The 144179-nt window shown below is 43.8% G+C and overlaps 1 long non-coding RNA gene across 1 annotated transcript; it reads left to right on the top strand.

The window, feature by feature from the left end:
• The first annotated feature begins 34667 nt into the window (after positions 1–34667).
• On the top strand, positions 34668–137140 carry LOC149869566 (uncharacterized). The gene is made up of 5 exons (XR_016441111.1): positions 34668–34721; positions 35516–35590; positions 37216–37262; positions 113483–113558; positions 136641–137140. It is a non-coding gene; the product is annotated as an uncharacterized LOC149869566 (long non-coding RNA).
• Positions 137141–144179: the final 7039 nt, after the last annotated feature.

The raw sequence follows: 144179 nt of genomic DNA, 5'->3' as shown, positions 1-144179 counted from the left end.
AATGACAAAATCCCTGAATGACTGGGTATTCTGTTCCTTTGTAACATTTTGATTTTATTAATGAAAATTGTGTACACATATGTTATTCAGTGGCCAGTTTGCCACATCCAGTATCTGAGCCCATTGTTACATATGTGAGAATGAATCCTTTCCTCTGCCTTTACCTACTGGAGCTGCAACAGCAACACTTCTTGCAGGAGTGGACAAAGCTGCTGGGCTGAACTGGGTAGATGGAAGTTTGCAAACATTTTTTTTCTTTCAGTTTTTGGTTGACAGGAATCCATACCCTATTAGTTTTGTCATGTTTCAGCTTCAAGTGAACCCAACAAACCATAACCAAATTCAGCAGAAAACGCTGAGTTTCCTACAGTTTCCACCTCAAATCACAAATTGCTCCAGCTTAAATTGAAACTTGGCTTAAATTTGCAAACATTGTTGCACTTGGCTTTGTAGCCTGGATGGAAATGCCAAACTAGGAGCATTTTTTGTTTGCTTTCACTCTGAAAGTTATTTACTGGTCATACTCCACTCCAGAGTTGCAGGGTCCAGGCAGGCCATTCTGCGCAATCACTCTTCCAGTCTTCAGGGCCACTGTGATATCAAATAGTGAGGACAGAGAGCCTGTCACTGTTCAGTGCTTCCACCATTGGCTCTGATACAGTGAAGAGATGAAAGACTTTAGTACAAAGTGGGGAAGTGCCGGCTTGAAAGAGCAGTGATTAGAAGACAGGGCAAGAAGCCCTGACATTAAGATGGAGCTAAATTGGGTGACTGGGACAAGGATTGGCAGCTTGTGGGGCAGGCCTTGGATGTGGAGCTGAATGTGGAGGGTAGATCAGGACATGGGCAGACTGGCATGAAGATACTTAGAGGAGCCAGGGACAGAAAACCATATTTCAGGGCGCCAGGGCAGAGGGATCTACGACCACTAGATACATCACCCTAAGTACATGGAATAGTTCCCAGGTGTACACACCGTGTATTGTTTACATACGCATTACAAAACAGCACAAAAAATTACTGTTTTGCTAATTTAGTTGTTTGGGCAAATATATGTTGATGCTTTTTTATCATGGTAGGTTTCAATTTATAGTGGCAAGCTAGACCACCTCCGATGTGTTTTAGTTTTACCATGATCAATTGTTGTAGCAAGTTTAGTTTTATTGTGATGCTTCCATTACGTGTATTCTTGCACATACCCAGGATTCCTTATTCTCTAACTGTCCCTAGTATCAGCAAACAGCTGTGAAATCCACAGGAAAAATGTGTGCGCTATCCTCATGTAACAGAGAATAGCATAGAGAATAACTGTGGCTATCATTGGTCCAAGTGGCAGAGCTTGGTTTCTGCTGTTTAACATTTCCAACTTTGCTGATGCCCACATGAGTGTCTGCCCACTTTCACTTGATGGAATTTCTTTTTTTTTTTCTTTTTGGTTTGCTTTTTTTTAAACTTATTAAATTACAAATATTGACATCAACAGACTGAGAACTTTGCAAAACCAAACCCTCAGCAATTAAGGAATGCCAGGGCCCCTTGTGTATGCATATTACGATTTGGCCTTTACTTACACAATCGCATTCTGTATTTTCCCAAGGGTCTTTATCTTATTCAGAGCACAGAAAAGACCTGCTCTGGAGATGAATGAGGCTTGTGAGTACTTCTGAATAGCTGATCTTGTAACTTATATTTATTCAATGCCATTTTCGGTATGAAATCATATAAAACTATAGGGGAATTCTTGATCATAACCGGTCCACACTTTCACTCATTGGTAGGATTCAGGGCCAGAGGTTATAGTACTTTTTCTTACCTTTTTGCATCAGTAGTTCTATGTTTTGGGATAGGAAATTAGGCCTTCTTCTTCTTGAACTTTGAGGAGCCACAGTATGCCAAGAAACTTCCAAGTCCCAGAAGCAGAGGCTATAGAAAGAATTTGGAAGCCAAGTCAGAAGCTTCTCTTTTGGACCATTGCAGCTGCTCTTTCCCTGCAGCATTAGCAGCCTCTTTTGTAATGACCTTCTTGAGAATATTTCATCTCATCTGTTCCTTAGGGTGAGATTCCATACAGGACTTGCTCTGATTTTGTCCAAAGATGCTTTTTTTCTTTGCAAGGACAAAGATGCACGGTAAAAATTCTTATCCAGCTAGCCCTCTTCCAGGTGCCAGCACATGACTCTGGTTACAAGACTTATTTTTTCTCATGTATTGTTTGTAAGCCAAGTTCCATTCTTGCTCAGTGGAAATGCACCACTTATCCATGAAGGGTAACATTTTCCAAAGCATTTAAAACACTTTCCTCAAAACTGGATTTAAATTCTTGATTTAGTTAGGCACTTCGGAAATGTTTACCTACAGCTTAATTGCCTTGAACAGGATTGTGGCTGTCAAAAGAATTAAGATAAAACAGGCATGAGGTGCTGTATTTGCATCTCTTTGTTTTTCCTCAGCTGCATTTAGGACTTTCTTCTCCAGAATGGATGATATGTGGTGTTACATTTTCTATATGCATCAGTCAGTTCTTCACTTTGAAAGAAGTAATGCACCTTAAAACTTACAGGATCATAAGAAAATAGGGCTAGAAGAGACCTCATGAGGCCATCTAGTTCAGCCCCCTGCTCAAGGTAGGATTGTTCCTGACTAAATCATCCCAGTCAAGTGTCTGTCCAACCTGCTCTTGAAAACTTCCACAGCTTCTCCAAGCAGCTGTTCCAGGGCCTGACCAGCCTAAACTTCCCTTGATGCAGCTTGAGGCCACTGCTCCTAGTCGTCTCCTATACCGCAGAGAATAGTCTATCCCCATCCTCTGTATAATCACCATTCAGATATTTGAAGACCGTTATCAAATCCCTCCCCCCCACTAGGAGTTATTCCTTTAACATCCGATAATTGCGGTCTGTCTTGTTCTTCTTTTTCTTTAGTTGACTATGTGGTTACAGTCCTTTAAACATGCCTCCAGTTCTGCTATTGGCCTACGTGCTGTTTAAAATTATATACACAGTTTGGATTTTTTAAAATGATATTTTCCCTTGCCTCTTGCAAAGGTAAAACATTTTTAAGTGCAAGAACACTTATTGCAATGGAAAATTGCACATTTTATCTGACTAATACTGAAAGCCTTTGATTTGAAAGGTCAAAGGAGAGTAGCTCAAAGCACTTCACCTTTAGCAAGTTTTCAATGTGTACTTGCAATTTAATTTTCCAGCCTCTCTATTGCTATGCTTATTTTTCAGCATCATTTCCCCAGCTGCCTCCTCATGTAACCCCTCCATTTCCTCCCTTTTTTCTCACCCACCCCTCTTCAACAGCCCTCAACTCAGGTAGGTTAAAGTGACAACACAATAGAGCTGCCGATGGTCAGGTTTCAGAAAACAATAAAACAAGTGGATGAGAAACAATCACCAAAACACAAGCACTTAAGGAAGCCAGAGATAAAAGTCTTATTTTCTTGGCAACCCACATGGATGTTCTGCAGTGACTGATGATATGACTGTTATCTTGACACCATACTCTCCCATGTTGAAACTGTTTATGGGAAACAAACAGCATGTGAAAAACAGATTGCCAGACACTAAGTAAATCACTCTAAAGAGGATCGAGTCAAGTACTGCCAGCTTTACCCACATTGTCATTGTTATGATGTAACACATTCCTCATGACTGATATTGTATCCAAATTAGGGCACAAAACCTTCCCTTGATCAGTTAACTGCAATTCCCTGCCTTGTAACAGCAACCGCACACACGCATATGCAACCTGAGTGAGTACAAAGTGAAATCCTAGAAGAATGGAGCACTAAAAAGGTGGGCAGTGGTTACACAAATTGTAAATTTTGTACCGTTCTCTGTCCAGTAAACTGTTGTGATCTTCTAAGTTTTGCTAGTAATGATTAATAAACATTTGGTGTGCTAAACATATGGAAAAATCATCCCATCTGGACCATTTAAAACTAGGACATAGACTTTATCTTTGTTTATTTCATCCCTAGCTAAAAGGCTTATTATGAATTGCAATAATCCAAGAAGCCAACCATGGAAGACAGACAAGCTCTTTAGATAAAACCAAAAAGGCAAGTTTTGTAAGTGAGGACCAGATGTATTTTTGGGTATTGCCCTTGTACATATTTAGCCGAGCTTTTCAAGTGGTGAAGATTTGCATGTTTGTTTTGCAATACTAATGAATATGTTTTAGATTTACATTTTAGAAAATGGAAACTTTTATCTTCTTGGGGCTTTGTAACTTAATGGTTTCCAGAAGATAGCTTGGTATCCTCTTTTAACCCTTCACCATTGAAAACATATCACTCTCGGAGGCTCAGCCACCTAGGGCAGGCATGCTGAACTAAACCCGAGAGATATATGTGACTCTCTCTATTGTTTATTGCTGGAATTACATGAAATGTGGGTTTTTAATTTTCAACCTAGTGAAAACATATGTAAATGGCAAATTATTTTTAAACTAGCTTTAATGTGAATCCTAAGCATTGCTGCACAGATGATCTTTTAATCAGATAAATAAGGCGAATTCTTTGGGGAAAAAAACACACAAAAACATTTTTTTCAGACAGAGTATCTACTACAAGTTGTACAACTTCCTCTGAGATAAAGACTGCTTTGGCGGGGGCATGGAAAATATGCTGTACTGCTAACTTTTTTACTTCTGGTAGAGCAAATACAATTGAAGTTTCATAACATAGACTTTTTCCCTTTGCTTTTCTTTTGAGGGGTTGCATGAAAAAATAATTAATGAATAAAACATAATTTTTCAAAGGCTTCTCCCCTCACTGGCAATTTTTATTTGACAGGAGCCCTATCAGAAATGAAAAATTCTTCCTTAGGGAACAACAGAGTATTTTAATACAAGAGATAACTGGAGCTTTGAACTTTGGGTGGTTGACAAATCAGTCTGAAACAGCTCCTCTTCCAAATTCTTCCAATAGTTCATGTAAAATATGTTGGGAAACTAAGTGTGCTTTTAAAGGCAGATGCTCATCTTTGTGTTTGGGGCATGACATTTTTTAAATCCTGAGCTTTTTGGTACTCTCAGGTAAAGGTGAAATGTCACAAAGAGCATGAAACAGGCAGGTTTTATTGTCATTCAGGAGCTGAAGCCAGTAAAATAGAAATATGATTGGTATTGAGTTTTTGAAGATTAAGGACATCTGTTGCTTATCTGAGGGATGAGCAGGCCAATTGCTGAAGCAGCTGCACTAAAAACATGCACGAGTTAGGTATACGATTGGAAATGCATATTTGTATGGGCTTCTGGCATCTGGTAATTATCCCCACCAGTGCATGAAGTACTTTTGGCAAGGGAAGGTGCATGTCATAACTAAGCAGCTTTAAAAAAATTGAAGTAAGTAAATTAGTTAAAGAATCTACTACTATGTTTTACTGGGGTAGCAAAGAAGGGGTAAAGCTTGGTTTACATGAACTAATTAAACTCAGCCTCTTTACATACTGTGGACAAAGACCATAATACCTTTAGCTTAGACTGGTTTTTGCTAATCACATTAACTAAGCACAGCCTAAACTGCATCAAATGAAGGTGTTGCCTATACATCCTTTTATTGTGATGCTTTCGGTGTTTACAAAATAATACTACATTTGTATAATCACATTCTATCTTTTTTTTCCCATAGGACCCAAGGCTCATTCAGTGCTCTTGGTGGATGGTGAAAGAAGTATAGTTATTCACCATAAGAAGCAGGACCTGAAGGAAGAAATAGGTTGAGGTACCTACTATGACCGAGAGGAAGTGGCTTTTATTTCTGGCTGTGTCCTGAAGTTCCCATGAGATGCTAGACATGTCACTAAACCCAAGATTTACTAAAGTGACTACTAATATTGAGAGACCAAGAGCCTGATTTTTAGAAAGTGTCCTTGAAGTCAATAAAATCTGCAGATACTTGCCAGCTCTGAAACATCAGGTGTAAAGGGTCCATCTTGTGCACGCTGTCCCAAAGATGGGGAACAATGGTTTTGTAGGTAAGATTTGAAGGGTGCATCCAGACAAGTGTGTACATGCCTCTTGTAGCATCTCAAGCCCCTTTGAGATGCTGCAGGAGGCATGTGCGGAAACAAAAAAATATGTTTCCTGCACTGCGAATTTTCAGCACAGGGGTAAAAGTAGATATCCAGGGGTCAAACAATACCATGGGGGAAATAAGCGGGGCAGGGTACTGTGCTCTGAGGCAACTGGAGGATCAGTTTTCCACAGGGATGCTCTGGTAGCCTGTCAGAGCGTCTCTGTGGTTGGCCCTTTCCCTGGTGCTGTAGCACGCTGCCTGCCTGTGGGGGCAGGCAGTGGTGCAAGCTGCAAGGACCTGGACCCGGCTTTGTGCCAGGTAAGGTGGGGGTTGCAGGGCTGGAGGAGCGGGGGAGGGGATCGTGGTGGGGGTGGGGAACATTAAAACATATAGATATTTAAGATTTATTTTATTCTGGTGCTAGAGACACTGGTAGGCTTTCAACTTGGTTTAACATTGTACATATAGCAATAAAACATTGCCCATCTGATCAGTCCCTCTCTCTCTTGTTCTAATTGTGGAAGAATGGATTTTGGGGTATTTTAAAAAGTGAATTTGGGATGCTGCTTCAGCAGTTTAGCTGACACAAGGGGCCAGTGTCCTCAGATACTAAGTGGCTGGGCCTCAGAAGCTCCTGTCCATTTGTATCTTCCAGAGATCATGGGTCTTAAGGCCCACCTAGTTAACTAATGGTTCCTACTGTGCGGGGCCAAAGGTTGAAAAATACAATTGATAGTTGCCCCACCAAAAAAATAAATAAATTAAGGAAGAAAAGGGTAAGGAGTGACATGGGGGTCAAAGGTTCAAAATGTGAAAAGAAGTTCTCCAGAGGGGGATACCAAGTAGAGCCCCCCAGGCTGCGCCCACCAATCCTCAAAGGCATCCAAGGAGCCAGTGGACGCTGTCCTGTGGTGCTCTGCCCGGAAACATGCATAGACGAGTGAGAGGAAAGTGGATCTGCAGTCTCCAGGCACCTACCTGGCCAGAGCCTCCTTACTGGTCAAGTACAGGGCCCACTTGGCCAGGGCCAGCAGGAGGCTGACCAGGAGGACTTGGTGGGACCTCAGTTGGGGTGACCAAATACAAAAAGATGGGGACCTCAGATGGGGTGAAATTGAAGCAGAACCTCAGGAAGGAGGTCCTGGAGGTGGAGGGGCTGCAGCCTGGCATACTCGAAGGTCGTAGAAGCATTCCTTGAGATTATCTTTAAGTCCAGAGTTTTGTGGGTGTGCAGCAAGGCAGGCTTAGAGGTACATTTCTCCACCTATACAGTTGCTATACTAAAAAGACACCAGATTGTCTTACATGTTGTCATGTAAAGTGGTGGACTGGACTGAGGCTGTAGGGGAGGAGGAGGCCTCAGTGGGGCACACTGCCATGTTATGCAGAGACCCCAGTGCCAGGAAGGGTGCACCTGAACACAAATATACACACACACATACACACAATCACACAGTGAGGGCATACCTGACAGACATGCAGGTGCTCCTACTTGAGAGGAAAGAAGGGCTGACAGTTTGGCTACCTGAGATGCTGCTGCTGCTGCTGCTACTGGTACTGACTGCTGAGTCACTAAGTTATTTTACCTGCTGCCATTTAAAGTGGTAAAAGACTGGACTGAGGCTGTAGGGGAGGAAGAGCCCTCAGTGGGGCACACTGCAGTGTTGTGCAGAGGCCCCAGCACCAGGAAGAGTGCATCTGAACACACATGCACACAGAGTGAGGGCACACCTGAACACACAGATGGTGTCATCTACCCAGGTCATGAGTTTCGCCTGTCTGCGGCCAGAGGTGCAGGGCCCCAGAACTCTCCTGCAACTACCTATCTCCTTGATAGCTGGCAGGCTTTGTGGCTCAGCAGGGCCTACCAGGACTGCAGTTTTCACCCCCTTGTGCCTTAACACACACACAGTGTCACCTATGTCATGAGTTTTGCTTGTCAGCAGCGTGAAGTGCAGTTTCCCAGAAACTCCTGAACCTATCTGCTTGAAACTTGGCAGGCTTTGCAGCCTCAGCAGGAGCTACCAATCCTGCAGTCTTCACCCCACTGTGCTTAACACACACAGGTGACATGAGTTTTGTTTTCAAGACTTTGAGGTGCAGTTCCCCAGAAACCCCTGCGCTTATTTATTTCATGCCCTTTGAATGGGCTACTACCCTTGCAAGTTTCATCTGAATGAACCAAAAAATGACAAAGTTATAGATATTTCATTGATTCCCCATTATATTCTCTGGCCGAATCTCCAAATCTCTTCAAATCGGCACCAAATCTTCCGATTCAGAAGCTGATAATCAAGGAACTACAGCCTACTCCATGCTGGCTCTTGTTTTTCTGTTTGCCCCATTTCATCATCCACATTTTAAAGAGGAGAGATCTTGGGGGTGAGGAGCTGGAGAGAAGGGAGCTGGGCACACGTGTCCCTGCACACATGTGTGCCCCCTTACCTGACTGGCGGTGGCAGCAGACAGCAGCGGAGGCAGCAGTGGGGGCAGCAGCAGCTGATCCCCCTAAGGTAAGTGGGACAGAGGGAACCAGTGCAGCTGTGCTGGATCTGGAGGGGGAGCCCCCTGGATCCCTTTTAGCTGAGCCAGCGGTGGGGGGAGCCACACTCCCCAGCCACGCTGCACTGTGCCGTGCAAACAGAGCGTACAAACAGGCCTGCTCTGAAAGGGTGTGCTGGTGTTTGCTCCAGAGTTCGCACAGATTGGCAAGCACGAGGGGCCAGGAGGAACTCTTTGGCAAGGGAAAGGCGAAGGCACCACACCAAAAAAATAAAAATGGTATCAATGCAGAGTGCTGCTAGGGCCCCTGCCTGGGGGGCGCTGCCTACCTGGGGCTTCTCTGAGGCCTCCACCCACACAGAGCCCACGGGGGAGCTGGCATCACCCTGCCTCCTGGCCTGCGGGAGATGCCTGGAAGGGCAGGGAATGGGGGCCCTCACACCTGTCCTGAGGTGCCTGTCTTAGGGCCTTGGAAGGGCAGGTGAGGGAGCTCCAGGAGGAGGTTAGGAGGCTGAGGGGGATCAGAGAAACAGAGGATGAAATTGATGGGTATTTCCTTTCCTGCAGGGCCATGCACCAAAGGGAGAAGACCCCCAGGAGGTGCCCGCCACAGCGGAATGGCAGAAGGTTCCCTCCAGAGCCAGGGCTGCTCGCGGTTGTGCAGTACCAGTTCCCCCAGTCCAGCTAGGGAACAGGTATGAGGCCCTGGTGACATTTGAGGAAAAGGAAAAAGAGGACAGCGTGGCCAGTGGGGTCCCCCAGGGGTCGGTCTTCAGGCCTGCACTGTTCAACATCTTCATGAGCGACTTGGATGAGGTGGTGAAAAGCACCTTGTTCAAATTTGCAGATGGCACTAAGATGTGGGAGAAGTGGGCATGATAGAAGGGAGGGACAGGCTGCAATTGGATCTGGACAGGTTACAGGGGTAGGCAGATGAGATAAGATGGGATTCAATACTGACAAGTGCAGGGTACTGCACCTGGGAAGGCAGAACCAGCAGCGTACCTACAGGCTGGGGAACTCCCTTCTCAACAGTACAGACGCAGAAAAGGATCTTGGAATCATTATAGATTGCCAATGTGGGAACACAGTCAGGAAGGCCAACTGCACCTTGTCATGCATCCACAGATGCATCCACAAGCAGGTCCAAGGAGGTGATCCTCCCCCTCTATGCAACATTGGTCAGGCCGCAGTTGGAGTACTGCGTCCAGTTCTGGGCACGCTTCAGGAGGGATGAGGCCAGCATTGAGAGGGTCCAGAGGAGGCCACTCGCATGATCAGGGGGCAGCAGGGCAGGCCCTATGAGGGGAGGCTACGGGACCTGAACCTGTTCAGCCTCCACAAGAGAAGGCCGAGAGGGGATCTCGTGGCCATCTATAAACTGGCCAAGGGAGACCAGCATGCAATGGGAGAGCCCTGTTCCCCTGAGCACTACCTGGAATAACAAGGAATGACAGCCATAAGTTGACTGAGAGTAGATTCAGCCTAGACATCAGGAGGCGCTACTTCACTGTCAGGGCGGCTAGGACCTGGAACCAACTTCCAAGGGAAGTGGTGCTGGCTCCTACCCTGGGGGTCTTCAAAAGGAGGCTAGTTAACTACGTTTGACCCCAGCATTCTTTCCTGCCCATGGCAGGGGCTCGGACTAGATGATCTGCTCAAGTCCCTTCGACCCTATCAACTATGAAACTATAAGATGTGTAAGCAGCCTCAAATCTGGCAATGAAGAGGGCTTGACTCTGCAACTTAAGGAACAGCCTTTCAGTGCAGCTTTGTGTGTGAAGTGTGATATTTTTATTGGACTAATACCAAAGTCCCAATCAGAGGCGTGACTTCACTGTGTTGTATGGAATTGCTGGTGTGTTTGCTTAACTGTATTTTCTGGGCATATATGCAATATTCTTTATGGGAGTGTTTCAAGTGGACCTTAAACAACATCATCCATTTGGTTCTGAGTTACCATAAGGCACTTCTTCACAACCATAGCCAAGGTATCCATGATCATCTTGAAAGCCTTGGGCAGTGAAAACCTTTCATAATCCTATAGAACTATACAACATTCTAATGGTATAATTGCCAAATCTTGCCCTATGTAACCTGGCTGAAATTCCCAAAAGGAGGATTGCATGGGTATTACTTTGGTTTTATTGTTTGGTTATATAAGGCCTTCTCTGATTCCACTTAAGGGTTTTCCATTCTCTTCAGTAGGACTTGAATCAGGTTTATTTTCATACCGTACAACTAAAGACACTAAGGAAAATCTCACAATCTGTACTTGGCCTATTTCCATGCACAGTAAATCAAGGGGAGGTTGGCCAGAGTAAGGCATTTGCCATATTATTATATTGTTATATAGAGTGACCATTTATTCATAAGATTTTTATATAATTAATTTGTTACGCCAAATTGCAATTCATTATGCATTTTAAAACCTTGATTTTGTCGGATCATATTGGATGGAAACTTGGCATAAAAATTGCAATTCCAGATTTTATTTTAGGTTCTTTACAAAAAAATCCTGTAACCCAGTTCTAATTTATAGGACAGTGAACCCCACATATTTTACAGCGTTCCACAGACATCTTTTCCCCAAACTCTAGACCAAAAATAGAAAATGAACGGGTTTATATTTAAATCCAGAAACTGATTATTATTAAGAATTTTGCAGGCACCAACATTTCCAGTCGCTTCCAAGGTCTGGTCAGTCTGAGCTGCTGTATATTTTCCAAGGGCATTTTCTCTAACTAATGGCCTGATTGTGAGAGGTGCTCAGCACCCACAGCTATAATCCCTTAATATTCTGTGTCTGGGCAAGAGGCTTAGGGGAAAGGCACATTGAGGAAGTAATGGGCATAATCTTTATCCCACTCATCCTCAAACTGCCTCAGACATGTTTTTGCATTTCCTATTGTAGCTATTATTTATTTATACAAAAAAAATCCAATGTCCACCAAAATTTTATTTCCAAGATTATGTGCAGGGAGGCCCAACCTTTGCAGCCTCCCTGCACATAATCAGGCTGTGGGTTCTTGAATAGCAGACATCCCTGAACTGTACAGAAACAGTCAAAGGATTTGGGTGTCCCTCTTACTCACGAGTTAGGTTGCATGAAGATTCAGAGCCCTCCCCCCACCATGGCACTACATAAGTTAGTGGAGGATCATCCCCTGAGATAAATACTTGACAAAAAGGTCACAGGTTTAACAACACTGTTGTATTGTCTGTTGTCTGCATGACAGGTACCTTCCTGTCTCTCTGCAAATCTTGTTAGTGAGGCAGGAAGTTAATGTTTGCTCTGGACTAAGACTTCTTTGTATTTTGGGGAGACATATTTTAAAATGGCATCAGAACAACCTATTTTTCTTTCTGTGTAATATCTTGCAATATTTATGCAGATTAGTTATGGTGTTCAAAGTCCCATTAAAGGGAATGGGATTCTTGCAGAAGTGATTCCCAAAGGGTTTCCTGTAGTTAGGATGATGCATGGTCAATTGGTAGAATTTTGCATATGATGGCATAGAACAATACAGCAAAGTTCTTACTTCATCTGCATCTTCTCTCACAGAGACAGCTTTAGAAGAACCGACATCTCACTTACTGCATTTTCTGAGGTGGGGAATATGCATTAAGCTGCACTATTAAATATAGCACAAACTTCTGCTACATCACGGTAGAAGTAGAACACAATGTAAAAAAAAAATAAATCACACAATAAATGATTAGTATACTAACCCTCTCAAACTCATTCCCTCTGATTATTTCTTTACAGTTAAAACAAGCTTGTATGGAACCTGCACTTGAATAAGCAATTGCTCTGTGAGATGGGATACAATGCTGACACCAGTCACTGCTCACATTTATTTGACAGAATTTGATTATATTTTTCTTTGTCAAGTTTATTAGATGAGCTTTTCTACAAACAAAACTATGCATATGATTTAGGTGGCTACTCTCATTAATTTTAGTGGGATTAAACACCTGAAACTTTAAAAATCTGGCCTGTAAAAGTGATATTCCTATAGGTTCCATGACACTAGGAAAAAAAAGCATTAGGCTCCTGCACAAGAAAGCAGTTCACGTTGACTGGATCAGGTACCGAGGGATCCCTAGACTACAGGTTACCAGGAAGTGGAAGACTTGAGATATCTAGGCTCTTTTTGCTTTGACAGGACTCAAACCCCAATCTCCTATTTTAGGATCTTGGGCAAAAAGGGTTTGCTCCCATTGTCTTTGTTTTTGTAACCAAATTCTGTGCTGTCAATACTAATGAAGTGTTCTCAAATTCTGCCTAAGAGTAGGGTTAGGTGCAGTTTAGGGGTCTCCCAGCAGCTCTGTGAATTGTAGCAGTGCTTGGGCTGGAGTTAGGAGCTGTGTTGCTCATAGGCATGGCCACTGAATCACTTCTAAGGATCGTAAGAAGCCCTAGTGAGGAAGTGTAAGGGAACATTGCTGTCTGAAATGGAGATGCCTACTGAGTTCGTGTAGCTGCTGGGTCAGGAGTTGTTTGAATTGCTTTTGGGACTGAGATGCTAAAGTTCCCATTGAAGGAACCAGTTTGAATCTAGCTGTGAATGACTAAGCCTCCCAAATCCCATGGTCAGAAGTGACTGAGGGATTTAGGAGCTGAAATTCCACTGACTTTCAGTGACACCAGGCTCCTATATTTCTAAGTGAAGTTTGAAACTGGAATTTAACGAGCTGGGCCCAGATCCAGGCTTTGTGCCTGTCTTTGTTTTCAGTCAGAACTGAGGTGCCTTTCTTCTAAGGCACAATTCAGCAGGTTTCCCCCTAAGTGTTTATGTGCATGCACCAAAATCCTTGGTGTTTTCAGCATAGGACTATGCTTTTTACCATTTAGGTGTGGAGGAGTGCAGCTGTTTGAACCTTTTCTGCATGCTCAGTGTATCCACCCGTTTGACTGAGAGGTGCAGGGTAGTATCTGAGTCTTGACTTGGATTTGGATCAATACGAGTAGAAGGCTCCACCTACCATGTGTCAATGGTAGGGCCTGGTTTAAATCGTGGGCTCAGCTTGCTAATGTCATGTCCTGATGGTGGTGGGGGCCCCTACTTTTGTGCCCAGCTCATGGTGCCTTCCCCATGCCCCTGATTGGCTGAGGGGGCAGCTTTAAAGATGGGTTTAACTGCAGCAGCAGAGGCCTTGCTCCCAAGGCCTCTGATCACCGCTGAAAAGACCACGGGCAGAGGCAAGAACAGCTGTAGCAGCCGGCTCCCCAGTCTTATTTCTGACAATCAAAAATGCGCTGAGCTCATCATTATCATCACTGCTGATTGGCTGATGCTGAGCTCAGCATCACACTCACTGTTGATTGGTCAGGAGCCCAGCAGAGCAGAGCAGCATTTCTGAAAAGGGAATTCCCTGCCTGCCAGTCAGAAACAATGTGGGGTAGATGGCTGCTACTGCTGTTCTGCCATTTGCTCCTCTGGGCAGGAAAACTGACACTGGGGGCACCTGGGGGCTGCCGTGGCAGATGGCCCTGGTACCACGTAGGCGAGGTGCTGTTTGTTCCTCCATGCACGTGTTCTCTCCCCCTGCCCCAACCCCTGGCACCCCAGTTTTCTTGCCCAGACAAGCAAACAGCCCCTCCCCTCCCCATCCAAGCTCCTTCTGCCCCTTTTGTGACCCCTTCCCTTCTCTCCTGGGCTGCTAGGCTTTTGCTGCTGGCTGGGGAATACTTTCCTCAGCCTGCAGCAGCCATCTGGTTGCAACAAAGTGCCATGGTACAGTTGCTTGCTGGGGAACTTATTTGCAAATTGTGTTTTTCAATATTTTATGAAAAAATGCAAAAAATGCAATTTAGGTCAGGTCCTACCAGTAGGAGGGGCTTTGAGCCTGTATCGCAGCAGGTTATGCAATGGAGCACCAAGGTTTGTCATCCAACAGGGCTGGGCCACAGCGCAACCAAATCATGAGCCAAGGAGAACAAGCAAGAGAGTGCCTGGCTATAGCTGCTTACTGACTACTTCCTTGAAGAGTGACGGAGACCTGGTTCTTGGGATGGTTTTGCATTTTCAGACAAAAGAATTATTGGATAATACCTGCAAACAGCCCTGGGAGCCAGCAGAGGCAGATCCAGAGGGTGTGCAGTGGTATGGCTGCCCACCCCTTTCTAATCACGTGGGGAGTTTAAGCCCCCAAAGACGGTAAGAATTGCCCCCTTCCCTTCCATACTTAGAGGCACATCTCCTCTCTTTCCCTCTCCTTCCCTCTCATACCCCGCTGCCCTGCCAGCTGCTGGTGCTTTTCCTGCTGCCCTTGGGTTAAGAGAAGCTCCAGAGCTGCTCTGAGGCAGGTGGCATGGGGACCAGGCTCAGCCTGGGGCAGTCTCTGTGGTGCCGACTGGTGGGTTCCCCCTCCCTGCCTGGTCCCACTGGGTGCTCCCCACCAGCCCGTGAGCACGTGTGGGTAGAGGGAAGCTGCCTGCCCATCAGCTGTTCCAGGATAAGCCTGGCCCACATGCAGCCTGGCTACAGCAGCTCTGAAACTTCCCTTGCTCCCAGGGCACTGGGGAGAGTGACAGGTGCGGGAGGCCAGTGAACGGGAGGGAAAAGGGGATGTGCCTCTTAGTAGGGAGGGGAACGGGGGAATTCTTACTTGTTTTAGGGACTTAAAATCCACAGCTGCTGCTCCAGTGATACAGTTTGCCCACCTGGGTGGAGTGAAGGGGAAGCTGGGAAGGGTGGTTTCAGTCACCCCTGCAGTGCCAGTCACTGCTTCTGCACTCCCCTTTTGCAAAATCTTAGCTCCACTTCCGGGAGCAAGGAACAGAACAAGGGCTCCCTGCCTCCTAGGGAATCGCCTTCTTCCCTGGGCTTCAGAGGCTGCCCCACTACCCAGGTCTCTCACTTTCTGCTCTCTTCCTCCTCCTTCCTCAGTTCAATGACACCATAGACAACTAAGCCTAGGCACTGGCAGGGGTGTATGCTTCTGAATACCTAAGTCAAGGAGACAGGTGTGATGTGGGTACAGGCAGAGTAGCATTTGTGCAAGTTCACAAGCATTAGACAAAGTAGCTTCAAGCTTCCTGAAGAATGAGGACAAGGTCATGTCCAAGGTTGCATGGTTCAAGGCTCTGCATGCACTTCTGTGATGTGCTGACATCCTTCATCCCGGGATTTGTGGAGGTTCACACCTAACCATGACTTAGAAAAGTGATCTCTCTTTTGGACTGAAAAGTACAGTTTATTCCACTTCCTGTTCAGAATGCAGTAATGACTTGCACCCAGTTCTGTAATCTGATCCATGAGCAGAGGCACCGGTGAGCAAAGATGTCAGATTGCAGGAGCAGAGCCTTAATCATATGGGGGCCACTTAGATCTTTTTAAAAGAGAAGAGAACAAAGCAATGGCAATGACTGACTTTGTCTCAAATCAGTAATGTGTCAAATAAGTGTCACAATCTCAGTGAAGAATCTGCGCTAACAAAACAGAAAGGACTTTGTCACAGGTCTTAAAATGGAATCTTGTTATTTATCATGGATTGCAACGAGTGATGCAGCCCTCATGTACTAGTTTGCATAAACCAGTTTAATAAAAGTCTGATTTCCACAAGTACAAAGGTGAGGAATTAATGTACAAGTTGTCTGTCCATTTGCGTCCATCTGTTGCAAATACAGTCTGCAGGTAGCATCTCGTTACAACGAACTGCAGTTCCCATGCCTAGTTTATTTTGTTGCATTGAAATGCTGTTGTACTGCAACCTCTTCCAAACAGGGAAATACCCTACAGCAAAACAAACATACCTGTACTTCATTAACATTAACTAGGTCTAAGTACTGTGGAGACCACAGACAGGAAGCCTTTGTCTTACTGTGATTGGACAAAGTTTGCAGTTGTGTTGTATAAGGGTCTACAGTGTCTATTATAGACCGTTTAGTTTTGTTAAAACTGCAGCAAGAACATCCATACAACTAAAAAGAAGCTGCCATAGTTTCTTCAGATGTGAAATAGCTTCCTAAATAGTCATGGTCAGATGCTCCACTATTTTAGTGCTCTTGTCCTTATCACTCTCAACCTTAGCTTCTTTGGGCTTTCCACTAGTCAGCACACTTTCACTGATTACACTGACCATTTGCTCCTGAGTGATGAATAAATTGTCTGCAGCAACAAAATCTTCATAACTTATCCCATCTGGAAGGCCTGCAGCAATAGTGATTATGTTTCATAGTGTATTGACTGCAATGTCTGATACATTGATTTCTTCTTCTAAGTCAGAGTCTGTTGAAATTATGCCCATTTTATGCTAGCGTTTCACCACAGTGGATTTTTGAACAGACCTCCATGTTTCAACAGTCTGTAAACCCTTCTTATTCCTCATGAGTGTTAAAGTTGGGAGGAATCCATTTCAGCAGTCAGTTTCTGTGGTGAGCTTTCACACAGCAAATTATGCTGTGACCCACGGCCTGTAAAATGGTGGCAGAGTTTGGCAGCAGAAACTTCATTCAGACACATTTTAGATGCAGGGGCAGGCTATCTGTGGAGCGATTGACAATAAGCATGAGGTTGTGGTTTCCTTTTTCCATCTTTGCATCAACTTTAGCAACCAGCCATTAAATAAATCTTGCTCGTCTGCACACATCTGTTGTAACTGGGTAGTTTTGTGGGAGTAAATGCACATTCTTCAGGAAGCGTGGCTTGCTGATTTGCTAAGTATCAGTAGTCTCAGCTTCTCCTTTCTTAATGCATTGCAACAGAAGAGAGTAGTTAGTTGCTTGGACTTCTTATGCCCTTGTAGTGATCACCTTTTGTACCTGTGGAAACAGGTGATGAAACATGCTTATTTTATTAGTGTTAAAATATCAACTGCACTGATGGTAGTTGGTAATTAGCTTTTAAAACCATTTCTGGGAAACAATCCTAACTAGTGGAAAACTGTTTTCTTCTTGCACAGTACACAAAATCTGTTAAGCCAGCCAGCATTTACTGGAAATCTGTCATGTCCAACCATATTTCCCAAATTAAACCTTTTTGCCCAGGAAATGGGAACGTTCCCTGCACATACATTATGCAACTAAGTAAATATGCCTTGTCAGTCTTGTTACAGAGCGCAGCACAAAACTATGTTGTTTGGGCTCCAGAGATGCTTGCTTTACTTTCTATGCAGTTGTCACAGTCCTTCAAAAATATGACCAGTGTGGAGGGAGTCATACCAAGTATTTTGTTGCGTCTCCGTTTTTCCTGCTTAGATCTACTGCCTCAGCCACTTCCTTCTTTTTTTTGAAAGCCTACGCTTTCTGTTTCTTTGTCAGTCATGATGGCAAGACTGAAAGTATCATGTGGTGCACAGATAAAGCCTAGCAGTCAGAAGATGGCACAGGGTCTCAAGTCAGGGTACCTGTATAAGCAAGAGAGTAAGTAACCACACAGTAAAATGGATCAGGGACTTTATTACATGTCAGGTGCTCCTTGCTAACTGTCCGGATGTCCATCCGATCACATTGGTAAGTAAGAGCTATACCAGGGTACCTTACCTTTCAATGAACCAGAAAGTAAAAAGGTTGTGGCTGTGATTTCCCAATGATGTTTGTATTTCCTTATGTTTGTAGTATACTACTGCTACGGGTCCCATAGGTTTTTGTTGTTGTTGATGATTCTTGTGGGCATTTATTGGCATTTCTTGTAATTAATGTTTTCACAGTACTGAATTTGGTCTAACAAGATCCACTTGGCACTGTTTTCCTGTGGGCTGTTGGCCACAGCTTGGAAGTATTTTCCTTGCACTGAAATTTTCATTGAAACAGACTTTGTTATACCAAGATTCCACCTGTATGTAGTTACATGTACATAATGATTATATGGCAAGCAACCCACTGCCAGCTCATGAAAGAAAAGGCATTCCTTAGCTATCATGTCACCAGAGCACTATATTTCCCTAAGGAAAAGATCTATAAAATATTACTTTAACAACATTTAACGAACACAAGGACATTGTGAAAAGCTACGCTATTATTTGAAAATCACACTTAACAGATTTGACACAGAGCTGTCAGGGTATTTGTGGAAAAGGAAAGAGGAGGAAGTCCTTATTGTGACTACCAGCCTGCCACATCATGATGATCAATGTTAAGATCTTGTGAGAAGGAAGGCAACACAGTCAGATGGGTCACAAATTGGCTGGAGGGCCGCACCCACAGAGTGTTAGCGGACAGGTCATTTTTGACCTGGAGGGACGTGGGCAGTGGGGTTCCACAGGGCTCGGTCCTCGGGCCTGCACTGTTCAATATCTTCATCAGTGACTTGGACTAGGTGGTGAAATGCACCTTGTTCAAATTCGCAGATGACACTAAGGTGTGGGGAGAAGTGGGCAGAGCAGAGGGACAGGCTACAACTAGATCTGGACAGGTTACAGAGGTGGGTGAATGAGAACAGGATGGGTTTTAGTACTGACAAGTGCCAGGTACTGCACCTGGGGAGGAAGACCCAGCAGCATACCTACAGGCTGTGGAACGCCCTTCTCGTCAGTGCAGGGGCAGAAAAGGATCTTGGAGTCATTGATTCCAAGATGAACATGGGCCGGCAGTGTGGGGAGGCAGTCAGGAAGGCTAACCGCACCTTGTCATGCATCCACAGATGCATCCACGAGCAGGTCCAAGGAGGTGATCTTCCCCCTCTATATGACATTGGTCAGGCTGCAGCTGGAGTACTGCGTCCAGTTCTAGGTGCTGCACTTCAGGAGGGATGTGGACAGCATCGAGAGGGTCCAGAGGAGGACCACTGGCATGATCAGGGTGCAGCAGGGCAGGTCCTATGAGGAGACGCTATGGGACTTGAACCTATTCAGCCTCCACAACGGAAGGCTGAGAGGGGACCTGGTGGCCATCTATTAATTTGTCAAGGGGGACCAGCAGGCAATGGGAGCGTCCCTGTTCCCCCAAGCACTACCAGGAGTAACAAGGAATAATGGCCAGAAGTTGACTGAGAGTAGATTCAGGCTACACATCAGGAGGCGCTACTTCATTGTCAGGGTGGCTAGGAGCTGGAACCAACTTCCAAGGGAAGTAGTGCTCACTCCTACCCTGGGGTTCTGCAAAAGGAGGCTAGGTAATCACCTAGCCAGGGTCCTTTGACCCCAGCATTCTTTCCTGCCCATGGCAGGGGGTCAGACTTGACGATCTGCTCAGGTCTCTTCCGACCCTACCAACTATGAAACATGGTCCAGTGACTAGGTTACAGGATTAGCACTTGAGTGAGTTGGCTTCCCTCTCTGCTATGTCACTGATCAGCTGTTTGGTCTGGAGCAAATTACTCCACCTGTTTCCTCCACCATTTTTCTGCTGTGTTTCTTTAGGATTTCATCCTGCATCATGGAATCATAGCGATATAGGGCTTGAAGAGACCTCCAGAGGTCATTTAGTCCAGCCCCCTGTCTGAGGCAGGATCTTCTCTACCCAAACCACCTCATACAAATTATAATCGAAACTCTACATAAGACTTCCATCAACACTGATACAACACAGACCTAATACCCTAACCTGCTGCAGGTAAAGCAGGAGAACCACAGCTGCTGATGTCCTGCTTCTATGAAATGTTGTCAATATATGTTTAAGATCATGGGTTGAGGGTCATGCCCCCTGCTACAGAGGAAGGAAACCTCCTTCTCCCCCCCACCCCCCGGGTTTGTACCAGTTTAGCCATGGAATACAATTCCTTCCTGACCCCAAATACGGCAATCATTGTGATCCTGAGTAGAGGAAAGACCCTTTAACCAGGAACCTCTGGCATTGGAGCATTGGTACACTCCAGTCAAAGTCCTCAGCTTTGGCTGTAGCCAATGCCCAATGCCTCTGAGGAAGTCTTGCATCATCATGGTCAAATGAAAGGTTTGCCATTGTCTTCAGTAGGCCCAGGCTCCAGCAGCTCAGTTGTAAGGCCCAAAGGCATTTAGGAGTTTAATTCCTGCTGACTTCTCTAGGACTGTCTCTCACTCTGTATCATCCTAATACAACAGAATGCTGAATTCAGTAGGGACATGTTGGGATTATGGTAATATAAACACTTTAATGTTCAAAACTTTAAACTGCCCAACATGAGAAAATGGCACAACAGGGAACAACAATTCACATGAGTTTGAGTGGACACACTCAGTCCCAATGACTTCTTTTTCATACAAAAGAAAATAAAGAAAACCTCGCTAGAGATTTTTTTCTTCATCACTGGAAACTTTAAGTTCAGGTTCGACCAACATTTGTCTGTGATGGTCTAGAGAGGGATTTTTTTACCCTCAGCAAAGGTTTGGAGTACTATGGAGGGCCTTTTCAATCCTAATTTTTTTCTTGTGCTATGTTGCTAAATACAAGTCTCTGACACAGAAGCCAGTAGTCCATCACCCTCCATGCACTTAAATGGAACTTACCCCCAGCTGCATAAATGGCATTTTGGGTACTTGTGCACAATTTGCAATTCCAGTAATTGTGCAGCATAGACACCTAAGCATCCATGTGCTACCAAGCCTGCAAAGTAAGCTATTCAGTGGCTGGGCAGTTGTGTACCCATGAGCCTGGGTGTAAGTCCTGGATGAAACCAGGAGGTGGGTTCTTCTATGTTTTAGCCCCAATAGCTGAGTGGTTACAGCACTAGCATAAAACCAAGACACCCTAGATTTAGTCCCAGAGGGGATGAATGTCAATGGCTGCATCTACACAAGACATGGACTGCACAGTAGCCAAAAAATACTGTGTAATAGCATGGCATGGACAGAGCTAATACACTATTGCACCATATTATTAAGCTACTGCACATTAGTGTCACCTAAAAGATGTTTGTTGGTGCTACTGTGCAGTAACTCCAGTTACTGCACATTTATTTAGTACTTGCTAATACAAGTACCAAGTAAACGTGGGCAGCAGTGACTACAAGATGATAGGGTTCAGGATTCTGCAGAAAGGAAGGATAGAGTAAGGACCCCAAGATGGTAGAGGACCCCAAGATGAACTTTACAAAAGTAGATTTCAGCTCTCTCAGGGAACTCATGGGTAGGATCACTTGGGAAACCAGACTGAGGGTGAGAAGAGTCCAGGAGACCTTGGCTGTACTTCAAAGAAGCCTTACTGAAAGTGCAGGAACAAACCATCCTGATGTGCAGGAAGACTAGCAAGTATGGCAGAAGAACAGCTTGGCTTAGCAGGAAACTCTTCAGTAAACTAAATCACAAAAAGGAAGCTCTAAGAAGTGGAAACTTGGACAAATAACCAGGGAAGAATATAAGAGTATTGCTTGGGCATACTGGGATGAAGTCAGGAAGGTCAAAGCATAATTGGAGTTGCAGCTAGCAAGGGATATGAAGAGTAACAAGAAGAGTTTTTACAAGTATGTCAGTAGCAAAAGGAGGATCAGGGAAAGTGTGGGTCCCTTACTGAATGGGGAAGGCAACCTTGTGACAGAGGATGCAGAAAAGGCTGATGTGCTCAATGCTGTTTTTGCCTCAGTCTTCACAGACTTGATCAGCTTTCAGACTACTGCACCAGGCAGCACAGTTTGTGGAGGAGGTGAGCAGCCCACAGGGCTGAAAGAACAGGTTAGGGACTACTTAGAAAAGCTGGATGTGCACCCAAGGGTGCACCTGAGGGTGCTGAGGGAGTTGGCTGATGTGATGGCAGAGCCATTGACCATCATCTTTGAAAACTCATGGTGATCAGGAGATGTTGTGGATGATTGGAAAAGGGCAAACATAGTGCCCATATCTAAGAAAGGGAAGAAGAAGGAACTACAGAACAGTCAACCTCACCTCAGTCCCTCAAAAAGTCATAGAGCCGTTCCTCATGGAATCCATTTCTAAGCATTTGGAGGAAAAAACATGATTAGCAACAATCAGCATAGATTCACCAGGAGCAAGTCATGCCTGACCAACTTGATTGCCTTCTATGATGAGATGACTGGCTCTGTGGATGCGGGGAGACCGGTGGATGTGGTGTGCCTTGATTTTAATAAGACTTTTGATACAGTCTCCAACAACATTATCTCAGGTAAGCTAAGGAAGTATGGGCTGGATGAATGGACTGTAAAGTAGATAGAAAAGTGGCTGGAGCATCTGGCTCAGAGGGTAGTAATCAATGGCTTGATGTCTAGTTGGCAGCCAGTATCAAGTGGTGGAGTGCCCCAGGGGTCGGCCCTGGGGCTGGTTTTGTTTAATGTCTTAACCAGTGACCTGGAAGATGGCACTATCAGCAAATTTGAAGATGACACCAAGCTGGGGGAAGTAGATACACTGGAGGGTAGGGATAGTATTCAGAATGACCTAGACAAATTGGAGGATTGGAACAAAAAGAATCTTATGAGGTTCAACAAGGACAAGTGCAAAGTTCTGCACTTAGGAGGGACCAATCCCATGTACCAGTACAGGCTGGGGGCTAACTGGATGGGCAGCAGCTAGGCAGAAAAGGACCTGGGGGTTACAATGCCCAGTAATCTGAATATGAGCCAACAGTGTACCCTGGTTGCCAAGAAAGCTAATGGCATACTGGACTACATTGGTAGGTGTGTTGCTAGTAGGTCAATAGAAGTGATTATTCCCCTCTATTCAGTACTGGTGAGGCTACATCTGGAGTACTGTGTTAAGTTTTAGGACCCCCACTCCAGAAAGCATGTGAACAAATTGGAGAGAGTCCAACGGAGGATGAAAAAAATGGTGAGAGGGTTGGGGCACATGACTTATGAGGAAACACTGAGGAAACTGGGCTTTTTTAGTCTAGAGAAGAGGACTGTAAGTCCCCCCTGAGAGGGGACTTAAAAACAGCCTTCGATTAACTGAAGCAGGGTTCAAAAGAGGATGAAGCTAGACTGTACTCAGTGGTGGCAGATGACAGAGCAAGGACCAATGGTCTCAAGGGTTGCAGCAAGGGAAGTTTAAGTTAGATATTAGGAAGAGTTTTCTCACTAGAAGGGTAGTAAAACACTGGAACAGGTTACCCAGAGAGGTTGTGGAATCTCCATCTCTGGAGGTTTTCAAAACCCAGGCAGACAAAGCTTTAGCTGGAATGATCTAGTTGGGGATGGTCTTGCTTTGAGCAGGGTTTTGGATTAGACCAGGGCTTCCAGCCACCAGGCCATGGCCCAGTACCAGGCTGTGAAGTGTTGGCTGTTGGGCTATGGCACTAGCTACTCTGCTCCAATAGACCACTGCAATGAGGGAGGGAGTGGGGCTGCTGGGGCTGGGGCAGGCGCAGGATGGAGCTGCAGCTTGTCTGAGAGGCACGACGGGGGTAGGGAGAGGTCCTGCAGCTGCATGCATTCTGGGAGGGCATGGGGGGGGTGCATGCCCCCAATCTGTGCAGGGCAGGGCAGGGCTGGTTAGAGCTGGGGAAGCACTGGGCTGTTCCCGAGCTGAGCACGGGATGGAGCCGTGTCTCATCTGGGAGGCGCTGGTGGCTCCCATCACTGTGCTCACCCCAGGAGTGCATGAGGTGAGGGTCACATGCCCCCAGATCTGCATGGGGCGAGGTGGGTAGGGCCAGGGCAAGCAGCTTGGCGGTGCTGCGTCCCCACTCTGTGCAGGGACCCAGCAGCAAGTCCCTGCAAGGCTGCATGGGGCAGCCTGAGAGCCTCTTTGCACTGGTGGGGTGGCGAGACAGAACTCAGTTCCAGGACTGCCTGGGGGAAGGAGCTGCCCTGGCTGGGGTGCAAGCTTAGGCTGCAGCTGCTAAGCGGGGAGGAAACCCACGTGACGAGCCTGGGAATTTTGGGGAGCCACCCCTCACCCCCATGCAGCATAGTGCAGTGCCCCACCCCAGCTGAGCAGTCCCTGCTGTTGCCGCTGCCCCAGCAACACTCCCTACCCCACCAGTGTGGCCTCAATCTACCACTCCATACCCCTTCCCCCACAACAGACTTATCAGGCAGACCCAGCTGCTCTCATAACCCTCCCCCCATGTAAAAATTAAATATGAACCTGCACATTTACATTTAAATATGCAAATTTGATATGCAAATCAGATAATTTGTGGCAAAATTATTTGAGGGGGTTTGCCGGTCTGCAGCATAAAGAAGTTGGGAACCCCTGGATTAGATGACCTCCAGAGGTCCCTTCCAACTCTAACTTTCTATGAAATACACAGTAATGACTGCAAAGTAGCATCATGCGTAGATGTACCCCCTGTCTAGTTGGTAGCCAATAGCCCCAGGGGTTGGTCCTAGGGCAAGTCTTGTACAATATCTTCATCAATGTCCTGGGAGATGGGATGAGTGCACCCTCAGCAAGTTTTCAAATGACACCAAGCTGGGTGGAGTAGTAGATATGCTGGAGGATAGGGCTAGGATTCAAAGAGACTTCTGAAAAGAAATCTCAAGAAGTTCAATAAGGACAAGTTTGAAGTCCTGCACTTAGGACAAAACAATCCCATGGACCGGTGCAGGTTGGTGACTGACTGGCTAAACAGCAGTTTTGCAGTAAAGGACCCAGGGGGTTAATAAGCTGAATAGGAGCCAACAGTGTGCCTTTGTTGCAAGGAAAGCTAAAAGCATACTGGGTTACATTTGTACAAGTGTTGCCAGCAGATTGAGGGAAGTGATTCTTCCCCTCTATTTGGCACTGGTGAGGCACTATGTCCAGTTTTGGGCACCCCACTACAAAAAGGATATGGACAAATTGGAAAGAGTCCAGCAGAGGGCAAGAAAAATGTTTTGGGGAGTGGGGCACTTGACTTCTGAGGACAGGCTGAGGGAACTGAGCCTTTTTAGTCTTGAGAAGACAAGAGTGCGGGGAGGATTCAATGGTAGCCTTCAACTGCCTGAAGGGCAGTTACATAAAGGATGGAGCTGGACTGTTCTCAGTGGTGACAGATGACAGAACAAGGAACAATGGTCTCAAGTTGCAGCAAGGGAAATTGAGGTTAGATATTTGGAAAAACTTTCTCACTAGGAGGGTAGTAAAACTTTGGAACATGCTACCCAGAGAGGTTGTAGCATTTCTATCTTTACAGGCTTTTAAGACTTGGCTAGACAAAGCTTTGGGTGGGATGATCTAGTTGTAGATGGTCTTGCTTTGAGGAGGGGATCAGACCTAATGACCTCCTGAGGTCCTTTCCAACACTAATTTTCTATGATTCTAAGAATCTCCTACTTCCCAGTACAGTGATTTAGCTACCATACCACAGGTTAGGTATTAGCCAGTCCCTTCTCCCCAGTTTGGAGAAGACCCACTTCATTTTGCATTTAATGGATGAAACAGGTGGGAAATTTTCTGGCCAGGCTGAAATTCAAGGTCTCCTGTAGGGGTGGGTGAAGCAAGCCCTATTCAATTTGGATTCGGCCTGAATTGGGGACAGTGATTCAATTTGTTGATTCAGATCACTGTCTGTGATTCGATTCGGCTGATTCTGAATCTCAAGAGTCGATACTGATTCAGAGAATCAGCGATTCGGACATAGACAAAGCTTTAAAAGTTTTTTCTATATAGCTCAAGGTACCAGGCACGGCTCGTGCACGCTGCAGTGCCGAGGCGGATGGAGCGTCCCACAGGAGTATGGGGGGGCCCTCCCTGTGCTTGGTGGCGAACCTGGAAGTGGACTGGAATTACTTCCGGTCCACTTCTGGGTCCACTGGGGAGTGTGCAGGGGGGCCCCCTGTGCCCCTCTGGCTCAGCAGTTGGCCGCAGGGGGACCCTGGGTACCCCTCTGACTCAGGAGGCACCAGTCATCAAGCTGGGAGGACACAGGGGGGCTTCTTGTCCACTTCTTCATCTGTGGCTGAGCGTGCTGCAGAGCCTTCTCACCTTCATGCATTTTTTGTAGGGAAGAACATTATTTAGTGTATGATATTCTAGTCGGACTAGTGGTATTACCTGGATGTCAAGGTAGATACACCTTTAGATAGAGAGAGAGCACAAGCTTTTGTGAACCAAGCTCCTTTGGGTTTATGAAAGCTTATGCTCTCTATATGCACTATACTTAGTTACTCACTAAGGTACATCTCTATCCTGCCTTCTGACTGACTTCAGTCTAACACAGCTAACTACCTCTTTCTGCTTATTATCTGGACATGTCATTACACAAAAAACAGGAGACAAGGTAAATGATCCATTTGAGACCTGCTCATTTCCGGTGCTCAGATATTATGATAATTGTGATGATGATGTTGATAGCGATATAACTATCTAGACAGATTTACATCTCCCCAACATTTAAATGTCATGCATAAATGATCAATTGCTGACAGTTTGAGTCTAACCAATATTTCCGAGGTGCCAAGTAAAAATATTCATGGAATCCTTCTATTATTATCTTCAAATTTAAAGTAGTGGTAGAACTGACTACTCTACGACAGGGGTTGGCAACCTGTGTGTGGTCTGTGGGCCAGTTTCAGCCTGTGGACCAGATCCAGCTTGCACAGTTGGGGAGCTTTAGTGGTGTTCAGGCAATGTGGGGCTTTGCCCACTCCATGACCTGAGTTAGGCCATTCCAGCCGTTAGCTAAAATATGTTGCCAGCTGCTGCTCTATGGGATCTTTATATTGGTATATACCAATATGAAATCCCATATTTAAAATGATCTGAAAACTGAGCACACACCAACATTTTTTTTATTACAGTTAAAGAACAGAGCGCATTTACTTTTAGTCCACCTTTGTGAGAAATGTCACAGTGTACGGTAAAGTTAGGATATTTCACCAACCAAAGAAGACCAGTGACATAAATCAGTTTCTGATTTTACTATGGATGAAGCAATTATTTTAAGTAATTTGTGGTCAAGGTTGCTTGCCACTGCTCTTTTATTTAAACTCATTTGAAGTAATGCTTTCTTAACCTCACTAAATAAAATTGGATAAAACAAGAAGGCAATAGATCTTCATTAGAGGCCCATGTATGAGCATGAGCTGAACCATTATCATTAAGAAACTCATCAGGCATATCTAACCTTGACCCAACATTTAAATCTAATAAACTCATTAACTCTTTCATTTATGTCAATAATGAAGTTTCCTGAGCCCCTTTTAATTGTCATTCTTTCTGTAAACTAGAGCCAGCTTTAGTTTAGTGATCTAGACACTGGCCTGATTTTCTTGGACTGAAGGCAAGATTGCAAATTGATCTTGGATTTATACAATACCCTGTATTAATGCTTCTCACAACATGACCTGGCCTTTCTGTATTTTTCTCTTAGGAAATAAAGTCTCATAAGAAAACAAATATTGCTGACAATTGATTAACGATTCAATGATAATAGATTCCTCTGCGTTCTAACTAGTAACGTTCACTATAAATAAACACTGCTTGCCATGAATGTGAACCAGAAGGATTTAGCATATGATATTAAACTTAGGTGATCCAAATGCATAATGTGCAAATCAAGCATATGGTTAGCCTGACTACATGAAATAATTCATTTCTGAAAGCTGTATTTTTTCTTAATTAAATAAAATCCATTCTTGGCCAGACAGAGCTGTTAGGTGCCACCTTGTGAAAGGCTCCCATGTGGCTGTGTCACACCAGAAGGTGCCCTCAGGGTTATTATTCTTTTCCTGCCACCCAACTGCTTGCTGTAGGTGGAAGTAACTTACTGTAAATGTTATTTAGGTGCATGCTCACTGCTCAACTGGCTGGATTTCAGTGGGTGAATGGGAGAGGTGGAGAAAACTTCTTCCACTTCCTGCCCACTATTATCCAACTGGGTTTTCTCTATGCTCCTGGAGCAATGATGATCACAACAGGCTGTAGGTGCTGTGATGCTGAGTGTTGTGGGGCCAAACTTCTACGTATCTTTTTGCCTAATGAAATCTACAGCCCCAAGTCAGGCGCCTCAGCTGCCTACACAAATGCATGGAGACAGTTAGGTATCAAGAATGAAACCCACAAAAGCCAGCATAGTGAGAAGAATGTATCCAAGCTAGTCTATAGGAAACGCTGAGAAGTAGGATGTGGCTATAGGAAATTATAGAGGCAGTATCTTTCACTCAGAATCTATGGTCATAACTAGGGCTGTGTGAGCGGCAGCAGTCCGATCCAGCTTGGGATCCGGCCACTTCGGATGGCTGCAATCCGATCTGGAGCGCCAGACCAGGTTTCTGCCTCGATCCGGCTGAAGCGGCTCTGAAGCTTCGGAGCTGCCTCAGAGATCCGGCCATCGGGTACAATGGGGAATAAATGGAAGATCTATAACTTCGTTGTTTTTTGTATGATTTGGATGAAACTTGCAGGGATGGTAGCTTCTGCTAAGAGCATGAAACCTGCCTACTTTCAAGAAGGTGGGTGTAGAGGTTGGGGGGGAACTTTACCCCAAATTCTTGAAAGCCAAACTCATGTCACAACTGTGTGTTACACCACAAGGGCTGAAAACTGCAGGGATGGTAGCTCTTGCTGCGGCCACAAAGCTTGCCAGCTGTGTGCGTCCTAGAGCAGGCCTGAGTGACTGCTGGGCCCTGCCAGGCTGCAAAGCCTGCCTGCCAGCTGTGCGTGTCTTGCTGGGGGAGTCTGTCATCTGGGGCCCTGCACCCCAAGCTGCTGACAGGCAAAACTCATGATGTAGGTGGGTGACACTGTGTATGTTAAGGTGCGCCCTTCTTGGCGCTGGGGCCTCTACGCAACATGGCAGTGTGCCCCACTGAGGCCTCCTCCTCCCCTACAGCCTCACTTTATGTGACAACAGGTACAATAACTTAGCTGGCTCAACACCAGTAGCAGCAGCAGCAGCAGCATCAAAGGTACCCAAAGGGAACTGTCACAGAAGAGCCTGCCATTTTATAAAGAAATTGACAGCAAGAAGTAAAGGTGTTGTGTTGGACATACGAAGTTATTCATGGTGTGTGATGGCTTATCTTGTGTTTTTATGTCTGTGTGTGTATTATGAAAAGAAAAGAGGTACTTAAAAATGTATCTTTGGAAGCTTTAGGGTTGAAAACCCCTTTGTCAGGCTGAGGAAGTACCTGCAGTTGGTCCTGGATAGAAGGAATAGTAAAGAAGCCAGAGGCTGGCCTGGCCCGCAATGCATGCAAGAAAGCCAGTCAGTGAAAATGGAAATAGAGGCGTCAGGGAGTGAGGGACAAGCTGGGGTTCAAGGTAGGGGGGAGAGGGGGTTGTAGCAGCACAGGTAAAAGTGCAGAGGTGCCTGGCATGTTAGACGTCTGGCCAGTCTCAGTGTGCCAGAACTCCACTGTGTATATTGAGTCCATGAGTTTCTGTACTAGGAGGCTGATGAAATGCAGTTCATAGGCCCAGCTCTGAAAAGTGGTTTGTACATGCAAACAAGCACCTAACCTCATCACCAGAACTGCAGCCAACTTCCTACAGCTCAAAACACAAAACCTGCCAAGTATCTCCAGTACCCGCACAAACTGCACACCAGAATCTATCAAAGACAACAATACCCAACTACCTGTGGGGGCATATTCCTCGCCAAAAAACCCCTCTGCCTCCAGTCCCTCAGGCCTGATCCTGAGAGGGAACAAATTACAATTGAAACCACTTTTAAGAGTTGGGCCTATGAACTGCACTTCATCAGCCTCCTAGGTAACAGGTACAGAAACTCATGGACTCCATATACACAGTGGAGTTCTGGCACACTGCGACCTGCCGGACCTGAGCTGCTACATCTCCTTTTACCCCCCTAGCCCCCATCCCAGCCTATCCCTCCCCCTGGACCCATTTCCATTTTCACTGACTAGCTTTCCTCTGGCTTCTTGTAGTAGAGTCCACTGATGGCCTGACTGATTTCACCAGTGTCCTATGAGGGAGAGGTAGGCATGATCACCAACCCAGCTGCTCCACATGTTGGAGGTGAAGTGCATCGCTACCTGTGGCCTTGCCTTGCACAGCTCCTTCCTCAAGTACTCCCTGCATGCCTCATACAGGGAGGGTACCACCACCCTGCTAAAGGTGGTGCATGCAAGCCCTTTGTAAAATGAGGCCAGAAGTGCTACAAACTGCTTGAACCTTGGTCGCTCAACTAGGGAGAAGGGCTGGCTATCCAGAGCAAGCATCTCCCCAGTGCTCTGGGTGATCTTGCGTGCCTTGGGAATGCACCCCCCTTTCTTACCTTTCCCCCACTGGTCCAGGGTGGCCTGCCTCTGCTTTGGGAGTATGGGGATTTTGGAGTGAGTGGGGGACTTCCCTTTTGGCACACTCACACTGGTGCCAGGCTGAGCATCAGGAAGAAGGGCAAGGAGGTGCTGCCTCCTTAGATGCACCAGCATGACTGTGGTGGAGAAGTGTCTCATGTCCTTGCTATGGGTCATGTGCCTTCAGCAGTGTTAGCAGATGGCAAACCTGGGATCATCTGCCACCTCAGAATGATCCTACACTACACTACTCATCTGCTTCTGGGTTGAGGGTGAGGATCCTGCCTTTTCCCCCTTCTCAGCAGGCTGAGGCTGAACAGCAGGAGGAGCTGCCTCAGCTGAGCCACTTGCCTCCACAACCTCAGCCTCCTCTGAGGTGCTGCTTTCCGGAGCATTAACTCTGATTCCCCCTCAGTCCCCAGAATTGCCTGCACCAGCGTGCTCAGCATCCCTGGTTCCAGCTCCTGCCCCTCCTCTGGCAGTGGGGGGCTCACCCTGAGAGATGAAATTGGGGTGGAAGAGGCAGTGATTCCACTTCTGGACTGAGTGGAGGTGGTGCAGGTGCAGAGATGTTAGATGCAGACACTGGTCCCACTGCCTGGCTTCCACTGGCAGCACCAATGTCATGGCTGCTCGGGAATAAAATGTGTCTGTGTTTGGGGGGGGGATGCTTGCAGCTCTAGCTTTTTCCTTACCTGCTCTCCCTCCCCTGCCAGAAAACCTGGCATCTGTCTTTCCAGCATGCTTCATATTGATCTTTCCTGTGCTGCAAAGGTCTCTCTGTGTGTGTCACTCTTTTGTATATCTATCTGTCTTGTTCTCCTGTGAATATCTGTGTCTATCTTGTGCTGTGAATGAAATTATTTGTGTGTCTTCTTTCTGGGTCTCACTATATTGTCTCTGCTGTTCTGAATTAAATTTGTCTCTCCTTTCTGGCTCTCACTTTATTGTCTCTTCTGTTGTGAATTAAATTGTGTGTCGTCTTTCTGGCTCTCACGATATAGTCTTGTACTGTGAATTAAATTATTTGCATGTGTTCCTGTGTCTCAATATATTATCTGTGTCTTGCTCTTTTGTAAATATCTGTCTGTCTTCTTCCGCTGTGACTTGTTTTTCTATATTCTGGGTCTGTGTGTGCCTGCATGTGTTTGCAAGCAAGCAATCTGTGCCTCCTTGCACAGTAATAGATAACATCAAAAAGGATGTGGAGAAGCTTGAGAGAGTCCAGAGGAGAGCCACACGCATGATCAGAAGTCAGGAAAACAGATCTTACGATGACAGGCTGAGAGCCATGGGACTCTTTAGCCTGGAAAAGTGTAGGCTCAGGGGTGACCTGATGGACATCTATAAGTTTATCCGGGGTGACCACCAGGATCTGGGGGAACGTTTGTTCACCAGAGCGCCCCAAGGGATAACGAGGTTGAACGGTTATAAACTACTGCAAGACCAGTTCAGGCTGGATATAAGGAAGAATTTCTTTACTGTTCGAGCCCCCAAGGTGTGGAACAGCCTGCCATCAGAGATGGTTCAAGCACCTACATTGAACACCTTCAAGAGAAAATTGGATACATATCTTGCTGGGATCCTATGACCCCAGCTGACTTCCTGCCCTTTGAGTGGGGGACTGGACTCAATGATCTTCCAAGGTCCCTTCTAGCCTGAATGTCTATAAAATCTATGAAACACTGGCTGGGAAAACACAACTGGCTTTTTGCAAAGTTTCCAAGACATGTTCCCAAAAAAATAATTCAAAGAAATAAATTGAATTGTAATACTACTAATAATTGAATTGAATAGCTAAGCTAAACTAAACTAAGTTAAACTAAACTAAGCTAAATCCTAACCACTCCTTTTATAACACGAAAAAGTAACAGGCAAGTCTCAGTCGCAGCGTTCCCCTCTCACACAGCTGCTGACAGGGAACGAGCTGCAAAAGGCACAGAAGGGCTGGAAACAGGGGCTTTTATACTTTTTTTAATCCCACCCCACAAATGCTGCCATTGGAAAAGTAGCCAGGGAAAAATCCTTCTCCCTAGCTACCTACAGACATCAGTCTCCCCCCACCCCCGCTCCCTCTCCCCCCACCCCCGCTCCCACTCTCCATCGCTCCCCCTCCCTCTTCTAATTCCCTCAAAATGGCCGAAGCAGCTCCGAAGCATCCTAAGTGGGTCTGAAGTGCTTTGGATGCCCCCGACTCGCTCTGGAGACCATTACTGGTATCCTGCTTCAACCCGGAAGTGCCGTTTCGGATGCCGAAGCATCTGAAGCGGGTCTGGATCCGAAGTGGGATCCAAAGACTCACACAGCCCTAGTTGTAACCATAGGCGATATCAAATAACCTAGCATGGTTCTTCTGAGTTCTGTGTTGTGGAGTTCTCCTGCTTCAGCTATGACCCAATCTCCTTCAGCATTTGCCCATCCCCCTTATACCCAATCACTTCACATTTCTACCATTTCCAGTCCATTACTACTGCTGACCTTATATCCATTTTACAGTTCGATTTTCTGCAGTCTCTTGGAGAAGAGAAATCTTCAACTACTGAAGGGTGGTTATAAAGATGATGGAGCTAGACTCTTCTCAGTGGTGGCAGATGACAGAACAAGGAGCAATGGTCTCAAGTTGCAGCAAGGGAAGTTGAGGTTAGATATTAGGAAGAGTTTTCTCACTAGAAGGGTAGTAAAACATTGGAACGGTTACCCAGAGGTTGTGGAATCTCCATCCTTAGAAGTTTTTAAGACCTAGGTAGACAAAGCTTTGAGTGGAATGATATAAATGGAGACGGTCGTGCTTTGAGCAGGGGGTTGGACTAAATCAGTGTTTCTGAAAGGAAATAAACTTTAAACTTCAAAAAGGGATCACCAAACTTTAAAAATGGAGTCTCCTTTAAAGGAGAAAAATGTAGGAAACCATGGCATTTTCCTTGTAGGCTGGCAGAGTTCCAGCCTTGCAAGGGGCTGCTTGGGGCCCCCCAGGCCCTGCACGTGCTACCCTGCCCCACACCCTGGGGCTTGAGCCTGGGGGTGGGGGGCAGTGGGTCAGGAGGGAGGGGAACTGGGTTGGGACTGGCCATTGATGTTTACATATGGGTCTTGGAGCAAAAAAGGTTGCGAACCACTGGACTATATGACCTCCTGAGGTCCCTTCCAACCCTCGTTTCTATGGCTGTGTGTGCTACAGAATGAGGGGCATATGTGCACTGCACTTTAAAGTGGGCTAAATGCTTTTGCACCACTTTAATTGTGTCAGTGTTAGCACACCTCGACGGCGTATTGTGCATTAATTCCAGCCGCTGTAGGAAACTTGGCGGCATAGTGCGCCTTAAATGTCTTGGGGTGCAGCAGACGAAACTCCTCTGAGGAGTTTTAGTTTGCTGCCCCTAGAGCCATGGAGCGAAGCACCAGGCTCCATGCAGCTCCGCGGCTCTGCAGGAAGCCCTGCAGCAGCCTGGCAGCAGCTCAGGGAGGTAGGGTCTGTCGAAAAAAAAAGACAAGCCTGATTTTTTTCCCCTCTTGGAGCCTGCCTGAGCTGCGCAGGGGCCCAGTGCTTCCCTCCACAGCTTCAGTGCCCCTTGGGACTGCCCAAACGGTGCCTGTGGGCGGGTGCCACCTGGGGTGGGGGCCACCGCTGCCATGGAGGGAAGCACCAGGCCCCCCCCCCCCTGCAGCCCAGGGACTGCTCTGCCCACTGGCAGTTTGCCCTCCCCTCCCTGTCAGAGAGGCAGGTAGGTCAGCAGGGTTTGTGCACGACACAGGGGTTTAATTGGTCCTAAATTGAAGCAGTGTTTTTTAAAACCCACCACTTCAATTTAGGGTCCCCATTTCATTTACACATGTCTATGATTCTATGTTCTACCCTGAGTTCATTTGCCTTTCTCTCTTCCCAGCAATTCCAAGAATACGAATACTGACTCTTAAATGTACCAATTAATTTGCTGCAATGCAACTTTGAACATGATACAAATTATTTTGACTTACAGGCTTGATTCAAAACTTATTGGCATCTGTAGGAGCCTTTTTGGTGACTTCAGATCAAGCCCTGTAGGATTTCACTGCTTTGTCTCCTTTGGGACCCATGCAATGCGAGTATATAATCCTAGCAAATCCAAACGATAGTTTTTTTCCATTCATGTTATACTGTTGAAAGCGACAACCCCTGGTGCAAGGCAGGCCCTGTATCGGCATGTAAAGAGGTCAGTGATTAACTGTGAAATATTCTGCGATGCTTTTGATTGTTGATTGCATGATTCTATTCAAAATGAAACTGGATTGTAGTTGCAAAGAAAGAATACAAACTTCCCCTCCCAGTGTGTGACTTGTTTTGTGGTCAGGACTATCAGCTCACTCTCTCTCTCCCTTTCTTTTGCTCTCTCTCTCTCTCTTTTTACAAAGTTGCACTGAAATGAATCAGATACTTGTACCATGCATTTCAATGGGACTTCACATAATAAAACTGAAACTCAGTAATATTACCTGTCACTGGGTTTCTGGGAGACAAAACGTTTCTTGCCAAGACCTGCAGAATCTTAAGAAATCTTTGCACAGCATCTCCACAGCAACGTACAGATACAAATTCCATGCTTCATTTGTGTGGGGACTAACTGTTTTCCAAGTTTCATTTTGGAACTAGGTGCTGGCCAAGTGTCCAGTTAATCTGACTCATTGAATGGTTGGAAGGATTGATAGGGTTAAATTAGGATAACCTGAATAAGCTGAGAATAGACTATTTAATAGGATGCAAGTGCTAGAGTCTTGAACTGAATTTAATATGAGAGAATAAAAAGTGGACAATGAAAATTTCCCAGAGGATTACAGATTGGAGATTTTTTTTTAGAAACAAATGTAAATAGTTAAAATTTATTTGCACATAAGATCTTTTGCTATTCACAGTATTTTTTTTTTTCTAGCTCTTTCTTTTTTTAGCATCTTTGTCTCTGCTGACTAATTAGGTTGTTATTTTTGACCTGTCACTGGTTGTGTCTCCTAGATCTATGACTGAACTGAACTCACGGTGTGACTGTGTGGTTGGAGGCCAGAGATATAATGCTGTCTGTGGAATATGGTCTGTCACTTATAACAAAGGGAACTTTCTAAGTTTTGAGATCTGCATGGGGAGGGGAGGAGGACCGAGGAAGAGCAAGGGCAGGAACTGGCCTGACAAAATGCTGTATTCTCATACCCTTTATAGTAATTCTGCCAGAATTTCAACATACCTTTACAGTGATCACTGCAAAGGTCATTGTGACTCAGTATCTTCTCCTGTTAGGACTTTCATCTATCTACAAATCCTATCACATTGTCATAGAAGGACATCAGGTTGGTTAAGCATGACTTGTTCTTGTCAAATCATACAATCATAGAACATTAGGGCTGGAAGGGACTGCAGGAGGTTATCTAGTCCAATCCCCTGCTCAAAGCACAACCATCTCCAACTATATTATCCCACCTAAGGCTTTGTTTACCTGCGTCTTAAAAACCTCCAAGGATGGAGATCCCACAACCTCTCTGGATAACATGTTCCAGTGCTTTACTACCCGCCTAGTGAGAGTGTTGCCCTGTGGGGTCAGGCCACCTCTCAGGATCTCAAAACTGTGGTGTTAGATGGGAGGGTGTGACACAATTGCATATATACAAACACACAAATCAATTAGGTGCATACACACACTACCAACTCAGGCACATACACATCCAAGATTACCAGCCTAGGCACATGCATACCTATCACCAATTCAAGCACATACACGCTCTGGTGATAATGACATGAAATCATACACAGTACACATATACACATAGGTTAAACTCTGACTCAGGTGAGAGTGTGTGCATGTTGGTGCCTGTGGTACCTATGCTTGGTGTGCTTGGCAACTAAAGAGCAAGTGGCAGAGATCAGGGGAAAAGGCAGTGAGGATAAGGCAATAGCAAAGAAACAGGGGTTTGCAGGCACAGAGGAGCTCGGATGGCTGGAGCCACAGGAGCATGGGACAGGTGTTGGAGGTAATGGTGAGCCAGAAGCAGGGGAGGGAGAAATGAGACAGAAGTTAGAGGGGTGAGGAGCAGAGACTGGAGCAGGCCCAGGACCATAGTAAAGCAAAACCCAACTCAGGGGTCCAAATAACAGTTTTATTAAATGAACACTGTACTGTACAGCTTGGTTCTCACACACACTCACACAAGCACCCCACACACACTCACACAATGGCAGTAGGAGAAAGAGACTCAGTGGAAGGGTTGGAGTCCAGGTAGGGAAGAGAAGCGGAGTCTAAGTCCTTGGTTGAAGAGAGGGTGGGTGTGCTCGATGGCCAGTCAGGGTTTTCTCCAGCAAGGTGTTGTCCAGGGGGGGCACCAGTGGGGCCTCTGGGTGGATAGGTGGTGTGGCATGGTGCTGGTCCAGATAGAGAGGGCATCCCCAGGAATCAGTCTTCACTACCCCTTTTTTATGGGGCAGACTACATATGATCTCCTATGGGGAGGGCATGTCCAGGCAAGGTCAGTCCTGTTCCAGGTGTTCATACTGAGCATGTGCAGCTTGGCACAATGGTGGGTTGCCTCATCTTTTGTTTCTTGAATGCTGAGGGTGGTTCCAAGGGCTGGGTCGTTGGTCCAGGTATTAGTTTTGATGGTGGGGTGATTTAGTAGGGGGTCCTGCTATCATTGTGTTTCACTTATCCATTCACTCTTTTGTTTCAGGCATTCAAGGAAAACCAATTTACATGGGAGAGGTTACAGACTTAAATGTAAGTCATAATTGCAGCATACTTACACAACGGGGCATGGGGACAAGATGGGAACCTGACACAAAATGGATGCTTGACATCACTCATGCGAACCCACATTGCAGGCCTAAATCATACAATATTAACAAAGAGACACTTAAGACAATAACTGTATGGTGTAATCCATTACAGTAATCCAACACAAGCAGCAAAACATCATTACAATAGCTCATGGTTACTGTAAAAGGGGACTTACGTACACAGGGTTTCAACTTAACGTATAACTACTTCTAAATATATATACCCATAGGGAATAGAGGAGGGGAGAGAAAAACGCAGAAATGATGGGGAAAAGGGGATGTCATATTTCTAAGTAAAAAAAAAAAAAAGAGAAAAACCCAGGGGTTTTGCTACAAGAGTGTTTTTTCCTAATGTCTAACCTAAACTTCCCTTCCTGCAACTTGAGACCTTTGATCCTTGTTCTGTCATCTGCCACCACTGACAACAGTCTAGCTCTATCTTCTTTGTAACCACCCTTCAGGTAGTTAAGGGATGTAATTAACTCCCCATTTAGTAAATAAGCCCAGTTCCCTCAGCCTCTTCTCCTAAGTCATGTGCCCCAGTCCTCTAACCATTTTCATTGCCCTCTGCTGGACACTCTCCAATTTGTGTACACCAGAGACTGGCCCTAAGGCAGAGTGGATAGTTTGGAGTGGCTGTGAACACACCCTGACATGATGTGGCAGTGGGGAAGGGGGACTCAAACCTACCCCGAGCTGCTTTGGATAACTGTCAGTTCCTGTTGTACCTGAGTGACAGCAAGCAGGCAGGATTTATTTTGTCAGAGGCAGTCCTGTGGTCAGGAAGGACTTTGTATGCATGGGGCCTAAGCGTCTGAATAAGAACTGCTCATCTCTGCGTAATGCAAGCCTTTGCAGAACACAACCACTGGTTCCAGTAGGCTCTTGCAGGGGACACCAGCTCTTGGACCTCTGCCATAGAGCCATCAGATGGGTTGCCTCTCTTTCACTTAACAAAGTAGACTGTCCTGGGCCCGGAGCCCCTGGAAGCACTGGGTCTTCCAGTCCAATTCAGTCTGCATGGCATGGCTGGCCTGACTCTGAGAGCAAAGACTTTCAAGCATCAAGTTTCAGCTCTGTGGGAAGAAGTGTGGGTGCCCTGAGGGTCACGATGTGTACAGAGGTTGCTTTTTTTGTCATTTAATGTGCTTTATTGCTGTGACTTAACAGAAGTGCATGGCTTTATAGCACTTTAAAAATGGGTAAAGTATTTTAAATGAACCCTTGTTAAATGAGGCATTAAATTGGAAATGCTGTATTTTACAGCACTTCAGTGATGTACAACACTTTAAATAACTTCTGTACTCTGGTCAAATTTCTGACCAGCGGAGAAGCCCCTGGAGGCTGTGGAGTGCCCCCACCTCCCAGCCCGGAAAGTGCAGGGAGACTCAGAGTCCCCCCCACCACAGCAGACAGTGTATTTATGTCATGTTTAAGAGCACAGTAACTTTTATAGTACTATAAAAAGTGCTCTAAATTACAACACTGTAAAATGTGCATGGAGTACTTCTGTACACACCTAACACTTCTATGCTCTCAGACTGTCAGCTTCATAGCAGCCAACAATGAAAACAACAAAGTCCTTTAAGTTGGGGCAATCTGACCAGTGGGTTTTCCATGAAGCTGTAGAGTCTAGAAGTACTATTGGGGTCCACCTATCTCAAATTCATTAAAAATGTTCTTTCCTGAAGTCCTGCTGAGCTTGGGAAGCATGAAGTAAAGCATTTTGTGTTCAACAAATCAAAACTGTTCTGAAAAAAAAATGACTAGCTCCAATTCTGAGCACTTAGAGCTCTCACGTAATGTGTTGAGGAATGTGAGATATCTTGCCCTCCCAGAAACCAACTTTTAACTCACTAAGCTGTTGTGAGATTTCATTCATTCACGTCTATACAGCACTAGGGATGACAATCACTAATAAATGCAAATTTGTATTGTTAAGTTACGTTCATTTGAAGTGGTGCTCCAAATTTAGCTATAAATTTTTCTTGTGAAATCACCATCAGCTGCAATAATATAGTAGATAGCAATGAATTGTTTCCAAATAATGTGTTGAAAGAGATTCCATCCCCTCCAGTTCCCATGTGCGTCCCTCAAGTAAAACATGTTTGTTTGCACTTTCTATGGGGAAGGTGGATTTTACACTTGATGAATAAGTGTTCAATTTGTATGGTGGGTAATGTCCAACTCATAGTTTCATAGTCAGTAGGGTCAAAAGGGACCTGAGCAGATCATCAAGTCCGACCCCCTGCCATGGTAGGAAAGAGTACTGGGGTCAAACAACCCCAGCAAAGTGATTGTCTAGCCTTGTCTTAAAGACCCCCAGGGTAGAAGCCAGCACCACTTTGCTTGGAAGTTGGTTTCAGATCCTAGCCACCCTGACTGTGAAGTAGCGCCTCCTGATGTCTAATCTGAATCTACCCTCCGCCAGCTTGTGACCGTTATTTCTAGTCACTCCTGGTAGTGCTCAGGGGAAAAGGGATTCCCCCAATGCCTGCTTGTCCCCTCTGACTAGTTTGTAAGGCCACTAGATCCCCCCTCAGCCTTCTTTTGTGGAGGCTGAATAAGTTCAGGTCCTGTAGCCTCTCCTCATAGGGCCTGCCCTGCTGCCCCCTGATCATGCAAGTGGCCTCCTCTGGACCCTCTCTATGCTGTCGACATCCCTCCTGCAGTGCGGTGCCCAGAACTGGACGCAGTACTCCAGCTGCGGCCTGACCAGTGCTGCATAGAGGGGGAGGATCACCTCCTTGGACCTGCTTGAGGATCTGCATCTGTGGATGCATGACAAGGTGCGACTGGCCTTCCTGACTGCATCCCCACATTGCCGACCCATGTTCATCTTGGTATCAATGATGACTCCAAGATCTTTTTCTGCCTCTGCACTGACAAGAAGGGAGTTCCCCAACCTGTAGGTATGGTGCTGCTTCTTCCTCCCCAGGTGCATCACCTTGCACTTGTCAATGTTGAATCCCATCCTATTCTCATCCGCCCACCCCTGTAACCTGTCTAGGTCGAATTGTAGCCTATTCCTTCCTTCTAGCGTGCCCACATCCCCCCACATCTTGGTGTCATCAGAAAATTTGAACAGGGTGCTTTTTACCCCCTTGTCCAAGTCACTGATGAAGATGTTGAGCAGTGCGGGCCCAAGGACCGAGCCCTGCAGAACCCCACTGCCCACATCCTTCCAGGTTGAAAATGACCCTTCCTCTACCACTCTCTGGGTGCAGCCCTCCAGCCAGTTGGTGACCCATCTGACTGTGTAGGTGTCAACACCACAGTCCCCCAGTTTTTTAATGAGAACAGGGTGAGAGACAGTGCCGAAGGCCTTTCGAAAGTCCAGAAAGGCTATGTCTACTGCTATCCCTGCGTCTAAGGATTTGGTGACCAGGTTGGTCTGACAGGATCTGCCTCTAATGAACCCGTGTTGGTTGCCCCTAAGCATAATGTCCCCTGCTGGCCCCTCGTGGACATGTGCCAGAATAATTCTCTCAAAAAGCTTACCCAGGATCGAGGTAAGACTAACTGGCCTATAGTTTCCCGGGTCCTCCTTCCTCCTTTTTTTGAAGATGGGAACCACGTTGGCCCTCTTCTAGTCCTCTGGCACCACACCAGAGGACCATGAGTGCTCGTAAAGCTGTGCCAGGGGTCCTGCAATGACCTCAGCTAATTTCCTCAGCACTCTGGGGTGGAGATCGTCTGAACCAGCTGATTTAAATACATCCAGTCCCTCCAGAAGTTCCCTGACTAGATCCTCCCTGACCCTTGGTCTAGGTGCATCTCCCGTGGGGCCTGAGGGGGGCTCGGTGGGGGGGCTGATTCGGTCCCTGCTCAGGAAAATGGAGGCAAAGAAGTCGTTAAATTGGTTAGCTTTGTCGTCTGGTGTGACGACCAAATTTCCTAGTGTGTCTTGCAGGGGCCCCACGTTACCCAGTACCTTCTTTTTGCCCCCTACGTATATAAAAAAAGACTTCTTGTTATCCTTGATCCGGGTAGCTAGTCCCAGTCCCATCTCCGCTTTGGCCTTCCCGACTGACCCCCTGCATCCCCGACCCACTGCAGTATAGTTCTCCCTGGTGATGGCCCCTCCCTTCCATTGGGAGTATGCCTCCCTTTCAGCTAGGAGACATTCCCAGATGCTTTTGGTGAGCCATGGGGGCTTTTGCGCCCTCCTGCGCCCTTTGATCCATGTTGGGATTACCTCCCTTTGGGCTTGGAGGATTGTCTCCTTAAGAAGCACCACTCTTCTTGGACACCTGACTCCCCTCCCCTCAATCCTTCCCTGACTATTCTCCTTAGCTCATTGAAGTCTGCCCTCCTGAAATCTAGGGCTGCTGCCTTGCTGCAGGCCTTTTCCACCTTGTGCTGGATGGTGAATTCCAGCAGGCGATGATCACTGTTGCCCAGGTGGTCGAGCACCCACAGCCCCCTCACCAGGTCATCACCCGTGGCCAGCACCAGGTCCAACAAGGCGTCTCCCCTGGTGGGGCTGTGCACCTCCTAGGTTAGATGGAGGTCCTGCATTTGGGCTAGGAACCTATGTGAGTGGTCAGACCTGGCTGACTGCTTTTCCCAGCAGATGTCTGGAAAGTTCAGGTCCCCCATGATGACCACATCCTTTGACCTAACTACCTCAGTGAGCTGACTTAAGAATTCCTGGTCTAGCCCTTCCCCTTGGTTGGGTAGTCTGTAGTAGACCCCCACCGTTAAGTCTCTTTCCCCTCGACTGCCTTGTATTCTAACCCAGAGCACTTCAGTGTGCCCCTCCTCTGACCTTGTGCTACTTGATGAGGATATGTATTCCTCCTTAATGTAGAGCGCCACACCTCCGCCTTTCCTCCCTGTCCTGTCCCTCCTGTACAGCCTATAGCCTTTGATATTCACCACCCAGTCATGCGTTGGGTCCCACCACGTTTCAGTGAGCTCCACTATGTCTGGGTTGGTGTCAGCTAGCAGGAGGGTAAGTTCCTCTTGCTTGTTTCCCATAACACGAGCGTTTGTGTAGAAGCATTTGAGGCCTCCTGAGGATGTGTGCACTGGCCCCCTAATCTCAGCATTGCCCTGGCCCCTGTTGCTTACCTGTGTATTTGTTCCGCTCGTCGGTCTAGCCTGGGCTGTACATGTGGGTGCTGCTTGTTTTAGCAGTCCAAGGCTTCCTCCGCCCTCATCTTCCCCTTCCCCCGACGAGCCTAGTTTAAAGCCCACCGGAGGAGATCCGCCAACCTAGAAGAGAACACATGCTTACCCCTACAATCTTAATGAGTTTCGTATTGCCCCCACCCCCTCCTGCAGGGAGGGACTGTGGCTGAAATAAATTTTATTGAACGAAAGTATGATTTATGGTTGCCAGATTCCTACTCTGTGTTGGCATGACAACTTTCAAACTGATGCTTATTTTAGTGGCTACATGATTATCCTCTGAAAAGTGGCTATTTCCTTTCTAAGACAACTTTGCAATATATTTTCTTCTATTGCTGTATGACCAGCAAAATGCACAATACAAATCGGCATAAACACTTTAGAGTTTCATAGCTAATAATGATGAAATATATCACTATGTAATTGCATGACCTAATTTCTTCTGGATCTGCACAATTGCAAGGAAAAGAGAAACGAATAGTAGAGAATATAAAACATTTGTATCATTATGGTGCATGCTTTTCTCTTATGCAGGCAAGGTTTTTTTTGGGTAGATGCGATATCTTTCATTAGACCAACTAAATAGTTGAAAAAATGGTCTTTGCAAGCTTTTAGGCACAAGTATCCTTCCTCAGGCATTGGGAGACTCTGCTCCTGTTATGTGTTTTCCAAGATAGAAAAGAAGCTGAAATAAGAAGTCTGTGAAAATGCAAATGAGTAGAAATTTGGGAGACAATGGGTGGAGAGAAAGGGTGGGGGGGAGGAAAATGTGTGAAGCAATGCAAGAGGTCGGCTTGAAGCAGGTACCTGGTATATCAGGTGTCAGGCAAGTTGTAATGTGTCATCAATCCAGTGTCTGTATTAAGCCCATGATTTTTTGTATCTAGTAGATTTATGAAGTGAAGTTCATAGGCTCGTCAACAAAATGTGTTTTGTAAGTTCACTTTGAGGATTAGAGCTGTGAAATTGGAGAGGGTGTGACTGCCTTGTGAGAAGTGGGTACCCACCGGTAATTGGGTATTCTTATCTTTGATGGATTTTCAGTGTGGTATGGATCCATTTGGTGTGGTTTGCGACATAGGAATTTTGCTTTTGGTGATGAGGTTAAGCAAGGTTTGGTGGTTGTTTAATGGCTAGGATGGGTGGTTCTGGAAAGATCTCTTTAAGAATTGGGTCTTCTTCTAATATCGATTGGAATTGTTTGAGGATTTTCCGTATAGGCTCCAGGGAAAGATGGTATGTCATAACAAATTGTGTGTGATTCATGGGGACTTTCTTTTTGTACTGTAGCAAGTCTTCATGTGGTATCCAGGTGGCTCTTTCAAAAGTGCAAGCTATCTCTCTGGAGGGAGTGTCCTTGCTGGGTGAAAGCCCTTTGGAGATTTGTGAGGTGATGATTGTGGGTATTCTCCTCAGTGCAAATCCAGTGCTATTGGACAGCTTGGCTGTAAATTACAGATTTTTGGTGTGTTTAGGGTGATTGCTGGTTCTCTGCAGATATGTATGTTGGTTTGTGGGTTTCTTGTATATGGTGCTTTGTATTTTACCATTTTGGATCATGGTGTCTTAAAGGAAATGTTGGTGTTAAGTTATTCAAGAGATAGTCTGATGGAGGGGGGTGGTTATTGAATTTGTGATGAAAAGCAATCAGAGAATGCAAGATTTTCGTCCAAATGATGAAAATGTCATCTGTATATCTCAGGTATAGCATGGGTTTGATGGTGCAGTTCTTGAAGAATGCTTCTTCCAGGTGGGCCATAAAAGGTTTGGCATATTGTGGGGCCATTTTGGTGCCTATAGCTGTGCCCATGGTTTGGAGTAAGTGCTACTTATTGAAATTGAAGTTGTTGTGTATGAGGATGAAGTGAATAAATTCAGTAATATCTTGAGGTCTGTACTGAGTTATACACTTGCTCTTGTAAATATGTAAGGCAAGCTTGGATGCCATCTTGGTATGGGATGTTGGTATATAAGCCTGTGTAAAACCCATGGTGACTAGGAGGGTATTGCTGGGAAGGTGCTCTATGTTTTTAAGTTTTCATAGAAAGTCTGTTGTGTCTTGGACAAAACTCAGTCTCTGAGTTGGCATATTGTGGGGCCATTTGGCCCATGGTCTGGAGGAAGTGTTGGTTGTTGAAACTGAAGTTGTTGCATGTGAAGATGAAGTGGATAAGTTCAGTAATATCTTGAGGTCCAAACTCTTAGTTGTAATCTTGTTCTTGTAGATGTGTGAGGCAGGCTTGGATGCCATCCTGGTGTGGGATGTTGATATATAAGCTAGTGACATCCACTGTGGCTAGGAGAGTGTTGCTGGGAAGATGGTCTATGTTTTTAAGTTTTCGCAGAAAGTCTGTTGTGTCTTGAATAAAACCCAGTCTTTGGCTGATAAGAGGTTTTAGGATGGATTTGATGAAACCTGATATTTCTTCAGTTAGGGACTTAATATAGACATTGGATTTAGGTTGCACTACAACCTGCAGAGTCTCCCAATGCCTGAAAAAGGTGTTTTTTGCCCAAAAGCTTGTGGAGAACTCTTCCCCAACTATTTAGTTGGTCTAATAAAATATATCACATTTACACAAAGATCCTTGCCTGCCTATGTCCTTAGACTAACACACTACAACTAATAACCCTGTTTTTCTCTCACAGATTTCACTTGTAATATGCATAGGCATTTACATGATGGTAGCTTAAAGAGACACCTAACAAACAGCTGTTGCCAACTTCTATGTTTTGCTACAATGTCACTACATCAACATTTAGCATGAAGAGAATTAAATCAGTTTTCTGAAATTAGAATTGTTCCAGAATCGTTCCAATTCAACCAACTATTGAATGGTTCTTGGAAAGATCCACAATAAAAAAATAAACCAGTTTCTAAGCCGGAAATGCTCTTTGGTAAGGGTTAAATTATACTTGACTAGTGACTCCAGAACCTTTTATGGATGTGAACAAAATTTTATATGAAAGACAAAGCAAACAAAGGATTTAGCCTTACAGAAACACTGCAATTAAATGGTACCTTTTATCTGAGGTTTTCTTCAAACAGCTATTAAGCTAAGCCTCACAACACTTTTGTTAGGCAGGTGATACAGTATATTCTTATCTTTAAAGAAGACTAGACTGTCCACATTAGGGAACTAGTTAAGGATTTGGGAGACCAAAAGTCAATCCCTTACTTTGTCACAGTATTCCCCTGTGACCTTGGGCAATTCATGAAGGCTATGATAGCTTAAAGATTGTTAAGTGCTGCTGCTCTCCTCAGCTTTCGAACGCCTAAGCCAGGCAGATGGTTAAAGATATGAACAAATGAACAAACACATTACAGTGAGTTACAAGGGGGCAGACCTTTACCATGCATGTGCTCCCCCATATTAACTGCCATTGTAAACAGCCTGACCCTATTTTATTGAGGGCTAAGCTGCTTAGGGTTAGTTTTCATTTACTGTGGGGTAAGAGTAGATACACATTTACTATGCATCGGCTGTTCTGCAGTAAGCCCTTGCCTATTTCTAGGTGGCTGTAGCTTGTCCTTTTATCCATACTTTTGTCCATCCAAGTCATGTTTTCAAAAGCAGTTTGGAGACTGTTCCACTGAATTTTCACAAGGCTTAGGCTTTTAAGGGCCAGATGTTATAGGATTTTTTAGCTTCCTAATTCCCAATGATTCTTCAAAATGAACCTAGACACAGAAATCGTGTAGGTCTTGCAATGGGGCAGTGCCTTAAACCCTTAAAAACCTGGACCCTAGAGTATGTCAGCACAGAAAATATGGGTGATTCACATGTGACATTATATCAGTGCAAGCATGATCTGTTAGCATGGGTCACAGCAGCAGTAGAGATGCAGTGGTATGTGTTAGCCACTACAGTGCATACCCAGTGGCCCTGAAGAGTTTGTACTTTAAGAGGCTTAAACAGGCTGTGGAGCATCCAGTATGTACAGTGTGGCTTCACAAGGCAGGCATGTGACTGCAAAGGGGATCTTGGATTGGAGAATGGGGCTGAGCAGCCTCCCTATAAACCTAAGCTCTCAGAGCTGAGCAGGCAGTTGCTGTAGGGAGTCAGAGGGATAACATCACCAGCTGGAGCTGCTGTTTCCAGGACACCTGGAGGTCAAGGCTAGGAACTGTGGGATGGAGGCGGTTCCTGGACCTGGGGAATGGCCTAAACTACACCCTGCTAGGGTTGAATGGTATGGTGGGGCTGCCTGTGGCAAGGTGGTCCCCAGGAAATGCCACACCAGTGCCTCCCTAGTGAAACGTGAGTACAGCCTCAGCTCTCATGGCCTGGTGGGTTACCCATAGAGGGGACAGGCAAGGGGTTGAGGTACATCATCAGACCTGAGACCCAAGGGGCATAAGGCCCAAGAGCCCCAGCAAGGAGGTGGTGTACTGGCCCCAGTGAGGGGATGTGTAAGAGTGATTGATTGGGCTGCGTCGAGTAGACCCCACATGGTGGACTTGAAGGACTGTGCATAGGCCAGCCTGAATAGAGAGTGAGATGTGTTAGGAGGGGCCCAAGAATGTGGACCTGTGTGAGGGTGTGAGGGCAAGTGGCTCAGTACCTACCCAAAATAACCTCACTGGCCCATGTTGGGGCCAGGACCAAGCCAGTTGAAGGGCCAGAGTGCCCACCATGAGGGATGGCCAAGGCTAGAGGCTGGGAGTCCTGACTGGCCTAGAGACGAGGCTAGAGCCAGGGAGGCCAAAGGTCCCAGAGGGGGCCACAGCTGTGAGAGAAAAGGGCATGTGGAGTTTTGTAGTATGAGGGTGGAGAGTAGACTGCTTGAGGAGGAGGAATCCAGGTGGGGTCTGAAAGCCAGGTGGGCATAAAATGAGGTGTGGGGCCGGAGCCACATTATGATGCCATCTACAAGGGGATGTTTGGAGCTGTGAATTATGCCCTTGGCTTCGGGCAGTAAATGGGCAGTCTCCTGCCTTGTAAACATCTACTAATTAGATGCATCAAAGGCATTGCAGGAAGGCAGACTGCCATAGACAGGTGGGCGCGCCAGTGATTTGACCAGCCATGTGATGGTCCCTTGTCACAGTTAGCTAACTAAAGCCCATGCCATTGTGTCTTAACCACTCTTGTTACCTTTTCTGGGTGGGCCAGCTCTAGCACATGCTACAGGCATGCCTTCATTGTGCAGTGTAGACATACTCATATTGTCTCTGGGTTTTTGTATTCCGTTTAAATCGGAAGTAAATAGTACCTTCCTGCTTTAAAGAGGTTATGTGAAGATAGATACATTAAAAGCTTGTGAGATGCTCAGCTGCTGCAGTAGTGGGGGACAGAGAAGCACAATGGATAGGCGTTAGTATATTATATAAATTGCTTGCAACAGAGGCATAACTAGCAGTTTTGGTGCCCCGAGCAGAGGTGCTGTCAAGCCCTGGAGAGTGTGTGTGGGGTGGGGGAGGGGAAGTAGGTAGGGAATGCCATTAGCTCAATGTGGGATTTCAAAGACCCTGACTGCTAGGAGCTACCATTCTGGTGTCTGCCCTAACTCAACATCTGGGTCTACTGCTCTGGTCACCCATCTCTAGTTACACTGTTGGGTCACAGTGTGCTTAATTAGGCAAATTCTCAGCTCTTGACCATGAGATCCCACACCTAGACTTAGGTTCCATCTCAGACACTTCTGTGCTGTACCAGATGGATGCTGTATTACTCCTGTGATGATACGTGGGGCTAATGCCTGAGATATACAGAAATTGAGGAACATTCAACAATGGGCCAGAAACTAGAAAGCAGGATACAGTATAGGAACATGGGCTGATCCCTGTATTGTGAGGAGGCACCACTGAAATCCATCTACTGGACATTGGTGAAATTCTCTTAACACAGCAAATGTGTTAAAGGCATCCTGTCCACGGGTAGCATTGGCAAAAATCTGCATGAGCTCCAAACCACTTGTGAGATGCACATCATCTCCCAGTGGGAATGGAGGAGTTGAAATCTGGAGAGTGGGAATGGAGGAGAGTTTCCTGAAGCAGGAAGCATTCATAGTCTAGTTAATATGATTGTCAGGGACTAAAATGGCTCAGACTGGAAGCTTGAAGGTTGGGACTCATGTTAGAGGAAACAGTCAAGGATGAGAGATAAGAGCTCTTTTGTGATGCAGGATGCAAATACATGCTCTATGCTGTTAGCAATGTTGTTCAGGAAATTATCTAGTAATATCACAACCTTGACATCAGAGAACTCAAGCTGTACTACAACTTCATCTGTTGCAGCATTTGAGCTGTTTGTGAATTGGTGATGGCTAAGAACGTAAGTGATCTTATCCAAAATAAAAGTGAAACAAAGTAAATCCTAGAGACCCTCTGATCCCTACTAGTGGCTCAATACAATAAACTTACACGTGATAAGATAAAATATGTGATGTGGTAAGATACTGTTCAAGCCATCTAAAACCTATTTTGTGTTCAGTAACAAGGATAATTAATTCAGGCAATAGAACTTCAGGGTCAGAGAAATTATGGTGGTAAAAGTAGATCCTCACATATATATCTTAGAAGGCACCATTATGTTTCCTAAATTATCTGGCCCATACCTAGATGTGACCAATAAATAATAGGGATATCAGAAATATGTGGGAAAATGAGGGAAAGAAGAAAAAGTAAATAAATTTGAATGGGGGAGAGCCTGTCTTGATGATTTTTACAGGTCAATAGATGAAACTAAAATGAACAAGCAAAAAATCTGCGCAAGTGAACTGTGGGTCCTTTGATGTGGGATGTACAAATGTGAGTGCACAATGTATTCTGAGAGGGTCTTCTAGATTAGGCACAGAAGTTACACATTAGGCAGTTTAAGTGATCAGAAACTGGCTTAAACCTGTAACAGAACATAAGTTCAGAGCACATAAACCAGTTTCAAAATGGCTGAAACTGGTTTAAGATAAATCTGTTTGAATGTAGCATCAGACTTAACCGATTTGGATCAAACCAGTTTATGCAATGTGTGTCCTAGACCCCTTCCTGGTTTAAGTTAAATCAGAGTCCCTTAGCATCCCAGATGCTTTGTGGCCCTGGGCTGGGCTGTCTGCTACAGAGAACAGGGCTGGCCCTGCCCCCTTCCTTCCTAGCCAGAGCACTATCACTGTTCTGGCTGGCTAAGGGGCTATGTCTGCCTGGCTTCCCCCTGCACCAGCCACCCCTAGCCCCCCTCACTGCTGGCTGCTCAAGCAGGGATCCCCCCTTCTGCTCCTCTCCCATGGTAGAGACCCCAATGCACTAGCATCTGGCCATGCCCCTCATTCCCCCCGTCCCTGCTAGCTAATGCTGAGAGGTGTCTGTGTGGGTCTCCAATTTTACTGGAACAAAGGGCAGACAGCTAGTGGCTTGCAAGTCCAAATGTGCCCTGCAGATAAGAAGAGCTTGAAACTAATGAGAGAGATGTTTTCTTTTGTAGGACTTGATGGGCTGATAAACTTTGTTCTGATAAGCAACCTGCTGACTGCAATCTGTCAGTCTTCAAGAGCGGACAGACAAAGGTGTTAGAAATGACCTGGTTTGCAAACAGTATAAGAAGCAGGGAGAGGGAAACTAAAAAGCTCAGTATCATCAACAGACAAAACACAAGCAGTCCTCCCCCCTAGAGTGCTAACTGGGGGCCAGGGTCTAGCAACACTCCTCACCCCTTAAGCAGCAAGGGTGGTGGTGGGGGAAGCCTGCTACTTCTCCCTCCCCCTCCAGCCTGGAGACAGTGCAGGCAGGGTGGGGATGTAAACCCCTCCCTAATCAGTGTCCTGCAGGGGCCTGGCCATGCCCCAACTCAGCTCAGTACTGTGGAAGGGCAGGGAGGGCTGCTCAAGCACCCGCCGGCTTCTAGCCTAGCCACTGCAGGCATGTGCCTGCATTTCTGGAATTAAAAATTGAACACCTATCCACCTCCAAATTATAGATTCATAGATGTTAGGGTCAGAAAGGACCTCAGTAGGTCATCAAGTCTGACCCCCTGCCCTGGGCAGGAAAGAGCGCTGGAGTCAGACAACCCCAGCTAGGTGCTTGTCCAGTGTCCTCTTGAAGACCCCCAAGGTAGGGGAGAGCACCACCTCTCTTGGAAGCCCATTCCAGATTCTGGCCACCCTTACTGTGAAGAAGTTCCTCCTAACGTCCAACCTAAATCTGCTCTCTGTCAATTTGTAGCCATTGTTCCTAGTTACTCCAGGGGGTGCCTTAGTAAATAGAGCATCTCCTATTCCCTGCTGCTCTCCCCTGATGAATTTATAGGCAGCTGTTACAGGATCTTTCAATAGTCAGGATTACACAGATCACGCTTTGCCTTATTGGTCAGGCTTAACTTTATTAATGAAGTGCAAAATTAAACAGAATTAATGGTGCTGTGTCCACCAGTGAGCACACACTCACCACGTCTCACGCGCCCTAGCGACACGTGAGACTGCTGTCGTGCTGGCGAGGTGTTTCTGGGACAGGTCACCGGGATCAGGCGGGTCTGGCGTCCTCCCCTCTGGCTGGCCGGGCCGAAGGTCGCTCCAAGTTCGATTCCATCCGTAGGGTACGTTCCATCGGGCGCAAAGACCCCAAAGTTCACAGTGCAATGTCTTATATACCCTCAGTGATGCAGGGCGGTCTAATCACGTGTGGCACTTCTTCATTGGCTCGGAGCGGTGACTGTCACATTACTGACAGACCCTGGACTTTCCCTTAAGAAACCCCGTGTGGAAAATTCCAACCGCATGTTGCTTACATGCTGCAGCCCCAGAGTCTCCCATTCACCCAGCACCTGTTACATAAACACTATTACATAAACACTATGCAAACCTCTAACTAATGCATGCGAACATGGCCACCTATCACAAAAGGCCATAACGCATAACAAATGCAAAATGATTACAACAGCAGCCACAAGATCACCTCTCAGCCTTCGCTTGCAAAGGCTGAAGAGATCTAGGTCCCTCAGTAGTATCTCCTCATAGACCCTTGCCTGCAGGCCTCTGACCATGTGAGTGGCCCTCCTCTGAACCCTCTCAAGATTATTCTCGTTCCTCTTGAAGTGCAGCACCCAAAACTGGATGCAGCACTCCAACTGTGGCCTGACCAGTGCTGCATAGAGGGGAAGCATCACCTCCCTGGACCTGTTCGTTATGCATCTGCTAATGTATAATAAAGTGCAGTTAGCCTTGTTTATCACTTTGTCAACTCATGTTCATTCCCCAGCCTGAAAGTGATTCTTTTTGCCTAGGTGCAGCACTTTGCACTTGTCTTTGTTGAACTGCATCCTATTTCATTCTGCCCATTTTTCCACCCTGTCCAGATCCACTGGGACCCGTTCCCTACCCTCTGGTGTGTTAATTTTGCCCCATAATTTGGTATCATCTGTGAACTTGGACAGCGTGCTCTCCATGCCCTCATCCAAGTCACTGATGAAGACACTGAATAGCACCGGTTGAAGGACTGAGCCTTGTGGGACTCCACTGTCCACATCTTTCCAGGTTGATACAGACCCGTCCACCGCCACTTTCTGGGTGCGACCCTCTAAACCAATTTGCCACCCACCTGACCATGTAATCATTTACATCACAGCCTGTCAGTTTATTTACGAGAACAGAATGAGATACTGTATCAATGGCCTTCTTAAAGTCTAGGTAGATGACATCTACCTCGACTCCTGCATCTAAGCATTTTGTGACCTGTTCATAAAAAGAAACAAGGTTAGTCAGGTAGGATCTACCTGCAACGAACCCGTGCTGATTTTCTTTCAGCATTATTTCCCCTGCTGGGCTCCCACAAATATGATCCTTAATGATTTTTTCCAGAGGTGAGTCTAAATGGCCTATTGTTTCTCAGTTCCTCCCTCCTTCCCTTCTTGAAAATAAGGACCACACTGGGCTTTTTCCAGTCCTCTGGGACCTGACCGGAGCACCATGAGTGCTTGAACAGCCGTGTCAGTGGCTCTGCTATGACACTGGCCAATTCCTTCAGCACCCTTGCATGACATTCATCCAGGCCCACTGATCTGAACATATCCAACCCCTCTAAGTGCCCCTTCACTAAGTCTGTGCTAACAGTTGGTGGGCTGGTGTCCCTCCTATGTTTATCTATGATCCAATTGAGAGATTTGTCTTGGTCTGTGTCTAGGAATACAGATGCAAAGAACTCATTGAAGAGCTCAGCTTTGTCCCTGCTCTCTGTTACCAGTTGCCCTAGTTTGTCCTATGCTTCCCTGCACCTTCCTTTTGCTCCCTATATACCTGAAGAAGGACTTTTTGTTGTCCTTAATTTTTGTTGCCAGCCTAAGTTGTAATCCTGCTTTGGCCTTCCTAACTGATTCCCTGTAAGTGCAAGCCAGGGAGGTATACTCGTCCTTGGTAGCTACCTCCTGTTTCCATAGCTTGTATACCTCTTTCTTTACCTTTAGGCTTTCCTGGACTTCCCTGTTCAGCCAAGAGGGATTCTTGGTCCCTTTGACCCCTTTTATATACAATGGGATGGTCTCTTTCTGTACCTGTAGGATCGCTCCCTTGAGGAATGACCACCCTTCCTGGACACCCATTTTGCCAATGCTCTTGAGCTTTAATGCCTCACTAACTAATCTCCTGAGCATACTAAAGTTAGCCTTTCTGAAGACTAGCACTTCATCCCAGCTGGTTAGTTTGTACCCACCCTTCGCCAGATAGTGAATTCAATCAATCGATGGTCACTATTCCCTAGGTTACCTTGTACCTGCAGATTCCCCACCAGGTCATCCCCTGTAGCTAACACCAAGTCCAGCAAGGCATTTCCCCTAGTGGCATTGTATACCTCCTGTGTTAGGTGGAGGTCCTGTATGCAGGTCCTGTATCAGTTCAAACTCTGCATGTTAGACTAACTTGCAAAGATTGAATTAATTTAGGCTATGGCTTTTTGTATGTCTATCCATAGCCCTATAGAATGGCTTATAAGTGAGCAACAGAATCAGTACTAATGTCAAAGGGCCAAATCCAAAAATCCCTCACGGGGACTTTAGGTGCCCAAGTCCAAACCCATGAACCTGAAAAATCTCATTCAGTTGCTGTCCAACTCAGGAGGTGCTTTCTAAAATTTAAATCCCCGGATTTCCTAGATTTGTACCTCTGCTGATGCTTAGAACTGTCCCAGTTAACTGGGGAGTTCACATTAATTTATTTTGCATTAAATAATCATTAGCTACAACAGAAAAATAAATCACATAGCCTAGTCGTTAGGAAACTCTTATGAGGGCTAGGAGATATTGGCTGAATCTCCTCAAGTGAACCTGCGTCTCCTGCTTTCTGGGTGAAAGCTGTAAGCAGGCTATTATATGGAGGGGAGAGGTGGCACCAGCATCATCTAAAAGAAAAGTGTTAGCCTGCCCAGTTCTCTGACAGACACCAGAATTACACATCAAGGACCAAGTACTTAACCTTTAGATGTCTTTATTTAATCTGTTCCTGTCACCAAGAATGAGGCCCTCATAAGTGTAAAGGCAAATAAAACGAACTTGGACTGTAACAAACAAGATACTGTTGATGAGATATGATCATCCCTACGGGTGCCAGAAATTAGTTGCTGTTATATTTGGGAACAAATGAAATTTGTGAGAGCATGTGAGTCTGGCTTAGGGGCAAAACCAGAGCAAAATTAAATGAAAACAGCAAACCCCAAACTTTGAAAATCTAAGAGGAACAGATGTGGCAACAGAACAGAGACAAGAATGTTCAGATCCACAGCTTGGGGAGAAATGAATCCATATTTTTCAAGTGACACAAAGCTGTTTCGAGAGCTATTTTTAATTTCTTTATAAAACTGAATCCAAGGAATCTCCTCACGGATGGAAAATTAGGTACCACAGAACCTCCCAAAAAGACAATAAAATGGTTTTTGGTTTGAATTCAATGTTTAATTTCCAGTTAGTGAGCCTCATAGTGTCACAATGGAGGAGCATGGGGAGGAAGACAGAAAAACTAATGTATCTTTAAAAATCAGTTTAATCTGAACTGGAACAAAATATCCCCCGAAGTGCTTTAATTCATATTTGTATTCATGCGGATATTGGATATTGCAAGTTATCACAGCAGACAGCCAAATGGCATAACCTTAAGTGAGCTGTGCTTGTTCTGTTTTCTAAATAAATATAATAAATTTGGGCTGGAGATTAGGAGGAACTTTCTGACTCTGAGAGTGATCAAGCATTGGAACAGGCTACCTAGAGAAGTCGTGGAATCTCCATTCTTGGAAACTTTCAAAAGCATTTTAGACAGCCACTTGGCTGGGATCATTTAATCAGGGATGATCCTGCCTTGAGCAGGGGCTGGATTAAATGCAGTGGCAGATTAAGATTTATTGGGGCTCTGGGCAAACAGAAAATTGGAGGCCCTCGACAGGGCGAGGGCAGGTTCCCTTTGCACCCACCAAGGGGGCTGCATCCGGGGTGAGCCAGGGGGCATGAGCACCCCTGAGGTGAAGGTGGCCCTGGCCCCAGGCCGGCCTGGCCCCTCTACCTGGTGGGTGTTGTGCAGCTGGGGCTGTGGTCCCCCATCGTTGTGGGACAGGCCAGGGCTTGGGCTGGTGCTGGGGCTAGCCTGGGGGAAGGGGGGGCATGTGCTCCATGGTGCCCCCGGCTGCCTGTCCACCCCTCTGCTGGCCCTGGTGGGGTGGGGCTGTCTGGTACCATCCTGTCACAGTGGTGCAGTGCCAGTGGCTACCCGCAGATGGCTGAGAGTGGGAGCAGGGATGCCCATGGGGCCTCCTGGCAACAGATGGCCCCAGGAACCTGCCACCATCTGCATGGAGCCCTACACCCACCCCCTAGCTTCTGGCCCTGGCCATGGCTGCAGGGTAGAAGGCGTGTGCTGCCTGCCCTGGATGCCCATGGCAAGGATGCCTGCTTGGGCCATGCTGCCCCTAGCACCCTAGGGAGCCCCAGATTGGCCCATGGGTGCATGCGTTAATCCACCCCTCACTAGATGACCTTGTGAGGTCCTTTCCAGCTTACTTTTTTATGATCTTATAAAAGCTTGCCTTGATAGTAAAATCTCTGTTATCCAGCATCCCTGGGGTAAGGGGATTATTGGTTATGTAAAAACTCGTTGTCTGAAATAACCTGAAAGGGTTTTCCAATAATGTGGAACTGGGGGAGAGAGGGGAAGGGGGCAGGGGCCACATCCAGAGCGATGGCAGCTGCAGGGTGCATTGCAGAGCGGCGCTCAGCTCAGGGCAGTGCATGTGGAGCCGTGACAGTGCAGCGGCAGTGTCGAGCGGCAGCAGCACAAACCACCATGTGCGAGCTTCCCCCCCTACTCCCCACGTCTGGCTGGCGGAGCAGGGGGTGGGGGCTGTGGTGGGTGGTGGGCGGCAGCTACCCCGACGTGCGAGCTTTCCCTTGCCCCCTCACTGTGTCCAGCCGGCCAGTTGGAAATTCCAGTTAGTAAAGTATTCTTTTTATTTAAACACCGTATAGCAGAAATTTTACTGTATCTGGTTAGATCTACACTAATACTTAAAAGCAAACCTAAAACAGTCAGTCAGTCAAAGCTGAGAATGCAGATATTCAAGGTATCGTAATAAAATAGCTCATAATGTACGTGATGTTCAAATAAATGTTTATATTTCAACAATTTGAGGATCATCAGCCATTTATTTTCTTTAGAGAATAATTAAAGGATAAGATGTTAATGGAGGAGTATACAATGCAGTAAGTGGTTTTAAATGCCAAAGGGCAGCTGAAATATTTGATAACTACGGGCATTGTTTATGACCTCAGGTAGGCCATTCCTCCATCGCCAACCTTGTAATTAGTATACAAGTATTATATACTTGTAATTAGTATATAAGACAACGGAAGATTTATAAGAAATGTATCATAAAATGGAAGAGAGGCTTTGAGAGTGCTTCTTTCTCAGACCTAACTGTTCTACAGCCAAGCTAAAAGTCAAATAAAACTGACCCAGTGTATGACCCATGTGGAAATTAGGGAAGTATCTGAACACAGACTGTGTCAATAAAGACTTCAGTCATACGATAAGCAGAGCCAAGAGTGAGGTAAATTTTCCCATAACTTCATGCATAGTCAAGTCCCTTAGACTTTAGCAGCCATCTTCAGCCCACTTTAGGGTGTTGTCTTCTTCACCCTGACTTCATATTTTCTTTGGTAATTGCTATTATCCCTATAGAAGCAAATAGTAGGTAAGGTGCTAGTAGGAGGTACTCAAAATATGTAGCATAGTTCCTGGTTTAGGGGACTGATAAAAAGTGCTGTGTACTGCAAGCATTTATTCTGTGTGCAGATCTTTACATAAGCTCTTAACACAGTCAGGATAAAAGAATATTTACTGTTTTAAGCCTTTGTTGTGGCTGACCAGAGGCAGAAAGTCAATTCAACATTCCCCTCCCTGCTGTGATGCAAATCCTTAAGAACACTTGAGAAAACGTTAGCTTCTTCAGTGGGCAAAGTAGGAAGAATTCCCAATAGTGAGCAAAGCAAGCATGACCATCAGAGTGGTCCTATACAGCAACGGGGAAGGCCTGCTTCTTAACTTACCAGCATTTGGAACTAGCAGATGGAGAAGGGCAACTTTTTGCTTGGGGTGAAAAAAAACATTAATTAGGCGGAAAGAATTTTGTCTTGCTGTCTCTGTGCGGTTGTGATTTCAGCCCCAAGAATTCCCTTTCGGGCCTCTCTGGAAGTTTTGGGAGCGAACAATCTGAGAGATTGCTTGGAGCGTTTCTTGGGTGGCCTTAAGATTTTTTTTTTAATTTTCTTTCCTTTCTTTACAGGCTCCATGATGCAATAGTTAAAAGGAAATCAGAGTTTCTCATGCCTCTTAGATTCTAAAACCTTTCCCCCTTAACTGAGACCCCTGGATTTTAAAGAATGAACCTCTATTGCCTAAGCTAAAACACTCAGGTGTGTTAGCTAATGCTCATCAGCCTTCAGTAGACAGAAGGTAAGTGAGCAGAGGCCAGGTTATTTGGGCCTGAGTGGAGGGGAGTTGGGAAGAATGGTATCTTTGTTACCAATAGATGATTTGTATATATGAGGAGCAACTCCTGGCTTTTTGAGCTTCTCCATTCAACCCCTGGACCTATCCTTCTGTGACACTCCTGATTTGTTATTTCTATGGCAGAACTGTGGCTTCAGGGTGATGGTGACATCTTATAATATTATTCTGATTCACAGCCCCCTCCCAGGCATGCAATCACTAGCAGTCTGGGAGCAGGTCTGCAATTGCTGCTTCACGGACAGAGCACCCCTTGGTGGTGTTGCAGGCAGCTGCTGCTACAGCAGTAGCTATTTTTGTGTCCTGCCAGAAAGACGGTGCCTGAGGCTGCTGCTTTGGTCACCCCATCTTTGTTATGCTGCTACCCTTTGGTATTCAAATGTACGTTCCTAGTGCACTCCCATTGCAGTAGTAGTGGTGGGTGACTGAGTGAAGGCTTCAAAGGCCTGTTTTTCTCTGTTGTAGGCAGGAGAGGAGGGCAGATAAAATAAGTGCTCACCACTGCTGCAAATGAATTCAATGAAAATCTTTGTGAACAAGCAGGAGATGGGGAACTGAGCTTTGGGCTCAGAGGCAGACTTGCTTGTGGGCTACATCTAGAGGCAAGGCAAGACTGAACTGCTGGTGGATTCTGCAATACAGATTGTGAAATGGTGGCAGAGGTGGTGGCGGTTGTGATGGGTCGGATCAGGGAAATGAAGTTCCAGCAGTGGCATGGTTACCCTATCTGGCTCTAGCTCTGTCTAGCTCAGGTAGTAATGTCAGGGATCTGTTGGGTGGCACTTGGGTAAGAGTTCTTCATTCAACTTCGCTAATCTCCATAACTAGTCGAAGCCTGGGCTGAGCCTATGTCAGATTTCAGATTGCAGCGTTTCCACTGAAAATTATATCCTTTTGTGGCTAGAAGCCTGGTCATGGTACCAGCTGGCAGCTGCAGTCACCCACCTCTGAGCAGCAGCAGAAGTTTGGTTTGACATATACATAAAATTGTGTAATGTACTGTGATGCTGAATGTCATATACTGTAATATGGTAATGTGAACTACAATGCTCAGAAGCCTCCAGGGGACTGGAGGAAAGAGCTGTAGTGAGAACCACAACTCCCAGAGGCCTCCAGGGGACTAAGGAATGAATTTGATTGTGTGTTACAACTCCCAGAGGTGGTAGGGTGCAGGAGGACGTGGAAGGAGCAGCCTTGGGTTGCAGGTTGCTGCAGCAGGGAGAAGGAGAATCATGATCAGAGAGCTGGAAAGAGCAGGGGAGCTAGGACTGTGAGCTGAAGCAGCGGGGCTCAGATGTGGAGCCTGGGTAGACAGCAATTAAGCATTTTATGGGACCGGAGACTGGTTTGGAGCCCTCCCGAGTTGTGGGAGGGTTTAAGGTTCTCCAGTGTATATATCATGGTGCTAGTGTTTTTTACTGGTTACCTGTTCTTGGGTGATTTTACTAGTATTGCTGTTTACTTTCAGTTACCTGGATCCTAAATGTATGTATCTTAATGTTAATATTTATTTACCTGTGTCTGCCCCCCTCCACTTAGCCTGTTGACTTGTAACCCTAATTAATCCCCAGCATCCCATATATAAAAGTGGGAACTTCCCTTGCTGTCTCCCTGTGCCAGTTCTTGGGGTTGTGGGGTTTGGTACAACTGTACCATCCATTGATCAAAATCTACATATTCTCTCCTCCCCACTGCCTCCCAGCTTCCAAACCTGAATGCAGTGATTAAAAACCTCCAACTCCCTTTTCTATTATTTTTCTTTCTCCCTCTGAACTCAGCTTCCCAGTTGTCAATCTCAGTTTAAACCCATTATCTCCCTAGCTGCTTTCTCTTATTGGTAAAAGCCCTAATTTCCCATCAGCTTCCACACTTTTCCTCCTGCCCAGCTAACTATTACTGTAAACATCTCTGCTATTGGTGCTCATTGTTACTTTCAGTACTAAATGTAGGAAAAGCGTATTGCTTTTCTCAGGTATTGCCATTTATTTCAGATTGCTGCAAAAGGTACAAGAGACATGAAAACAGCTGTGCTATAAAAAAAATCAGGAGCTCTTTTGGCCTTGGCCTGTGGAGCCATTATGGCCTGTACTACTAGGGACTGCATATGTATGCTATTCGTCTCACCTGTTTAATGATATTTCTTTCACTCACTCATGAAAATCTCCTTTGTGTCTGTTAGGAACAGGCTTTATTTTTCCCTAATTAATTTTCACTCCAATTGATCTTTTGGCTGACCTTTTCTATAGGCTCTTGAAGATCAGATGGATTGTCTGTGAAGCTGAGGTAGTTCAGCTATTACTCCCCAAAGCTGTGCTCCTTTACTCATCCCCAGGGAAGCAAAGCCATTTATGCAAGTTGTTTAAGATATTTGTAAAAGAAACTGTGAAGTGCTTGGCCCTGCCTTCCAGCTTTAATACTCTGGTGCACAGCATGGGCCAATTAAGGCCTCATTTCTATGGATATTTTATGCGCTGCATTTATATGGACACACATGTGATATAACCCATTGCTTGTTTTGGAGGTAGATACTATACCATCATGTACTTACTAGGAACTAGTAACAGATCTTCCTGGCTCGGAAAAACAACATAGATCCAAGAGCAGGCTACCAGAGGGTCCTGAAACTTGTGCAGTGTTGGAAAGCTGTATAGCAAGGTCCCTTAACAAATATGTTTTGCTTTGTTGCATATGCTACAGTGAAGTCAAAGATATAGAGCCTAAAGGCCCATTCAGGTTGTGTGGCTAAAACCAGTTTTTCTGTAGCCAGTACAAGGCTATTATCACTGGCTGCTCTTGACTGTATTCCAAATGAGTCTCTATCCCATTTATAGCTGGGTCAACTGGGAGCAGTTTTTGGAATAAGTTTGGACTAGATGACCTTTGGGGTCCCTTCCAGCCCTGTGATTCCAGAGGAGGGCTTGAACTCTTGCCTCCCGTATCCTACTGACCTCCCTAACCACTCTGCCGCCATGCCCCATTTCTACAGTACTGTGGAATAAACGGGGAGACCTTCAGAACAAAGACAGTTATTAATTAAATATGAAATAAACAAGATAACCAGTATCATAGCAACTGGCAACTTACACAGCTCAGAGCGAACATAATATAGTGCTGGTATTCGCTGGGATTCACCAGCCCATCTCCAAAAGAACAATGAAGAATTAAAAAAGGTTCAACTAATGGTGACAAAAATGCATACTGGCAGAGAAACCACACATGGACAGAGCAAAAGAGTGGGATTATTGTTAAATTCAGTTAACACTCGTTAGGCTGTTCCTTTGTGGGAACTTCTTTCTCCCAGTGTACCTTTCCATGGGCTGGCCATTTTCAATTTGGCAGCGGCAAGGAGTGCCATCCTTAGGATAGCCATTTTGCAATGAGTTGTGCTACACTGCTGCCTTTTCCAGGTGGTAAGTGCTGTTCATATCTCTGAAGCTTTCCCTCACTTTTAATTTATTAAGCCTGAGAAGAATGGTATGTTCTCCCAGGAAGATATAAATTGGATATATTTTTAGTTAATTAATTATGAGAAGTAAAATGATCCCCTCTAAATATTGCAGTGCTGACTAAGATGCAGCCATGTGCCATAACATGATGAAATCAAATACAAATACAATTGGCCAGGCCTCTTAAACTCAAATTTATTTTGTACTTTCATCTGGAAGAAAGCCACTGTATTGCATAAACTTAATTATACTCAGGGATCATTCCATTTATCACTGAAGTACAGCCCCTCCCGAGGTGAAACAGCTACAGTTAGACTGTGCATAACAGTGGGCTAGGACAGGGAAGTGATGACTATTGTATCTAATCAGAAGTGGGGAAGGCTCTTTTTGGCAGGTGGATGGTATAGAACTGGAGTTTAGTCACTAAACCTTCTGAAAAATACACGATGTCTTTAATGACTATATAGGTCTAGCTATTTTTCCTCCTTTCACTATGCAGTACTTCCCAAGAGCACTCAGAGATGCTGATTTCAAACTGACCCAGAGGGAAGAAGACCATGCTGAATCATGAACAGTGCTTCTTGCACACCCACACACTTTCCTTAGAGGCTACAGCTGTACTAATAATACTAGGGTATTAGGTATCCTAAACTGGCAGTGCAGTCATGGTTGTACCATTATCAGCAAATTTCACTTTGTAGCCATATAGTAAAATTACCTCTTACTGGTGAAACAAGCTATACCAGTGAAAGTATAGTTTTTCCAGTATATAACTGCCTCTTCCCTAGGGGCTTTTGCTGATTCAGCTAAGTTGGTCAGGGATTCTGCTTCTTCACACTCCTGACCAACAGCTATAGCTGTGCAACAGAAATAACTATGCTGGCAAAGTCGTCTGGAAAAAGAATCATATTTAAATTCAGTGTTTTCAAAAGTAGTTACAAATGGGAGGTTATACATGATTAACCTCAAAGGCAGAGGGTTAGGAGACTGCTGCATATGTGTCCCAGAATAATTTCTGCTACCTTTTTGGTAAGGAACAGAACCTTTCATTTAGATGATTGCTTTTCAGCTGAATTTACTGTAGCTGCAATTTATCTAATCCTTGCAGCACATTTCCCGTTTAGGGAAAAAAGGTAAACTACTAAGGGTTTTTTTGCCCTTTTATTTAACTTTTTTTACGCATATATTACCTCATTATCCATTAATTCTGTTCTGTAAGGTCCTATCACTCTGCTGTCTCAGTGCTCCCTTCCCAGCTGTGCGTGTGTGTATGGGGGGGGAGAGGGGGGAGGAAGAAGTCAATATCTGCTTAGAAACAGCCAAGCATGAAAACATTGCTGCCTAATACTATTTTTTAGCAATCTATTTTTTCTCTCAAATACATTATGTGCATAGTGTTAAAAAGAGAAGACATTGGAATAGACAAACTGCTATGCCTTCAGTTTGTCTGTTAATACCTAGTACAATTTACTTTCTCTTAAAAAATATGAACTTTTAGGTTTATGTTCTGCCGCCATTCCCTGGGTTATAGATTTAGAACAAATTTTTACTGTGGCACTAGAGAGCCTAACAAGAAGAGAAGGGATGAAATGATGAAAGGAAAAATTTAGGGTGACTCTTCTAAAGAATTTCCTGTCAAGGAGATTTGTTATGCTGGTCTAAACTCTTGGCCTATATTCTGTGGCCAGTTCTCTATGGTAAGACAATCAGTGTGAAGAAATGTTGACTTCTATTATTATTTTTTTATTATTTTGTATTATTTCCAGCTACTTGTATTGCATATACAAATAGTATATTTAGGAACCACAGTTGCAGGTCCAGATTCTCTTTTCAGTCCTTTCCCAAGTAAGCTAATCAGGACTGTTTCCTTGTCTCTACCATATTCTCTTGTCATTTATTGGCTGAATCTAAATGGAAAATGCATTCACAAGGCCATATTGTTAAGGATGCAGCACTTGGGATTGGAGCAAGTATGTGTATGGGTTTCCAGAGTGTATGGGCTTTCAGAAGTGTCTCTCTGAATTCCTCACTTTTCTCATGGAAAATGTAAGTAAAATGACTTTGCGCATACAGCACACCTCTCTTGAAACTTCTGGGTATGAGAGATCATAAACTTTATGGGGCAGGAATTCTGTTTTTCTTATGTACATGTACAATTTGTAGCACAATGGTAGCCCATTCTCTGCATAATAGTATGAATTAACAATAAAATAATATTACCGGATTTTGTCTAGCACTCTGTTGTTGTTGCAAATTGGAAACTGTGCAACAGCTTCACGCAAATGAAAACAGTAAAAAAATGAGCATTTCATTACATTAAATGTGGAAATGAATAAGATAATCAGTGAATTGCTCCTCGTATTACAGTATCTTCTTGCATACCACGTTCCCTTCTTTGGGGGAAGACAGAATGCAGCAAAAAAGCTTTTCTTCAGAGTTATGATCACATGGAGGATAGAGCCCAATCTTCAGATCGCTTACCCTCCATCTCCTAATCCAGCAAAAGATACAGTATTAACCCTTTCACAGCTGGATTGTTTCAGCCCAAAGCTGAAAATGTAGCTGTTGACTGTTTGGGCAAATTGAGATTTTGTAAAGAGCTAAAAACAGTCCCCTGAGCTATGAAATAGGAGGAAAGAGACCAGGAATAGCTAACAGAGAGCAAAATTGCTGAGCACAGGATGGCTTGAAAAGTGCAGCATCAAGCCCATTAAAAAGGAGAGAGGGTTGTTAGCCCCCTTTGGAGTGAAGAACAGTTAGAAGAACTCGGGTAGATTGTAATGAGCCATGATAGCCAATTGACTCCCTCAGCACTCTAAATAGAAATGCCACTGCTACTTCTGACCAGTTGATTTTTAAGCTTTGGCTGGAGCAGGAATGCACCCCTCCTGAATCTGCCCTTGCTGAATTGTGCCCCTCCCTTTACACGGCTGCTGGAATGGAAAAAAAGAAAAGAAGCAGCAGTCATCTCCGTACTTCTATTCTGTGCTGAAAACCAGCTTTTCCGTTTAAGAAAAGCACCCCAGTTTTGGAATGATAACTTTTGGCAAAAAGAGTACATGTCATATATGTGTAAATACTGTTATTAACTTGATGTTGCGTTCAGTTGACATTTCCTCCACAAGTTGCATTTTATAATATGTTAATTATTTTAGAAATTAGAAAACAGAAACAGAGTTATTGATGGTACAAGTTATTTCTAAGCTAAGAAAGATTAATAGATATAAGAACTTGGTGGTATAGGCTGTGTACCAATAAATAGGCCTGTTGTTCCTATGCCTAGTTCTTTTGGCCTCTTTTTCCACAAATAGCTCAGTTCTCATATAGGCATATATTGTTCCATTTTTCTGTATTCTTTTATGCTGGACAACAACATTTCTACAAAGGGCTTTTAGTGTTTTGTAGCACCACAATGATGAACCATGTTTAAAAGGTGCAAATTCTAAGAATTCTAGACAGGTATTTGTCTAATTTTTGTTTGTTGCAGGTAGGTCTTGCTTGATCAATCTCATTTCCTTTTATGACCAGGTGACTTATCACCTGGACAAGGGGGAAGAGATCAACGTTGTATATCTTGACTTTAAAAAGGCCTTCGATCTGGTATCCCATGATCACCTGTTGGCTAAACTGGCTAACTGTGGCCTCGACCTCACCACGATTTGCTGGCTGGGGAATTGGCTTCGTGGTAGGACCCAGAGGGTGATGGTCGACAGGAGCCATTCGTCTTGGTGCGCTGTGACCAGTGGGGTTCCTCAAGGCTCTGTCCTAGGGCCTATACAGTTTAACATCTTCATCAATGATGTGGACATTGGTGTCAGAAGCGAACTGGCCAAGTTTGCTGATGACACCAAACTCTGAGGTAAAGCATCCACACCTGAGGATAGGAGGGTGATGATCCAGGCTGACCTGGACAGGCTCATGAAATGGGCAGACGAGAACCTGATGGTGTTTAACACCGAACAATGCAAGGTTCTCCAACCTTGGGAGGAAAAACCTGCAGCCTCCTTATAGGCTTGGTAGTGCTATGCTGGTTGGCACTTCAGATGAAAGGGACTTGGGGGTCACGGTTGACCACAAGATGAACACGAGCCTTCAGTGTGATGCTGCGGCTAGTAAAGTGAGCAAAACACTGGCTTGCATCCATAGATGCTTCTCAAGCAGATCCCGGGACGGCATTCTCCTGCTGTACTCGGCCTTGGTGAGGCCGCAGCTGGAGTACTGCATCCAGTTTTGGGCTCCACAATTCAAAAAGGAAGTGGAGAAGCCTGAGAGGGTGCAGCGGAGAGTCACACGCGTGATCAGAGGTCAGGAAAACAGACCTTATGATGAGAGTCATGGGGCTCTTTAGCCTGGAAAAGTGCAGGCTCAGGGGTGATCTGATGGCCACCTATACATTTATCAGGGATGCTCACCAGGATCTGGGGGAATGTCTGTTCACCAGAGTGCCCCAGGGGATGACAAGGTCGAACGGTCACAAACTCTGCCGCAACCGATTCAGGCTGGACATAAGAAAGAACTTCTTTACTGTCTGAGCCCCCAAGGTTTGGAATAGACTGCCATTGGAGGCAGTTCAAGCACCCACTTTGAGCGCCTTCAAGACACATTTGGATGCGTATCTTGCTGGGATCCTATGATCCCTGCTGACTTCCTGCCCCTGGAGCAGGGGGCTGGACTTGATGATCCTCCAGGGTCCCTTCCAGCCCTAATGTGTACGAAATCTATGAAATAATTTCAGGAGTTCTGTTGTAAAAGTGTTTAAGTGTTTAGGACAAATTGCTGGAGGAAAATCTGAAGATTTTGTCATGTAACTGGGGCTTAAAACACCTCTAGAGACGTGAATCAGGATTTGGGTAAACTCATTAGATAGCTATAATCAATAGGGAAATAATTAACAGTGTTGCTATTTAAATTATCATGAAGTTCATGGTTCTCACAGTCAAGATATCTGGGGCAATGAACATGATTTGGAGCTAGCATTTTCAGCTGGCTACAGACTCTGTAAATATGACTGCACCTATAGTATGGGTTTCTGTTTAGTGCAAAACCTAGTCTGGTTAGTCAAGATAGCTATTTCAGTGCAAAATCCTAGTAAAGACAAGGACTTGGAATTTTCACTTTTATGTGAGTAGTTGAGATCAATTCATCCCCTGTGCCTAGGGTTCACTTCAATAGTGCTCTGCCTCTACTGAGATGTAACATCCAAGGAAGTATTTTGAGTTTGTTTTATCCATATAAACTTGTACCTTTTCTGCAATGAAGGCTTAGCTACAAACTCAGATCTGTACTGTAACCAGTGATCCATTTACACATTGCCTTAATTGGTTTTGCACTTAATGAAAGGGATAATTTTGCTTTTTGTGGTTTAATTGAACATCATTGTTGTTGTTTGTTTCTGAAGCTTACTATTGTGTGTAGTAACAGTGGGAGGAACAATGTGGGGAAATGGACAGACATCTCCACCTGCTGAAACTATCAATTGCGACTACAACTAACTAACTCTAACCCTCAAGGGCATGAGTTGCACTGACTATAATGAAGTAGGCTCACCTGGGTAAGTATTTAACATTACGTATTAGATGCTTCTTCCCCCTTGAATATCCCTTTACATCTTGGTAATTTTTTGACAAAACTTTTGTTGCTGTTAAGTACTTGTGATATTAAAACCAAAATGTTTCCTCTCCCAGAAATATATCATTTTTGACAAAATAACACCTTCTTCCATTCTTGAAAATAAATACCTCAGTAGCTAGGGCACTCACCTAAACTCAGAAACTCACTTAAGTTTCTGCCATTGAGGTAAGGGACTTTAAGCTAGTTCTCCCACATTTCCCAGGTGATGGCCCTTATCACTATGACTGATTATTCAATGTTGTCTGCCTTATTCTTGCTCTTTTTTTCTGGGAAATTTTCAGAGTATCCTAGGGTTTTTTTTCCCTTATATGGAACAGAAGAAAAATTTGAAATCTCAAAAAATTTCCCATTTCTCATCCAACTCTTCACTGAACATATGAAATGGAAGCTATATACTGTATGCTTTAGATTGAAAAGAATGGACAGCTGTCCAAAGGGACTTCCTAAAGTACATCTGGAGATCGAGGGATTGACACTATTATTATTTGTTAAATTTCATTTTTGTAGTGATTAGGAGTCCCTGCCATTAATGAGCACCTCATTTTACTTGGTACTGTGGAAACATCACAACTAGACAGTTTTTGTCCCAGACAGCTTTCAATATTAGAAGAAAGAAACAGATGGGAATGAGGACTGAAAGGGCAGCCAGGGCCATTGTTTCTAGTCTACAGCTACAGAGACAAGAGTGCAATGACATAATATTCAGATCGGATCAGATAAGAAGGGATTATTTTGATCATTTACTCTAGCATCTCATATTAAACAGTTCCGATTTCAACCTGCTCAATAACATACATGCTGTGCATTTTTTTGGTTAGGACTTTATCCCTATAAATTTGGCTTAGAAGGGTCAAATTTATGACTTCAAATCTTGAGGGTAAAGCCTTCTCAAAAGGCCCTTGAAAAATCTGTCTCCCCACCCCCCGAAATGGATAAAATGGAGGGCAGCTGAATTAAAAATACAAAATAAAGCAGGCTCACATAGTTACAACATAGTTATGATAATGTTTAGAATGAGTTTCATTTTCTTTCTTTGCTGAGAGTCCATAGAGGAGCATTAGCTTTAATCACCAAGGATCACCATTTACAACCCTTCCTGGGTTTGATTTCATACCATGTTTGCTTGGATCTCAGCTGTATAGACCTCCTTTGGGAGTGCGCTCTCATCTGCACGTTGAACATGACCCCACCAACTGGCATGAGATTGAAACTTGCTGCGATTGTCTAAGAATGTTTAAACAACAACAAAAAAAGCAAAAAACCTGTGCAAATTCTTCACCCTGGATGCCTGTCAGTGGTCATGTTTCCTTTCCAGATAATGATGTTGTCATTGCTACCACATTTGGGTGCTCTCCATCTTAGTTGTTACACTCGCATCGAGTTGGCCAGATACAGACTTTTGAAGATGCTTGAAATACCACTGATACAATGCAAGGTTGGATGGTGTCTTCAGTTATAGAATCATTTGCTAACAACAGAACAACCAGAACGAGATATGTATTGAGCTGTTAAGTATCCCTGACATCCACGTGCAGACTCGGCAGGCTGGGTGCATCTGTTTTATAGGAGGCATAAAAAAAGGCTGATAGGTTCTACTGTTCACCCAGAGTTGGCTGGAAGCTTTTCTAAGAAAGGCAACACTATCACAGACTTAAAATTATAGAAAGATTATTCCTTAAATTTTCACTGTGACACATCAAAAAAAAGGACACAAAATTGTAGTAGTTTCTTCTGCAACTCTGAACAGAGGCTGTAAATCCAGTAGTCTAATAATTCATTTTTAATTACTATTTGTTGCATTTTGTTATAATATTAAAATCATTTAGAAGATAGTTTGTATGGGTAAGGTGACTAGGGTCACTGCCCTGAGCCCGAGCCGGGGGGGGCAGAAAACAAAATGCTGTCACCACAGCTGTGCAGTCATGCTGGCAGCATGGTAGCAACCAGAACTCACAACTGCCCCCAGCTCCTCTGGGCACCTGGCCCCATTGTCATGTCTCCGATATATTGTGTGCTACCTTATGTTATCTGAAAGATTATGTTTACAGGCTGGTGTTATCTGAGGCCCTAATCTTGCAAAAAAGTATTTGCAAAGAGCTCAGTGGGTGTACACACAATTATTTGTGGGATCAGAAACTTCAGATTATGTTCTTAGAACAATGAACTGTGTGTGTCCAGTTGAGTTTTTATGCCACTCTAATATCTTAATTTATTACAATTTAGTAAAGAATTTACTTCCAATACTTGGTCTACTGGCACTAGAAGTATTTTACACAGGAGTTCAGGCATGAATTTAGATGATATCTATTTCAGCAACTTTACTTTCAACAATAAATATATACACATCTTAAAATTCAGCACCTTGTAATTTTCAGCGAGTGCTTAAAGTAATTACACATTCTGTGATGATAACACATTCAAGGTTTGTTGTTTTTTATGGTACCACAAGCTGGCAAGACATCTAGACCATGCATGTTAATACTAATTGGCAGATAAAGCATAAATCTGAGTAAGTCTGGATTTCTGATTTGTTTCCAGTTTTCTGTTGATTGGAAATTGGAAGTTAAATTTTTTCTGTCTTTCTTTTTTTCTAGCTCATTTTTTACTATTCAAACCTGCCAGGCAATTCACTGCTGTCTTTCCTCTGTGCATTTTAATCCATCAGCCCTGTTATTCATTTAATGCTGTGTTGTTTGTTTTTAATCCAATAGACTAAATCAGTTTTCTTTCTAACTGCCTTCTTAAATCAATCATAGAGGACTTTCTAATGTGCCAAACAATTGGTTGTGATGACATGGTTACAGAGCTGATGGGCTTTTTTATGGAGGTGTGTGCCCTGGTAGTAATAGCAACTATCTGTTATATTTGAAATATAATAGCTTACCTACTTGTCAGGTAAATGTACTTAGTTACAGTGACTATAGTTTTTACTCTAAGGATCCTGTAGGTGGGTTTGGCCAAATGGATTCTAATCCACTTCCTAAAATTAGGAGTCCCTTATTCCAGCATTTGTGGAATACATATGCTGGCTGCAATAACTCATGTAGCAATATGAATTATATGATGAGTAAGTATGAGTATTACATTCATACAATTCATTAAATAATTTGTATAGGTACTTTAATATTTTTTCATTAGTGACTGCTGAAATATTAATACACATGAGGGACTCTTAGTCCTGCTCTGAGACAAGAATATTGCATGGTCCATGTTAAAAACAGTTCAGATGCTTATCAGGGCTGGAGGGTGAATGATCCAAAACCCCATCCTATCTTGTTATGTGTCAAGCCAGCACTGGTGAAAAGTAAGAGGTAGTATCATAAGAGTGCAGTAGCTGAAGTAGAAGGAAATGTGATGCAAGGTCATCATACCATATACATTTGGGATCTGTTTCCTTTTATGCCAGACAAAATGCAAGGAGGGAGCAGCCTAGAATGTATATGTGTTCCTCTTTCTTGCTGGTCAGTGTATTGTAATATCCATGCAATACCCTATGAACATCCCCCACCCCTCCTGCTTTAAACATCTCAACTTTAGAGCTGCAGTACACCTAACATATTCTTGAATAACACGTGGTTTTAAGGGACTTGAACATTTCTATCATTTAAGATGAAAGGATAGATGAAGATAAACTTTTTTATTGTTAGCTTGTTGGATATTTTCATTGGGCCTTGACATTGTTGTATCTTGTATATAACATTAGCATGTATCTCTGCCAAACTACTTAAGTTTCAACCTGAACTTATTAGTTAGCACACAGTAAATACCTTACTACTTATGCAGTGAAAGAGAGGTCCTTTGACGTTTGGGGTCCGAGTGTATTTACACGTGGCTCCCAGAATTGGTTTGCAAGTCTTGAACAGATTGGATAAAATTCATTCGATACTTACAGCTTCTATAACGCTTCAGGCACAAGCCCTCAGTGAGAGAAGAATACTGGGGAGGCATGTGCATGCTACTGACACTCAGTGATTGCATACCTACGGCATTGCTTTTTTGGGTCTTTTAGGTAAAGTTGTTCATCTACTTTTTTGGGTGTGAAAATAGTTCTCAGCAATACTTGTGATAATTGTAAAGTCTCACAACTGTGCACTCTCTTCTCTGGTTATCCCTCCCTCGGTTTTGAAAGTTGTACACTTAAAACATTCTTAAAGCTGTTGGCTTCTTATGTGCAACTTACCAAGCCAGCTGACATGGTAGTAACAACGGAGTCCAGTTTTTAAGTGTACAAAAGACTCTGCCTGCTCACCTGGGCTAGAAATAACAGCATTTAAAGTGGAGACTTAAGAGAAACTTAGCGATTACTAGATAATCATTAGGGCTCTGCATTAACTCTCTAAAGTTCTTGGTATAAAAGCAAAAACAGCATGTTTGTCACAGAAATATAGTTATTACAACTAAACGTGTATGTAAATTGCTTAGATAGATGTAATAACCAGGGATTTTGGTTTTCCTTGATAAAAAAATTGCAAATTCTGTGATAAAATTGCAGATTCTCTGATAAAACCCCCAAATCCATGATTAAAATGAAAGGTCCCTCACTCCTACCCATGCCCCCCACCCCTCCTCAGCCCTGCTGGTGCCCTTCACTTCCCCCCAACAGCCCCCTGGCCCTGCTGTTGCCCCTCACTCTCCCCTACAACCACCCAGCCCTGCTGGTGCCCCTTGCCTCCCACCCACAGACCCCTGGCATCTCCAGCTGGAGGGGCCCCCAGCTGCTAAGGCTATGGGGCCAGGGACCTGGGTCTGCAGCCCCCTGCCTGCGGCAGGAGGAGGCGGCTGCTGCAGCTGAGCAGAGCCCAGCTCCCCCAAGCCCACTGCTGCCTGCCCATTGCAGGCTCAGACTGGGGGGCAGCTCCCAGCTGCTGTGTGCATTCTTAGGGGGCAGGGGGGACCCGTGTCCCCAGATCTGTGCACAGGGCAGGTGCAGGGCTGTGTATTGTGACCCTAAGCTCCAAGCGCCAAGCACTGTCCACTTGGGTAGCAGCCCAACTGCCCAGCTCCCTCCTTCCCTCTGAGGGGCCTCAGTCCTCCCCCTGCCTCTCCACTTTCTTGTGGGAGCTGCTCTCCAGGCTGCCTGGTGGCCATGTGCATATGGATGCACATGGTATCCCCTGCCTGACCACCCTTCTCCTGCTCCCCCCAGCCCCTTGCAGGCTGGACCTCTGCCATCCTGCAGGGAGCGCTTTGGAAAACTGCAACATGCACAGGTTTCTCTGGTAAAATGAGAAATCCATGTTTTCCTTTGATGGGTAAAATCCACAGTTGTCTCCATTTTCTCAGGGGAAATGGAGACCCTGGATCTATGGTAATCACTGTAAACCTCTATATGATCTGGGATCTTGTTTTTATTTTGAAGCAGGAGCTTTTTTGTTTGCAAGTTCATTAAAAACTAAAAACTGGACTGTAGCATGTGCAGTCAGTTTAACATTTACCTCTGAAAACTTGCTTTCTATATTATGTGCTGAATGAAAACAGCTGCCTTTTCACAGACTGAGGCAAATGTCTGAGTGCTGGAGCACGGCTCCTTATTCCTTCTGGATTTTACTGTATTCACGACTACTCTCGAACAAACCAATGCGTCAGTCTACTGGAGCAGAGACAGAGGATGAACAAGTTGGGCCTTTCTGTTTTGGTGGGCAATGTCCAGCACCATTTAACTTCATATTTAAAGAAGTAGAACTTAGTTTGAGCACCGAGGTGCCAAGTTTCACAATATAAAAACACTGAAGATAAATAACAAGTGATAGATTCTGCCTATGAATTAAAATGTGTAAACACCAGATTCCTTTCCTGAGGTATATTGCAACACCAGTTATATTCTGTGAGAGCCTGGTGGCTACCTCGCTGTGTGCAGCAATTGTTGATAATGTTCAGGATAATATACAGCTTGCCATTATATGTTGTATGTTGGAGAATTATTGATCTCCAAAAGTGGACATTGCCACTTTGAAACTGTGCACTATTATTGCATTGCAACTAGACAGATTCAGGCAGAAGTGATAGAGGTTGAATGAGTGGCATTTTTTAAAGCTGAACAGATGTCAGTAAAACAAAATGAAGTATCCTGTGTTGAGTAACTGTAATGACTGCTATGTAAGACAGTTGGGAGACCAGCTGATGTCTTGGCTTTACAGAAATGGCATTGCACCTCTGGTAGATGTTGTAACTGGCTGTGAATAGTACAAATTTACAACTGCAACAGACCTGCTTTATGCAGTGTAGAAAACTGGTATCCAGGCAGGTGCTTGGTACATGCAGGGGCTGTGTCCATTTTACTTCCAACTTATTTGACATTCCTATGCTGGTCAAGAGAGTATACAGTGAATGAAATAAATGGACATGGTCTGCAGTCCCTTGGCAGTCTTCTACCATAGAGACTGCATTTGGATAGCAATCAGCTCAACTGTCTGTAAAAGTTCCAGTTCAAACACTAGCTTTACAGAACAGCCGTTTTACCCCAGAAGTTGGTATGGAATCATCCTCTGCGTGGGAACCAGGAATTTCTATAAAATAACAACGAATCAATCAATTGATTTTTACCTGTTTTTAAATTCATATTGGTGAAATTTATTTTGGTCAATGGCCACATTTGCTTTAGGCATATTCTTTGAAGCTTAAACTGTAGCAGCATGCCAGTTATCAAGAGGAAGAAGTATGTTAAATATATGCTGGCCTGGCTTTCTCTACAGCAAAGTTTTCTGGCATGTGCCAACTAATTGTCATTAATGGCAACCCATCATTCTTAAATATATTAACCCATGTTATGAAGAGGAGTAGAGACTTACAAAGGTACAGTAAAAAGCAGAAAGTTCAGCAGGGTAAGTAAGCATCCATATAGAATCAGTTAGTCTGCCAACAGAGAAGGCCATCTTGAGCTAGTATATACATAATTGCAACCTTAACTGTTGCATCCATAAATGTTTTCAGGGATAACAAAACAAAACATATACTAACTTTCCTGCCAGAAATGATCAATTTTCATTACATAAAAGACCCTGAAGCCGGGTTTTTGTTTTTGTTTTCAAATCATCGTTGTGGATTTACATCTCGATAAGTAACTTGTAGCAAACTCAAAAAATGTTTAGCTTCTGCCATTTTGGAGAGACCATAGTCTGATTTTTATTTGGAATAAATTGGGAAAGTGTTTGCTTTTTTTAATACTCTGTTTGAGACCAAGTATGAAAAAATTTAGCCCAAATGAAGAAAAGTAAAAGAGTTTGAGATACTACATTTAAAAAAGTTTAGGACAGCAGACAAATTCTTCAATCTCATTTCCATCTAGATGGGTACAATTCCTACAACCTTTCTCCACTTGCCACTTAACATCTTTTTGCATCCACAGCCTCCTTCTCCAAATTCCCTTTGACTCTAGGCCTAGCTGACTGACACGGTAACTTGTGTTTTTATTTTCAGCCAGATTCTAGGCTCCTGACTGCAGCAGTTTCCTGCCAATCAGATATAGCTAGTGCCAGACTTGCTGAGTTTTTTTTTCTCCACAATATCTTGAAATATATCACCTACAGAAAAATGTAAAGATCAGAACTGAGTGCTGCAAGATCTTGCATATATAAACTCTAGTCAAGTGTGATATGAGGACAACTCTTACCAAATGAATTTTGCTGGATTGGGTCCAGGTTATGTAGAAGATTGAGACAATTTTTGGGCTGATTCTGGTCCTGTTGAAGCCAACGACCAAAAAACCCATTGACTTAAAAGAAACAGGATAGAACAGAGACATTTGCTTATGCTCCTTTCAATGCAAAAGCCACATTGTAATGTAGCCTCTGAGAACTTGCTGAATTCTGGCTCTTTTGCCTTTGGAATTTGGGTGCAGGTCATACATACATCTCTAGCTATTTTTTCATGATGAATACTTTTTACTTTTCTTGAATTTTTTCTCTGATTTTTCTATCCTGCCATCAGCCATCTATTTAGTTATTGTACTTTAACTATTTAATGGTAAATGCTCCCATATTTGTAACACATACTTCAACAACAAAAGATTTGGAAATACTCAAAGGGTTCTCATGTGAAAACGTTACTAGTACAGCCACAGGTAGCCTAAGTTAAGGATTCAACATGATCATATCTAAACTATTTAAGCAATAAATAACCAGAGTTTTTATTGTTATTTTGATATAGGGGGAAGGAACTCCATGCATGACTTTACTGTCATTAATACTATTACCTGAAGATAAAAGCACAACCTCAAGGCACACACAGCAGCCATAGCACTTAAAATGCTGAAACAAGACGTACAGTTAAATAACATTACATTTTGCATGAAAATAGCTATATTGACAAATGTGCATAAAATCCATCATTGCTATCCTTTGTGAAATAGGATTTTGCCATTTGGTGTCGTGATTTCTAAATTTCATTTGAGTTGACAGGCTGGGTGCTAAGAAAGTTTGTAGGACCAAAGGAAAGATCCTATGAACCATTCACACTGTGCAACTTGTGTAAGTAGCCCCATGATGGAGTCATCTGTGGGAATAACAGTGACTAAGGGACAATGTAGGACTGAGAAGTCTGTATCTGCATTCCCAAGTGCTCTGCAGAGCTGACTGAAGGAAGGTAGAACTGCCATTGTAGCTATGGGTTGATCAAAGCCTAATCAAAGAAAAAATGTACAATGCAAAAATAGCACTGTGATCTGACATGACATGTTTTAGATGCAGGCCAAATCAGAAGCCATAAATCCAGCCAAGCCTGTAGGACCCCCCACCAGGGTTATTCTCCCAGACATAACCTGCATGAGTTCATTCATTTGCTCTTTCACTTCCATCATAAATCCTCCTCCTCCATCCTTTTGCTCTCCCTTTTCTCATAACTGCCAACCCCCACAAGCACCGGTAATGGATTTTCTCTGTCCCAATCTAGCTGGTCAGGAGGAGGCATAAGAGCACAGAGAGAGCACACTGATGTTCATAGGAAGTAAAGGAGATAGCCCACTTGACACTTCACAGAATGTATTTCCAGTTATAAATTTGAGTAAAATGACACCAAGGTTAGAGAGCAGTTTCTGGCTTAAGATTAGGGCTACTATTTTATTTGTGTTGTGCATAGAGTCACAGGAATTCTTTTTACAGGACTACGTGCATTGTATTTCTTCACCAGAAACTGAAAAGGAAAATCAGTGTTTTGTAACCATGACATGCCCTGTTATCTTCTACAACTGATGAGCTCATCCAGATTACTCCAAGGGGATACTTATATTTTATCAGTGGCGCCTTGTTGCACAGTTTCCAGTTTCTTTCTTGAAGATACAATAAAAGATTTATGTCTAAAGGACTATGATGTGGTTTCCATCTAAGAGCAAAACAATTCCTTCTAAAAAATACCATATCCCCAAATGATTTCATAATTGCAAACAGTGTTGACGAGCTCTGTGGCTTAAATGAGTTTATAACATACTTGCTATGTTTTTAGTTGATGTTTTTTGATGTGCTAAGTAAGGAAAAATAATTAAAATCCCTCTGCCATTTCAAATTGACACACAATAAATACGACCCATTAGTTGACTTCTACCACACCATGTTGTATTTTTTTCATTTCATTCCAGATTTGTTTCAAGGGTTTGCTCTTTTTGTTGAATAGTTTGAGGTCTGAAAGTTGATTGTGTTTCTCATTATTGTCCATCAGAAAGGCTTTCTTCTCTTTGTGTTTTCATGCCATTTAAAGGATAAGCAAGTTTCATAATACTGCAAAAGTTTGTTCTATGTATAAAATTTCCCCCATCATTGTCTGTGCAGATCTCTTATCTGCACTGCAGATCTCTATTGTAGATTCTTCACTCATCTCCTGCACCAACCTCTCATCGTTATCTGTGCAAATTCAACATGCAGAATATGCATTTAGCATGGCTTGTAGACAGGATATTTTTATGAGTTAGACTGGCCAAATCTGTAACACATATAATGCTATGGTTTGATTTGACTAGCATGGAAGTAACTTCTAAGCCCAGGTTTCTGTCTTAGGAGGAACACAAGGTAACAATTTGAAAGATTGGAATGAAAATTGGGCACCATTTTCTAGTCTTGTTGCAATTATTCCCTCAAAATAAATTCATGTGGTACCATCATTGTTCTAATTACATGTTGTTTTTGAACTCCCAAAATCAATATTTGAAAATCTGAAGTGCTTTAGGCTGTCTATGATTTTTGTCTGTTGCTGTTAGTTGAAGTATTTGCTAATGCCTCTTAAAAACCTATTTGATTAAGGAGGGAACATCTCTCTTGTTATATCATATTTGCTGACAGTCATTCCCTTTTTCTTATATACTAGGGAAATATTGAAGAGAACAAGATATGTATTTCTTTAAAAACATATGAACTGCTGTTCCAGATCAAAACAGCCTTCCATGTAGTTCTGCATCCTAACGTGCATAAACCCACTACTGAGTATTGCTAAATCTGTTTAATAGAATCATAGAAAATTACAGGTGGAAGGGACCTCAGGAGTTCATCTAGTCCAACCCTCTGCACAAAACAGGACCACCCCACTATGTCATGATTTATGATCCTGCTTAATTCTTGACTTCAGGATTAGTTTGTAGCAGTGAGTTGGTATAGATAGGTCCTGTGCTGCAAAGGTTGGGTCTGAAGCCAGCTTTCCCAGTATTCAGTTCTGGGGCTGTATCATCTTGAGCTAACACCACTGCAGAAATGGGCATGACATATAAAGGTTCATAGCTCCAGGCAGTAAATAAATCATAAATGTACCCAACTACATAAGCCTTTATGGAAAAGTCATATAATGTTTGATAGCCACTGGCATCATACTTTGTTTTTGCTGTACTTTTTATAATTGATGTCTTCAAAACAGGCTGCTGGGGGAAGTCATCACAACTCCTTGAAAACAGGTTGGGGGAATGTGTTTTCTGACTACCTCTCCCCACCTCCCTCCAACTTCCCCCCCAAAATCCCCCCCAACACCCAACAAAAAAACTCCATCTCAACTCTACCCTCTCAATGTCCCTTTGTGCAGGACTCAGGCAGTTATAATAGTCATCCACACACAATACTTCTGTTCCAGCCTCTGTTCTGTAGGCACCACACAGACTTAGTAAGGCTGTAAATGGGGGCAGAGTCAGGGAAAAATGGTGAATCAGGCTGTAGGCTTTGGGCAACATCAAAGATTTACAGTTTCTTATTATAATTCCCAGAATACTGCATTTGAAGCATTTGCAGTCTAATCCTTCATTTTTATAAGCAAGGTTGAAAAGGGAACGGAAACAACAGAGCACAAAGCCATTGAAACAAACCAATTTGTATTACTCTGAATGTGGATCTCAAAAGCCGCTGTTTGGATGCAGTTATAACTGTATAATGAAAGGATACATAAACAAGCAGACGAAGTTGTTTTTTTTCAAATTTATTTAAAAAAAATCCTTTTTGGTTGCAAGTCCATTGACATACTTCATGGTTGTTTTTTAAAACATCTTTTTAAAAAAGCACCATTTATTCACCCATACAAATGGATCTAGTTTACCAGAAAATGAAAAGATAAAATAAACAATGTGTATTATAGATGCAGTCTATATGTAGGAAGATGAAGAAAAAACCTATTAACATCAAAGTCATTAAACAATAAAAACTCATCCAAGCTGGAAAGACTGAGGTGAGATAGGATATTATTGTGGGAATTCATATATACGTGACCAAGGAGCTCTGGGTTTTAACCTTGATCTTTCATGGACTTTAATAAGCCCAGTTAAGAGTATTAGGGTCCTGGTTTCAAAAGTAACTTCTAATTTGGGATAGCTCTACTTTTTATATTCTGAATATTAGACACCAAGGGCCTGATTTATCTTTATGTTAAATGGGTCTGGAAATGTAACGAAGCCTTCAAATAGGAATAAATTATACACATGCTTTTTTTGCATTAAGTAATCATTGGATAAAGTGTGTAAATAGCATTTGAAGCTGGGCCAGAACCCAAGACTCCTTCCCAGGACAGTACCTTATAACAGCTACACAGTCAGTTTTCCTCTTGCTTGCTCTCCTTTAGGTCTCAGTATCTTTTCCATTCCTTTCTACCCAGTGGTGCTGCTTCAGCAGGAGAGATGGAGGATGCAGTCACTACTGTTGAGCCCAGTGATTCTCCACCAGAGTGCTACAGCCTGTTAGCTATATTAGCACTGTTAGCACTGGGTGCCTGAAGACTATTAGTATTGGGTGCCTTGAGTCTAACAAGGGTCTAGTCCCAGGTTTAGGGCCTTTTCCTAGGAAGTGGAAGGTGTGGGTTTAATTCATCTATGAAGAGGGCTTAGAAGGTATCCTACTTCTGGGGCAAGTGCCCTAACCTCTGGAGCACGAGGTTCAAAATGTAGCTAGGATGCCTTTCTCTTATTGGCAGAATAGAGGAGGCACATAAACATTTAGGGTACGTCCACACATGCAAGCACATGTGCTTGTAGCAGCTCAAATAGAAATGGCATAAATTTGAGCCGGGACTTTTTGCCTCAGCACACGTACTCAGACATGCACTTTGGTATGGAGCAAATTGTGCCACCTGGGGCAAAATAACCCTGCCTGGCTTCTCCTGGATCTGCAGCCAGGGGGAGCTAGAGCCTGGGGCTGTTCATAGCAGTATAAAAAGCTGCCCTGTCCTGGCCCAGCAGTATAAAAAGCTGCTCTGGCAAGTAGCTCAAGGCTACTAGCTCTCAGGAGCTTCTGGGGCCCAGCCAATTGGTACCTGTGGACACTACCCCTTGTGCCAGCTGAACTTCTGAAGCAGCCCTGAGAGTTCCCTGCACCCTCTACCCACTGCAGCAGTCTGGCAGTGGGTGCTGCTGCCTGGCTGTGACCTGCTGTGCACCTGCCAGACTTGGATTGGGACTGCGCAGCCAGTAGAGGCATCTGCCCCTCTGGGCCAGCTGCCAGTGGACTGTGGTTGCAGGGTTGGGCTCTGTGCAGCACTACTGCCATGTGTACCCCCTGTTTGGCCATCTGGGCAGCTATCATCTGGAAAATGTTCTGGCTGGGGTGGCCTGCTTTGAACTGTCAAAGCATGTCCAACTGGCCCCATTTGGCCAGGAGGTCAGCCACAGCCAGCTGGGTCCAAGGTGCCAGGTCTGAGGGTCCTGCCACTGGCCTCCCAACAGGAATTCTGGTGTTCCCTATTGGAAAACTGAAAAATCCCCGATTAAAAAAAAATCCCAAAGTCACTATGTAAAATACCCCCAAATCCATGTTCCTCCACAAGTAAAGCAAAAGACCACTATAAAGAGAGAGAGAGTAAGACAGACATAGTGATCAGTTGGACAATGTTTTATTGATATATCTACAGTATTAAAGCAAGTCTCTTATCATAATACTAAAATGAACTCTAAATACATGTTTCATGACTTCATGTATATATATTTTGCTGCCCTCCCAGAGTGGTGATGGCCCCCAAACAGGGGTTATGCCCCCCCTAGCAGGACATTCAGCCCCCACACAAGGAGTTTGGTCCCCCCAACAGGGGATTCAGCCCCCACACAAGGAGTTCGTCCCCCCCAACAGGGGCAAAATGGCCCCTGCAGGGGCTACAACGCCCCCCCTGCAAGGCCCACATGCCCCAACCCAGCCCTCTGACTGATGCCCCACCTGGCCCCATCCCCCACCAGCTGCTGCAGCCCCCCCGATGGCCACCCTACCCAGCACCCACCATCTGCTCCCCCAGACACCGCAATGGCTACCCCACCCAGCTTCACCCCCCAACTTGCACTCCCAGGCCCTGTCACTTTAAAAAAAAAAAAAGCAGATCCTCCCCCCAGAAAAAAATGGAACAAAAATCCTCTTACTTACCTTAGAAGCAGGGGTGGGGGGCTCCATGGCCTCCTGGCAGAACCCCCTGGGCAGCGCAGGACAGCGGGGGGGGGGGGCCCTGGGGCTTTTCCGTTGCTGGGCAGTGTGATGGCGAACCCCAGTCAGCCAGACAGCAGCTTGAACAGCTGGTAAGTGCTGGGTTTGTTTGTTTTTTTAAATTGGGAGGGCAGGGATCGGGAGGGGGCTGGGGAGGATGGGGCAGGGGAAGGGGCAGGGCAGAAAAGTGATCGGGGGCCTTGGGGAGAGGGGCCAGCCAGGGCAGGGGTCAGGGGCCTCAGTGGGGCTGGCCAGGGCAGGGATCGGGGGAGCTGGGGGAGTGGGTGGGGCTGGCAGGGGTCCCCCCCCATGGCTCCCCCCCCTCCTCCAGCCCCCCCGACCCCTTACTAACCGGCTCTGGAGCCCTGGTGCTGAACATGTGGCCTGGCTGGCTGCGTGTTTCGGCACCAGGGCAAGGGGCAACCACAGAGATGCTTTGGCAGCCAGGGTGTCTCCATGGAGGACCCAGCCTCTGGTTGCCTCAGGGCACGGTCTGCGACTGTGCCCTGCTCTGCTTTTTTAAACTTCGATTTTTTTAGACCACTGGATATCTAGGGGTCTAAAATTCTCCATGCCCTGCAAACTTGCAGCACGAGAAACGTTTTTTCATTCCCGCACATGCCCTTTGCCCCACCTCAAAGGAGTTTGAGACAGGGCAAGAGGCATGTGCATGTTCGTCTGGACGTACCCTTAGAGTGCATTTAGTGCACAGTCCTGAATTTAGATGCAGCTCTCTGCATAGCATATGTTATTATTAGGGATGAATAAGGATGGCTGTTATCAGAATGGAAAAGCTATTGAATGCCTTGAAGGTAAGAATAGGATCAGTTTTTGGCAGGTTTGTTGAGATAATGGCAGCTCTCTACACCTCCCTAGGTGAAATAGGATTATTCTCTCTGAAGCAGGGCACCTTTTTGATCGAGTGACCACACATGCCTAGTAAGTAAATAGGACCTAGGTTATATTTTTCTGTCCTGAAGAGTATATAATCTAGGGCAGTGCTGTCCAACTAGTGGCCTGTGAGTGGTTAAATTGCAAGGCTTGTTGCCATGCCTGCTAGGGCCGCTGTGTTGGTGAAGCTCCGCAGCGTAGGGGGTGAATGCCACGATCACTTGCCCTGCACTAGACTCTTGCCTACCACTGAATTTGGGGTTTTCTGTCATTGTTGGCAACTAATTGGGAATAAGTAGTGGGACAAAATGAATAGGAAATCTCAGTCTCCAGCTAGATTAGGCACCTGAAGTTAGAAGCTACTTCTGAAGTTTAGCTTTTAATTTCTTCATACTTCCGATTCTGTGGCTGTCAAATGGGATAATGCATGAACTTCTTGGATCAGAGTCTGCAACCGTTTGGGACAACGCCTTATCACTGATACTTAGATATACTTAGATAATGGAAGCTGTATAACTGCATTACAGTTGTTATACTAATCAGACTAATTAGCCCTGCTGAGAAACGGAAAACTAACTTAGGTAGAGCACCATTTTAATGCAGCTTGTCTGTGTTTCTGCTTTGTGTATCCCATTCTAAGTTAGCTCAGTTGCCTCTGCAAAGCACTGAATTGTGCCATGGATTTTATTCCTGGGTTGAGTGCTGATTCCCTATAAACTTGGGCAGCTCTGCTTCTTTATTTTCCAGTTGCTGCATTTATAACATAACTATAACTCTACTTGTCTTTTTGCAAAAAGCTCAAGATCAGCTAGTATAACGTGCAATGTTGCTGGTTATTGTGAGACTTACTTATATTTGCTTTTGAGGGTTTTTTTTATGTGTGCTACTATAATACTCTAATAGTGATATGGTAATAAAAATATTTTAAGAATTCATGGATATTTGATGGGCTGTTTCTTCAACAATGTGTTTTCTCTTTTCTTTGTACAGTTCTGAAGTATTAGATAGCCTATCCAAAAAACATCCCCCGTGCTAATGGGTGGAGGACTGAAGGCCATGTGCCATGCCAGATTACATAAAGCGGTGTCAGATTTGGACTACTGTCCTTGTTGATTTTAAATATAGGGTTGCCATTGGCATCATTCAATATTGATGCCAAGAGACCCGTCTGAGTTAGCAATCATTACTCGTTTTGTGCTTTCCAAATGATTCAGTTTATATATCAGGTCAGTGATGTGACATTTGAGGTACTTTGCCAGATGTGCTTGCTGATTTGTAGAACCACAATTTTATGGTCAGACTCCAAAATCTTTATCTTCAGCAGTTTGGTGTGAATAGTCCCCTTAGGAACATTTGTCCACTAGGCCATGAGAGACTGACATTAGATGATGAAGTGTATTGTCTGCTGGATAATGGCCACCTTTGGATGAGTCTTGAGAAGGAAAAGCTGCAGGAATGCCATTTCTCATCAGCTGGTGTCACTGCTTGGAGCCAGATGTTAGCAGCTGGGTGTGGTAGTACAAAATGATCTAGGAAAGAAAGAAGAAAATGTTTAATAGGAAACATTAACTTTTTGGCTAAGCTATAGGCAAATACAGCATTCCCTTGTTTACTGTAATAACTACTGGAAGCTGCAGAAATAGATCTCTGACATTTGAAAGGAATATGTTTACTGTTTGATCAGAGAGGAGATAATGTCATGCATTTATTTTACTGTAAACACTCCTATTAAATACTCAGCATTTGAGCTATTGGCAAGAATTAAGAGAACATAGAGTATCTTTCCATATTCAAGCATCAGAATCTTTGCAAGTATGAAGTTTTCTGCAACTTCACTTTATATTTCTTAAATATTCCTTGTAATAGCGAACATAGGAGAAGCAAACAGAGAGGGAATTTACTGGGGAGTTTGCCACAGGAGGGAGTTGGGGAGTAGGAGACTGAATGTGTGTGTGTTTTCTTTTTTCTTTGCTTTGTTTTCTACAGCCTAGGTGTCCTCTAGGGAGCTTAGGAGACATAAACAGAGACTAGGATCAGCAGTTGTGATTTGTGTGGGATGTGCCATGTTTGTGTTCCTCCCAGAAGGCCAACATTTTTCATGTATATTAAGTGTAATCTAATGCTTATCTTGGAGGAAAAGATTGAAGGCTTGAAAGTACAGGTATCCATCCTGCATGCTATTAAGGAAAATGAAAACTTCTTGGAAAAGAGTCATGAGAAGCTGGCACTGGAGAGGCCAAAGGGAAAAGAAGAGAAATGGTAACGTGTGACCACTGAAGAAGAATAATTCAGGAGGAACAGACTGAGATCAGCAGCTGCTTTCAAGCACTCCAGTGAAAGAGCTGAAGAAAAGGCAGAGATGAGGAGATTAGCAGGCAGAGGACTCAGCAGTCTGGAGACCAGGAAGTGCAGGGGCCCAGGGATGGAGGCTCTATGACCACTGCACCAAGAAGGAATAGAAGAGTGGTGGTAGTTGGTGACACCCACAGACAAAAGCACCAATTTGTCACCTGGATTTGGGGTCCTGGGAGGTGTAAAATGCCTGGAGCCTGTATTCAGGATGTCACAGAAAAATTGCCAGAGCTCATTCATCCCTCAGACCATTACGCTTTCCTGCTTTCCCCTTTTCAGCAGGCTGGGTAACCCACTTGTATGTGGTGGAAAATGCAAGGGCATCAGCCATATGCCGCTAGAGTGGATACAGAGGCTGTGCCAAAATGGCTGGAGAGGCTGCAGCAGCAGCAACAGATGCTCCAGCAGCTCCGGCGTCAGCAACAGGAGTTCCAATAGAGGCTGCAGGAGGAGCAACAACATTTCATGCTCTGGCTGCTGGACTAGGGGAAGCCCAGCATGCAGGTGCATGCTACTACCCAAGTCCAAGCCAAAGGGGGTGGAATCCTTACAAAGATGGAACCAGAAGCTGAGCATGAGGCTTTTCTGTAGACTTTTGAGTGGGCGGCCAGAGTGTACCCAATGCCCTGGGATCAGTGGGCCACTCAGTTAGCCCCTTAGCTAGCAGGGGAGGCTCAGGCAGCCAACAGGCTCCGGGAGTTGAAGTTGCATAAGTTTGATACCTTCAAGGCTGCCATTTTAGACTGCATGTGGCACAGTGGAGGCACATGGGTGGAGTTTCTGGGAAGAGCCATTTAACCCATATTCCTGGCCCTGAGCAATTGCACGTTGCCTCAAAGCCTTCTGCACTTGATGACTGAAACCAGAGTGCTGCCTAGCCACTGAAACTGTGGAACTGATAACTCTAGATATGTTGTCAGTGGAGCTCCAGGAGTGGGTTTGCTGACCTTAAAGGGACAGTCTGCTTTGTTGAAAACCTTCTTGAGGCCAAATTAGAACATGTGAAACACCCTGCTGGGCCAAAGGCACAGGCCGAACAAGGCACAAATTCAAAATAGGGAGGACCTGGGAGGGCCGTGGATTTGGGAGTTGAAGAGGATTCCCTCCAGGATGTAGTGCCAACCCAAGAGAAAGGGGAAACTATTGATCCGTTTTTCATGTGGACAGCCAGATCATGGGCTCAAGGGTTGCCCACAGGTGGACTGTAGCCGTATGCAGACTGGGATCTCTGCGGTCCTGATAGAAGTTATAGAGCAGAGAGCCTATGTGCTCTCCATGAAGACAGGGGTTGCCCATGTCCTGTGTCTATTCAGTTTGAGCTGCAGACACATGAGTGTTTTGTGGACTCTGCCTAGCTATCAGTTGTGGAGTTCATATACATAAAGTGGGGAAAATGAGGTTGTCAATTGGGGGCTGGACAGCTGAGTTGATTGTGGTGGTGGCTAGCTTCCTTTTCTATTGGTGGGATGAGACTGGAGTTTGCTGGCCAAGTTGTTGTGCCTGGCAGCAAAAAATAGGCAGGATCTGGGGATGCAAGTTTACCTCCAGAACCAACTAAGAGAGATTTTTCCCTTTGATCCAGAGATGTTTGGACCCTGAGCTACACCATACCAGGAATGCTGAAGAGTCAGAAGGGAAATATTTTATCAGGAGGAGGGCCTGGTAAAAGGTCTAGCAAAGGTATTTGAATCCAGTATGAAATGTGTGGCCTTAAGAAAAATGCCACAGGGCTGAGCTCCTTGGGCAACCTGTCAGATGGAGATGGTATGCCTATAGGAGATGCCACAACTTCAAACAGAGCCAGAGGGTTTTCTATGGCCAGTGAGCCAAAGTGAACAACAGTGATAGACCCTTATCTAGTCAGCCAGGATCCCCATTTCAAATTACAAAGGGATCTCATGAGGAGGAGGAAAAGATGCTCAGAGGCTTGGAAGTATCACTTATTGGTGCCCACATTGCATTACAACCACATTTTGAAATTAGGGGTCAAGAAAACATAGGGTGCCTATACTTGTGCATCAAGGCTGCTCCGATGCACTGTAATAATTACCATGCTCCAGCAGACTCCAGTGTGATGTGTATCAGCATCCCCACACTGAAAAATGGTGGTGGGGGCACTTTAGCTGAAACTCATTTGATGAGCTTCAGTTAAAGCTTCCTCGACACCATTTTTCAGTGCAGGGAAACTGATACACATGATGCTATGGGTGCTATAATTAGAGTGGCTCTTGGAACCTCTCTAATTAACCCCCCCCCCCACTTCTCCCAGAGCACGTTTATAAATGCCTATAGTAACAAGTATTTGCCATATTCTTTTAGCCGGGGATTTACCAGGACATTAAAGACTACTGTGCACTGTGTCCCAAGTGCCAGTTGGTGGCCCATACCCAAGGTTTCAGGCGCTGCTGGTACCTCTGCCTGTGGTGGGTATCTCTTTTGAATAAGCTGGGGTAGATATAATTGGGCCCTTGGAACCAAGCACAAGTGGATGGCATTTTATCTTGATGTTTGTGAATTATGGCACTTGGTACTCAGAGGTGGGTGCAATCCTCAGTAAGCCTCAGCCCAAACAATGGCTGGATAACTGGTAAAAATATTCTTGTGGGTGGGTCAGGACAGCACAACAGATTCAAGAACAATCCTACAGTAAGAATGAATGACTCTTGGTCTAACAGCTTGGAGATTAGGTCCTGTTGTTGCTCCCTTCATCAGAGAGAAAGTTGCTGATTAATGACAGGGCCCCATAGGAGAACATAAGACGAGTTTGGGATGTGGATTATAAAGTGTGTCTGGTGAGGAGATGTCATGTGTTTCAGATATATCATGTCAATTTTCAGAAACCTAGGCAAGCCCAAGAAGCGCAAATGCTTCTACTACTTTGTCAACAAATACCTGAAGTTCAGGAAAAACAATTCAACTCCTGACCAGCGAGATTGTTCTGGTGGAAAACTTGTCCGTAGCTCAGCAGGAGGAGGCAAAGGTCCTGTTGCAGGAATTTCCAGATGTGTTTACAGCCTAACCAATGAAGACCATTCTGATTAATCACTGGATCATCCTGAAATCAGGATGTCCCATCTGGTTGCTAGAAAATGGCATTTAGAGGTTTGCTTTTGGGAATTGGCTTATAGATAAAGTAGATATGCATTAGAATGATGGTCCAGAGCAACAACAAGGTTTAATTGATTTCTAAAAAGGCTTTCTGTGACAAAGTTTCTTCAAGGCTTGCTGTGTCTGATACAGGCAAGCAGTGAGCAGACTTACAGGCTGGGATATTAAAGACATGTTCCACACTGTTCCATAACATGAGATAAGGTGGCACCAGGTCACAGTGCCCAGCTGCAGAGCCCTTGGGATGTCCAGTTTTGGGGAACAGACCAAATTAAGAGAAGACCCAGAAAGCCCAAATTAGAATGAGTGCATGCGATTGGTTTGTGAAAAAAGGAATATGCTGACAGGACAGAACATGAACAGTATAACGACCACACTGAGACCAATCAGCAGTGGCCAGAGATAAGTAATGGTGAGGGGAAAATAATACAAAAGAAGGGATTTCTGAGCAGCAAAGGGTCCCCGAGAGGGGAACCCAAGGCCACCATGGACAGAGGGCACACCACCAGCCCATCTCATCCATCCCATGGGTACTTTGTCTTTGCCATTTAGTACTGTATTTATTTGAATACAAGACGACACCCCAATAATTAGATTCCATATCTGGAACATTTTATAAATTTGTTATAATTTTCTAGATATAGAATTTAATTATTGGAGGGTTAGTTTGAATTTGTCCCCTTCCAACTATTGCATCAGGGAAAATAAATCTGGGGCTGTGGGAGGGGGTCAGGTGTCCCCCTTACCCCCCCCCGCTCATCTTCTTTCCCCTCCAGCATCTTCCCCTCCCTCTTATTGTCAGAGCCTGCTCTCCATGAGTTGATGGAAGTGAGGGGCAAATGTGGAAACATTAACCTTAAAATAAACAGCTGTAGCACACAGGCAAATTATTATGGGTACCCATAGCCTTAGTCTCTCCAGAATTGATGCATTTTTCCTTTTCTGAAACTGCTGAAAGTTTCAGTACAAGTACTCTATAAACACACTTTTAAGCAACTCTTTTGTACTTACTTACATATAATATAAAGCATGTATGATATTAGTCTAAAGCCAAAAGTTTCATTGGGCTGGTTATGGATCATGCTACCTTTACATGTTACACGCAATGATTACATGCAACATGAGAAGCTAATCCTAGACTGGGCTCAGTGGTCAGCTGGCATGGCCACTGCTGGTGCCACTCACAGGGGTTGAAGCTAAGCCAGCTGAGTGCCAAGCCCAGCTGAGCCCAGCCTGGTCCCCATCCCCTGAGGGCAGCGCTGGGCTCACAAGGGATGGAGCCCCGCCAGCTAAGCACCAAGCTTGGCCCTGTCTGCTGCAAGTGACACTGCTGAATGCCAAGCCTGGCGCCGCTTGCAGGGGATGGGGCTGGGCTTGGCACTTGGCTGGCATGACCAATCACAGAGGAGGGGCTGAGAGCTGTCTTATAGATTCATAGATATTAGGGCTGGAGGGGACCTTGTAAGATCATCCATGGAGGGCAGGAAGTTGGCTAGCATCAAAGGATCCCAGCAAGATAAGCATCCAAATGTTTCTTAAGTGTCCAGAGTAGGCACTTGCACCACTTCTGTGGGGAGTTTATTCCAGGCATTGGGGGCTTGGACAGTAAAGAAGTTTTTCCTTATGTCCAGCCTAAAATGGTCTTGCAGGAGTTTGTGACCATTGGACCTTGTCATCCCTTAGGGTGCTCTTGGTGAACAGGTGTTTCCCCAGATCCTGATGCATACCCCTTATGTACTTATAGGCTGCCACCAAGTCACCCCTGAGCCTGTGCTTCTCCAGGCTGAAGAGTCCCATAACTCTCAGCCTCTCTTCATAAGGCCTGTTCTCTTTCCCTCTTGGTCAGAGACAGATCTTAGCCCTGTGCCTTGATCAGGTGATCAAGGCATGGGGTTTGGAAAGGGCTGCAGGGGTGGGGTAGGTCCCAGGCCCCTGTCCCAATCTGCTGGTGGGGCAGCTATGAGGAAACTAGCTGCTAGCTGCCCCACTGGTGAATGGGACAGAGGGCTGGGATCTGCCCCTGCCTTGCAGCTCTGGTCAGGGAGCCAGAGCCAGGAGCCTGCTGCCAGGGCTGGTAGACACTGTCCCCTTTTGGCAGTCCCTGGGGGCAGGGTGTAATGTTCCAGCCCTGACCAGGAAACATTTGTTTCCTGGCTCAGTGCTCCCTACCAACCCCTGGGCTAGCACCCAGTGGGAGCCTAGAGCTCCTCTTAGTGGTAGTAGGGGCCCACTGCAGGGCCCCAGGAAGTAGGAGCATTAGTTGCCATTAGCAGCAAATCTGCTCTTGCTTCACTGAATGTGTAGACACCTGCCCAGGAGGTTACTCATGAGTAATTTACTTATGAGTAAATTGATCCCAGATCATATCCATGTGTAGACACGCCCACAGTTTTAGGTGCCTACACCCTTTTGTAGGTCTAGACTTAATTGGCCTGCCTAAGAACAAAGTATGTGGCAGTATACAGAAGTCCAAGCCATGGCATTATCTTTGCTCTCTTCATTTCACATGTACAAGTGCATTTGGGGAGCAATGAGTTGTTTGCATAAAAACATTTTATTGGAGCAATTTCTGGAGCCTAGTTCTTGAATATTAGCATTTAGTGCATGGGGATTGCCACAGTAGTTCCCACCTGTGCACCTTCATGTACTCTGTCTGTGCTTAGTACTAGATTCTTTGAAATGTAGCCAATAGGAGTGGCTGGATGGTAAGTAAGCTTGGAAAATCTGCTGCTAGATGGCATGGATGCTGGAAGACCTTTATAGGAGAATTTGGGGAAGGAGGAGACAGTTTATGATTTTAGATGCACTGGTATTAATTCAGATTAACTTCATAGATGTCACTGGAGTTACTCTGGGTTCACATTGGTACAGATGAGAGCATAATGAAAATATAACTGAGAAGGGAAAATAAAAGGATTTTAAGGTAAATATTTGCTGGCAATGGAAACCCAGCAACTGGTCCACAGTTCTCATCTTTCTCTCAGTTCACATAGCTCTAGGAAACAGAAAAATCCAACCCTTTCCAGCGCTGCTTCTCTTTTGTCATCAAGGTTCTGTATATTGGTCCCGACATCAGGAGCAACTACTACCCAAAACCTGCTTGCTAGAGCTCCCAATCCAGGAAGACTTTGTTCATCCCTGGCAAACAATGTTCTGGTGCCCTAGTGGCAAACTTCTGAAGTAGAATTGGGAGTTTAGGAAATCAAAGACCATAATCTGCACTTTATCTCCTGACTGCATTGAGAGTGAATGGAAGTCTGTTTCCAAGAAGCACTGGCCTGCTAACTGAATAAAGGTATCACTGTCTCAAGGAAGCCATGCATGTATCAGAAACCATCCACTTGAAAGTGAGATAACTTCTCTTACATTGCAAAGCAATTACACTGAAATGCTGTATCTCAAGCATACCTGCTGCTCTCAAACTATACAGCAGAGAAACATTCTGGAGATTGATTTTTATCGCACAAACAAACATGGTAGAGTTGGACAAATATGTAAGCTGGTTATGCCATTATATTGTTTTGAGATATCTCCCCCCGGCCCTGCTTTGTACTGGTATCCTAGGTTTGGTTTTTAGATCAAGAGCACATCTAATCTGTAAACATTGCTTAATGTAATTAATAGTTTGAACTCCAGTTCTAATGAAGGAGGGTGGGGTGATAAGCTATCAAGTGCTTGTTCAGCTTATTAAAAAAAGTGATAAATGGTGTATCACTTATTGACATCCTTTGGGACTGACCATTTCAGATAGTTGAGGCAAAGTCAACTATAAATTTCAGCATTAACTACAATTTCACAATCCAAGTAGTGATCTATATCTTATGGGGAGGTCTGGAAATCTCTGATTATCATCGTTTGAAATTGCCCCTGATAAGGACTTATGTGCTATCAAGTTATAGATGTGGGGTTCATGCCACATTTTTAATGTCCATTGAAGTTGGGTGACATTTCTTTTCTTAAATATTGCCCCCCCCCTTGCTTAATTAAGAAGTCTGTAGGGGATCACTTCAAAATGATCGAAGTTAGTTACTTTGTACAATGGTAGGTGAAATTAGTGCAAAGTAACAGGAGTTAAATTAATGTGATTTCAGGAAATAATCCATAAAAAGCTTATGAGGCCCTTAGCAGTTGTAAATTGGATTTTAGGCACAGAAAAAGATGGAAAATGAAAAATCCTGATGAAAATAATCAGTAATGAGTAGTTGTAATATTTTAGCACTTCATACTAAAATAAAATACCACAGTCAATAACATAAAAATTGACTAACAATGAATTATTTTGTTAGTACTATAAATAATTAAAATTGTGATTATAAGTGTAAATAAATGTCTTTTTCTTTCTCACTAAACATTTAATTAATTAACTCTCAAAGAACTGCAAATCAATAGAAGAAAAGAGATTGAGGGAAGAAAAGAAAAAGGTCTGGGGCAATTAGTTGCCCTGTCTTATAGTAATTGGAGAGCTAGTTGAATAAGATAGAAATTGTACTGCAGATGTAGGTCAAGATTTAAGGAACTGAAAAGTGATTTGGGGGCATTCTGTTTTTGGGAGATTAGATTGCGAAAAGTGACTAGGATTTTCCAGGGGATGAATACTTATCATTGTCTGGAAATCAGGGCACATTTAATTTTTGTCAGGATGGGTGGCCACAATAATTTTTGAAGATCTGTTGCTGAATATATACCTAATATTGTTCAACTGTGTCTTTGATAATGTCTTCCTGGCAGCTACTATAGTCAAGATACATGTTTGATTCCTTGTTAAAAGCCATTACAGAGCAGTCTATGGCCATCAGCTTTGCTCTAGACCTGATGGCTGTCGGGGAATAAAGGCCCCAAGGTCACGGTGGGCTGAGGGTTCGTATACGGAACAGGCGGGATTAGCGGCGAGGAGTCTGAGCGGTACGCAGAATCGTGCGGTTTCAAAAATAGCTGAATTTTATTTACTTACACATCTGTAGCGTAGGTAGGAAGTTTGCTTCAGTTACAGTGCTACCAAAACGAACAACAGAGGGGTCTGTTGGCCCACGGGGTTCCCGAGTGGGCCCTTGCTTTCCACCCCGAAGGACAGGTGCGGCTGCCCACTCGCTAGCCCCAGGGCTGGTCAACAGCTCATTAAAGGGATACAAACAACAACACTGTAACACGTTGTGACGCCAGTCCAAAGTGGAATCAACGCCGGAGATCATGGAGAACGATGCCGAGGTCAGTGCCGGGTACGATGAGGTAAAGCCATGATCTCAGTAAGTCGGGTTGATCGAAATCGTGGTCAGGGTCGGTGCCAGAATCAGTCCTGTAGCCAAAAGATCACGACAGGAAACGAAGAGGAATTGAATAGCCAAAATCGCAGCGAGGAAGAGACCCCTGCAGCTGCAGCCCTTGCTCTAGGGATCATTCTCTCCCTGTGAAACAGTCCCTAGCCTCTGCTTACAGGTCGAGCACAGTCTCTCCTCCAAAACACACACACACCACCTCACCACCCCGAGGGGGGGGCGGTTCACAAGCCTTTTAGTGGCTTGAATTTAGTGGCCAATCAGGCTGCTCGCTTCATAGAAATTTCTAGTCCAATTACATCATGCAGTCAGTGAACTGAGCATGTGCATTAGATCAGATTGCCTCGTGCTCTGAGTAAACTGAGCATGTGCGTTATGGCAGTCTTGATTGACAAGCCGTGGGGTCGAGCAGGGGGCACATGCTGGGCATGCAGTGGAATTTTCTGCTTGCTAGGTCTGTGCATGTTCAGATCTAACTCTCTGTGTTATCAGCATACATACAAAATTTTTCTCTGACAATGGCCAGCTCCATGGAATAATGTATTTTCTATACAGAAAGGCCAGCATGGCTGGTGGAAACACAACTTCTTAACCAGGCCATATGGGAGAAGAAGAGATGCTGATTTTAAGGGAGTGGCTTGTACTTCTGAACAAGACAGTGCAGTCACCACAGAGAAAGAGAGAAGACGGGAGGGCTTCTGTGTACCCTGAAATGCTGAGAGATATTGGACTTAGGCTGACACCAGAGTAGAGGTGGGTGTTGCATAACTGTTATTACTTTTCAAAGCTTTGTAGCTCTGTAGCAGAGTGATTCTTAACTGGGGTTCTGCAGCACCCTGAGATGCTATGGGATCCTTTAAAGGGTGCCACCTGATAATAGCACTGTTAGATTTGCAAATACCTTTATTCTTACCTCTTTCCTGGACCATCAAGGCAACAACATCACCATAACACTACCATATGATATTAGTTATTTCTGAGAATTCAGGCATGTTAGATGTGTTCTTTGTTGTAACTAATAAATAGATATTTACAAGAACCACCAGGCTCAAGGTCTCATTAATTATAATATTATGTTTATGCATTATGGTTATTCATGTATTTTACTCCATTTTGTTAAAAATTAATTTCCAGTCATATTCTTTTTTTATCCTCTTTAATAACTACCATATTTACTCGATCAGAAGATGGTTTGTTTCCTCCATTTTACATGGAGGAAAAAGTCTCTTGCCTTACAGTTGAGCATGAGGCCATGGGGAGCAGGGTTTGGGGCTGGAGCTACAGCTATAGCTGCTGTCTGCCCTCACTGCCTGTCCATGCCCAGCCAATCCTCCCGTGCAACTCCCAGTCTCCCACCCACTCCACTTGCACTCCTCCTTACCTTTGCTCAGCATGGCAGCCTCTGTCCTCACTGCAACCTGGAGCACGGATCACAGAGCACATGCTCCAGCCTGGCCCTGTAGCATCAATGCTGGCACTATGCTGCTGTTGTGGGCCAAGCCTGGAGCAGAGATGGAGCCTACCAGTGCAGAGCAAAGATGGGGGGATGTGGATGGGCAGATGGGAGGGGTGAGATGGGGGGTGAGCCTGCAGAGGTCAAAAGCAGTGTGGAGGGGGAATGAAGAGAGGGACAGGGGGAGGAGATAGGGGCAGCCTGAGGCTGGTGGCAGAGGCAAGCTGATTGCTGATTGCCTCTACCTGCCCTGCTACCTCCGCACTGCCTGCCCCCAACTGCCTGCTCCCCACCTCATGTCCCCCACTCTTCCCTACATTGCCTTCCCCCTTACAGCTCACCACCTGCGCTACCACATGCCCCCTAGTGCCTGCCCAATTACTGCCCCTCTCATCACCTCTCCTCCCACTGCCTGCAGTAGTGGCAGGGGGTGGGCGGGGAGTTTGAGATGATCCACCAATAATTAGATTCCATACACGTAAAATTATAACGAATGTATATTTTTTCTGTGTATAGGATCTAAATATTTGGGGTGGGACAGAGTCATTTTAAGGTCAGGAAAACAGATCTTACGATGATAGGCTGAGAGCCATGGGGCTCTTTAGCCTGGAAAAGCGCAGGCTCAGGGGTGATCTGATGGCCACCTATAAGTTTATCAGGGGTGACCACCAGGATCTGGGGGAACGTTTGTTCACCAGAGCGCCCCAAGGGATGACGAGGTCGAACGGTCACAAACTCCTGCAAGACCGTTTCAGGCTGGACATAAGGAAGAATTTCTTTACTGTCCGAGCCCCCAAGGTCTGGAACAGCCTGCCAGCAGAGGTGGTTCAAGCACGTACATTGAACACCTTCAAGAGTAAATTGGATGCTTATCTTGCTGGGATCCTATGACCCCAGCTGACTTCCTGCCCTTTGGGCAGGGGGCTGGACTCGATGATCTCCCGAGGTTCCTTCCGGCCCTGATGTCTATGAAATCTATGAAATGCAGGTTTGTCTCATATTTGGCTAAATACAGTAAAGGATTTTTTTTATGCTAAATTCAGAAAAGTCATGGTGGGATGTCTTCAGTCTAAAAAGGTTGAGGAATCATTGCTCTTTAGTCTGAAAAGGTTGAGAAATCATTGCTCTAGTGCTTTTGATGAGTAAGGCAAATATAATGCTGACCCATTGCTGTCTGCAGACCTTACAGAGTGTGAGGGCTATCTTGAGATGTGTAGTAATCCTGGGGTTCAATTAAACACAGGAGTATGTGAATGAGAAGAACAAGACACTGTAATTTTTGGAGCAATACATAACCTCTGCAGACCCTTTGTCTGTCTCTAATTGGCTGGCTGAGGGAATAGCTCCTAATTCCCAACTCCTTCAGTCTCAGGGAGCATCTCAAAATTTTATCATGACATTGAGTATGCAGGAAGGGATATATATTCCAAACTGGAACTGAACCAGGGAATGGGCTGTTCTGATTTAACTTTATCTGTATAATTGAGAGTCCAAAATTTTGGTGTGGACAAGCCCTTAAAAATTACCTTAGTGGATCCTGTGAATGGCCATGGAATAGCTTTAATTTCAAATAACTTTTATTTTAGATGAAAGGAAGGGAGGGGAACAGAATATAAAAGAAAGGGACCCATGAAACAGCACAAGCCTGAATGAAGGAAGGAACATGTAGTAGAAACTATGTCACTAAATGGCAAGCTGCTGACTCTGAGCAGCGGAGAACTGCTATACATAGAGAGCAAAACCTTAGCACTCAGTAGCTGCATGAATCACATGGTAAGTGTTGAGCTAAGTAAAGCAATTCAGCAAAATAAAAACCAATCCAAAGCCCAGAACTAAACTTGAGCTGACCATGAACTGTTTTGTTCTTTTAGGTTTTGTAAAAAGTTCAGAGACATTCCTTCTTGACCTCCTGCTCCAGTAGAAATCCAGCTTTAGCAAAAAGTTGGTGTAGCAATGTTTGCTGGCCTGCTACTTCATAGATTTCATAGACCTTAGGGCTGGAAGGGACCTTGGAAGATCATTGAGTCCAGCCCCCTGCCCCAGGGGCAGAAAGTCAGCAGGGATCATAGGATCCCAGCAAGATAAACATCCAGATGTCTTTTGAAAGCATTCAGAGTAGGTGCTTGAACCACCTCCGGCAGCAATCTATTCCAAATGAACTGCCTGCACACCTTACAGAAAGGAGGCTTTTTTGAGGTGTACAAGGCAGGGAAACGCATTGGAGACAGAGCTGAATGACGGAAGTCCCCAGGCATGACATTATCTACCAGCCAGAGTAAGTGCAGTACTAGAGGTCACCCACTCAGTGCTTCAGCACCAAAGGTCAGGAACCTGGTGGGGAACAGGAAAAGATGGGTGGATGGATAAAACACTGGAAATACAGGGAGGTACAGTAGAATCTAGTTCATTCGGGAGGCTCGGGAGACATGTTCAGAGGGGCGTGAGCTTTCATAGGCAACAGCCCGCTTCACAAGACTAGAGATGACTGTTATGACAGCAATGGGTGGCACTAGATTGGGGAGGGGAAGGAGGTGGCAGGGCAGCACAAAATTGCTTTGGATATTTAGCTGGGTCTAAGGTAGGATCCACTTGTGAGGTTTCCAATTCAGGTTTGGATATCTGGGATATATCAGGGAGAAGCTCCTTCTCTTGGGGTTCTGTACTCACAGTCCCAGTTTTTCCTGCTTGTTCCTCCATTACACTTTTGATTTCAGGATTATTGGCTATCCTTGACACATCCTCGTGAAACAATGGTTTAACTTTTAGAAAAGCTGTTAAGCTGCAAAACATAAAGCGATAGCTAATTAAATCCTACAATTTAGATTTAATCTAATTGTAGAATTTGGTTTATAATTTGAAACGGCAGAGGTTTATATAAGACGCAAACAAGCTTTCATGCTCATTTAAAATGATAAAACCCCCATAAATCTGAAAGACATTTGTGGCAGGTTTTGTTTATTTATTTATATTTTTGTAAAAGAAAATCTGAGCCTGGTGGAAAGCATAATCTGCAAATACAAAAGAACGTATAAAACAATGGAGTTATAAATACATTAGCAATAATATCTGGAATATTTAAAAAATATATATTCTTATTTTCTGGGGGCTACAATACTTCTACTTCCTTTACCTGTGTAAAGCAGAAGTGAGGAACCCCAGAATGTGATGGTGCTGGCAGCCCTTGGCAGAAAATCATATCCCCTATTGAGAAGGCAGATTATATGGGCACAGCACTCCTGTCCACATAGTTTATGTGGAACTGGAATTGATTAGCACAGTATTTTTAAAGTGCAATAAAATCCAGCACACAAAACTCAGGGGATCTGCATTGTGGAGTGCTGCAACTCAAAAACAAAATAGATGCAGTCCTCTTGGGTTCTACTACCCAAAGTGCAATGCTAACTTTTTTTTAGGGTTTTGGACAGCTAGAGGAGAATACCTTAGTATTTTTCTAACCTCCTTAACCTGGCCATGCCACTGTTCTGCTCCTGCTTTGCACATGTAAATATATAATTTTGTAGTAATATTTTATGCCTGCTAGGCAAGCTGCCTTGACTTGAACTAGAGCCATCTTGAACCTTCAACGTAAACTTGAGCTATTTGAGTTTCAGAGCTGTCTGAGTAATTCCCTTGCTCCTGCATAGCTGACTCTCCTAGTATTAGCTGAAAATAGAAAAGGACTTACTATTTTAAAGAAATAATAAAGGCTGTTCTTAGAGAATTAGTGATCTAATCAAATCCAGGGAACACTGAATGATTATAAAGGAAATCTGATAGACATTTAAGATGGAAATATCTTGGGTAAACTAGATCTTACCCTGTGTAATGCTAATGGATAATGCTAGTCAAATCTTGGAATTTCCATTAAACTCAAAATGCCGATACTTTGGAATTTCCCTTCTTTCAAAATAACAAAGAAATTTTTAAAAAATTGAAATTTCATTTGGAAAGGTTGTGGCACCCATGTCAGAATTGTTTATTTTTGTTAAGGTGGAAACACTTCATTTTTTTCTGCATGCTGAGATATTGCAAATTATAGAAATGCAGAGGTGGTTAGCCATGTTAGTCTGTAGTCAAGCAGTAGGTATGACAGGGCGACACTTTGGAGGCTAACTAAAGTGAGGCATGTGTTTTCATAGGCAACAATCTGTGAAATCTCTTTGTAGAAATCAACTTTGTAGGTTGTTGCCTATGAAAACTCATGCCTCTTTAACCAGTTAGTGTGTAAGGGTATGGGCAGATATTCGCCACAACCAAATTACAATCATGTGGCTTACTTGTGCACATGTTCACTGGTGCTGGAGCCATGCCAGGATCCCTATCTAAGTAACTTGTATGGGGAGGGGAGGGTGGGGTTGGAGGGGCTGGAGGCAGCACTATACCTAGACTCCTAGTGGCCCTGGGAAAACTTTTAGTATTGGGCCAGAGTTAATAATAGCCCCTTTGCCAGAGTTAATGATGATAATAATTGGATAATGGGAAAATAATTTACTATTTTCGGGCCCCCTTTCTGTCCGGGCCCCAGGTGGCCTCCTGGTTTGCCCATGTCTGTGTCTAGCCCTGGCTGGGGGGGTCGGCGGGGCAGGTGAGTCTGTGGGAGGAGTTGGGGAGTTCACAGGGTCTGGCGGGGGCTGGGGGGGCAGGCTGTCCCTCCAGGGGTGGGAGAGTCAGGGGGCTAAAATAGCATGGTCAGAGTTGGGGAGTAGGAAGAGCGCAGCCCCTCAGCTGGGTCTTCCCAGCCCTGGCACTGTGCTCCAAACATATGCAGCTGTTTGGAAAATCAAACTAACTGATTCCCAATCTAAGTTCACCTCTTCAGATGAACTGGTTTAGATCAGGTTGGCCATTTTTTTGCCTGATTTAACCTTCATGAATATCTGCACAGACAAGCATTTAGTTCAACCTAACCCTATTTAGGTTGGTCTAAGTATAATGTTTGCATGTACCCTAAGTTGCCATCCTACCCTACCTCTTGCAAAATTATAATATAATATATATATTATTAATACATGTTACATTATATAATGTATATTAATATACTGTATTAATATATCTTATTATATATAATGTATACTATGTGTTAATAATGTTAACTGAAGTGTGATTACCTAGATGAAATGATGAAATTACCATTGTTCATTTTTATAGAGCATTTTAACAAAATTGATATATTTATACAAAATGCTTCAGCTTCATGGAATCAGTATTTTCTTACCGAGAACTATTCACTTGGAAAACTTTGACCAGTTCTGTTAGTGTAATCTCAACATCTCTATTAAGTCTGATTTTCAAATCGTTGTGCTACCATTATCATTCCTCCTTATTTCCACCCCCCCAGGTATTGTATTTATATTACTTAAAGCATAAGATCCTTTAGGGCAGGAGGGTGTGCAAATTGTGTACTTTGTTAAACGCTAGGCATACTTACAGCTATAGTTATTTTATGGTATTTAAAGCTGATCCTTATTCTCCTCAGTTTATGGTTACGTGATCCATTTAAAGCCAATGGGGTGGTACAGATGTAACTGAGGGCAGAATTGGGCCTATTGTGTACTATACATACACGTTAGGAGGTAGGTTATGCACTTTTCATAGCTGTTCCCCATCTGTATTGCCTCCCCAAGGCAGTACAGTGGAATGGAGTGCTTAGTCATGCAGCCAAGTGTATATCTAAATACAAATACACATTATTTTTGTCTGTCTAGATTATAATTTTTTTAAGGTGGGGCTGTCTCATACTGGGTGTTTATATTGGGATCTCTAGGCAATACTGTCATGCACGTTTTAAAATATTAGACAAGCTAAAAATGGCAGATGGGACTGCTGTGAATTCCATTCCTTCTTTCGTGGTCAGCACTTCACTTGAGACTGCTTCTTCACAAGTTATGAAGCAGGTTTGAGTGGTATGTATTTAAAATGAATGCAGTTCACCAGGCAGAGGGTGAAAAGCACAAGAACACAAGACTGTCTTCACAGAAGAGTTAACATGAGTTTCAGTGTTGTTTGTAACTCAGGCCCGATGTACATACACAACCCTTGAAAAAGGCTATGTTTTCAGTTTGAGGTGACAGGGGGTAGAGTGGAGGTTCACATGGATTACACCGCAAACTAGCACAGTTCTTCAGCTATTAATCTAATCACTCTATTCAATGCCGTCAGTTATTTCAGTCAGTTATTGATGTCAGTTATTCAAAGCAATAATTCTATCATTTGTTTCTGGATTGACAGTTGTATGTGAAAGCTGTTCCTGGAGTTGTTATGAACAGGCTAGAAAAAGACTTGTTTAGCATGGTTGAGATACAGATGATCCTGTCTTGAGCTGTGGGTCGAACTAGATGACTTCCTGAGGTCTCTTCCAGCCTTACTGTTCCATGACTATGATGCAAGTGGCATCAGACGTTCAACTTGACACTTAGTGCAGTTAAAAACAAGCAGATGCACAATCAAGTTGTATAGCACATGCTAATTGCCCTCACTGAGCATGTCCAGACGAGCACGGACATGCAGTTTGTGGTGTCACAGACCTTTCCACAGTGCCACAAAGCACACAGGCTTCACGTGCAGTTTGTTTTTTAGGTCTAGTTTTATCTCTCAATGTCAAAAAACCTGTTCCAGGAAAAAAGGTGGCATGGCACATGTGATGGCAGTGTGTGCTGCCTGCAGCTGGAGCTTGGCCAGCCAGAGCCATACTCTGTGCACCTGATTGTGCATCTGGCCCGCCAGGCTCTGTGCACCCACATTGCTGGTGCTGGAGCCCCAGAAGGCCCCAAGGAGCCCAGGTAAGGCTGCTGAGGCCAGCCTCGGTGCTGGTCCCAGCCTCCCCTACCCCACCCAGGGCAACTTGCTGCATACCAGAGCGTGTGTGCAGAGGCATTCCCTGGTACAACTAGCAGGAGCACACATACATACCGCTGCTAGTTGTCCCCAGGGAAAGCACATTCCTGTTCATGGGGGCGTGCCCATGGTGTTGCAAAGTTGTACCCTTTCAGGTGAGGGTTATCTCCTAACACATACTAATTGTAATAGGTCACTACATTTCACTAATTTGCAACTGTTGCAAGTCAACATGTGACACAGTCCTGATTGTCTTTTGTAGCATGGTTGTTTTCACTTGTGCCAGCCTACCCTGATAGACATTGACTGAAGAGTGGTTAATTATGCAATGAAAATATGATTATAGTTGTAGAGTGCTGTTTTAAGAATGAAAATCATACACAGCGCTTTGGAAAACTAAATAGGCCAGTGGGACCCAAAAGCTCAGTATAAAGTATTATTTTTAGGGTTGGTAAGGAATTTTTGAAATCTGTTTTGGTCACAGAAAATAAATTAGCTGAAACCAAAGACAGTTTTTGAGGGAACTTTCTTTTTGACAACTTCTGTTAGTGTTCTCAAATCCAGGATGACATTTCTATTCAGAAGGAGACTCATCTCAAAATAAAAAGTAGCCTAGCAGCTCAGGTAGTTATCTGGGATTGGGGCAACCCAGGTTCAACTCTGGGTTTTAATTGGGCACAAAAGTGGTTTGAACCTGGGTCTCCTGCATTTCACTTGAAGGCCCTAATCACTGGTTAGGTATCTATGGTTGTAGCTGTATTGGTCTAGACTCCAGAGGAAAAAGCAATCAGGACTCATGGTGGAGGTGATATCTTTTATTAAACCAGCTAGATTTTTGCAAAAAAAATTCTTTTATTGCAAGCTTTCAGGCACAAACACCCTTCTTCAGGCATCAGAAAAAAGATTGTAAAAGTTCTCCTGGGTAGAAATGAAAGTTCATATTTCATAGGAGACTTGAAGGTGTGTTAAATCTCCTGTTTGGAACAGTTCATTTTATATGCAGATAAAAAACCTTTGAGTCTAATCTGCCCATGATATTCTGTCTTGGTACTGAACTGGCAGTTGGCTGAGGTGGCCCATTCTGACCCACTGAAGTCAGTGGCTTCAACAAAGTCAGGGGTTTAGCCCAGGGTCTATGCCCTAAGGGTTCCTGTTCCAAAGCCGTACTATTTTGAGATGTCTGTGGAATGTCATTCATGTCTTTTTAAATTCATTTTGCTGAATTCATATGGCTGATATGGCACATGATCTCTACATCCAGGTAGCATCAAGCTGTCTTTAGCCCTGTCATCCTTATGCGCTGTAGTATTTCATATAAATGTATTTCTGGTATGTTTTAGTAGGGCCAGGATTGCATAACATGATAATGATTTTTAGGTGTTGAATTTGTACTAAGGAGTCTCTCAAAACCTCAGTGGCAGACAGAAGTAATTGCAGAGAATAAGCATCTGACATGGGTATGTTTAATAATCAGTCAAATAGACCTTTGTGGATATGATGTGAGGCCCTTGCAGAAAATGATGAATTAACATTTTAAAAGAAGAGACCCATAAGAATAACACCTGTTTACAGGCTATTTAGGAAAGGACATTTCTCACAGTAGGGAAATTAAGTGAGAGACAGGAGCCTTAGGATATTTCTGAAAGGATGTAAATATTCTCCTGGTTATAATTAGATCAGGAAAGACTTCTCCTCTGGTAAACAAATACATCCTTGTGTGGCAGGAAGTTATATGCATAGTATGAGCTCCGTAAGAATCTGAAGGATAATATATATAAGTGGACAGATAAAAAAAATACTTAAATCTTGCTGTGGGAGCAAGGGTTTGTCTAAAGCTTCCTGGGAATGAGGTGCTTTGGTCCCTCGGCCAGCAGCCTGGGTATTCTGGCTCACAAGAGGAGCCATGATAGGAAGTTCAGAGGCAGGGACTGTTTTCTCACCTGTGAAATTGAGTGGAAGCTGAATTTTTAGGTTAGGATGCAGGATAAAATCAGATTATTGTTCTCATATTTACTTTGTTTTTTAAAAAAAATTCTTTCCCTATCTGTATCTCAGCTGATTTCTTATGTTTGCTCTTGGTTTTTATAATACATCTTTTTTTAAATCTTTTGTAACTTGCTATTATCAGTAGTGAAAATGATTTCAGAGCATTTGACCGTAGAGGCAGGCCTTCTCCAAGAAATGAGGTAATCTATCATTTTTGAGTACTGGACTGTAGAAGGGTATGATTCTGCTAGCTGATAAAAGCTTTTCTGCTAAGAGCTAGCAAGAACTAAAGTGGGTAATGCTGAGGTGCCATTGCTCAGGGAGGTGACCTTTGAAGCTTCTTAGTCCAATAATGCCAGCTCTTGTGAAACAATCGAGAAATTCTTAGGATTTTTATTCTTTTGGCACAAGTAGAGCAGTGCTGTGCAAGTAAGTCTGTGGAGGGGAAAGGTCGGGGGGAGGGGCTGTGTGTGTAGATCGAGGCCCACATGGTGAGGGAAGGAGTGGGGCTGGGGCTGGGGTGAATGGGCCCCTGGGGCCGGGGTGGGTCATGGGATTGTGTCTCAGAGTCACAACTGACCAAATCCAAGGTTAGGGTGTGTCACAGTTTCCTTGCCAGAAAAAAATATGGGACAGCAAGTTAGGGTTGCAAGCTTCAGGGAATGCCTGTGTCAAGGAAGGACATGGCTAGTCAGGCAAGGTGCACTTCAGATGAGGTCGTTTTCTTAGGTCTGGTTTTATTTTTTAATGGAAATAATAAGGATACTACAGAAATAAGAGAGCAGATGATTATTGCTTCCCTTATTATGGCTTTTGTGAGAGAAATGATAATTTTCAGAAAGGATTTGGAGCAAGAGAGCAGAGGGAGCATATGCCAGTGGATTCCACTGAAGTGGCACTTGGAAGAATTTTTCTTTTCCCAGGCACAAGCCTATTTTGTGACCTCAGGCAAATCATTTCTATTTCCACCCCTACCCTTTGTCTTGCCTTTTTGGACCATGTCATCTTTGAGCAGGAATTGGTTCTTCCTAAGTGTATGTAAAGCACCTAGCAGAATATTTCCATAATCTTGGCTGGATCTACAAGGCATTTGTGTTAATACTACCAATAATTAAACAGTGGCTTGTGGATCAGAATTAGGGGATATTCCATAGGAAACCCTGGGGGGAAAAGAAAGCACAGAACTTCAAGTGGAAGAAATGAATTAAATGTGGTCCAGGCTGATATCATTGGCAAAGACAGTAATGAAAAGATTTTGTATGACTGGTAATACTTTCAGACAGATCACACTCATGCATTGCTGAACATTTGTAGTGTAGTAGGCCTTACCTAGCTTTCTATCTCTATCTAGGTCTCATCTTGTTCTATATGCTACAACTTAGCAGCTGGAACTGAAGGAAAAATCCCACTTTTGAGAGCATTTGTACTGGACCTAATGTAGGGAAATCCATCTTTCTTTACATTGTCCTGTATCTTACACAGCTCCAATATGAGTTTAGGAAAACCCACTGAAGATATGATCTGGACTTGGCCTCATAGGAGTTAAGAAGGAGCTTTCCCCTTACAGATTGCATTGCATGATTGGATGATTACAGTATGGGAAGATTTCACTTTCCTCTGAAGTATGAGATATTGGCAACTGCAAATGGCAGGAAACCAGGTTTAATAAAATAATGTTGTATATTGTTTTAGCTTCTTAAATCCCTAGCACAGATGTCAACAATATCAGTAACTGTATAGCTGTGTAGCAAGATAAGTGGCTTGTGTCATGATGCTGTAGTTATCTTGTTCTGACTGTTGAACAATTAGCCCTTTGAATTTACTTCAGTGAATCTGATTTTATATCAACACTCCAAATGATAATACACAGTTAAGCTTGAATATAAACACACACAGTTCTTAATACTACATATAAACTTACTTTTGTTCCTATTCAGAAGTTAATTATATATTAAATGCAACAACTGTAATAACAACAAAAAAACAGTGTAGCAACATTAAGACTGCCCAATTAAAATGTAAAGTTGTCAGGAAGTACAAAAGTCAAGAGTCCAGCAATGAGATAAATTTGCTCATTTGCCTAAATATTTTAATGAGCAATTGAGAACAGGGACTTATAATGGGAAGTGTCAGGGGTGCTACCAGCTTTGCTTCTCATTATTATAAATAATTTGATACATATTAACAGTGATGTCCTAAACATTTAAACAGAAAAATAGGAAATATGATGGGATCATAGGAAAAAAAAAGTCTGGAAAGAACCTCACAAGGTCATTAGTCCAGCCTCCCACTAAAGGCAGGATCATCCCTGATTAAGCCAATGCTTCCCAATCTTTTCATCAGCATTGTTGGCACTGGATTTAAGACCCAGATACCTTGTTCTGTGCAGACCCAAACCCTCAGACTGACCATGACTTCCTTCATTTGATAGGCAAATTTTACTGATACACAGTGAGAGCAGATAAGAATAATGCAGGCAAGGCAAACAAAATAACCTGCCCCAATTCTATATCTAAAGGTCCTAGGTTTGTTGCAGAGGGAAGGTATGTCTAGCCAGTATGGAAGCTTCACCCTGTGGTTCCTTTTTGAATATCAGATGTTGGCAGCCTGGAGGTTAAGGGTCAAAGTCAGTGAGCTGGGTGAGATGGGTTGGTGGTGCACCCTTTGTCCATGGTGGCCTTGGGTTCCCTCTTCAGGGACCCTTTGCTGCTCTGAAATCCCTCCTTTTGTATTTTTTCCCCCTTCTTTGATGCCTCTTCATCTCTGGGTACTGTTGATTGGTTTCCCTGTGGTCATCGTACTGTACACATTCTGTCAGCATATTCCTTTGTTCCAACAAACCCATCACATGCACACATCTTAATTTGGTCATTTACCAGTGTCTTAATTTGGGCATGCCCCAGCCTCCTAATTTAGTCTGTTCACTAAAACTAGAAATCCCAAGGGCTCCGCAGTTGGGCATTGTGACCTGTTGCCAATGCTTCTAGGTCCCTTATCTCTGTTATGGGTACACTGTGCAAATTTCACAGCCACCTGTTTATGCCTGCTCCATAGACAGTATGCCTTGAAGGAAACTGTTACAAACAGGCTTTTAGAAACCAATTAACCTTGCCATTCCCCTGGACCATTGTTCTAATGCAATATCTACTATACCTACAAGTCAATTCCTCAAAGCAAACCTCAGAATATCATTTTCTAGCCATCAAACATGACCCCATTTAGGACCCCGTTACCACAGTATAATCCCATTTCCTCAGGATGGCTCCCCACTCCCAAGCTGTAACCTCTCCCCCCCTCCCAGGTGCCCATCACTCCTAACCCACAGCTCTCTAGCCCTTCTGGTGCCCCTCACTTCTGACCCACAGCCCCCATGGCCCTGCTGGTGCCCCTCATTCTCCACCCACAGCCTCCTGGCTTTGTTGGTGTCATTCAGTCCTCAGTCCACAGCCCCCTGGCTCTGCTGGTGTACTCACTGTGAACCAGCATCCCCCTACCCTCCAGGTGCCCCTCACTTTCACCCCCCTAGCTCTGTTGGCACCCCTCACTTGCAACCTGCAGCCCCCTGCCCCTGTCATTCCTGCCAGAGGGGGCTTCCAGCTGCCAGGGCTATGGGATGAGGGCCAGGACCAGGGCCTGCAGCCCCTTGTCACTCCCAGCAGCACCCAAGTCCTGGCTGCTGCCCACAGGAGGCACTGGTTGCTGGAGCCAGAGTACAGCATAAAATCTAGTTCTCACCCCCACCCAGGGTGGCACAGCCAGAGCAGAGTCCATAGGAGGGGAGGAGGTAGGCTTCCCACTGTGGGCTCAGGGCTCCCCACCCTGCTACCCTCCCCACAGAGCGTCTGCAACCCAAGCGGGTGGGACCCATTGTTAGAGGGTGGGGAGGCTCATTGCTGCTGCCAGGAACGCCCTGCAGGCTGTGCCACCATAGCAAGGTGCCCTCTGTTCACTTGAAAGTGGCAGAAGCAGCATACAGTTTTGCCCCCCATTGCTGCTGGGTGGGTAGGGGTGCCTTGCAATGGCAACACAGCCAATGTGGGGCCCCCAGTAGCAGCACCGAGCATCCCTGACCTCTGATTAAACAATACCAGATCCAGGGCAGAACCCTCTTGATACCTCCTCCCACAGACATGGATCTGTGCTGCAAGGGATAATGTGTCTGGCTATAAATCAGAAGATAGTAGGTTTAACTTCAACCTGGCTCATCTTCAGACATCAGGGAAAAAACTTCTTTTTTGCTGAGGGTTGCCAGAATCTGGAATGGGCTTCCAAGGGAAGTGGTGGTCTCACCTACCTTGGGGGTCTTTAAGAGGAAGCTAGACATGCATCTGGCTGGGGTTGTCTGATTCCCATGCTCTTTCCGGCCCAAGGCATGGGGTTGGACTCAATGATCTGCTGAGGTCCCTGATGACCCAAACATCTATGAATCTATGAAACTAGATATTGAGTCATTGATGACTACTTGTTGAGTATGATGATCCAACCAGTTACATTAAGGTATTTTCATCAGTCTGTATTTCCTTAGCTTATTAATGCGAATGTTGAGAGACAGTATCAAAAACCTTGCCAAAGTCAAGGTATAACACATTCATTGCCTACTAATCCGCAGTCTTTCACCTTATCATTGAAGGTTGGTCAGATGTGACTAGCTCTTTATAAATCCATGCTAGCTGTTACCAATCACTTTGTGCTTCACAAGAGATTCCTTGAGGACCTACTCGATGATGTTTCCAGGTATCCAGGTCAGGTCTGTAGCCCCCTGGATCTTCCTTTTTCTGTTTTTTAAACAAGGGGACTAGATTTACCCTTTTCCAATCATTCAGGACCTCACCTGACCTCCATTCTGAGGGCTCTGAAACTACCTCAGACAATTCCTTCAGCACCCTAGGATCCATTCCATCTGTCCCTGCTGACTGAAAGCATCTAAGTTCTCTAAGTAATCTCTAACATATTCTTCTGTCTAGGCTTTTTGTCTCCTTCCCTATCTTTGCTGCCAACTGTACTCGCCATTTGGTAGCTGCCCTCATTTGTGAAGTTTGAATACCATTTCATACTTCAACTTTCTCTGCATCATCTGTAACTAGATTGCCTTTCACATTTGGTAAGGGACTTAAGAGTTTTCTGATTTTCCTCTTACTTTTACATACTTACTTTTCCTCTTACTTTTACATACTTGTAGCAACCCTTTTTATTGCCTTTTATGTTGCTTGCCAGCTGCATCTCAAATCATGTCTTGGCCATCCTAAATTTCTCCCTGCGTGCCCATGTGATATTCTTATATCCTTCTCTAATATTATGTCCTCTTATACTCTTCCTTTGTACTATAATGATGTTTGCATTTTTATAGAATTCCTTTTTTAGTTTCAACTCTTTGAAGAGATTGATGCCTGATCTCCTGTTGCACTTCCCATTCTTCCATCTTATTAGGATCACTTGCTCCCGCACCCTTAAGAGGACGTCTTTAAAATACAGCCAGCTCTCCTGGACTCCTTTTCCCTTCAGAATTTCCCGTCATGGGTTCCTGCCCACCAGTTCCCAGAGTCTGTTAAAGTCTGCTTTTCTGAAAAGCATGACTATTCATAGCAGATCAGAAAGAGTTTAAAGCATTTATCTCAAATGTATCTACTCTTTTATTTCCCCCAATGGCAACAACAAAATCACTTTGGTGTTTAGGATAAGTATGAATCTTGTAAGGCTGAGAAGTGAATATATTGTAACTAGCGAATTGCCCATCAAGAATGATGGGGGTGGGGGGGAAGGGGATGGGCGGGAACAGAGGGGGGAATGCTTGCTAACTCTAACCCTACCCCCCCCGCCACCATCACCTCCCAGGGAAGGAAAGCATGCCCCACCATTCCCTCTGTCCCCCCTCTGCTAGCACCCCACACTGCTGCTGCCTCCAAGGACCCAGGGCGGGGTGTGGTGAGGTCAGTGGCACTGGACTCATCTCCCCACTCTGTCCCTTTTGTTTCCACCATCATGGCAGTGCTCTTCTGCCCCCAGGGAGCAGGGCTGGGGGGGCTGGCCTCACCCCCCTGCTCTGTCCCCACCATCATGGTGGCATGCCACTTCCACTGCCTCCTGTCTGTAATGCTCTTGGAGCACTCTGATTGCTTGTTTCAGTAACCAATCAGAGTGCTCCAAGAGTGTTACTGACCGACAGACAGATGGACTAAGCCCTTTATTATATCAGACTATTAGAAGTCTGTGAACTGAAAGGATTTGCTTGAAACTATGTTGGAAATTTCACTATTTGGGGTTGTAACAGTTCCCAACTGTCATAGCTGGCACCTGCATTTAATACAAGTGTATTCTCAACTGCTCTGTACCTCTACAGGCTTAGGAGCTAAGCCCCATTTTCAAAAATCACTTAATATCTTTGAACTTTTTTTTGCATTGAAAGCCCATTGTACGTCCTAAGGAACTTCTACAACTAAGACTTGGTTCCTACATCATTAAGGGCTCTTTTGCAAATTTACCCTTACAAGGAAATTCTGTTCTGATTACAATTAGTGGCAAAACTACTGCTGATATAAGTGAGAGCAAGACAGAGCTCAAATTGCAATTCCCTTGCTTAGGCAGAAGCAGAGCTCCTTGTGTGAATTTGCACTTGTACTTGCTCTAGGGTTCATCCTTTGCATATAAAAAAAATTGTTTATTTTAATATTATTAACAGTCTGTGATCTGAGACTGCCCAGTATGTGTCAGCATCAGAAGAAAAAAAGTGTTGGAATGGGTTAGGGTTAGGGTTAGGGCTGACTATCCTTTTCTTTCTAAATGGTCCAATCTAATTGATGGTCCAATCTGAGTATGCAGGCCCAAGGAGATAGACTATGATCTAAAGACTGTAATAGCCTGTGGGTGAGATTAAAGTTTCTGTTCATCTTTTGTTCATGGAGTCAGGCCAAGAAGTAACCTTGTCTACTGCTTAGTAGCCCAGGAGCCATTCAGTGATAACTAACCATTTCTCTCTCAGGAAAGAGGTCAACTAGATTAGTGCTGCAGGACTGACCTTGCCGGATAAAAGTCTAGGCCATTAACAGCACACTAGAGGTTGTTGTTTGGATGGGGTGTGGGGGAGGAGGAGCCTGAAGAAATGTCTGTATGAAGTGTGTCTAAGGGGGTCCAGACCTCACGAATAACCTCCCTTATTTTCCTAAGACCAGATTCCCTTAGGAGAAAGGTCCTGATGGACAATAGTGCTGAAAATTGCGAAGGCCCAAGCTTGGGTCACCAGATCCTGAGATTGGGACTGGCTGATCTGGCACAGATGAACACACCACCCTTCAAGTAGTTAAAGGATGCTGTTAACACCCCCTCCCCCCGTCTTCTCTTCTCTAGATTAAACAAGCCCAGATTCCTTTGCCTCTCCTCAGAAGTCATGTGCCCCAGCTCCCTAAATATTTTTGTTGCCCTCCTCTGGACTCTCTCCAACTTGTCCACATCTATTCTGCAGCAGGGGGCCCAAACCTGGTTGCAGTACTCCAAGTGTGGCCTCATCAATGAAGAATAGAGGGAAATAATTACTTCCCTTGATCTGCTGCAATGCCCCTACTGGTGCAGCCCAATGCAGCTGTTAGCCTTCTTGACAACAAGGGCACACTGTTGACTTATATCCAGCTTATTGTCCACTGTAGCCCCCAAGGCTTTTTTTGCAGAGCTGCTGTTTAGCCAGTTGGTCCCAAGCCTGTCTCAGTGCATGAGATTCTTCTGTCCTAAGTCCAGGACTTTGCACTTGTCCACCTCTGTTGAACCTCATGAGATTTCTTTTGGCCCAATTCAGTAATTTGTCTAAGTCACCCTGAATCCTACCCTCCAGCATATTTACCAGTCACCCCAGCTTGGTGTCATTTGCAAACTTGCTGAGAGTGCACTCCATCTCATTTTCCAGGTTATTAATGAAGCTATTGAACAAAACTGGCTCTAGGAGTGACCTCTGGGGAACTCTACTTTATACCAGTGCCATCTAGACATTGAGCCATTGATCACCTGTTGAGCCTGACAATCCAGCCAGCTTTTTATCTGCCTTACAGTCCATTCATTCAACCCATACTTCCTCAGCTTGCTTGCAAGAATGCTGTGAGACATAATATCAAAAGCCTTGCTATATTAGATCCACAGTTTTCCCCATATCCACAGAGCCAGTTATCACATCATGGAAGGCAATCAGTTTGGTCATGCATGTCTTGCCCTTGGTGAATCCATGCTGACTGTTCCTAATCATCTTCTCCTCCAAGTACTTAGATACTGTTTTATAAGTCCTGTAGTCATTATAGTTAAATGTACATCTCTTAATCAGAGTGAAAAAAACAAAATCTAGCTTTGGAGCATCTTGATAATACATCCAACGCTTCACTGTCAATCATTTCTACACCAGAAATAATTTTTTTAGCTAGGACTGAAAACAGACTGCCGGGCTATGAAATGGAATAGCGATATTACCAGGAACATCTAAGAGACATTGCACAAGAAAGTTTAACTTGATTAATGGAATATGAAGACCATTAAAAAAGAGAGAGGGCAATTAGCACCCAAGATGAGCAGGAATCAGGTAGATTATAATGAGCCATGATAGTCAGTTGATTCCTTCAGCACTGCCTGAATAGAAATGCCACTTCCCCTCCTAGGAGTTGGTTTCAAAGCTAACGTTGAGTAGGAATCAAAGGGAGGATGTAATTGCACCAGAGCACCCCACCAACTCTTCCCTTGTCTACAGCTAAAAGGGAGAAATGCAATCAACAATGTTATTCACTTAGTTCCAGCCACTTGTTCAATACAATGTAAACACAGAAAGGCAGGGCCCCTGCACCAGGACATTTTAAGGCCCTGAAATTCCAATAAGCTCTAAGCAACCAGAACTGCAACTATAGCGAACAACCTGACATTAATATAAGTATTGCAGAAATACGTAAATGGCCCTTATGCCATAGTATGTGAGCAACTCACAGATGTTAGTGGAATTATCTTCATGGCACTGCTGTAAGGAAGGAAAATGCTGCTATCCCATTTTCCAAAGGGGGAACGGAGGAGCGGAGTGGTTACATGACTTGCCTAAGTAACATAGGAGGGTTGTGACCCAGAAGGGAATCCCAGTCTACTAAGTCTCTGGCTGGCTTCCTAATCACCAGACTATTCTTCAAAGGGAAGGAAAGGGAGAACAGAGATGGCAGGTGAGAGAGTAGGAAGAAATAAGAGCAAGAGCTGGATAGCTAATGGTAGACCTGGACAGAACCTAGATGAGGCATATTTAGATTTTAGTAACTTACATGAGTAATGTAGACATTCAGTATATTGAATAATTTAACTCCATTTGCTTTTCTTGAAACATCCAGGCACCTGATTATGTAACTACTCTGAGACTTTCTTCTCTGTTTTTTTTTGGAATATTTTAATACCATTACAATGATGCAAAGCAGATGGTGGTTGTTAGTTTGTTTTTATTAACTTATATTGCAGCAGAATTTAAAACATCCAGCTGAGATCAAAGTCTTATTGTGTTAGGTGCTGTACAAATACATCATGAGAGTGACCCAAAGAATCCATAGATAAAAATAGGCTTTGATAACTCCAACGAAGCACACTTATGCAAGACGGTACCAGATTTCCAGAGGCCTTTAATTTTCGTTAATGAAACATTTTTCCAGTACAGCTCTCTCTGTTTTCTATTCCACAGGATTCTTTAATATTCACAGCAGGGCGAAGGGTTCATACAGTTGTTTCAGTTAATTTGTTCTGTAATAAAAGAATATGAGAAAGAAAAGATCCTAGAGGGGGATGCTGCAAAATGATCACTAGAGCAGTACTTTTGTCTACATTCATTTTGTCATTCTATCCAGCTGTGCTCCAAAAGAGCCTGGGTGTATCTCTCTAGAAACTGGAGTTGAAGGGAAATCCTCAGTGCTGCTGCCATGGCTGATACCATCACATCTAAGGCCACATCCAGATAAGCACCTCCATGAAAGTATGTAGCGCAGTCTCATCTGCAGCACCATATACTGCATTGTTTAGCTGTTCTCCTTGCTGCAAGGGAGTAGCACGGGGGGAGAGGTTGGCCCCTGGATATCCAGGAGTTAAAAAAAAAAAAAAAACATGCAAAAAATAAGTGGAGTGGCACACATGGGAGCAGCATGCGCCACTCAAAACTGGAGCTGGAGCAGCTGGAGCCAGGCTGTGGCTGCTGGCCAAGCTCCAAGTGGCAGGATTGCCATTGTTGCAGCTCTGGGAGGTCCCCAGGACCCCAGGTAAGGCTGCTGTGGCTAGTCCAGTCTTGGCTTCAGCCTCCCCAACTCCACCCAGGGTAATCTGTCATGCGTCAGAGCATGCATTGCACAGGTGTTCTCCAGGGACACCTAGAGGTGATACAAGGTGTGCCACGGCTAATTGTCCCTGGGGAGCCAAACATCCACACTCATCTGGATGTGGCCTAAGTTAGTGCAGTTCCATTCCTTGTGCTAAAGGCAAATGGTAGTTTTGAGTAAGTGTTCTGCGCTTTGGTTTTGTTCTGCGTGTCACAAAGGGTGTTCAGAGGGTGCATACTTGTTCCAGGTACATCAGTCCTTTCGTGGAGGTCAAGTGCTGTGTAGTCACTTTTCTGCTAAGTATGGAATGGAGGTCCCTGTGATAAGGAGGGAATCCATCCACCATATAACATAAAGTCCAGCTCTGTTGGAACACTGGAGTGGAGTACTGAAGGAGTGAAATATGAGCATTCTGCTGCTTTCCTCTGAAGATGGGGTTCACAAAGGCTGCAAATGTTAAGCCAATTATGAATGAAGCTGCAAATGGGAGATGGGTTCTTTCTTTACCTCCTTAGAAAAATGGCTAACACCCACCTGTCATGAATGCTCACACTGGGCAATGGGACCTGTATGACTGGATGGGAGAGCTGAGGTTTGGAACTAAAGCTGAGAGGCTTCATATTAGACTTCTTAACCAGCAATCTTAACTAAGGGTGGTGCAACTCCATCTGCTTACAGCAAATTGTAAACTTCTGGCTACTTCTTTGCTTGCTCAAATCCTGACCAGTCCCTAGTAGCAAGGGTGGTCAAGAGACTAGAGCAGGAGAACAAAGGAGTCTGGATTCCTTTGTTTGAAACTGACAGGGGCCTATACACATACTCCAATGCATTCTAATTAGAATGCATTGGAGCACACTTGATTAATCTAATTAAAGCACTCCAGCATGCGGAACCCTTTAACCAATTCTTCATGTCTGTTTTCTTGTGCAGGGACTGGGACTTCCCTGCTGTGATGCCAGATGGACTCGAGGGGAATGCCTCCAGACCTCAGGTTGGGGAGGACCAGGTTAGAGAGCTTCTGGAGGGGCTGGATGTGTTCAAGTCAGCGGGTCCAGATGCTCTCCACCCCAGGGTGTTGAGGGAGCTAGCAGGGGTTATTGCAGGGCGCTTGGCATGGCTTTACAAGTGCTTGCGGTGCTCGGGCCAGGTGCCGGATGACTGGAAGATAGCTAACGTGGTCCCCATCTTCAAAAAAGGGAAGAGAGAGGACCCGGGCAACTATAGGCCCATCAGTCTTACCTCTATCCTTGGGAAACTCTTTGAGAAGGTCCTCAAGGAGCACATTTGTGGTGGGCCGGCTTCAGGGATGATGCTCAAGGGCAACCAGCACAGTTTCATTAGGGGCAGGTCATGTCAGACCAACCTGATTGCCTTTTATGATCAGGTCACAAAGGCAATGGATGCAGGTGTTGTTGTGGACGTAGTTTTTCTAGACTTCAGCAAGGCCTTTGACACCATCTCCCACCCCATCCTCATTAAAAAACTAGGTGACTGTGGCATTGATGCCTACACAGTCAGATGGATTGCAGATTGGCTCAAGGGTCATACTCAGAGTGTGGTGGTGGACGGGTCATATTCGACCGGAGGGGAGGTAGGCAGCGGAGTCCCCCAGGGCTCGGTCCTGGGGCCTGCGCTGTTCAATTTCTTCATCAGTGATTTGGATGATGTGGTGAATTGCAACCTGTTTAAATTCACTGATGATACCAAAATTTGGGGTGAGGTGAGCATGCTAGTAGGGAGGGAAAGACTGCAACAAGACCTGGATAGGTTACAGGAGTGGGCTGACATAAACAGGATGCGTTTCAGTGCTGACAAGCGCAGGGTGCTGCACTTAGGCAGTAGTAACCAGCAGCACACTTATAGGATGGGAAACTCCCTTCTTGAGAGCACGGAGGCAGATAGGGATCTTGGAGTCATTACTGACTCCAAGATGAACGTGGGCCGACAATGCGAGGTCACGGTTGGCAGGACTAACCGGACCTTGTCGTGCATCCACAGGTGCATGTCAAGTAGAGCCAGGGAGGTGATCCTCCCCCTCTACGTGACAATGGTCAGGCCACAGCTGGAGTACTGTGTCCAGTTCTGTATGCCCCATTTCAGGAGGGATGTGGACAACATGGGGAGGGTCCAGAGGAGGGCCACCTGCATGATCTGGGGACTACAGGGCAGACCCTACAGTGAAAGACTGTGGGACCTAAACCTGTTCAGCCTTCACAAGAGAAGGCTGAGGGGGGACCTGGTGACCATCTATAAACTCACTAGGGGGGACCAGAAGGGTTTAGGGGAGACACTGTTTCCCCTAGTGCCCCCCGGCATGACAAGGAACAATGGACACAAGTTATTAGAGAGTAGGTTTAGATTAGACATCCGCAAGAACTACTTCACAGTCAGGGTGGCTAGGATCTGGAACCAACTTCCAAGGCAAGTGGTGCTGGCTCCTATCTGGGGATCTTTAAGAAGAGGCTTGATGACTACCTGGCTGGACTCATTTGAGTCCAGTTTTTCTCCTGCCCAGGCGGGGGTCGAACTTGAAGATCTACAAGGTCCCTTCCGACCTGACTTCTATGATTCTATGATTCTATGCCTAACCATCACGTATAGTAAGTGCCCTGTGTTTCAAAATGGCTGCAGGGGCATTTTAACTAAAACTTGTTGAATAAGCTTTAGTTAGAGCCCCCTTGGCCATTTTGAAGTGCGGGGATGCTTAATATGTGTGACACTGTGGCATTTTGAGTAAAGTGGCTGCCTGGAAGCCTCTCTAATTAACACACCCCATGCTCCCCCACCCCCAGCATGGGGCATGTGTATAGACACCTGGTGTTTTGAAGATTAATCCCACTGGAGTCAGTGTCCTCACTGGGATCAAGATATGGCCTGTTGCTTCTCACTTTCTCATATGAAAAATGTGGTTATGTTGTTTATGGGCCTCACAAGTATGTTGCAAGGCTTAATTAATTAGTGTTTGTAATGAGAGAACTGGGAAGAGCTGATACTAGCTGAGTTACTGCCTCAGGTGCTTTCTGGCCTGTGTGCAGCTGGTGGAATTCAGAGATGTTGCTGCTGAGTGGAACAGAGCACTGTTGGATGACTCTGAGAAGGCATGTAACATCACTGCTGGCATTTTTTGTCTATGTTGCCTCCACAAGGGAGCCGTGACCTTATGCAGGATGCACTTATACAGGATGCCCCTTAACCCCTTGCCTCTCCCCACTGGGAATCTTGCAACCCACCTGCCATGCAGCCCATTGTTGGCATTGGACCAAGGCTGTCCTGGAGGGGTTCCAGGCCCAGGGTTGCACAAGTTCCAGTGCTGACAATCAGTTGACTTTGTTGAATCTTTGTATCTAATTTTCCATATTATGGCACCATAAATTGGCTGATCATATGGCATGCTGCTATTTATGGCACGGTTAACCTTTTAACCATGCTATGATTGTAATATGTGCCAGGGGCCCTTTATTTCTACATCTTAAACTTTACAGGCTTGCAAGAGCACTGCAAAGTCAAAGTGGTTTGTTTGTTTGTTTTTTTAAAGATAGGGCTAGCATCTGACTCTTGATTTCTCCCAGTAATTTGGGAGAAAGGGTCAGTTCCAGGTGAGAACCTTGCCAAACTCGTGTGTGTGTGTGTGTGTGTGTGTGTGTGCACGCGTGCGCGCACATGCATGTGACCAAGGTAGGATGGCTCTGGAACAAAGATCTTATTTCAATCAGCTCAGCAGTTCTGCTGATAGTGTAGTATCACTAATATAAGTTCTCAATTGTATCTTTGTAAAAACTGGAATGCCTTTACATTGGGTATACATACTACTGACTTTAGAGACTTTTGTAGTGTTTTCCTGAAACTGGAAAATAGAGAATGGCCATAATTTCTGATGTAAGTAAGAAGCCAGAAGATTGCTACCTCCTTACTGGAAATAAGCAGAAGGATACAGGACTGAACATGGCAATCTGGACAAAAAAGGAAAATTAATTCTGCTACTGCATGGTGAATCATTATTGCTGTTTGAATGACAGATTTTTTCATCCCACTTCTTTCTGTGTTTTTCACCCATTTTCTTTTTTGTTCATTTGATTTTTTTGATGTACCAAAATCTTTTGATGTGCTTGCCTAACACACTTGAAGAGGCAAAGAAAAGAATGCATACTTAACCAGTATTCTAACGAGCTTCTCTCCCACCGCTGGTGGGTGTGGTTTGAAAAGCTGGCAGCATCCAAACCAAGGGCATGTCTCCACAGTACGATGTGGAACCCAGCTGAGACAGGACGCATGATACTAAGACATGCCACACCCGCTGTGCTTGTGTACCCACCCAGTAAAGCGTAGCCATGCGGTGCTATGCTCACTCAGCTACACTGCTTCCAGTCCAATTGCTAGTGTGCTGAAGGAGGGTGTGGAGCATATCAACATGGCACAGCCTTGTGCTGGTTAGATATATCAAGAGTGTGCATTGGAAAGGCACTCTGCGTAATACTATCTGTAGAGAGAGGGGTGTTGCTTTCTGGGGGTGTGTTGTGGCAGCACCCTGGACCACCAAAGAGACCCAAGAGTCTGCTGTGCTAGGTACTGTACAAATAGAGAACGAAATGACAGCTGCAGCCCCCCAAAATAGTTTGCAGGACTTTTTTAGACAATGTGGGGAATATTGTGTCCCTCAGTGGAGCAGATTCCATTACTAGCCAACTGCCCATCAGGAATGATGGGGGGGATAGGGCAGGTGGGGATGGAGAGCTACCACCCACCACTCTGTGCTGCCACCACCTCCCAGAAATGGGGTGGCGGGTGGGGGAGAAGCTTGCCTCACCATCCCCTTCATCCCCCCCAGCCAGCACCCTGTGGCTCTGCTGCCTCCAGGGAGCAGAGCCAGGGGGAGAGGGGGTGAGGCCAGCAGCGCTGCCCTCGCCCCACCCCTGCTGTGTCCCTTCACCCCCACCATCATAGCGGTGCTTCGCCGTGCCGCTGCTGCCGCCTCCTGTCTGGAATGCTCTGTTTGGTTGTTTCAGTCAGCATTGCGAGCTGCTGAGACAACCCATCAGAGTGCGAATAAAGTGTTACGGACAGACAGACAGACTAAGGCTTTTATTATATTAGAGTTTATCAGAGGGACTTAATCCCAACACTCACTAGCCTAAACAAAAATAATTAATTTGATGCATTTTGATGTTGCTTCTCTGGGCCTCACAGGCAAATGAGAGCACAGCAGCCTTTTCCTTTGGCTGATGAGTTGGGAGATACTGCAACACAACATGTACAAGGTTCCTGCACATCTTTGTGGGCTTACTATAGAGTACAAGCACTCGGCCTACAGAAGTAAAGGTGACAGGGAACAATGTGGTAAGATCAATTATATTTTAGTTTCTCTTATAGACATATGAAGATCTAAAATCCCCGAAGCCAAATCATTCCTTGTCCTGCCCCACTTTGGCATCTCCCAAGTCTACACCCTGAACCCAGACTTTTCTAGCTTGATCCAGTCTCTTGTTTGAGATATTTTTTGGTGATGTTGAAAATCATACTGTACTGGTGAATGAACAGTAGCATATTTTATACAAATAATGAAATCTCAGCAACAAGAGACCCAGTAAAGCACATTGTTGTTAAATCTTTGCTGACTGTTGTTTTTACTTGTGAATTATAAGGTGTGGGGATAAGCAAAGTGTGAATTAATGAGGTTTTGCTGTGCTGAAATGGAACTGTGGTGGGACCTGAATGAAGAAATATAGTGTTACTTAGTGTTTTGTATTCAAGAAATTGTGTTTTTGAGCAGCTGCCAGTCAGGGCATGGTTGGCAATTCTGAAGGCATCCTTGAGTGGTTGGATTTAAAAAAAAAATTATCCCTGTAATTTTTTTAATCTATCAGTTTTATTTGCACTGACCATAGACAAAGCTGAATAAACTGAAAAGAATGGAGAAATATGTCTAGAAAGAAAATCCATAAGCATAAAGGGCTGAATTGTCTGCTTTAAATTGCTCAGTGGATAAAGTGTAGGCAAGACCTGCTAGGTTCCATTTCTCTTCAGTGGCGGAGCTCCATTATTTGCTCTTACCATGGAGTGTCATCCTTATTCCATTCATTACTCAACCACACGTTGGACAGAATTATTATGGGGTAGAGAGAAACTGCCTTGTGTTGTGGCAATGTGATTTGCAGTTCACTCACCCTCTTCTTAACTGTCACTGTGATGCATTACGTTGGAGTGACTTTTAAGTGGCAGCGGACCTCATGAGGCAAAGGGCATCTGTCTGTGAGAGATTGTATGTGCCACGTAACCTATAGGAGAGAATTCTTTCAAAAATGAGTACGAAGGTTCAGTAAGAAAAAACTGATGCTGCTAACACTAGTGCAGAGCTTAGAGGTAGTGGTCTAAGTTCGGTCCCTTCCTGGCTTCCCCTCCTGCCTTTTTTGGCTGCCTGAATACAGTTTTGGATACCTGTGCTGGCTATGCTCTTTCCTAGGTACTGTTGCTTTCATTTCAGCTGTTCTGAACTCTCCCTGCATATCTTTAGGGGCAGAACAGTACTCTGCATACTTAGGGGCTTTTTTTTTTTTTACAAGAAAACTTAGCAATGTAAATAAGGGCCAGGTTTTCAAAAATGCTCGGCATCCAGCAGCTTCCACTGAGGTGCCTAAAGAGAAGTAAATTATTCTGAAAATCTGATAATTAAATCTGCAACACATAGGGGCTAAATTTCTCTGTTACATAGGTATAATTTGATTTATAGTTTTTTTTTTACCCCATCTTTATTCACTTTGCACCCGTCACCTCCTATTATCCATGACATAAAGTTACTCTAAATTTTAACCTAACAGCTGCTATCACCCTTCTTGCCACCTCACTACCCTGTGTCTTCTGTCTGTTCTGTTGTTCACGTCTTTTTGACACTGCCTTCTATGCTGTGTGATGCATAAGCAGCCTTTGGCTCCCTTTTGCTAGTCCCATATGTCAGGTAGGCAGGGTGAAATTAAGTCAAGAACCATGTCTCTGAAATATCTTGCTGCATTTTTAAATTTGTTGTCTCTTTTCTTCATGTGGAGCAACCACAGCTGATTTTTGTAGGAGAAACAGGGCATCAACTGTGGTATTGAAAAAATTACATGGATGCTGCTAGAGGAGAAAAGTAGCCAGCAGAACATTTCTCTCTTAAGCAGCTCCTATACAAGAATCCTTCTGCAAGCTAAAAAAAGTTAAGATTCTTTTTCCCCTCCTCGTTTTCTGCCCAGTTTCTCACAATACAGTGATACTTTATGTAGAAGTCTGCCCCTTCTGACTAACTTGACATTTTCTTTGCATGCGCGTAAGCAGTTTCACAGGATTTAAATTAGCAGTGTAACATTTTAAAGGCTTGCTAAGTTGTTTTATACAGGCTTTGTTGTTTGGCTTGGCACTGAGCTGACGGGAGGTGGGGGAGGGACAAAAGAGTAGAGGAGGTGATGATGAATGCTCACTCATCCTTTATAAATGTCCCTAGGATGCAGATATGTGACCTCCAGTTTTTCCCTTTCTGTGAAATCCTACCATTTAATCTTACTTTAACTATCCTTAGTGAAGTGAATGTCAAGCAGAGCTTGGTGTCCATGGACGGAAGGGGCTGGAGGGAGATGGTGTTTGTGTGCAGGAGAGGGAGAAAGGGATGGGACAGGAAGAGGGAGGGATGGGGGACAGAGAGGAGGTGCGGGCGAGGTGGGGGGGAAGAGGAATTTGTTGCTGGTGTGAGTAATTCATTCCACGTTCTTTCAGGTGATCCGTAGGATGAACTAGCATCTGTCTAGCTTTTGCATGGGATTTCTGCAGAACAGTTGCTACTTTTTCCATCTTCATCTGTGTAGTGCTGAGTACCCATTTTTCCGCTTGGGTTGGTATTTGCTTGTTTCCCTGTGAAGATGGGATACCCCTCTGTGGACAACACTGGGCAGGTTTCATTTGCCACCCAATGCTTATGATGTCTGACTGGAGTGAGACTGTTGTGCAAAAGGCCCCATGTGGCTAAGAGCTAATTAGCATTGGTCATAGCATAGTATGCAGGTTTGGGTTGTCCCAGTTTGGTTCTCAGGCTGAATCTGCATTTGCTCTGACAAGGCAGGAAACTCCAAGTGAAATCCAAAGTGATTCTTTATCTGAGAATGAAACTGGTTTAACTTTCCTTGTGTTGATTTCCCTTTTTAATTCTGTGGTGTTCATATGAAAGTGGACCTAACCTTCAGTAGAGGTGCATTGAAATGGGGCACCTGCATTAAAAAAAGGGAGCTTGCCTGGCATAGTGCACAAGGTAGGTAACTAACCTAGGGCTAGTCTCATGGTATTTTTGGCGGTAGAAACGTATTGGGAATCTCCCAGAGAGCACGTTCCTGCTTTTCCTCACAAGATTTCCTTCCCACAACTATGAAATGATTCATTATCTAGCCCATCACTTTTTTCCCAGTCCATCTTCAGGTTTTCTGGTCCTTGATAGCATGCACATACCACAAATCTTTCCAGTACATTATACATTCCTGCTACTGTGAAAAGAACCACCCACCTGACCTCGGTGCCTGAAGAACTGCTTACCTAGAAAAAGGGTGCGTTGCACATGTTCTTGTGGTGTCTAACACCAGTGCATTCCTCCCAACTCCAACCAAAGCATGCTTCCTTCTTTTTTCTTAGACACCCTTTATAAAGGCATCGGAAAACATGCTGTACAATCAGGCGTTAAAGGCACAAACCAACAGCCATGTAATTTTAATATGAATAATTCTTTGAACCAAACATGACTCATTAGTCAAGCACAACTGTTAGCCTGTGGAATACCTGTCATAGGAAAGTAGTAGAAATGCCATTGTGAAGACATTTAAAGAGATCCTGGGAAACATTTAAAACTAGACTGGACAAAGCACTAGAAAGTATACTGTAAGGAACAGTCATGCGTTGGTGTGGGTTTTTGGTCTACTTGATCAAATAGATCTTTTCTGACTCTAATTTCTATGATTTTATGACAGGAAATAACTTCTAACATAAGAGGATTTAGGCAACAGGCATGGGCATGCATTATTTACTGCCTAACTTAAAATAACTGCTATATTATGGGGTGTGGGAGCAATGGTGGTGGGTGAGGGATTGTGCAGGTAGATGTAAAGAGGAAAGCATAGGATTAGGTAGCCACAGTGGAGCTGGGATAATAAGAACAGTTTGGTTTGGAAAGGGTCTTTCTAATTAGAAGAGATGTATAAGCATGTTAACCACTGCAGGGACCTTTGATAGACTTTACATTTGTTTCCTTGGTTGTTTTTTCTTTCCAGCTGCCGGGATGGGTTATTTTTAAGGTGCCTAGTTGTGAATTATGGTCAGTTTTTTTCTTTCTTTGAGATCATGTTTGTGGGTCTAATCCTTACAACTCCTATATTTATTTTACATATGCAGAAGTGATTGATTGTTAAAGGGAGCCCACTGTGCCAAAAACATGACTTATTGCTTGTCTTTCACACAACAGTGTGCACATGGACAGAACAGCTTCCTCCACTGTGGCTGCCTACACCCTTTGTCTGAGCCGTTCTTGACATTTACAAGAGCCTTCCTGTCTGAAGCACTCAGCAAGCAGGTTTTCTTGTAAATGCTGCACCTAGGAGTGGAGTGGACAGGCATAATAGGCAAAAGCTGTACCTAGCAGAGGAAATCTATGGTCTCAGATAAGAGCTGTACTCTGAATTGTCATCGTATGTCTATAAACATTACATAGCCCACTTTAATAATATCTGCTCTGACATCTTCATTTGCTTAATTTAAAAAAAGAAAGCAACAACAGTAATTATCAGCAAGATACGTGCACCCATGTTGTATGATTATTTTTTCAGCTTTTAAACTTTTCACCTGTCTCTCTTTAAATTCTTAGATTCAAAAAGCACTCGCAGTGGGTTTTTGAAATTGCAAAACATTGTTTAAACTTACAAAGAAACTTTTTTCTGATTTGTATGGGGAGAAATGACAAAATAGAAGCTTGGAAATGCAGCAGGACTGAGTTGTTCTACGTCTCCCTCCCATTTCCATGGAAGTGGGGAGAGCGTGGCCTCATGAGCTGAAGGACGAGTCAGGGGATCAATACACTTAGCCAAATTCTGACCCTGAAACTAATTGGGATGAGTCATTTTTCCTCCATCTGCCCATAGTTTCTCTTTCTCTAAAATGTGGATAATGCCTATGTCAAGGAGGCAATGTAAAGTTTAATTAATGTTTGCAAAGTGCCTTGAGGTCCTTAAATGAGAAGTGAAATGAAAGAATAACTAGCTATCAAGACAAGTCTCCCTAAAATAGGGGTGTTAGCATACTCTCAGAGTTCACGGAAATCTTAGATTTTTCCATATGTTGCAATTCAATCGGACATCTCTCCTTCTCTTTAGCTTCATTAACCTGTCCTGAAAGAGGAGAACAAAGAGTCAATTGAAATATGTAATACTGGAAAGTCTAACATACTACAGCACTTAACTACAGTCTGCAGAATATTTAGAGTGTGGTTCCACTCTGAAATTGGCAAGCTGCGGCAATACCTATCTGGAGCATTAAAAGTGCCGGATGCCACAATTTATTCTGAAGAGAGTTGTGAGGCTCTGCGTGTATTGCCTCTCAATGATTTCCATATTGAATCTGTTCAGTTTACGTAAAACTGTGTGTGTTTGGGTTTTTTTTCTTAGTTTGCAGCTCTGTCAACTCAGCCTTGGCTCTGAAAATCTGAAGGTGGGTTCTCTCGGTTTTGTGCTTCATCACCAGCATTAAAGGTTCTGAAAATTGGGTTATTCCCTTGTTCCTTATTACACCATTGTCTTCAAATGGTGCATTCAGTCCTGTTGCCTTCACTGGGTTCACAAGCATACATGATTGGAATTTGTCAAGTGATTCGATGGGTGACACACAAGCTGGGTTAAAAATGCTCCTTTTGGGTCAGAACCCACTCCTCATGGAGACCTACTGGGCCTAATACAAGTGGCAGAAATGCACTTTTGTCTAGGGTATGGAATGCATAGGATGTTTCTTCTCCATTTTCAGCAGGATGATACCATTTATTACTCCGCATAATGACTTCACTCTGCAGTTCTGAGCATGTTAGCATTTTCTCTCCACTGTTTTCTTCTCAATTGCTGTTAATTTGTATCCTACCCCATGCTTCCGTATAGCTGTACTGAGGATTTGCCTTTGTATTTTCACCATCTGTAATGCAGAATCTCTCTTAGGGATCTTGTCAGCAGGAAAAGTAGATGCACCTGTGTTACTGAAATACTAAGTATCATCACAATCTTCCAGTTCTCTTTGGTTGCTCAGATGCTATTAGCTGTAGGCAACAGCAGTGAAAGGGACCTATTCATGAAAGCTATTTACAATAATTTCTCTTCTTACCTTTCCATATTTCTTCCTACTTTTATGCTATGAAGACCATTATACATTACTCTCCATGTTTATATATCTATGCATTCATATACTTTATTGGATGAATAAAACTTTTCCCCCTAATGTGTATGAATCCATAAAAGCTGTTTGGAATGGAAATCACAACCTCTGAGAAGGAATGAGTACAAAAGGATTGCAATGTGAGAAAAAATACAAACAGATGTGTTGTTTTTTTATCCCCTTACTCCCTCTCTTCCCTTAAATGTTCCTGAGTGCATTGCAAGCTGGAATTATGTAACGGCCACTCATTCTCTGCCAGTCAGCATGTATTCAATTCTTGCTGTTCTTTAGCACACAACACATTTCATCTTCATCCTGATACCTTCATGTTATCAGTCCTACGCTTCAAGCAGTGTTTCATGCTGAAGGTTGCAGAGCATTTTGGTTAAGAGGCAAGTGCTATAAAACATTTGGCATCTTTGATAGCAAAGCAGCCCCCCAAAATTATTTTTCTCATTTCTTTAGAAGCAGTTGTGAACTTTAATCTTGTCCCATTAGTCTGTTTTCCTGATTTGTCCTAGCATACTGGATTGTGCTGCTGAATGTTCATTACAGTTGATCCAATTTTTCTTTTTCCCTTTGGAAAATTTCTACATTTTTGTCAAACAGAAAAATTTCCAGCTGAAAACCTGGAATGTTCTGTGTGTAGCCAACACTTTTGATGATTTTTTCTAATTTAATTAGCAAACACCAATAACCACTGCTACTACTTAATTTCTAATTTCTAAATCTTATTTTCCACTGAAAAAATATTTCAACAGAAAATTATTGCCTAGCCAAGCTGTTTGCACTGAATCTCAGTCATCAGTGAGCAACTTGGCCTATGTAGGATGAAACGCAGATAAAAAACAGTTTATAATTAATAAATACTGTTAATATTAAACATTTTCAACTGTAGAAATAATTCACATAGTATAATTTTAAAATATTGCCATACTGAGAGAATATAAACTAAGAGATATAGAATAGGTCTGCAAATTAGGAACTTGGGTTCAGTTTCCACCTCTGTCACTGATATGCTACTGTAGGTGAGTTAAGCCAAGTCACTTCACCTCCTTGTATATTTTTGTCATTGGTGAAATAGGAACAGTAACATTTACTTTCTCTTAGTGTATGTTGCAGGTCTCTAAAAGAGCTTTTTAAATTTAAAATGTTATTATTGTTATTTCAGGCAACATATAAAGATTCTCTTGCATCTAGTTCCACAAAAAGTGGAGTTGTGCGGTTTGGGCCACCTCTATTATCAACAGTTGCCAAACTGAAACTAGATTCCTCACAGGTTATTTATTCGATTTATATGCAACTCTTTCCAAAGGTTCGAAGAGGTGTCCAATAAGAGAACAAAATAACTTTTGAAAAAAAGAAACCAAAATCAACTTATAAAGCAAGTAGAGCATCAAAGAGGAACCCTTTGGACCCCCTGAATAGTATCCCAGCCTGGCTTTGTTTGTTAACTGCTTGTGCAAATGGATAGGTTAAGTAACCACTGTAATTCTGTTACAAAGGATTCAATCCATTCCTGCAATAGAGTAATTTAAGGCAGGGTACTGGGGCAGTAGCCATGAGCACTGATTTGGGGGCAGGAGAGGGATGGAAGAATAATGGCTCTCATAACTGCCAGCTGGCCACAACACCAGCACCCAGCGCCCAGGAGCTGCCGCTGCCCTGTGCCTTGCCGCTTCCCCAGGGGCCAAGCTGCCTTGCTGTGCCTCTGCACTCCTGAAGTGCAAGTTGTGTACTGCTGTTCAAAAACATGTGAAGAATTAAAGCACATCAATTAACAGAAAGCTCTGCATTTAGATCAAATGACATCTCTGAATAGAGAACCTGGAACAAAACTTGTTCCTTGGTATGATCTCAGATATTCTTGATTTCTTCCTTAAGGTAATTAGATCTATTTCAATACTTTCTCCTTCCACATTTCAAGGGAAATATACTTATGATCATGAATATTCCAGATCACTTGACGACATTCATTAGCTTAAAAGGACAGATTGGCAAAGGGACACGCTCTCATGCCTACACAGCACCCTCACCAGATTCTCTACCTATTTTCTATTCTTTATCACTTAAATCTTTTTGTAAACACAACTTGTATGCCTCGATCTAGAATAGTTTCTTTTAACCAACATAAATTGTGTTGGTGTAAAATTCTGAACACAAACTTGTAGAGGTTTAAGTATGGCTAATTTCAATGTAGCTCAATCCATTTTCATAACCAGGTGTACACTCAGACAGCTGCTTTTTTTGGCGAGAGTAATTTAAACCACATACCTTTTCAAAAAAACTGCAAGTTTCTGTGTAGAAGTCTGTTGGGCTTCAAAGTCCCTTTAATACTCAAAACATTTGAAATTTTCCTGAGATCCTCTCATTTTATCCCACCTGATTTTAAGTTTCTCTCTCTCTCTGCTTTTTCCCAAAGTTGAAAATGCGGAAGACGCAATATGTAGAACACACTTTGTGTTCTCGGTGACTTCAGTTGTGTGACCAGCTAATAAGCTTTTAAATGATTTATTCAAACTTTCATGTATTGTCAGTTGTAGTTTAAAAAATTCCCACCTTTTGACTATTATATATTTCTATGGCTCAGACAGCCATCCAGACAACAGAAGGAATTCAAGTTAGCTAACTGTGTTAATTCCATGCTTCTAAGAGACTGAAGACTGGAGGAAAAATAATCACGATTTAGGGAAGTATCCGACATGATCCTTTCAAGCATGTTGATTCCCAAAGGATGATAACACTGAAGGGTTTGTTTATTTCCTTTTAAACTTTGTAATATTTGTTCTCCTCCCATTAATTACCAGCAAGGAAGCTAACGAGAAATAGAAGCTTGATAATCCTTCTGCTGTATACATCTTCCCTTATCACAGGGAGAAGTCAACCTTCATCCCTAGCCCTTCGTTGGTATTTGGGTGCTCATTGTTTGAGAGAACAGAGAAGGAAAATACATGTGTATATTCAGACTATGTTGATTGATTGTTTCATAGTTATGAAACAATTTTCTGTACCAATTATGTCTTTGCAGATGACAGAAGCCATTTAGTTTAATGACCATAATAATTAATTTTCCTTTTAAATCAGATTAGTTAATGATGCTGAAGTCTACATTTCTTTATAGAACTAAAATGAAATATCTTGTGTGCACTCCCAGCACATATCTTTCAAATTTGCTAAATAAGGTATTACATTACATATTTCTTTTCTTGATAGAGTAGCTTTGACTGACTTTGACCCCAGTGGTTCAATATGAAGTGCTCCAGCAATTCTCAATGTCAGCTGTTTGTTAACAGCCCTCCATTTGCAGCCATAGCAGAAAAGTATCCAGGGCTGTGGAAAACGTGAAGACTTCACAGAGTGACTCAGAGAAGTATTTGCACTCATGTGTTCCAGCTTCTGCTCTGTAAAATGTCAGGGCAAGGCAGAAAGCATGCTGGGTACAAGTTTTCTTTTTTCCCCATAATGGTCTATGACATAGGCTCTATGTTATAAGTGCATCAAGAAGGATGAAGCTGTTATTTCAAGAAGAGCTACTACTATAACCGGTTAAATAATTCACTGAACAACAGACCATGAGTAGTCTTGCTCATGAACATGCATGCGGGGGAGGAATGAAACCTTTTCAAACAGAGATTTGTACTGTCTGGCCTGAAGATGTGGTGGTTGACTGATTTTAGTTAAACAAGTGCATGTTTGTCGGTAGCTATTCTTATTTTTACATTAAGAGTAGTATATTTCAGCCAAGTAGAATCAGACTTTTGGAAGATGTATTATCTTTCTAGATTAACCTAATCTAAAATAAATGACGTTTGGACTAAAATAAGATTGCCTAACTACCCCAGTTTAACTGAGTCTATCTAAAAGACATGTTTATAAATTTTCAGTTAACTAGATACAAGTCTGTGTCTAAAGAAAGTCTGAGAGAGCTAAGAAAAGAGATAGGAGGGCAGGAAGCAAAGCAGGGTGGGAAAAGTAAGGGAGCTTGAGCAGTTTATTAAAGGGCATATACGAGGAAAGAGGTTGTTTAGGATAGCAGGAGATAAGACCCTATGCCTTAGGAAGTTCCTTCCAGTCCTCAGGTTCCTATGAGAGAAAATGGATGAGAAGTAGAAAATAAAACCAGACACAGCACCCAGAAAAGAGAAAACAGGCCAGGGGCAAAAAACAGAGTGGGCAGAGGGGAGGGAGGAAGAGAGATTGATTTCAATATGAGGAGATGCAATAATTGCATCAAAGCCGAGGTAGAATTGACTCTTTAGTAGGAAATATATGCAACACCCTTTTCAACATGAAATCCTCCAAATAATAAGGTTGGGAGTCAGCGGTCCTGTAAGTCAAGTTTTATTGTGTCTATTAGGCAGTAATTGAATACTGTTGTCATATTTCTTCTTCAATAAAAATATTATCAAATAATTATGCAGAGTTCTACTTCTCTACGAGTGGGTACATGACATTCGGCTTTGCATAATGAGCCATAAATATTGAGTATAAAAAGCTGAAATTATCTTGTTAATACTTTAGAAAACCTGATTGGGTAAAATAAAAAGAGACTCTAGTGGCAGGCTTGTTTCAATGTCTTATGATAAGATTATGAATGGCTTTTACATACATTTTATTTTAGTAGCTCTCAAGTCTGGAACAGTAGTCAACACAAATATCTTCAAAAAGGGATGAGGAATTGAGGTCATAACCCATTACAGCTCTGAAAAGGTCAGCAGTGCTCTCCCCTGGCAGGGGATGGAGGGAAGCATGCTTCTTCGTCTTGATGTATAATGCAGTGGCGAAGCTTCTGTTCTGCTCCTGAAGACTCTGTGCTGCTTCCCTTAGAGCAGAAAGCTGGCCACTGCTCAGTTTGGGGGAGACAGCGCCTGCATTGCCATGTATAGTGGATCCCTTTAACTTTCCACAGTTGCTTGAATGCTAAGGGAACAGGAAAACTATATGGAAGCTCTAAGTTAATGCAATTTTCTCTATCTCAAATTGCCATTCTGGTCCCAGGATATTTTGATGGATTGCAACTCGAAATTGGTTTCTTTTAAATGAGTAATTAGCACATAAAGGTGGCTTCATTCAAAAACTGAACTTTTCCAAATAATTCCTTGTTAATATGGCCCAGGTTTATTTGTAATTATGGGAAAAAATAAGGTATTTGAGATGCTTTTGAAAATCAACTATGATAGCTGCACGATGTTATTTGTGAAACAATATATATCTATACCCTAGAAATAAGAAGTTACACATTAGAAGTAAAGCTGGCTAAAGGATGCAATTATTTTCTTAGAAAATTTCAAAGGAAATGTATTTAAATTTTGCTTGAAAATCTAGTTATATATTTCTCTACCTGATTCAAGTAGAAATGAAATGTTTTCGGTTTTTTTGGTCCCTCCCATGCCTTTCTTCCTTACTGCTTGAAAGGAAAGAAAATGGAGGAAAAAAATTAAAAGCATGCTCTGAATAGGAGAAATTTTATTGTCTGTGGTATTAGTGTAAACAGGAAGAAAGGGCCCAACTTCGCTAGAAGTAAGTTGAAGAACGAGATCTTGACTGGCTTCATTAGTTCTGGCTTGGGCTTTGTCTCCATGGACCTTAATGGAGTTTGGTACTTCTGTGTTACCCCTCTGTAACTGGGCTGAATGTAGGCATCCAAGGGTTGGAAGATGAGACATAAACCTGCAGTTCTAAGAACGTTATAGCAAATTGAGCTTCCTCCAGTCTTTGGGCATTTATAGATATGCTCCGAGAGCCATGCCAATTAAAGTGCCCAGAGCATTGCATGTATCAAGTCCCTGTGCTGAAAAATGGCGGCAGGGCACTTTGAACTAAACCTTGTTGAATGAGCTTTAGTTTAAAGCACCCTGCCACCATTTTTCAGCATGGGGATGCTGATACATGTGACATCAGAGCCTGCTGGAGCTCTTAATTACCATGCTCGAGTCTGTAATTACAGCATGTCAGAGCAGCCTCCCTGCACATGGATAGTTGTCCTTTGGTTGTGAACTGTGTGAAACTTTGCTCTTACTGGCTGGGTACTAGTGGTGGGTTCAGTTCTCACTTCAGCAAATCACTTAAGCTACCCATATCCAATCTGAAAAATATTGTTCTGTTTTTAATATGTTAGTATGCCTAGTTCATGATGGTAGCATCTGAGCACTAAGGCTAGGGACAGACATTCAGAAAGCCTGAGCTGGAATTGATTCAGTCTTTGCAGATTAGTCTAACCTGCAGAGAGTGAATCAGTTTCCAGGTGGATAGATGTTCCCTTTCTATTCAGGAAATGTAGGCACATGCCTACAGTGGCTCAAGCCAGAAGCCTGGGGGCGCTAGAGCAGCCCTCCCTTCCACAGGTAAGCTGAGTGGGGGGCATGGCCAGGCCCCAGCAGGCCCACCCCAGTGGTTCCCTGACAGCTGGGAACAATCCCAGCACACAGGGCCGTGGCCCCAGAGAAGAAGTCTTCCCCCTCCTCCCTCTCCCCACTGCCCCTGGGCCGGGAGAGGGGCCTTGTTTGGTGCTGGGGGAGCTCTTTTCCCTCCTACTTCTCCCTGCAACCCCCCTTTGTTGGGGTGTGGAGGGGGGCTCTGTGAGGCTGCCTGTCCCCAGAGGGGGGACTCTTCACCCTGCTTCTCCCCCAATCCTGTGGGTTCGGGAGGGGGGCTGTATGAGATCCTGCCCAGCCCTAGAGGAGGACTCTTTCCCTGACTCTTCCTCCCCCCATAGGGGCAGTAGGAGCATGGAGATCAGCTGGGCAGGGTGTGGGTGTGAGGGTGCGGGGTGTAGGGACCAAATCAGTTAAGTCTGATACTGCATTCAACCAGGTTTATCTCAAACTGGTTTTTGAAACAAGTTTATGTGCACTGAATGTCTGTTCTGTTACAGGTTTCAATCAGTTTCAGGTCACTTAAACTGGTTTATGTGTAATGGCTGTCCCTAGCCTAAATGTGTTAATGATTGTAAGAGTCCCACTGTCTATCAAGTACCATCTTCTGTACAAAGAAGTCTCCCAGTAAAACCTCTGCATGTTCTAACTAGACAATATCAATTTGACGAAACAGGCACAAGAAGAAAAGTGAATTAGGACGATGGTGGCAGTCAGAATAGGTCTGCTTTGACTGATATGTGTTTCAATGTTAGTGTTGTTTTAACACTCACATATTTCCTAACATAGTCTGTCTAAGTAAAATGTCTAGGCTTTGTTCCAGGCTGAAAGCTTGATTTCACAGTCTTCACTCAGGCAAATTTGCCATTAACTTGCTGTGGGGGTTTAGACAGAGTGGGGAGTTCAGATCTGAGTTCTTAAAAGGTACCTCTTTTTTGGTTTGTCTTCCATTAGGGGACATCTTTATTTGCCTATCTGGCATTGCTATTGTGAGTTATATTTATTGACTGGAAAGTTGGCAAGTCTAATATTTGTTCTTGGTAACAAAATACTACCCACAGTTTTTACTTACAGGGCTCTGCAGTAACCAGGTGGAACATACATCATTAGTTTACTGAATAATGAATATACTTTAAATCACGATTCGAAAACATTCAGTACAGTATATTAAATTTAAAAAAAAAAAAGGTTAATGTAAAACCAGCTTTCCAGAGTAGAATTAACAGAATCAATATAGGCTTTTTATCAACTTTATTGAAACTAATTCAACTTTCCAAGAACTAAAAATTGGTTTCCTGTCTTGACTGTTTTGGAATTACTTACTGTCATCTGTTTCAGACGTTAAAGGATATGATTTAATATCAGCAATAAGGCCTCTGTTCCTGGTCTGGCAGGTGTTAATTATTTAAACACTACACATTTAAATTTGTTTCCAGTAACTCTTTTGAGTGATTTGCTTTACAAGTTTCATTATGTGTATTTTTTGCACAAAAAGATGGGGGAGGGGAGTTCTTTTAATCTAAAGCCATATTTCTGCAGCATTCGATCTATCTATTGATAGGCAGGTAAAGCTGGAGAGAGATTTCAAGTATTATGATCTCTACAATCTCCACTGGTGGAATATAATATACAATACATCATTTTTATCTCTTTTGTAATAATAAAAAGTTGGTCTCTTAGGCAGAGTGCTATGAGTTTCTGCATGCTAATGACTATACTTTATATGAATGAGTTGTGAAATAGATGAGTGTTCCTGATGTATTCATAGAGATTGGAGTGGTACAGACAGAATCCTTAGAAAAAATGGAAACGTAACCCTGAAGTAACTGAAGTGATTCCTTCACGCACTATGTATAGACTATAGTTTGTTTAGGATTAGTGACAAAATATAGCTATGTGCATATTTTCTGCCCTCCAGCTACCAATTCATGAAGAAAAATATCTCTTCTGATGAATGTATCTGAATTTTCATCTGCCACAACCTTAGAAACATACCCTTTTCTTTAACCACCTTCTTACTTTACCACATTACATTGGGGAAATAAAAGTCCTAATGCCATATAATAGACCCTGTATTGTGCAAATGAAATTCTAATTGCATGATAGATAACCTATAAGTCATGATACAGTTCTTGTCAGTAGGATAACATAAGGGAAAGCTGATTTGGAGGGAGAGAGAGAGAATTTTAAGCACCGCTGGGGAATGAGAACCTGACAACTATAGGTATTACAGTTACACAAGGCAAGTCATTTCATCCTAGCAATAAATGGAAACGGTGGGTGTTTGTTTAGATTCAGGCCACTCAGTAATGATTTTAACACTCAGCCAAGCCTCCTGCCAAGACAAGCACTCTGAGGCCAAAATCTGTAATGAACTCTCATCTTCTCAATTATAGATTCAGTCCTGACCAACATGATATCCAATATTCCATCTCTCCTCTGTGCAGCCTCAGAAGTTGGTCTTACGGACGTGCAAACCGTACAGCCCTGTATGGCTCCCCCTCTGTGCATGGCGACCCCTTGCTGGCCAAAGTGCTGAAGCCAGGACAGCAGCAATAAAGTAGGCTTCTTTTTTAAAAAATAGGAAGAAGTTGGAAAGAGTGAGAGCAGAGGGAGGGAATTAGCTGCTAGAGATTGGAGGGAAGGGGGGAGAAGGAGAGAGAAGGGATTGAAACAAACTGCCCGCCCCTCTTCTCCCCTCCCCTTCCCTCCCCTCAGGGATTCTCACAGCTCCTTTTAACACACGGAGAACTAAACATGTGCAGTTGATTTTGCCCTTGCAGTTCTCCCACTTTGCTTTTATTCACAGGGTTTTGTCAGCTACTTAGTCCTAACTGTAGCGTCTGATTCATTAGCACGCTGTCCAAGTGATATGCAGAAATTCCTTTGTGGCAGTGGGTTTATTTGCCTCTGTTCTATTTTTTGCCACGTCTTCAAAGTGGTTTGCTTTATTGCTTACCTGCTTGCATGTATGGCCAAATCTTCTCTTGAAATTTTTGCCAATCTGGAACTATCTCTTGTTCCATGACTTGCATCTTATGATCCATCGCCTGGCTTGCATAGCTTTCCTTTCTAACTTCCGCATTTTCTATTACCTCTCTATGCTGCTTTTGCTTCCCTACGATATATAGACCTTCTCTTCCCTGTACCCTGAAAATGGAGTACTTTTCATCTCATTTCTGTGTTTCTGTACTCCCTCCCTTCCTTGTATATCTGAAGTACTTTAAGCACATTGTCTACTCCCAGGACTCCACTGAGGCTAAACTCTCGAAAAACTTGATGAAACCCCAGGAGTGTACTAATACCTCAGTAATGATATTTGGAAGGAATCACTGATCGACATTGGACATTTCCCCAGATGAGAAAAACAATGCAGGGGTCTCCGCTGGTAAGGGATTCTGTGCTCCAGAGGTATCAAACATAAGCCCTGAGGGCTGTATCCAGCCTACAGAATTCTTTTGCCCACCCTGCCAGTAGTCCAGTAGGCTACCAGAAATTGGGGAGTGTGGCCTATTGCAGAATTTGGAGGCCCTGCACCTGTACTATCACCCACCTCCAGGATCCACTGGAGCTGCTGCTGGCCCCACAGATCTGGCCCAGGAGGAGCCCCCGTAGTCCAAATCCAGCCTGGGGCACGGGGTGAGCATGATGACTCTTCTGTACTTCATTCATTTTCCTCTTCCAAAAATGAGGAAGTGTGAACAGGGTTTTTTTGTTGCTGCTCCTTGTTGCCCCTGTTAAGTAACAGGGATCTGTAATTCAGGAGTCCCCAGGCCTTTCCCAAAGATTCAGACCAATGCAAAGCAATGGTAGAGGGAGAAAAATGATGACAGAGTAAAGTAATTCCAGTGAGAAATAATTTCTTGCAAAAGGCTCTCTCAAACATGGAAGAGGAAACATCGCCTCTCCATCCATGGAAGCCCTTTGATAGGACATGGGTATCCAGAGACTATCAAATTAAAAACAAATTAAACAGCACAAACCCCTCTGCTTCCACTACTCTAAAATTCCAATTTTTGTCTACAGCTCTAGAAAAATAAGAAAGGTCTTATTTTACTTAATCTTTCTTTTAGCAGACACTCACTTTGTTACCTGCAATCTTCTCTCTTTATACTAAATCCTAAGAGTCTCTTATGATGTTCAGCAGTTGACAACAGAAGAGCCAGTTTGAGAAGACGATTTCTATGTATTATATCTAACATAGTTTCTTTAATTCTAGAGCCATAAATCATTAACAGTTTGCTTTTGTAGGATTACTCCTGAATCCTGTGGGACTATTCACTGAAGTAATGATTGCAGGACTGGTATCAAGTTAATTACATTTTTAAGGTGCTGGATGAAAGATAGAAGGAAAATGTTTGTTAATATTCTTAGAATAATTCTATGCATTTACTGCCACACTCTTTCTTATTCATAAAAGTCTTGGCAGAGGGTATTGCATCTTACATCAGGTAATTACTTAATATATTTTAATTGCTTTGAACATGAAATAAGTGCCAAGTGTTAGTATTATTCTATAAGACAATATTGTAATGGGGAATTAATTTTGGAGTTTGTCTCTTCTTTTATCATCCATTAATGCATAAGCTTAGTGTGATGATGTTTGTAGCATGTATGAATAATGAACTCCCTTGTGTTCAGTGCAGCTCTGAAATGAGATGAGTTCCCTGTCTCTCTCACTACAAAAGATGGTTGCTCATGAACACAAAATGGCAGCTTGCAATATAGGAGAAACCCAGTGGGCCTTTCTTTAGTTTAAATCTTAATATTTTCCCTCTGAATAATTTATATGGATCTGTACATACTTTGTTTTTTGCAGAAACATATTTCCAGAGAGTATTTTGTGGATCCATGCTAATATCTGTTTTAGTGACAATTGTAATACACTATACTCTGTGCAGGTGAGATAGACAAGCTTTCAAATGCAAACAATTCAAGAGTACCCCAAATCATAGCTGCTACAGATTCAGAGTGGATCCTCCAGTATGGCATTCACAAAGGGCTCTTCTGGCTTTGGAATGCCCTCTGTACCTGCTGGGTCAGCCTTCCAGTCATGCTACATGGTCTGCCCACAAGAGAAGATTCACATTACAATAGGCTTTTTGGGAGCTTAGTAGACTTTTTAAGGCCAGAAGGGACTATTAGATCATTTGCCCTTCCTTCCCATATATCAGAGGCTGGTAAGTTACAAATAAGTACTCCTGTATTTTCAGTCCACCTTCCCCCATGTCGTATCTCCCAGCCATACCCAATCTCTAATGCTTTAGAGGGAGGCAGGAAAAGACTCTCAGAACTCATCAGATCAGTTGTACAACAACAGTGAATAAAAAAAAAAACAAATCCTTTCTGACTCCTTTACACAATGGACCGAAGCCCTGAAGCACAATTTTGATTATTATCTAAGCTGAGAGCTGGGTTAAGAGCCTGTTGAGGACAATACAGAGAATCCTGTTTGTCCCATGGTTTCTGAAGGGACTTCACAGATTCCAGGGTTGGGAAAGACCATCACAACTGTCTTGACTGAAGACTGGATTATAACCCATCTTTTCGAAATGTATCTGGTTGAGTTTTAAATACTCCAAGGCATACTAAATGTACAGCTCTTGTGGGTTAGCTGGTCAAGCGTTGAACATTCAGTGCTAGGGAACGGCATCTTATTTTAAGGTTCTGTTTGTCCAGCTTTAAGCTATTGGATCCTGTTATGCCTGTGAAGGTCGACCTGTGATATTGGCAGACTGGGTGATTGCTACCATGGACCTCCACTCCCCTTTGGTAGGGGAGAAAGGAAGGGAGATGTGGGGCAGGCTATGGCAGTCAATGCTAGAGAGAAGGGAGGGAGATAACTTACCTCCAGCAAACAATGTCTGCCAAAGTGGGAGAGGGCAGGGAGAGACTTTACCTCTCATAGACAGTGCCTGGAGGGGAAGGGAGAAAGTGAAGGAGAAAATAAGCCATGCCTGCCATAGGGGAAAGATAGAGGGATAGAGCAGGGAGGGCCATGGAAGGGATCAGCGGCACGCGGCAGGGCAAGGAAGGAGACATGCTGGGCTGAGATACTTGCTGCTGATTCTCTGTACTGTGGGCTGGATCTGGCCTGTGGGCTCCACAGTTGAGCACTACTGTATTATGCCATTGTTAACAACATTTAAAAGCTCCTTACTGTCTGATTATATTTTCAATGTAAAAGTAGAGATTCAGAGAACTTCTCAGCCAGAACTTTTTAAGACCATGGGGTACAGCTTATGGGGGATCTGTTGATTTGAAAATGTTTGATTTTTATCAGTTGTCATTTGTTGTTATAGATGGTACACGACCAGCATATGGAATGGATTTTTACTCCTGCTTCCATCCAGATATAGAACAAGAATATCTGTTGAACGTTTTTGCCTCTTCTACATCTCTATCGACAATTTTGCCATCTGCATCTAGCAACAGCTCCAGACATTCTTAGGTGTTTTCTCCCCTTACAGTAGGTACATTGAGGAAATTGTGTATTTCTTTGGAGCTTTCGTGGTTACTGGGAACATTTAAGTTGTCAGACTTTTGTGGCAAGGTCAAGTTTATTTATTACTATGATGCTTCTGAGATTGTAATTCTAATTGCTGTAAGGGTTCCTAGAAGGTTGCATTGACTTTGTTAATAATGGACATATATTAGAATATAAATAAAAAATATGTATCTTCCCTTTTCTCTACTGGGGCCTTGATAACTTTCCATATGGCCATCTTTATACATAGATGGGATGGTCATTTCCAAGTAGGGTGGTATTTGGCGTTTCTGAATACCATGCAACCATAGTTAGTAGGATTTCCCAAAATGAACCTGCCAAAATGTATGTTCCATTTTCATTTGTGGCACGAAGCTGGGATTTTAACAATATTATCCACCCAATGAAAGCAGCTATTTTCCATGTAAAATGTTGACTTTTATCAAATAATGAAAAGCATTACCAGTTACCTTTAAAAGTTGTACATCATTTCTGAAAACTGAAACAAAACAGTTAGATTTTTTTCAGGTATTTTATAGCCAAAATACTGCATTTTCTGACCCTCCTTAAAGGTGAGATTGTCTAGTTATAGAAGAGCAGAAGTCGTGTCTTATGCTTGCATTTGGCAGTGTAAGCCAAGTAGCTGTGGGCTTGTGCAACTGCAGAATTTACCTTCTCAGGGTCTGAAAGTCAAGGTGTTTTTGCTTTTTAAACAAGGAACAATTTAAAAGGTTTTAAATACAACCAAACTGTGTGTACATTATGAAGGTGGGCTCAAGCAAAGATGAAGAATTGAAAAGCCAATCTATTAAATGAAACCAAAACTATCTCAAAACAAAAATGCAAACAAACTCATGATTTCAAAAATACCTACATTTTTAATTTGCGGCTTAACTTGGATAAACAGTTTCTTTTTCTCTGGCCTCCATGAATGTATGATTTTAGGAGCTCTGCTATCAAATTTCTGTATATTATCAAAAAGTGCAAAATCAGATCTCTCTGGGCAGTCAGTAAGATGTCATTCATTATTGTTTCACCTTAGAGACTGGATATTCAATCTGAAAAAATAAACTTTCTATGTACACTCCACTTCCCTGACAAGACTTTCTATTATAATTTCCTTTGTGATATATAGCTTCTGTCCCCAGCTTCCAGCTACATGAAACCCTATCATATTCACCCGGGTGCTAGGTTACCCTCAAAACATCCAAAACACTTTATTCCCTGGAAGTTTTTATTAAAAAATGCTGCAAAGTATATTTTTATTTTAATTAGTGATATGTTACTTACAACTTCTATTTTGAAAGCTTAGTAAATGTGTAATTTCAGTATAGACTGACTCAGTGTGCTTATAAAGAATATTTGCTAAATTAATTTCCTCTAATACCTTCAGTATCGCTAATTTTTGTTAGCAAAAGGCCGAAAGGAGTCGTATTTGATTTTTCTGGGTAGGCTTTCCTTCTCACGGATGCTGCCCATGAAACTCCAGTTATAGACTGCTCCACTGTAGTCTTCTCCAACATGCTTTAATAATAGCACATCAAAGCAGGCTCTGCACTCATGTACAGGCACCCTCTCATGTGAGGTACTAATTAAATCTGCAATAGACTGCCCTAATGTATAGTAGCAAAACTTTATGCTTTTTTAGTGACACTTAACGCGCAGTAGCCTAATTTTATTACCCACTATTATATTAGCATGTTTTTTGCTGTGATGCTCTAATGCACAGTAAAATCAGTTACTGCTCATTAAAGCACACATGCAGATGTGCCCTGGGTAATTTATTCCAGTGCTTTACTACCCTCCTGGTAAGTTTTTCCTAATATCTATCTAACCTAAACTTCCCTTGCTGCAGCTTGAGACCATTGCTCCTTATTATATCATCTGCCACCACTGAGAAGAGTCTAGCTCTGTCCCCTTTTTAAACACCCTTCAGGTGGTTGAAGGGGTGTTAATAACAATCTCCCCTTAGTCTTCTTTCCTCCAGATTAAATAAACCCAGTTCCCGCAGCCTCTCCTCAGAAGTTATGTGCCCCCAGGCCCCTAACCATTTTCATTGCCCTTCAATTTATGTATATCTTTTCTATAGTAAAGGGCCCCAAACTGGACACAGTATGCCAGATGTGGCCTCACCAGTGCTGAATAGAGGGGAATAATCACGTCCCTCGATCTGCTGGCAATGTTCCTATTAATGCAGCCCAGTATGCCATTAGCCTTCTTGGTATCAATGGCCCACTGCTGGCTCATATTCAGCTTATTGTCCACTGTAATACCAAGGTGCTTTTCTGTAGACCTGCTTCTTAGCTAGTTGGTGCCCAGCCTGTACTGGTGCATGGGATTATTCTGTCTTAAATTCAGATTTTGCGTTTTTCCTTATTGAGCCTCATGAGATTTCTTTTAGTCCAATCCTTCAATTTGTCAGGATCTCTCTGAATCCTAGCCCTACTATCCAGTGCGTCTAATACTTCCTCCAACTTGGTGGCATATGCAAATTTGAAAACATGTAATGTGGGAAGAAATACTTAGTCTAGGTGTGATGATCTTAAGTTCCAAGTCCTTCCTACCAAAGAGTAGTGAATAGTAGAGTACTGGCTCACTGATCAGTACAGAGGACAAGACAGTGCTGTGATCCTCTTCAGGAAGAGGTACAGAGAACCAGGAATGAGATGGTGGCCAATCAGCTAGCTATGCAGAGTCCATATGATGCTAACTAAAACATAATAACATAGGTATTTCTTTTTTATTTTTGTCCAGCAGTGTTGCCTAAAAGACGTCCTGTCTTTGTGTGTGACACTGTCATTGATTTTAATGGGACGTATGTGAATGTTGTATTGTGGAAATTCCTTGTTTTCTGCCTGATCATTAAAAAAAATAAGGAGTCAATCCAGATCCACACAGATATTTTGATGTCCATAGTCATTTTTGGATTCTCAACATGTACACAATACAGTACTGAGTCCATGAAAGAAAGTGCATTTCAGAAAAAGGCTAGAAACCCAAAGCCCATATGAGTTATTGCCAAATACAAGCAAAAATGGACAGGACAAACTTCAAAAAGGCCAGATAATAAGAGAAAAGGTGTTTGTTTCAGAGAAGTTTAATCTAATGCCATATTTACCTACGTGCCACGTACACCTCTCCCTCCAAAATTAGCCCTCCAAAATTGGGCTGTGTGTCTTAAGCAGAGAAGCAGATGTCCTGTGCCGGAATGGAGGGCTAGAAGCACGGTGATGGTGTATTGGCTGCTCTACTTCTCTCAGTCCAGCCCTATGGATGGAGGGGTGGAGTTTAATGTTCAGGTCAGAACTACCATATTAACCCTTTTACAATCTCTGCCAGATTGACAGTAGCTTTTGGCTGAGCAACTGATTTGACAGTGGTCATGAGAGGGTTTTTGCTAACACTGAAGAATGTATATGCCTCTGAGGTCAGGAGTCAGCTGTGACTCTAGAAAAAACTTTTGTCTTCATTCTGCCGTCCCAAAATAAGGTACACATCTTATTTGGGGGCCTGAGATATGAGAGAAGATATGGTAAGTTTGACTGCGTTACTAGTGGCAGCAGTAGCGTATAGTAATAATTTTTTAAAAAGCATTTAAATACAGTAAAGCTAGTCTGGGGGGTGCAACTGCTCAGTCAAAGAAGGATGTAGGAGTAAAATGATCTCATAGACTATCTTCCAAGCCAACAGGCTGTTGTATGCTATCCATACAGTTAAATAACAATCTCTTATTAGGAAAATTTTATCAGTGTATGTGACATTTTGGATTAGAACAAGCTGTTTGTTTTGAATCTGGGAACGTACACAGCCGGATAATTTGAAGTTTGTCACAGTGAGTCTAACAGGTTTACACAAGAATCCTCAGTAAAGTGAACTTTTACTCATGATTAGGAGATAAACATTGTGGTAAGAATTGCTGCTTTCTCCCTTGAAAGCTAAAGTTTGACCCAGGCTTTCAGTGAGAACGTGCAAAGTACCTATGATGATAATTAATTAAATGGATCGAAACTAAAGGTCAATGTAAGTAGGTGCAACAACTCAGTGCAACTATATCCATGTACATCTGGTTTTGGCCCACTGCGTCTGTCTTAAATTAGTGTGTGTGTGTGTGTGTGTGTGACAGAGAGAGAGAGAGAGAGGGAGGTTGGGAGAAACTTCAAGCCTTTGAATCAGTTTCAGTACAATGGAAAGGGCAGAAACTGGAAAGAAAGGGGTTCGGGAAAGAGATGACAACAAGAAAGTTAATGCAGCGATTGTAAATAATCTGGTTAAAGAGCATTGAGGTACATGGAGTGCTTAGAAATAATTAGAAAGGCAGGTGATGATTCTGCCCCATGCTAATTAGTCTATCTGCAGTGCGCTGCCCCTCGTTTAAGAAGCAGCTAGTCCAGAACACGGTTGAGGGAACCCCTGCTTGCTAGTCATGGTCTAAGTGTAAACTGTTTTTTTTTTAAAGATACATGCACAAGTCCTGGAGTAATCACCTACTCTCTAAGCATTTTCCTCCCACACAACTTTGCCAAACCCCAGTCCAGCTCTTCCCCAGGAATGGATATTCAGCAGAGCACAAGGCAGAGAGGAGACACTCCTCTTCTCTCAGCTTCCTCTTCATGCTGCTCTACAGAACCTTGTCTAACGAAGACCATCAGCAACCCATCATGTCTTCTCAAAAAATGAACAGGTGCTTGCTTTTTAAGAAAATGAGGAAGATGCCTTCTTGTGTTCACTCGTTCTATGAATTTTCTTGCTAGTAATGGAGAGTATGCATGCTACTGAAGGGATATTTGCACAGAAGTATTTGCACTCTCTCTCCAGGTCTAGTTTTAGACTTTAGTTGCTTTAGGGTAAAAACACCAGCGTAGAAGTATTTTTTGGGGAAAAAACCTACAGAATCTTTAGGACGAAGGATGTGGTTAAACCAAATGCCTGGGAGGCCACAGATAACAGTTGTATTCCCAGCTTTGCCACAAACACTCTATGTAACCTTGCAAGAAACCACTTCCTCTCTTAGGCTCCCACTTTCCACATCTGTAAAATGGGGATAATGATACTTAGTCACCTGACCTGACTTATCTAATGGGGTTAGGAGCCTAAGTACTTTCAGATTTGTACAGCTCCTTGAGATTTTATGCTAGAAGATGTTCTGTAGTACAATATTATTATATATGTGGGGGTGGGAAAGAAAGGATTAAATGGCCCTATAAATTGAAGTGTCTCCTTACAATGATACATTGTAATAATAGCTTTTATTTATCTGAATGTGATACCAATAATAGCCTGTTAAAATACCCAGAGGTTACACTGGGTACTTTTTGCTCATCTCTGTAAATAATTAGTTAACACAGACACTTGAAAGTCCCGTTTCCTGCTTCCACTGTCAGCCAAAAGAAAAATAGAATAAATCTTCTATCTTGCATGTACCCCCAGAAGTTAATTTCTGACAGAGCATTTTAACATTGTTAGCACAATCCCAATGGGCTGTTAGACAGAATTAGGGAAAAATAAACATGCGTTTTTGCACCTTTTAAAATAATGTAGAGGAATGCTTTGATTGTTTTTAGAAATAGGCACACACAAAAAGTGGTGTTTCCTTGTTTCCCCTCTAATGAGTGCTGGAACTGAGAAACCCCCAGGCAAGACTTTAAACTCCCTTCTTTGCACTGTAGAACAGAGTAGTGTCACTGAGGCCTGCAGATCCTTCCAGCTTGTTTGAAAAAGGAGGAGACAAATGTCTTGTTTAATTCATCAGCACCTATTGGACAAATTGCCTCACCCTTTCAGGCTTTTTTTTTTAACCTTCCTCTTTGCAATTGTGTCCCAAATAGGTCAGCCAGACTCACTAGTTTGGCCAACTGTCACTTATTCTTAGCTAAAGTAATGTTTACACTTGTGATTTTTTAATGCTGTTTTAAAATCTGAAATGCTGACTGTGAAAACAATAGGCGTATTCAATCACCGTGTCCCAGCACAAAGGAGAGAAATATTCCAAAGCTCCTATTGGTGCCTAATAGGTATAATTTTGCTAGCGATATGGTAATGTACAGCAGCTTTCCTCGGACTGCTGTGTAAAACAAAGAAGTGGTTGTCAGCCTTTCGGAATCAGATGTTAATGATATTTCATGTCTTTGTTGAGTCTGTGGAAAGCAGCTACTGCACCTAAAAGGGAAATGACTTCCATACCAACCTCCCCCAGCCAAAGTCGTTCAGATTGGGAAAACTGGCCGAGGTCCATATTTATACTTCAGAAAGAGGTGTAAGAAGATTTCAAGACAGTATTGACTGAGCTGTCTCCCACTCTCTTCACCCAGAGTTATGTCTTATCATTGCGATGAAAGTTTTTAGTTCAGGGTATTTTTTTTATTATTATTATTCAAACATATATGAGGAAAGAATGTAATGTAAGCAAAACTCCAATGTGTTTTTGGCAAACGGGGAGTGTTTTCTACATCTCGTATATTTTTGGAAGCATTTGAATCCAAAAGTAATACATCTTTCAAATCTGGAAGAAGGCTTTTTATTAGAATGATGTCTGTGTGCAGCAGAGCACAAGTTGTCTGCCACAACCCTGTAGCAAGCTGGGATTGTTGCTTTTTCTGAGCTAGTCTGGAAGATCGGAGCCAGCAGAAAGGAAGGTTTCTTTAACTTTATTGCTGAAACTTCATTTTGCTGCACTACTGTATGTCTTCACTTCTGCAAACTTTCTTTCATTTGTTTTAAGAAGAGGTCTTAATTCCAATTCAAAATCCATCCAGAAAAGAGGGCCCCTCTGCACTGTATTCCAGCTGGTGAGGATTAGCCTAGTCCTTTTACCGGATACGTATCATTTTAATCTTAAGCCTTTAGACACTGTACAACATACTATTAAGTCTGTTACCAAATAAAACACTAAAAGGCTGATTCACTAAGGGTTACACACCCTTCACAGGGAAAAAACTAACATTTACAAAGGGATATCTGCCAAAAATCACTTAAATTTCATGTCTTTCCTATTTACTAAATCCCACATCCACCATGTGTACAGTAACTTCCTCAAATATGCCCCTGGGAGTTGGGTAAGTCAAAATAAGGGGGAAGTTGGTCCTCCACAACATATTCCCAGCACTATATGGTGATTTATATTGATTCACATAAGAAATCTAAAAAATGTAAGTTATGTTATTCAGGCATAAAATTAAACCTGGAGGTGTGAATCACGTACTTGACTTCCATTATAACTACTACCAAGTTTCCTGTATAAAGCTTAGTGGTTAGAGCAGGAAACTAAGGCACTAATACACCAAGGGAGTGATTTGCTGGGTGACCCAAGGCAACTAACTCATACCCGCATTTTCAAACCAGGTTGCTTAAAGCTAGA

This window comes from Crocodylus siamensis, chromosome 3 (assembly GCF_052110815.1).
Source record: "Crocodylus siamensis isolate JL-2025a chromosome 3, ASM5211081v1, whole genome shotgun sequence".
In the NCBI taxonomy this organism is placed as follows: Eukaryota; Metazoa; Chordata; order Crocodylia; family Crocodylidae; genus Crocodylus; species Crocodylus siamensis.
This window is presented reverse-complemented; position numbering and strand designations above follow the sequence as displayed.